This window comes from Oryx dammah, unplaced genomic scaffold, assembly GCF_014754425.2.
Source record: "Oryx dammah isolate SB20612 unplaced genomic scaffold, SCBI_Odam_1.1 HiC_scaffold_3, whole genome shotgun sequence".
NCBI classification, from domain to species: domain Eukaryota; kingdom Metazoa; phylum Chordata; class Mammalia; order Artiodactyla; family Bovidae; genus Oryx; species Oryx dammah.
Genome location: NW_024070187.1, coordinates 69357700 through 69501878, shown reverse-complemented (window position 1 = coordinate 69501878; position 144179 = coordinate 69357700).

The following is a 144179-nucleotide window of genomic DNA, read 5'->3' as shown; positions in this document are numbered from 1 at the left end:
CAACTACTGACGGGGGGAGCTCATCTTTCAGTGTCCTATCTTTTTGCCTTTTCATACTGTTCATGGGGTTCTCAAGGCAGGAATACTGAAGTGGTTTGCCATTCCCTTCTCCAGTGGACCACATTTTGTCAGAACTCTCCACCATGACCCGTCTGTCTTGGGTGGCCCTACATGGCATGGCTCATAGTTTCATTGAGTTAGACAAGGCTGTGGTCCATGCGATTAGATTGCCTAGTTATCTGTGACTGTGATTTTCAATCTTTCTGTCCTCTGATGGAGAAGGACAAAAGGCTTCTGAAAGCTTCCTGATGGGATAGACTGACTGAGGGGGATACTGGGCCTTGTTCTGATGGGCTGGGCCATGCTCAGTAAATCTTTCATCCTATTCTCTGTTGATGGGTGGAGCTGTGTTCCCTCCCTGCTATTTACCTGGGACCAAACTATGCTGGAGGTAATGAAGATGCTGGTGACCTCCTTCAATAGATCCCATGCATGTACTGCTACAGTCCTTGCCCCCAACCCTGCAACAGGCCACCACCAACCCACACCTTCGCTGGAGATTCCCAGACACCCACATGCGAGTCTCCTGTGGAGTCATTGTTCCTTTCCCCCAGGTTCTGGTGCACAAGGTTCTGTTGTGCCTGCCAAGAGTCTATTTCCCAAGTCCTATGTAAGTTCTGGCAGCTCTCTGGTGGGGTTAATGGCGACCTCCTCCAAGAGGACTTATGCCATACCCACACCCAGAGCCCCTGTCCCTGCGGCAGACTACTGCCGACCTGCACCTCCACAGGAGACGCTCACACACAGTTCTGTCTCAGTCTCTGTGAGGTCCGTGTGTCCTGGTGCACACAAGGTTTGTTTGAGCCTCCTGAGCGTCTCTGGCAGGAATGGCATTTGATTTAAACATGAATTCGCCCCTCCTACCATCCCTGGTGGCTCAGAGGTTAAAGCGTCTGCCTGGAATGCGGGAGACCCGGGTTCAATCCCTGAGTCAGGAAGATCCCCTGGAGAAGGAAATGGCAACCCACTCCAGAACTCTTGCCTGGAGAATCCCATGGAGGGAAGAGCCTGGTAGGCTACAGTCCATGGGGTCACAAAGAGTCGGACACGACTGAGCGACTTCACTTCACTTCACTCTTCACCATCTTGCTGGGGCTTCTCCTTTGCCTTTGGACATGAGATATCTCCTCAAAGCTGCTCCAGTGCCTACCATCTTACTAGGGTTTCTCTGACCTTGGACATGGGGTATCTCCACATGGCCAGTCCAGCGAATCACAGGCACCACTCCTGACCTTGGATGTGGAGTATCTCCTCATTGCCGTTGCTCCTGACCTTGCTCCTGAACTTCAGGCTAGTAGAAGAGAATGAAACTTAAACACAGAATCCTACCAACTAGGGAGGCATTTATGAGGGGAAGTTACACAGAATTTTAAGTGGCAGAATATGAAATTCTGCTTCTGAATTCAACCTGTAGATTGAATACATATATTTATTGATACTTTTAAATTAATACATTCAGTCATCAAACATTTATTGAGTCCTTACTGTATTTCAGGCACATTCTAGACACTGGAGATACAATGCCTGCCTTCTAGGCAATATTTGAGCAAATAACACATTAGAGAAACCATGTTGCTATATGGGAGAAAAGCATTCTGGGTGAGGGAACCACAAATTCAAAGGCCCTGAGGTAGGAATGAACTTAAAGGATTCCATGTGTGGTAAGGAAGCCAGTGCTGATGGAACAGAGAAAGCTGCAAGAGAGTGGAAGATGATGAGGTCAAAGATACTCCAGAACCAGATCTTAAAGCATCTTTTATCTGAGGGAGGAGGCTTCCCTGGTGGTTCAGGTGGTAAAGAATCTGCCTGGAATGCAGGAGACCCAGGTTCCATCTCTGGGTGAAGAAGATCCCCTGGAGAAGGAAATGGCAAACTACTCTAGTATTCTTGCCTGGAAAATCCCATGGGCAGAGGAGCCTGGTGGGCTATAGGCCTTGGGGTCACAAAGAGTCAGACACATCTGAGTGAGACAGAAAACCATTGGACTGATTTGAGCAGTGTGACTTATGTTTTAAAAAGATGATTCCAGCTCTGCATGGACAGTAACTGTCAGGGAGCAAGGATGCAGTAGGGAGAACATCAGGAGGTTTTTGTTACCGTGTAGGTGAGGGATGATGGTGTCCTGGACTTAAAACGGAAGGAGTAGGGTATGGTGAGAAGTGGTTGGATTTTGGATGTATTTTGATGTAGAGTTGACCAAATTTTCTGTGGATTGGATATAGAGTATGAAAGGGGAAAAAAGAGACAGGGATAATTCCAAGGTTTGGTGTCTAACCAACTGGAAGAATGGCAGGGCCATTTCCTGAGAAGGGGAAGGTTGTGGCTGCAGAAGAAGGGAGATAGAGATTCTATTTTGGACAAATTAAGTATATGGTGCCTGTGGGACAGCCAAGTGGAAATGTCAAGTCAGCAGTAGATGACGTGAGTCTGGAATGCAAATGAAGATGAGCCTGACCATATAAATTTGAGAGTCATAAATATTTGGATAATATTGAAAGCCTTGGGGATGTCTAGGGAGTGAGTGTAAACAGAGAAAAGTAGTCCCAGACATTCCAGCATGTGGATATCAGGAAGACAGTTGACTGTCCTGGTTCGAAAAGTAGAAGTAATAATGATATATTTATTGACTCAACAATGAACATTATTTTACATGGTCACTGTAACCTAACTACTAAATATTGATTTAACCAAAAATTGTCCATGTAACAGTATTAAGGGAAAGGAAGAAGAAAAAACATGTCTGTGTAGTGGTGTCAAAGAAACATACAATTGTCTTCCAAAGTAGGGATACAATGAATATCTAAAAATTAAACATAACTAGCAGTGTAAAGGTGATATGACATATAGAAACAAGGAGGTATATACCAGGGGAAATAAAGAGTAGAAAGTGACTTCCTTTGGGGAATAAGAGCATGGAGAAGGAAAGAATGGAGTAAGGGGTTATTCTTTCCATTAAATTTTTTATTTCAGTGTATGAATAATCAAAATATGGGATATCCATGTAATAGAGTATTATTCAGCCACAAAAAGAGAATGAAGCATTGATACCTGCTGATATTGAGATGAGTTTTGGATACATTATGCTACTTGGAAGAAGCAGACCCAAAAGCTTATGTTGTATGATTCTATTCTCATGAAATATCCAGAATAGGCACATCCATAGAGGAGATGAGAGGTTGCCAAGGGCTTAAGGGAGGGAGTAATGTAGAATGACTGTTAAGACATTCTGGGTTTCTTTTTATGGTGAAGAAAATATCCTGCAATTAGATAGTGGTGGTGGTTGTATAACCTTGTGACTACACTAAAAACTCTGAAATGGTACTCTTTGAGAAGGTGAATTTCATGGCATGCAAATTATATCTCAATTTAAAAAATCATTTGCTATTTGAAATGTTCAAGTATACAAAAGTAGTATGTGGATAAAAATTAAAATTAATTCAAAAGTAGTATTAGACTCAAAACCCTGAATTACCTTTGAAATAAGTAAGGAACCATACCTAATTTAAACCTTACTCTAGGAGTCCTATTGCTTTCATCTTGGGATGAAAGTAACATAAGCCATGAGCCATGGCTGGCCTCAGGCAGTGGCAGTTATGTGGATGAAAGTAGTGGGGATGAAGGAAGATGGTGTCCACGCTATTTTGCCTCCCAGATCTCACATGAAGGAAGCAAACTGATGGTTAGGGCCTGCTCTGTAATATGGGAGGCCCAGTGCAAATGAAAACACAGGGCCCTTTGTTCAAAAAGAAAGGAAAAAAGTACTGTTAAAGGTACCAAAAAAAAAAAAAAGCTTTCTTCTGTGGTCTCTCTCTTAACTTAGGGTGTTTTTAATTCACTTTTTAATGTCTTTCTCAAACAGAAAAAACTAAAAATTTACTAGCATTAATTTTACCATTCATCTAGTTTCAAATGCAGAATCACCAAAATCACAGAATTTGTATTTTATAGCTTCTATATTTTTTTCTTATCAGAGCAATGGAAACACTGCACACCCATAACTCAACTGTAGGCTTTTTTTTTTTTTTTTTGCCACACAGCAGGGCATATGAGATCTTAGTTCTCCAAACAGAGATTGAACCCATGCCCTCTGCAGTGGAAGCGTAGAGCCCTAACCACAGGACTGCCAAGGAATTCCCTAGCTTAACTATTTATACTTTACTTTTTGACATGTACACATTCCACCAAACTCTATGTCTTCAGCTTACTGGTGAACAAGGACAAACAGAAGAGAAAAGGACCTATCAGTTACTCTAAATTTCCTTTTCCGTCATTTTCAGCATAAGTGGTTGACTAATAGGTGGCTCTAGTGGTAAAGAACCCACCTGCCAATGCAGGAGACATAAGAGATGAGAGGTTGGATCTTTGGGTCAGGAAGATCCCCTGGAGAAGGGCATGGCATCCCACTCCAGTATTCTTGGCTGGTGAATCCCATGGACAGAGGGGCCTGGCAGGCTACAGTCCATGGGGTCGAAAAGAGTTGGACACAACTGAAGTGACAATTATAGGAAAGTAAGAAACGATATGATAAGGGTACCTTGGTTGCTTTATGTTTCTGTAATTGTCTTTACCTTCATTCTGTATTCAAGGAAGTTCTGCCTGGGTGGAAAGCCCTGCTTATTCAGTTGTATGGGGAATGCCCTTACTGGGTACTGATTTTAAGTTTTATATATGAACTATCCAGAATAGGTAAACCCATAGGGATAGAGAATAGATTAGTGGCTGCCAGGGGCTCGGAGGAGGAGGGATGTCCTCCCACATAGATTTTTGGTTTATATGCTAATTCACTCAGTTGTGTCCAACTATTTGAGACCCCATGGAATATAGCCTGCCAGGCTCGTATGGACTGTAGCCCACCAGGATCCTCTGACCAGGCTCCTCTGACCATTCTGCAGGCAAGATACTGGAGTGGATCTTTGTTTATGGGGTCCCCTTAAATCTACATGGGAATGGGCAGCAAGGAACAGTGACAGACACCCACATCACTGTGTATCTCCTTTGCTTACACTTGTGCTCTGTTGTCCCATTGGGCTTCACTCATAAAACACAAATTCATAACCAAAATTATTTAGTTTCAAGACCTTGACAGCAGAGCATTAAACCAAACCTGGCGCCCTGCTGAGCAAGTGGCCCTGTAGGCCTATGCTGGTTGTAGGCCCAGAGCAGGCTGGCCCTCGCTGGTGAAACCCAATTAACACCCACAAACCCACTTTCGGAGAAAGGATAACATCTGAGGAATATTGTGTTTTGCTTTCTGGCTTTTGCTTTGCACATCTAGGAGGCAAGAGAAATGGATTCTAAATGCCGGCCGGCCCTTGTCTCCTCTCCACTTCTAGATTTCCTTCTTTTCCAAAATCTTTTGACTTCTCTCCTTCCTCTTGTCTGCTCCTGCTACAAAAGAAGTGTTCATTAGCCAAACAAATTCCCACTGTCTTTTAGTAAACCATGTTTATTTCTGTCTTTCTACTATTTTTCTCATAATTGTCCTCTTTTAAAAAGATATTTTTATTTTTATACAAATACTTTCCATTTACAGTTACTACAAAACATTGGCTAAAATTCCCTGTGTTTTACGATGCATCCTATCTTGTACTCAATAGTTTGTGACTCCCATCCCCCATATTGCCCCTCCACCCGTAACCGCTTGTTTGTTGTCTATATCTGAGTCTGCTTCTTTTCAATTATATTTACTAGTTTGTTATATCTTTTAGATTCCATACATAAAATATCATATAGTATTTATCTTTATCTGTCTGACTTATTTCACTTAGCATAATGCCCCCTAAGTCCATTCATGTTGCTGCAAATGGCAAAATTTTATCCTTTTTGTGGCTGAGTAGTATTCCCTTGTGTATGTATATATATATACACCACATTTTCTTTATCCATTCCTCGGTCAATGGACAGCCACATCTTGGCTACTGCAAATAGTGCTTCTGTGAGCATTGGAGTGTATGTATCTGTTCATAATTTTAACCAAAACTATCCCTACCCAACCACCACCCTTAATTTGTATTCCTGTGAAATCAGTGCTATATCCTTAATGCAAAGTCATCTTCATCATGAATTATCACCACATCACCATTGTCCTCACCATCATCATCATCATTGATATTACAAGTACAAACAACTTATCCTGAACCTTGATGTATCTTAGAAAGCAAAATAAGCCCCAAGTTCATGATATGCTATGAATTTTCACTGACTTTTCTGTGCATAATCCAGTTTTCCAAGTCTGTGCTCTGCATTGTACCTTAATTTAAGGTCTGACTCAAACATAAAATGACTGTAAATTTAGACAAACTATGAGTGACTTGGAAATGGTAAAAAAAAAAAAAAAAAAAACCAACAACCCAAGTTTAAGGGAAAATTAGTCTCTCTCTTTACTTTCAAGGAGAGATAGATGGCTCACTAAAATGGTCCCATTCAAGTGTGACACTTTGATGGCATCTTTGGGTTAGCCTTCCTTCTCTGCCAGACCCAAAATAGAGCACTTGTCAACCTCAGTGAACAGTACCAATCTATCCCTGAAATGAATCCTCCAAGAAGGACCCTTAGTATGGATGTGTGTGGGAAATGATGGAAGAGACTCTTACACTTTTTAGGACCAGATATCTTGGTGGAGCTGCTATGTGCATTTTTTACTGTTCTTTTCTTTTATTAATTTTTATTGGAGTACAGTTGCTTTATAATATTGTGTCAATTTCTGCTGTACAACAAACTGAATCAGCTATATGTTGACATATAGCTCCTCTTTTCTGGATTTCCTTTCCATTCAGCTTACCACAGAGCATTGAGTAGAGTTCCCTGTGCTAAACAGGAGGTTTTCATTATCTATTTTATAAATAGTATCAATAGTTTATATATGTTCAATCCGAATCTCCTAATTCATCCTACAGCCCCCTTTTCCCTTCCATGTCCATACATTTGGGCTTCCCTGATGGTTCAGTGGTAAAGAATCTGCCTTCCAGGCAGGAGACTTGGGTTTGACCCCTGGGTCAAGGAGATCCCCTGGAGAAGGCAACTCCAGTATTTTTGCCTGGAAAATCCCATGGACAGAGAAAGCTGGAGAGCTACAGTCTATGAGGTCACAAAATAGTCAGACACGACTTAGCGACTGACCGACATCTGTACATTTGTTCTCTACATCTGTGTCTCTATTTGTGCTTTGCAAATAAGATCATTTATACCATTTTTCTAGTTTCCACATATATGCATTAATGTACAATATTTTTCTCTTTTTGATTTCATCATTTTAAGCTCATGCTTAAAGGACACTGGGGCAGCAACAAGTTGGTTGAGTTGCCTTAGGTCATATGGCTAAGAAGTGGAAGAGTCTGAACCTAAATTTTGTGTCTCTTAGGTCAGTGGGCTTTCTGTTGATAGTATCCAGCACTTCTCTTTCATTCATAGAGTGGCAGTGAAGGAGAGGGAGGTCAGAATCTATAAGGGTTTGGAGAACTCTACATTTATTGCTGGCATTTGTCAATTTTGACCCTAAACACAAGTGAAAAAGACACAGTGAAACCAAATTATCCTTTCTTTCTATTTTATTCACTTATTTCAGATGGAGAAACTGATGTCTTAAATCCTAATGCTTCATAAATTAATGGGGAAATGAAGTCAAAGGATCTTCTCACCAAAATGTGTTTCTTTGCTTTCTTGAGTTCACTTCCTGTCCTCACTTGTGGTCACATAACTGAGTTCCAGCCAATGGAGTGGAGCGGAAGTGACGTGTGCTGTTTCTGGTCTAGTTCACAGGCTTTCGTGTGTCCTCCTCCATCCTGCTGACTGAGAGGGAAACTCCTTGAGCCACCTCAGAAACTACATGCTAAAGACGACAGAACTGCCATCATCCTAGGTTCTTGAATAACTGAAGAGTTCCCACCTGCATCCCCCAGCTCCCCAGGACTGGAACCTTTCTCACTACTGTGTGATCAAGAAATAAGCTTCTGCTGTGCTGAGTCATAGCCTGTATGGGACTATTTATGACTACAGCCTTTCGCATCCTAACTAACACAGGTCTGAAGAGCTCCTTCTTCCACATCCAAGCAGAGCCCAACTGCTGTGGTCTTGCTGCTGATACGTGCTTTCCACATAACTGTAGCCCTCAGACAGACGGTAGATGAGAAGCAGGGTGAGGAGGAAAAGGGTAGCATTTGATGACTTTGGTCTTGGATTTTTAGCAGTGATTTATTCACTGCATGTCATGGAATAACTGCTGGTGTGCCCCATAATTAGTGGGTTGGGGTTTCAGCCCCAGCTATGCTACCAACCATCCATTTATTTTCTCTTCTATCCAAGGAGATAGTTGAAGAATAAGGTGTCCAAAGCCCTTTACAGTTCTATTAAGAGATGAGTCTAAATTCCAGTGCCAGAATTAAACATAGCCTGAGAAAAGAGTAGGATTTTATAGGGCTGGTATTCAGCTTGAACACTCTGGGTTGACAGTTATCCACTCATTTACTGGAACTCATGCTGGACTTGTTGGGTACTCTGAATATTATCCTTGCTTATTTCTGCCAGAAGTCAAATTTAGAAATTTCTCTAGCTCCCTACTTGAGTCGGATTATGTGAAAGGGGAATGAGTAAGGCCAGGGTGTTCCAATTTAGATCTAGAGGAATGCCAGTTCTGAGATGTTAATAGGTTTTATAAGAAAAGAAAACAAGTTCTTGGGCAAATAAGTTTGGGAGGTACCAGGTTGAACAGACAGAATCCAGTTGGACAGATATAGCTTCCACCCCATCTTCACATGTTGCCATCTCAGCTCCATGCCTTGTGGCTTTCAGTGCCCTTACCATTTTCCAAAAGGAATTTCAATTACATGCCACCATTTTATGATTTTACTTCACTTTTAAGCCTTTGCTGAAATTTCCTAGGGAAAAATGAAAAAGAGGGTTTGTTTCCCATACTCATAGTAAGCTATCTTAAATATCCTCACAAGATACACCTCTTTTCTAAGATCCCCTTTTCCTGACACACATGAAAGTCCTCTTTCCTGTCCTTTCCTCATCAAATTCAGCTTCTTCATCATCCAGAAAGTTTGTGTCTTGGTCTCATATCTAGCATATTGCATTTGATAAAGCAAAACCCTCTTAGGTCACAGGCCCCACTCTCCATAGAGGACATTTAGGAATCATCTGTTTTTTATTAAGCAGGCCCCTTACTGACTTAGTGTCACCCCAGCTCTTAGTAGATTATTAAAGTACTCCTTCAATTGCTTGTCATATTTTCCCAGAGAGCAGTTACATTAAAATGCATTTTTTTCATTATTTGATACAAAGTATCTTTCCTGCAGGACTTCTCAGAGGTCTGAATACTATGACTTGTAATATAAATCTTCTGTGGGGAAGATAATCCATAGTGCTTCTTAAGTTTGGTTAACTGCAAGGAATACATTTTGAAAAACCGTGGGTATAAGTTAAGGTTTCTTTGCTTTGGGCCAGGACAAGAAGAGAGATGCTTTCATCCCAATGCCTGCCTTCTCATCATTGCCATAGAATCCTACTAGTTTTGGTTTTCCACCAGGACCCCCTTGCGAGATCTTCCCTGCTTCTGGTTCTCTGGACTGTTTTGTGGAGCTGGAGAGAGTCCCAAGGCTGATTGGTAGAATCCAGTGCACATTCTCTCAGTTTAATCTCAGGTTTGTTTTAGGCTGCTCATCCTTACTTTTATTCATGCTTTGTTGGTAGTTATTTTTTTGGAATCCCAAATTGGGCATAAGGGCTGGTAAGTATGTGTGTCCATATGAATGTACTTACAGAGGGTAATGGGGGAGAATCCTAAATCAGGACTGTGCTGGAAAATCTGGGGAACCATGGTTACGGAAGCCATGCTGCCTTTTCCCAACCCAGCACTTTCCTTTTCTCTTTCCGATCCGCCAGGTCATTTTCTCCACTTCCACTGGGATTAGGTCAAACTTTAGAACCTCAGTTTTCCACATCAAAATATACCAGTGTTGTCTCCCCACTTTTTTCTTTCCTCTGTTTCAGAGGAAGACACATCCTTACCCCTTTCCAGGGCTGACCTCATCTGGGTTCTGGTCCCCTTCCCTCCAGGCCCTGGGGTGGTTCTTCATTTACCAATACCCCTTTGACTTTGCACCATTGGCTTCTCCTCTTCCACCTAATCATGGTCTTAATCAGCTTAGGCTATTGGCACCAAAAACCACAGCCTGAGTGGTTTAAACAATAGACCTTTATTTCTTACAGTTCCGGAAGCTGAGAGGTCCAAGATCAAGGTGCCAGCAGATTCAGTGTCTTGTGAGAGCCCTCTTTTTGGCTTGCGGTTGGCTGTCTTCTTCTGTTGTCTGGCCGTGGAGAGAGGGAGAGGTCTCTCACGGTGCCCAACCCAAGACTTAGTGTCAGTTGCTCAGTTGTATATGACTTTTTGTGACCCAGTGGACTGTCAGTCAGTTAAGTTGCTCAGTCGTGTCTGACTCTTTGCAACCCCATGGACTGTAGCCCAACAGGATCCTTTGTCCATGGAATTCTCTAGGCAAAAACACTGAGTGGGTTGCCATTCTTTTCTCCAGGGGGTCTTCCCAACCCAGGGATTGAACCCAGTCCTTTTGCATTGCAGGTGGTTTCTTTACTGATTGAAGCACCAGGGAAGTCCCATCACTTAACCACCTCCTAAAGGCCACATCTCTGAGTACTGTCATATTGGTGGTTAGGGCTTCAACACATGAATTTGTAGAGTACACAATTCAGTCCATAGCAGTCATGGTAAATCGACTTTCTTAAACATCAGACTTTCCCATAGAGCAATTTATGCCTGCTGCCTCTTCTTCATCTCTAGTCACCTCTCAGTCCATGGCAGTCTGTCCCTGTCCCTCCTATCCCTACCCCTTGGAGTCACCAGTGCCTTCTGAATGCCAGATCTAATAGCATCGATTAATAATGACAATGCTGGGCTGGAAGAACCACAAGCTGGAATCAAGATTGCCGGGAGAAATATCAATAACCTCAGATATGCAGATGATACCACCCTTATGGCAGAAAGTGAAGAGGAACTAAAAAGCCTTTTGATGAAAGTAAAGAGGAGAGTGAAAAAGTTGGCTTAAAGCTCAACATTCAGAAAACGAAGATCATGGCATCTGGTCCCATCATTTCATGGGAAATAGATGGGGAAACAGTAGAAACAATGGCAGACTTTATTTTGGGGGGCTCCAAAATCACTGCAGATGGTGACTGCACCCAGAAATTAAAAGACACTTACTTCTTGGAAGAAAAGGTATGACCAACCTACATAGCATATTGAAAAGCAGAGACATTACATTGCCTACAAAGGTCCATCTAGTCAAGGCTATGGTTTTTCCTGTGGTCATGTATGGATGTGAGAGTTGGACTGTGAAGAAAGCTGAGCATCAAAGAATTGATGCTTTTGAAGTGTGGTGTTGGAGAAGACTCTTGAGAGTCCCTTGGACTGCAAGGAGATCCAACCAGTCCATTCTAAAGGAGATCAGTCCTGGGTGTTCTTTGGAAGGAATGATGCTAAAGCTGAAACTCCAGTACTTTGGCCACCTCATGCAAAGAGTTTTGACTCATTGGAAAAGACTCTGATGCTGGGAGGGATTGGGGGCAGGAGGAGAAGGGGATGACAGAGGATGAGATGGCTGGATGGCATCACTGACTCAATGGACGTGAGTTTGAGTGAAATCCGGGAGATGGTGACGGACCGGGAGGCCGGGCGTGCTGCAATTCATGGGGTTGCAAAGAGTCGGACACGACTGAGCGACTAAACTGAACTGAATAATGACAACTATTGTTTGCATTTATTGGGCAGGTCATTGTGTTAAGTGTTTATATGTGGCATCTCATTTCAGCTTGCGTACTAAGTCACTTCAGTTGTGTCCGGCTCTTTGCAACTCTAGCCTGCTAGGCTCTTCTGTCCATGGGATTTTCCAGGCAAGAATACTGGAGTGGGTTGCCATGCCCTCCTTCAGGGGATCTTCCCAACCCAGGAATTGAACCTGTATCTCTTATGTCTCCTACATTGGCAGGCGGGTTCTTTACCACTAGCGCCACCTGGGAAGCCCCTTCATCTCAGATTCAGTTCAGTTCAGTTCAGTTGCTCAGTCGTGTCTGACTCCTTGCGACCCCATGGACTGCAGCACGCCAGGCCTCCCTGTCCATCACCAACTCCTGGAGTCTACCCAAACTCATGTCCATTGAGTTGGTGATGCCATCCAACCATATCATTCTCTGTCGTCCCCTTGTCCTCCCACCTACACTCTTTCCCAGCATCAGGGTCTTTTCAAATGAGTCAGCTCTTTGCATCAGGTGGCCAAAGTACTGGAGTTTCAGCCTCAACATCAGTCCTTCCAATGAACACCCAGGACTGATCTCCTTTAGGATGGACTGGTTGGATCTCCTTGCAGTTCAAGGGACTCTAAAGAGTCTTTTCCAACACCACAGTTCAGCTTAACATCCCTCTAAAACAGGCTAGAAGTTCATCATGGAAGGTCACAGCTCAGAGGTGGCACAAAGATACCTGGGTAGAGAGAAGAAATGTTAGTTGTGGTTATTATTATACTGAATTGGCTTAATCCATTTCTTCCACTTATTATTAGCTCTCTGATTATGTTGGATAAGTCATGATCCCACTCTGAATCTCAGTTTCCTCATTTGTAAAGGGGGAATGATAATAATGACCCATCTCAGAAGGATGCTGTGAGTAACAGAAGCAGTTTTGTTTTTTTTTTTTTTTTTTTTTTTTTGTTTATTTAGCTGTGCCAGGTCTTAGTTGCAGTGTGTGGGATCTTTAGTGCAACGTGCAAACTCTTAGCATGCAGCATGCTGGATCTAGTTCCCTGAAGAGGGATTGAACCCAGGCTGTCTGAATTGGGAGTGTGGAATCTTAGCCACTGGACTACCAGGGAATTTTCCAAAAGCAGTTTTAATATGTGAAGCACCCACAGAGGGTCTAGCACACAGTAGGTGCTCAAAAATATTGCTTCCCCAGACCCACTTTATTTGCAATATCCATCTGCATTCATAGTAATACAACATCATCTGCTCACCATTTAAAGGACACAAGCTTTGAACTACAGTGAAAGGGGAATCTCAGGGCATGAATTGCCTGTCATCAGGCCGTAGTTAAACAGGTTTGTGTTTTTCAGTCTGGCCTCCTGAAAGCATTGCTCTGTTTCCTGCAATCCTGAAACAGATGGGCGTTGCTCTTTCTATAATATAGGTATTTGGATTTATTCTCACCCTTTTCTGACCTCATTTCCCTGTTCTGGTATAAACTGGAAGCAATTTCTTTTAAGCTTTGTGCATTCCTGAAGAAGTCAGTTTTTTTTTCCTCCCCCTAAGTGGTTCCTGGTAGCAGCACTGACCACAGGTATATATATATATGTGTGTGTATATATATATCCCGGGATAGCACAGGTCCCTGGACCCTGACTATACAAGTTCCCTGAGGAAGCCAAGCCTTTCCATTACTCCAAATATTCTTAGTCTTCCTCACTTTGAGGTTTTTGTTTTTGTTTTGTTTTGTTTTTGCATTTGCTGACATGTCTTCCTTTCACAGGTTATCAGAGGTCCCTACAGCCCTTCCCTAGGCCAGGCCCTCATGTCTGATGACAGGTGAAATGTCTTTGATTACTCTGGCCTTGTGTTCAAATCCCACTGGAGTTCCAAATCTGGTCTTCTGAGGTGTTTTGTCTAGAATGCACAACATTCTAAATTTGTTTTAGTTGCTAATATTTGAAATGTGCAAATTTCACATAAAGTGACAAGCCTTGGGATGCTGAGTCCTTGTGCAGTAAAATCAACAATTGGCCAGAACAGGTGCCCACTCTCTACACCGTCCCTTTCTCTCCTTGCTCTGCTTCCTACCTTGTGGAACAAGGTCTCACGTAATTAAGCCACTGTCTTTGGTAGGCTTTTGAATCTACAACCCCTGTTCTGGCCCCTACTCAGGCCAAAGAGTTTTAAACCAGGGTGTATTTGTAAGCCCTGAGCCAAAGGAACCCACAGTCTTGTTCTCATGCTCCTCTCTACCCTAACACACCTTCCCTGGCTCCCTCCTTGGCTCTCTGCAAGCCCTCGCCTTCTGCGAGTTCCAGGTCACCCTTCTAGCCCCATCCACCTGCCATAGCCATGTGGTTGACTATGGTTCTAATCACCTCAGAGGTCCAGAAATGTTGTCTCATCTTAATACTGAATCTTTTTAGTCCTTACCATTAGTTAGTTAAACCAAGGTGCTTTGAAGACACATTGGGTCTAGAAACACTCATAAAGGACATTAAATGTCCAGATTAGGATTTCAACTCATTTTTATTTATTTGACTCTTTGAGTACAATAGCAACTGGCATCAATGACAACCAATGTTTGGGGGGACTTAGCAGAAAAGCTTGCATCATCTCAAAGCCCAGGAAGGTCCTTAAATAGTTGACACTATACCTATGAGAGCTGGACAATAAAAAAGGCTAAGCACCAAAAAATAGATGCCTTTGAACTGTGGTGCTGGTGAAGACTCTTGGACAGAAGAGTCCCTTGGACAGCAAGGAGATCAAACCAGTCGATCCTAAAGAAAATCAACCCTGAATATTCACTGGAAGGACTGATAATAAAGCTGAAGCCTATGTGAAAGGGAAGTCACTCAGTCGTGTCCGACTCTTAGCAACCCCATAGACTGCAGCCCACCAGGCTCCTCTGTCCATGGGATTTTCCAGGCAAGAGTACTGGAGTGGGGTGCCATTGCCTTCTCCGATATTTTGGCCACCTAATGCAAAGAGCCAACTCATTAGAAAGGACCCTGATGCTGGGAAAGATTGAAGGCAGGAGAAGGGGATGACAGAGGATGAAATGGTTGGATGGCATCACCTATTCAATGGACATGAGTATGAACAAACTCTGGGAGACAGTGAAGGTCAGGGAGGCCTGGTGTGCTGCAGTCCATGGGATTGCGAAGAGTTGTAGATGACTGAGCAACTGAACAACAACAAATGCTTGTGAAAATCACTCAGTCGTGTCCAGCTCTTTGCAACCCCATGGACTGGGGCCTGCCAGGCTCCTCTGTCCATGGATTTCTCCAGGCAAGAACACTGGAGTGAGTAGCTGTTCCCTTCTCCAGGGGATCTTCCCAACCCAGGGATCAAACCCAGGTCTCCCATAGTACAGGCAGATTCTTACTGTCTGAGCCACCAGGGAAGCCCCAAGACACTATGCCTAGTTTGTGCTAACTCGTATTGTGTTGTATTGTGAGGTTGGGAAGCATGGGAGGAAGGTAGCTGAGAATTCTAAAATGCTAGAAGGGACTTCAAACTTCATATAATTCAACCCTCTCAATTTATCTAGGAAAAAGTTCACCTGAGCCTGTTAGGGGTGTTTTTCCTTTAAAAGAACTTGTGCCTTTATGAACTTCATGTTCAGCCCAGGAGAATGAAGGCTTTAGAAAATTCCCAGCACCCTGGCCAGCCTTTGTTGATATGCACATACTCTGGATGCACTGGTACAGGCATGTGCGATGTTCTGGGCTTGGATGGGCAGGTAGATATGAAGGTGGGATATGAAGGGTGTGTCAGGAGGTGGGCAGGGAATTTAAAGATTGTAAAATAGTTTAAACAGAAAGGCTTTATTTCTTCAATGCAGTTATAAAGGAAGTGTCTGAAAGAATGTGTTTGTATATTTAGGAATCCCTTAGGAGTAGCCTGTTTAGCTTTGGAGAAATCTCTCATCACAAAGGCTTATTCAACTGATAGGCAGCTACCAGCCAGAGAAAACAAAAGCCAGGAGAGCTCTTGTTGATTTTCCCCAGGTAGGGAGTGTGTGCTTTCAGGTTCATAAGTTTTATGCAAATAGGATTCCTGAGCTGGCCGTAAATGATATTTTTGCTGTCGTGCTCCATGCTGGCAGTCTGGGAGTCTTGATCTCATTACACTGTGGCTACTTGAAACCATCTATTTGAATACTTCTATTGTGTGGTCTTTGAAATTGCTTGCAGGCAAAACTGCTGCTGGAATAGCAATTTGCATGTTCTCATTTCTGCCTTCCACCCAGGCTTGGAGCAGGGGCCTGCTAGGGTGGCTTTTGGCTCAGGTGGAAAGCACAGAATGCTGCATCTTAGGCCATGATGTCATCCACTGTGTATTAGTTGCTCAGTTGTGTCTGACTCTTTGCGACTCTATGGACTGTAGCCCACCAGGCTCCTCTGTCCACGGGGATTCTCCAGGCAAGAATTCTGGAGTGGGTTGCCATTTCCTTCTCCAGGGGATCTTTCCAATCCAGGAATCGAACCTGTGTCTCCTACATTGCAGGCAGATTCTTTACCATCTGAGCCACCAGGGAAGCCCTTGTCATCCACTAAACCCCCTTTTTTGGACTTGGGTTGGACAGCTTAGGAGTCCTTAGTAGCATGTTTCTCAGAAGACTCCCTAGAGAAAAGTTTGAGATGTCTTTTCCCTTGTAGAATGTCCCTTTGTCCCCTGGAAGACTCATCTCCCATCTCTCTTCTGCCAACTTCCCCTCTCCTAGAGCCCTTCTCTGACCTCGCCTCCCTGCACCCTCCAGGCAGGACTGGGTACTCCTCTTCCTGTTCTCCCAAACACTCATGATAAATGGTGCTCAATAGCTATCCCTGGACCAGGCATGGTGTCCCCTGTCAGCAATACTTGGCCCTTGCCCTCTGTGATTCATGATCTCCTAGAGGTGATAGGCTTGTAAATGACACAAGTACAATCCTAGAAGAACAGTGAGAAAAGCCAAAGGGTCCACAAGAGGGAGTGAGTTAGGAGAGGGAGAGAGAGTCAGGATCATGGAGATTTGTCCAAGGCCACATAGAAACTGAGTCTCAAAAGATAGATAGACGTTCCCTAGACAGACAAGGGGGCAAGTGCTCCAAGCAGAAAGCACAGCATTGTTCTTCCACTGTGTTTTTACTGAGCACTTGCTATGTACCAAGCACTATTCTAGGCTTGATTTCGTTGGAGCTTACATGCTAATGGAGATAATCCCAAATGAAAGAAATAAATATAGAATAGCATGTGCAAAGGCCCTGAGATTAAAAAAAACTGTGGTGCATTTGGAAAGAATTGTGGCTGGAGTGTCCTACTCAGGGAAGGTGGGAGAATGGCAAGAAAGTTGTTTTTTTTTTTTTTCACTTCTCATTGCATGTACAGCTGTCATGGCTGACAACTCATAAATGCTTCTCTGCTAACCTAAGGCTTCAGAAAATCTGGAAAATCACAGCAGTTTTCTAATTTTGGAACATTTCCCTTCTCAGTTTATTTAAGCTGACTCTGGTTCTCAGTCCCAAATTCAAAGAAAAGATAATCTTGCTTGCACTTTCCTGAAGCCCCATTCCTAACAATTAATTCAAGATTTAGCCCCACAGGCAGAAGACAGGTGCAACCAGGAGTCTGTCTGAGTCTGGTTGTCCTGTTTTACCTTTCGTCCCTTATTTCCTGTCTCACTGGGCATCTGAGTGTCTGGGATTTAATACATCAGCCTTCAGTGCTCCTGGATTCCTACGTTCTTGGTCTGCATGCTAATCCTGACCTCTGCCTTCTAGGTTAACAAGAACAATAGGAAGATTAAAAAGAGCAGAAGAACAGATTTGAAGATCATAGCTCCAATGGTAAAGCAGAGGAAGGACTAGGACCTGGGGGCCGAGGGATGGGGTGTGGTTATTAGGATAGTGCAAAGAGACCCCTGGAAGGACACTGAGAAATGCCCAAATGAAGATAATGACAGAAGAACTGGCAGGAAAATGATAGAACTAATCAATCAATAAGCCTACCCTAGAGATGAGAACTCATTGGAAGGTAAAATCAGAAGGATCTTGGAACCATTGGATGCAAGGGCTGAGAAAAGAGGGAAGACGATAGGAAAACTTTTAAGTTTGGCCTTGGAAGATAGTAGGGTGACAAAGTCATTAACTGGATCTGGAAATTAAGGGGAAGGGCAGGTTTGAAGGATGAGGGCTTCAAGGAGGTCACTTTGGGCCATGTCGAGTTTGAAGCTCCTATTGGGTATCCTGTGGGAATTTGAATAGGGACAGAGGGGCAAATGTTTCTGAACACTTCCATGTGTCAAGCAACCAGCTGGGTGCCCTGAATAGGTGTTCTCATTTTAAAACCCTAAGAAGCAGATATTCCTCAGCTTATTCTAATAGCTGAGGAGACTGCAATGCATGCATGTTGAGCAATTTACCCAAGCTCACCAGCTGGAAAGGCAAGGATGGGAAACTCCAACCTAATGTCATAGGATCCTGTAATTCTAGAGTTGGTCAATCAATAAGCCTACCCTAGAGATGAGCATTTGAGAGTCACCAGGACATCGATGAAAGCCGCACCTTAGAGAAACAGTCTGGGTATATGCTTTTTGCACATGAGATAACAAGCTCCTCAAAGCCAAGAATCAGCTCGTATTCTCCTTTGCACACTTGAGCAGCAGTGGATAATGAATGGGTGATCCCAGGGCCTCTTCCCTGCCTGGTTCTGGCTTTGTTCCCACCCTCATCATCCAGTTGATGTATCCTTTTAGCCCACTATGCTTTGTTTCAACTGAGTTGAGTAATCCCTGCTAGTATTTGCTGAGCTCTTACTCAGTGAACTACATCCCAGGCTTTGCTGCTCTTAAGGCTCTGTATCGATTTCCTCGGGCTGCCGTAACCAATTACTATCAACTTGGCTTGAAACAACAGAAATGTACTTTTTCATAGTTCTGGAGGCCAGTAATCAGGTGTCAACAGGGCTGTTTTCTTTTGGAGCCTCAGAGAGAGGTTCCCTTCCACGCTTCTCTTCTAGTTCCTAAGTTTGGGCTTGGAAGACAGAGGGTGACAACGTTATTAACTGGATCTGGAAATTAAGGGGAAGGGTAGGTTTTGAAGGGCTTCAGGGAGGTCATTTTGGGCCATGTTGAGTTTGAAGCTCCTATTGGGTATCCTGTAGGAATTTGGATAGGGAAAGAAAGGGCCAAATGTTTCTGAACACTTCCATGTGTCAAGAACCCAGCTGGGTGCGTGGTTCTTATTTAAAAGCCCGAGAAGCAGATATTCCTCAGTTTATTTTATTACCTGAGGGACAATGCACTCTCATAGCTCTGAAGGCTAGTAGTTAGATGTGTAGTGTCCATTCCCTGACTTATAGATGCCCCGCTCCAGTCTCTAACTTTGTCTTCACAGAGCTTTCTCTTTGTCTTTCTGGGTCTCTAATCTCCTTCTCCTTCCTCCTGTAGGGTTACTAGTCATTGTGTTTAGGACCTACCTTAAATCTGGATGATGTCATCTCTATATCCTTAACATCTGCAAAGACCATTATTCTAAAAAAGACCACATTCTGAGATTTCAATGGCCATATCTTTTGGGGGCTACATTTCAACCCACTATAGGTGAATAGCAACTTTAAAAGTTAGGAAATGCCCCCTCCTCCCTCCCTTTTTTTGAGAAATAAAGGCACACAAAGAAGAGTCAGATGCCCAGATCCCTCTAAAGCACAGGACAGCCAGGATTCAAGCCCGTGCAGTCAGTCTCAGGGGCCTTTCTCTAGCCATCTTGTTCCTCCACCTCCACACATGAATCTAAATTTCTTACTGGATTTAGCAAGAACATCCCTATCACATTTTCCCTACTGGCAAAAGTTCATTTAAAGAGTGACATTCAAGAGATGATATCCTTCTTTTATTGTCATAAAGAGCTCAGGAGACTGTCCTTTCCAAAGAAAAGGAGAAGGCATGGTAGCCAGCCCTGGAAGAAAGGAAGTCTGAGAGGGCAGGGAAAGCTAGGGGCTGTCCGTGAGTTACGCTAGGCCAACAGTCCCCGATTAGGCCCACAGGTCATGGCAGCCCTGCCTCGAACACTCTGGCAGCCACAGACAGCCTCTGCCCAATCTGCAGCGCGCAGGGCCTAATTTGCCAAGACATGAGATCGGCTCCTCACTGGGAGCCTGGTCTCCTTTTCCACTCAAGGAAATCACTGGATCTCATCAATGACTCCTCTTCCAGCCCCTAGGATCTTTCACTCGTGAGGCTCCTGTGCATGTCCTGTACTAAAAGCTCCAATGTGGAATCTCACACAGCCAAGCAAGCAGCTCACATGCGCTCCTGACAGCTTTGACGGTCCCGTCACAGCAGACAGCTGAGCAGCTCTATGCCTTTCACTCTGGACCACACGAGAGGGCCCGTCCTACTGCTTCTCATCACCCATTTCCTATCCTCCGCAGCTGGAAGCTGAAAGCAATTACTCTCAGCATCTAAGACTCATCATTATATTAAATTCCTCCTTGCCCTAAGCCTGAACTCAGCAATAATTTTAAAAACTATTTGGGGTTGAGTAGGTAATGCTATGATATTGAATGGTTTGCTTTGGAAATGAACAGAGATCATTCTATCGTTTTTGAGATTCCATCTAAGCACTGCATTTTGGACTCTTTTGTTGACCATGATGGCTACTCCATTTCTTCTAAGGGATTCCTGCCCACAGTAGTAGATATAATGGTCATCTGAGTTAAATTCACCCATTCCAGTCCATTTTAGTTAGCTGATTCCTAGAATGTCGACGTTCACTCTTGCCATCTCCTGTTTGACCACTTCCAATTTGCCTTGATTCATGGACCTAACATTTCAGGTTCCTATGCAGTATTGCTCTTTACAGCATTGGACCTTGCTTTTTATCACCAGTCACATCCACACTGAGTATTGTTTTTGCTTTGGCTCCATCCCTTCATTCTTTTTGGAGTTATTTCTCCACTGATCTCCAGTAGCATATTGGGCACCTACCAATCTGGGGAGTTCCTCTTTCAGTATCCTATCATTTTGCCTTTTCCTACTGTTCATGGGGTTCTCAAGGCAAGAATACTGAAGTGGTTTGCCATTCCCTTCTCCAGTGGACCACATTCTATCAGACCTCACCACCATGACCTGCCTGTCTTGGGTGGCCTCACGTGGCATTGCTTAGTTTCATTGAGTTAGACAAGGCTGTGTGGTCCGTGTGATTAGATTGACTAGTTTTCTGTGATTATGGTTTCAGTGTGTCTGCTCTCTGATGCCTCTCGCAACACCTACCGTCTTACTTGGGTTTCTCTTACTTTGGAGGTGGGGCATCTCTTCACGGCTGCTCCAGTGAAGCACAGCCGCTGCTCCTTACCTTGGACGAGGGGTATCTCCTTACGGCCGCCCCTCCTGACCTTGAACGTGGAGTAGCTCCTCTTGGCCCTCCTGCGCCAGAGCAGCCACTGCTCCTTGGACGTGGTGTTGCTTGACTCGGCTGCCGCCCCTGACCTCGGGCATGGGGTAGTCCATTCTAAAGGAGATCAGTCCTGGGTGTTCTTTGGAAGGAATGATGCTAAAGCTGAAACTCCGATACTCTGGCCACCTCATGCGAAGAGTTGACTCATTGGAAAAGACTCTGATGCTGGGAGGGATTGGGGGCAGGAGGAGAAGGGGACGACAGATGATGAGATGGCTGGATGGCATCACCAACTCAATGGACATGAGTTTGAGTGAACTCTGGGAGTTGGTGATGGACAGGGAAGCCTGGCGTGCTGCAATTCATGGGGTCACGACTGAGTGTCTGAAGTGAACTGAGGTAATGCTAGAGGTCTGGTGAAGAGAGAATATTTGGCATTTTCTGTCTCAGTTAACCTGCCTTATTCATATCATTCAGTCCCCATCTTGTTGGATTTTCGTCTGCAATCCTGGAACCTTTAGGTTTAGGGCCATTCTTAAGACAAGTGTGATTATTTAGGTATATGGATTTGCAGTTCTGGAAAAACTTTTAAAATGATACATGAGGAGTGGGACTTCCCTGGTGGTCCGGTGGCTAAGACTCCATGCCCCCAATGCCTGAGGCCAGGGTTCGATCCCTGGTCAGGATACAAGATCCCTCATGCTGTAACTATTAATAAAAAAAATCCTGCATGCTGCAATGAAAATTGAAGATCCCACATGTTGCAACTAAGACCCAATGCAGCCAAATAAATTAATAAAAATAAATATTAAAATGGTGTTTGTGAATTCCCTGGTGGCTTAGTGGTTAGGACTTGGAGCTTTCATTGCCATGATCAGGGTTCAATCCTTGGTCAGGCAACTAAGATCCCACAAGCCACATGACATGGCCAAAAAAACTCAAAAAACAAAAACTGTATATGCAAATAGTGTTTATAGATTACTATCTTTTGTGTAAGAAAGGGAGGTATTACTACATGTATGTACTTGCTTATAATTTCAAAAAAGAAATAATGGTAGAATAAACAACCAAAACCTGATGGAAATGATAACTCTCTCTCTGTAAAGGAAGAGAGAGAATAAAATGAAGGAGATAGAGACAGAAATAGACTTCTCTGGATGTGACTCATCATGGGACTTTGGCTTTGGAAAAATGTTTTATGTTAAAAAAAAACAAGAATTCCTCAAAAATTGAAAACGACTTGAAACAAATGAACTTAACTCGAAGTCAGATTAGTGGCTAATCACACCAAGTTGAGAATTACTCCAAGTAGGGTGACCAAACCTGTGGCCAGGTTTTAGCATGAATCTGGGGAAACCCCACAGTGCTGGGCAAAACAAGACTGTTGATGCCCCTAACATGAGATAAAGTCCAATATTTTGACTGTACATGCCTAGGAAAATATATTTTAAGAACAAATAAGAATCTCAAAGAAATCCTGCATTCAGTAGACTTAGTGTTTCTAAGACTTAGTGGTTTATGGAAGTATTGTTATCTGAAATCATTATAGTATACTTGTAGTATAAGTGTAATGCTATGTAATATAAGGTAATAATATAAGGTAAATAATTCTGTTGGGTTGTTAGGAACCAGGGTTTTTAGTATGTAGGAAAAAGGATAAAATCAAAGAAGTTATATAAATCTTGTAAATATCATCATGGATACATCATTTAATGCATATATCTTAGCTCTACCCACTAAAAAAGCAGGAATTAATGACAACACCATAGCAACAAACACCTGTAGCTCTTATAGTGCCACCTCTAAACACCAGCTCCCTACTAAAAGGTGTCAGTGCTTCTTAGAGAAATGGATGACTTGAGCCGGGCAAGAAATGTCCAAAATGAACCCACAGTATCTTACTGTGCCCAAAGCAAGGAAGCAATCAAAAATTAATAAAATCATGACAAAAAGACATTTGATTAATCTTGAAGGGGTTTTTACTGGCCTGAGATGGGAAATTTGAACATCAAAAGGGAAAAATAACTGCATGGATTGAAAACATTAAATACATAAAAAGTTATGAGTTCATCTGAAGCAAACAAATAATCAGAAACAAATTTCCTTGGTTCCCTAAAACCACAAGTCAGAACTTTGAAAATAAAGGGACAAAGTCAGGCATTTTTTCTGCTTCTCCTGTATAAATTTCATTTTAGAACATCCAAATAACTGATAAGGATAAGTTCTTCCTAATGGAAAAGTTATAGCTAATAAATTTAGGAGAAATAATGAATTGGAAATTCATCATTTAGGGGATCTCTAATGAAATAGTGAGTCTAGGCAATAATCTTCAATGGATGCCAAAACATTAAATAAAAATTTAATGGTCAAGAAAATAAGATTATATGCTACAGACCAGGTGAAAATACTTGCAAAATATATGTCTAAAAAAGGATTATTACCCAAAATATACAAAAAACCCTTAAAATTCAACAATAAGAAACAACTGGATTACAAAATGGGCCGAAGACCTGAACAGATACTTCATCAAAGAAGATGTGCAGATGGGAAACACACATATGAAAAGCTCAATATCATTAGGAAATTGTAAATTAAGACAATGTGATTAAACTGTGTACCTATTAAAATAGCCCAAATCCGAAACACTGAGAACATCGTCTGCTGGCAAGAATGTGGAGCAATAGCAATTCTCATTGGTTGCCGGTGGGAATGAAAAATGGTGCAGCCCCTTTGGCACACAGTTGGCCATTTCTTTTAAAACTAAATATACTCTCACCATATGATCCAACAATTACCCTCTTTGGTATTTATCCAAGTAAACTGAAAACTTATGTCTACACCAAAACCTGCACATGGATTTTTATTGAGGCTTTACTTGTAATTGCCAAAACTTGAAGCAACAAAGGTGTCCTTCAGTAGATGGATAGATAAATAAACTGTGGCACATCCAGACAATGAAATATTCTTTAGAGCTAAAAAGAAATGAACTCTTAAGCTATGAAAAGACATGATGGAAGCTTAAATTCATCTTACTAAGTGAGAGAAGCCCAGGTTCTGAAAAGGCCACACACTGTATGATTCCATCAACATGACATTCTGGAAAACACAAAACTGTGGAAATGCTAAAGTGATCGGGGGTTGTTAGTGGTTATGGGGAAGGGAGGATAAATAAGCAGAACGCAGAGGATTTTTAGGGAACCAAGAATGAACCCTACTGTAAACCGTGGGCTTTGGGTGATAATGATGTGTTAATGTAGGTTAATAGATGGTAACGTATGTCCCACTCTGATGAAGTATGTTGATAGCTGAGGAGGCTGTGTGCATGTGGAGGCAGGGACTATATGGAAAATCTATACCTTCTGCTCAGTTTTGCTGTGAACTTAAAACTTCTCTAAAAGAGGCTAGTTTAAAAAAAGTTGATGGGGAACTTTTTATTGAATGGATCAGGCTAATATCACTTGAACTGACTGATCAATCTTAAAAAAATTTGAAACAATCTCAAACACACAGAGAGGTCAGAAGTACAGTATAAAATCCTTGTTTTTTTCTTAGTAGTAACTTTCCCACATGAAACTCCATCACCCCTAAATACTTTAGTGTGTATTTCTGACAAACAAGGACATAAGACTGTTAAACTCCAGCACAACCATCTAAATCAGGTTATTAACACTGATACATTTGAAGAACTGAAAAGGGATTTCAGTTCTTTGCAAGTCAACCTGTTAGACTGTCACAGTTTAATGGATGCAGGCAAAAGTCATAAGACTTCTAGGTCAGTGACACAAAAGATTTGCTTACTCATTGTGCAGCAAGTGGTATGAATAGCATGCTTGTATCAGTTCTTCTTGCGTCCAGGTCCCATGGGGGCAACATGGCTAAGCCCATGAGCTTAGGGTTTTAAAATGGGCAGCGAGAATACCTGCTCTCTGCTTTGAAGGGAGTCACTATCTCTATCTGCCTAGGCTGTTTGCTGTACAATCTTGAAAAGTGAACCTGGAATAAAAGGCAATGAGTGTTCCTGTTTATAAGATAAACATAAACGTAAGTGTTTGTTAGTCTCTCAGTTGGGTCAAGTCTGACTCTTTGTGACCCCCATGGTCTATAGCCTGCCAGCCAGGCTCCTCTGTCCATGGATTTCTATAGGCAAGAATACCGGAGTGGGTAGCCATTCCTTTCTCCAGGCGATGATCTTCCCGACCCAGGAACTGAACCCAGGTCTCCTGCATTGCAGTCAGATTCTAAAACCGTCTGAGCCACCAGGGAAGCCCTGATCATAAATGTAATTTTACCTCAATGAGCCACCAGGAAAGCCCTCATACTACCTATTGACTCAGTGGTAAAGAATCTGCCTACAGGGCAGGAGTCATGGGTTCGATCCCTGGGACAGGAAGATCTATAGAGTAAGGAATGTCAACCCACTCCAGTATTCTTGCCTGGTAAATCCCATGAACAGAGGAGCCTGGCAGACTGCAGTCCATGGGTCGTAAAAGAGTTGGACACGACTTAGCAACTAAACAACAACAATAACTGTAGCGTTGGTTGCCGTTTTCTTAATTTCAGTCTTCCTGAAAAAGGTCATGTCTAATGGGAGCCATAAAATTAGGTAGCCAGCATCTTGGCATGGAAGCTTAGCTAGGCAGGCATGTCGGGGTAGGAGGTATAGAAAGGGAGCATTTCATGCAGAAATAAAGAAAAGCCCAGCAGCCATGGAGCACCTAGTGAATATTAGAGTTAAGTCTGGAAATGGGGAACAGGAGAGTGGGGAACAGCTGAGGCTGGAGATGCAGGCCACCTTGAGTGACCTTGTAAGTCCCAAAATGCTGTTGAACTTGATCCTGAGCCCTTGAAATGGTTTAAGCTGGGGAGTGGCATGATCAAATGTGTGCTTTTAAAAAGGCCACTTGGGCTGCAGCTGCACGCGGACTGGATTCAGCCCAAGGTTAATTTTTTCCACTTGGTTTCCTGCAATCAGGTTCAGGGAGATGGGGATGTATTGAAATTCTGGCACGTGGTGGTTGGGGCTGTCCTTGAAGATGAACTGATCTAGGGCCAATCTAATGGCCCCTCCCTCAATCCCGCGCCCCAGCATTTTGATCCAGGCGCCTAGAGTTCTGATGAATGTCAAAGGCAGACTTGAAGAGGGAAGAGGAAATGATTCATTAGCCCCTTATACTCCAGGCCAATTCACTGAAGAGCAACTCTCCATTTGATGAGCCAGATTTACAAATAAGTTTGCCTTGTTTATCAGTGTATCTTTTCGTTTTTGTTGTTCATAATGTGTATATTTATTTTCTGGATGGAATTATTTTTAGCAGGTTTAAAAGATTTTCATGAAATATCAGTAGATGAGTTTAAAGTTTTACTTTGGTTTACTTTTAACTTAGTTTAGTTTAGCTGTAGCTCTGTGACCAAAGTTCAGTATATTCCAGATTTTTCTATATTTGGGGTCAGTGACTATGGAGAATGAGAATTGGATTGGTATTTCAAGATAGACTGCATGTATTTTGGATGACAAAAGATTTTGTGAATGGTAGAACAGGTTGCTCTATTCCAATACAATTTATTCCAGTTCACTGCCTTTTGTATGTCTCTTAATTCACAGGTTTGTAAATCAGCTAATTCCAATAAATATTTTGCCTGTATTTCAAGCATGTGAGAAGGGATAAGTGTCTGAAATGTGAGTCAGATACAGAATTGCAATTCAGTTGAGTTGACATATCTATTTCTAAACAGTCAGGGTGAACCAACTGTGGCATACCAAAAGCCAAATCCATACTATAGCTTTAACAACAAAGTGACTGTTCTAAAAGGCATTTCAAACCACTATATATACCACAATTTGCCATTAAAATTTGAAAATAAGTTAATTCTATTTTCTTTTTTCCTTGGTCCTTATCTTTTAGTTAACTGAGTTAATCATTCTCCTTTTAAAATATTGCCATCATTGACCCAGGCAAGACCTTTCTCATGTTGTATTGTATTTTATATATACTCCCTTCACCTCTAATTTTCACTTCCATTCCCTGCCTCTGTAGGGACCAGATCTAACCAGTTCAGTTCAGTTCAGTAGCTCAGTCGTGTCCCACTCTTTGCAACCCCATGGATCACAGCATGCCAGGCCTCCCTGTTCATCACCATCTCCGGAGTTCACTCAGACTCAAGTCCATCGAGTCCGTGATGCCATCCAGCCATCTCATCCTCAGTCGTCCCCTTCTCCTCCTGCCCCCAATCCTTCCCAGCATCAGAGTTTTTTCCAATGAGTCAACTCTTCTCATGAGGTGGCCAAAGTACTGGAGTTCCAGCTTTAGCATCATTCCTTCCAAAGAAATCCCAGGGCTGATTTCCTTCAGAATGGACTGGTTGGATCTCCTTGCAGTCCAAGGGACTCTCAAGAGTCTTCTCCAACACCACAGTTCAAAAGCATCAATTCTTCGGCGCTCAGCCTTCTTCACAGTCCAACTCTTACATCCATACAAGACCACAGGAAAAACCATAGCCTTGACTAGACGGACCTTAGTCGGCAAACTAATGTCTCTGCTTTTCAATATGCTATCTAGGTTGGTCATAACTTTCCTTCCGAGGAGTAAGCATCTTTTAATTTCATGGCTGCAGTCACCATCTGCACTGATACTGGAGCCCAAAAAATAAAGTCTGACACTGTTTCCACTGTTTCCCAATCTATTTCCCATGAAGTGATGGGACCGGATGCCATGATCTTCGTTTTCTGAATGTTGAGCTTTAGGCCAACTTTCTCGCTCTCCTCTTTCACTTTCATTAAGAGGCTTTTTAGTTCCTCTTCACTTTCTGCCATAAGGGTGGTGTCATATGCATATCTGAGGTGATTGATATTTCTCCCGGCAATCTTGATTCCAGCTTGTGTTTCTTCCAGCCCAGCGTTTCTCATGATGTACTCTGCATATAACTTAAATAAGCAGGGTGACAATATACAGCCTTGACGTACTCCTTTTCCTGTTTGGAACCAGTCTGTTGTTCCATGTCCAGTTCTAACTGTTGCTTCCTGACCTGCATACAGATTTCTCAAGAGGCAGGTCAGGGGGTCTGGTATTCCCATCTCCTTCAGAATTTTCCACAGTTTATTGTGATCCACAGAGTCAAAGTCTTTGGCATCGTCAAGAAAGCAGAAATAGATGTTTTTCGGGAACTCTCTTGCTTTTTCCATGATCCAGTGGATGTTGGCAATTTGATCTCTGGTTCCTTGGCCTTTTCTAAAACCAGCTTGAACGTCAGGGAGTTCACGGTTCACGTATTGCTGACGCCTGGCTTGGAGAATTTTGAGCATGACTTTACTAGCATGTGACATGAGTGCAATTGTGGGGTAGTTTGAGCATTCTTTGGCATTGCCTTTCTTTGGAATTGGAATGAAAACTGACCTTTTCCAGTCCTGTGGCCACTGCTGAGTTTTCCAAATTTGCTGGCATATTGAGTGCAGCACTTTCACAGCATCATCTTTCAGGATTGAAACAGCTCAATTAGAATTCCATCACCTCCACTAGCTTTGTTCGCAGTGATGCCTTCTAAGGCCCACTTGACTTCACATTCCAAAATGTCTGGTTCTACATTAGTGATCACATCATCATGACTATCTGGATCGTGAAGATCTTTTTTGTACAGTTCTTCCATGTATTCTTGCCACCTCTTCTTAATATCTTCTGCTTCTGTTAGGTCCATACCATTTCTGTCCTTTATTGAGCCCATCTTTGCATGAAATGTTCCCTTGGTATCTCTAATTTTCTTGAAGAGATCTCTAGTCTTTCCCAATCTGTTGTTTTCCTCTATTTCTTTGCATTGATCACTGAAGAAGGCTTTCTTATCTCTTCTTGCTATTCTTTGGAACTCTGCATTTAGATGCCTATATCATATATATATATATATATATAATGTGTCAGAATATTACATATGTGTAATGAAATATTTTTCTATGTATATAAATATTATTTACGTATATAAAAGGAACAGTTAGAAATGGACATGGAACAACAGACTGGTTCCAAATAGGAAAAAGAGTACGTCAAGAATATATATGGTCACTGTGCTTATTTAACCTGTATGCAGAGTACATCATGAGAAATACTGGGCTGGAAGAAACACAAGCTGGAATCAACATTGCTGGGAGAAATATCAATAATCTCAGATATGCAGATGACACCACCCTTATGGCAGAAAGTGAAGAACTGAAGAGCCTCTTGATGAAAGTCAAAGAGGAGAGTGAAAAAGTTGGCTTAATGCTCAACATTCAGAAAACGAAGGTCATGGCATCCAGTCCTATCACTTCATGGCAAATAGACGGGGAAACAGTGGAAACAGTGGCTGACTTTATTTTTCTGGGCTCCCAAATCACTGCAGATGGTGATTGTAGCCATGAAATTAAAAGCTGCTTATTCCTTGGAAGGAAAGTTATGACCAACCTAGACAGCATATTAAAAACCAGAGACATTACTTTGCCAACAAAGGTCTGTCTAGTCAAGGCTATGGTTTTTCCAGTGGTCATGTATGGATATGAGAGTCAGACTATAAAGAAAGCTGAGCACCGAAGAATTGATGCTTTTGAACTGTGGTGTTGGAGAAGACTCTTGAGAGTCCCTTGGACTGCAAAGAGATCCAACCAGTCCATCCTAAAGGAGACCAGTCCTGGGTGTTCATTGGAAGGACTGATGCTAAAGCTGAAACTCCAATACTTTGGCCACCTGATGCGGAGAGCTGACTCGTTTGAAAAGACCCTGATGCTGGGAAAGATTGAGGGCAGGAGGAGAAGGGGACCACAGAGGATGAGATGGGTGGATGGCATCACCGATTCAATGGACGTGGGTTTGGATGGACTCAGCGAGTTGGTGATGAACAAGGAGTCCTGGCGTGCTGCAGCTCATGGGGTCGCAAAGAGTTGGACACAATTGAGCGACTGAACTGAACTGAAAATTGTTAATGAACTATTTTATTTTATTCAGTTTATTTGTTGGGCACAATTCATCTCACACTCACAGAACATCTCACTTTGCCCTACCCAAAACACCTCTAGCCACATGTGGCTAGTGGCTGCCATGTTGGACAGTGTGACTGTAGAGTTTACCACACTGCTTCTGTTAGCTAAATCTTGGTCAGTACTTGAGGTTGTACAAAGTAGCATTGTTGATGTCCTGCATTTTTCACTCCCACTGGTGAAACTGATGGCCTCCGAAATAGCAAGACAAATATTTAAAATGAAATTTCAAGGTGAAATTGAACGTGGTAAATGTGGAGTGGCCAAAATATTTTAGAGACATTTTTTACTCCAGGATACAGAGTATAAGAATTAGGAGACCTGTAGCTTGCATTTATACGGATGGCACTTTTCACTGAATTCCTAAATCGTCTCAAGTCCAGTGGTTGGTTTAAGAGGATTTCTAGTTGTCTGATGCCAGATCTAAGACTAACAGAATCCTGCTTCTGGAATGTGGTTCTGTCTAGCTGAACTGAAACTCTCATGCATGGGGTGGTCTCAGCACACAAAGCGCCTCGGACAGAGAGCTACCATTTATTATAAATGAAGGACAGGAACTGCTTTGTGCTTCTTTATTAATGAATGTTTCCTTATAATTGCTGTATGATTGGCAGATTTTTTTTTTCTGATGCTTGCTTTTTTTGGTAAGACTGGGAAAGTAATGATAGCCTCAGACTTCTTCAGCAGGAATTATTTAGCAAAGTGAATTTGAGAGTTGCCTAAAACCCATTGAGCTTTGGGCAATTCATGGCAATCCTCACTTCTTTTCAGCCATTAATGCTCAGCTGAAGATCCACCTCCTCCCCAGGCAGACTTCAGCCTTCTTCCCTCAGCTCATGCTGCACCTTTCTCAAGGGGCTTCTGTGTTGCAATTATCTTTATGTACGTATGCATATTATATTGTTGTTATTTTTATGTGTGTGTCCCTCATCGGACTGTTAACTCCTCCAAGGGTTGGAGTGGCGTGGCGGGGGTGGGGTTCTATCTTTTATCTGTATATAATTAGCAAACTCAAATCAATGCTTTTCTTTCGATATGCATTTAGTAATCATTTGCTGGATGAATGAACTAATGAACTGCATAATATATTCCATTTAATGCCAGGAATGGAGACACAAGATGTGTCCTGCCTCAGTGCCTTGTAATCGAAGTAACGCAATCAATAGACAAGAAGGGGATCAGAGATGGCCTGAGGTGAGAGATATGGCAGAAGTCAGTGGCAGCTTTCTTAATTTCTCTATTAATGAGAGTGGTGGGTACAATTGTTTGCTTTTAAATCCATCATCTGACTTCATTTAGCTAATTCAATCTTTTCCATCTTTGGGTTGACTAACTGAGGAACTTGGCTATGATTGTCTTTATTAGCTTGGTAATGACTTTATTGGGTTTAGGGGTCATTAATCGCTTGTTAATGTGTGCACATTTGACAAACAGATGCAAAATACACCCCTTCATCCAAAATTTGATCTAAAATTAATTATAGCACGTTTTTTGGCTTCAGGGTTTGTATCAAAAGGTACACTTTATTTTAAATTAAATGATTTTTTTAACCTTCCTCTGAAAATTTAAGGACACTTGCTCTTTTAATCTAGGTAATTATATCTCCAGTTTTGAATTAGCTGTTCTTTTTGGATGTGCTGGTTGCCTTCAGCATTTTGTTGTCTCTGTGTCTTCTGAATTTGTCATGATGTCCATGCCTTTTAGCTTTTCATTCCCTCCAAAGACCCAGCTATAAAGCCAGACCTTTTATAAATTTTGTCACATGCTTCCACTTTCAGGAAAGAGAACATTCTGTGGCTTTTTTGAAGTTATTATTTAAAAGAAATTTTTTTACACTGATGTCTATACTCCCTAGAAGAAGTTATTTCTCTTGGTTTCATTCATTCCTGTTACTTTAGTGGCCCACTCAAGAAGGGAAGAATTATGACTTCCTATACTGGGTGGCGGTGGGGGGATGGAGAGAAGACAACACAGCCCATCAGGAGGCTGCTGAAAGTATTGGCTTCAAACCTGGAAGCTTTTGATGTGCAATTAGAAGCCCTATGGCAAGGCACCTCGTTTCCATCCTGATATTTTGACTAGTCTTGTAAGTCAAGAGCATATGACTCCTTGAAAAGGACTTAGATCAAGAAACTGTGAAATCACGCTAATGTTTAAAACAAGGAATCCACAAAGCATAGAAAGAGAGATAGAATGAAAGAGAAAGACGACTAGCAAACTGGAAATAATAATGTTTATTCAATGAGAAGAAAAATGTGAGTTATAATCAATGGTTCCTTTTATTCATCATGGTCTTTACATTGATTGGAATCTGAAATAAAGAGTAGTTGGATTTTGTTCATTGGTTGGAAGACTGGGCTTCAACAAATCTTAGATTTTGCTCTTGGTGCTAATAGAGGACAGAATTTTCATACAGCGATGAACCCTGAATGCTGGGTGGTCATTTAGGTCATCATCAAAATGGGGTCTAAAGGAGGGAAATGCTTCAATGACTCCATAAATGTTTGATTCAAATTTCACTTTTAAAATATTAGTAAGCATCTAAAACAGTGAGACTTAAAAAAAACTACAATATCCCTCGAAAGATGCAATATGCCAAATTTAACATATTAGAGACCATTGGTGCAATAATGTGTATTGTAGGTTAACATAATAATCAGACCTGCAATGTAAGAATAGTTCTTATTTATTATATGCATATGATGCACTAGAAATAATGCTAACTAGTAGCCAATTGACTAATAACTATTTGACTAACAGTCAAATAAATACTTAACTATTTATTTAATCATGTCATTTAATAATGTCTTCATTACAGTGGGCTTTTTTTTTTTTTTTGGCCAAAATAAGTAGTATTTACTATAGGATAAGATTTTTGGTAAATGAACAAATATCTGTGACTCTCTGGTTAGGCTACATTTTGAAAGAACTGACAAAATGAAACAGACAAGTGTGGTATTTAACTCAGTATGTAAGTGATTGAATAAGCATTTCAATAAGAATCTGGTTTGTGAAAATAAGGGAAAGTATTTAAAACAGTTTTATTTATTATTTAGTTCTATAAATAGGAGTATATCTGTTTATTGACTTAATTATTCACTTCTCAAGAACTTCATTGAGTATATTTAAAACAGAATGAATATACAATGAATGCAAAATATGTCAATAAACTAAACGTGTACCCAGAGTTTATCAATTGTGATGACTATTTTAGAAAAGTTATACATGTATACATTGTTGGTAAATCTTGTTATTTTTATTTTTTAATTAATTTATTTATTTTAATTGGAGGCTAATTACTTTACAATATTGTGATGGTTTCTGCCATACATTGACACGAATCAGCCACAGGTGTACATATATGATGATTATATGAGAAGATGCACATAAACTATTGGTTATACTACTTGGATTATAGTAAGCATTCAATATATGTTCAGTTCAGTTTAGTTCTGTTCTTTTCAGTCACTCAGTCGTGTCCAACTCTTGTGACCCCATGAATCACAGCACGCCAGGCCTCCATGTCCATCACCAACTCCCGGAGTTCACTCAGACTCACATCCATCAAGTCAGTGATGCCATCCAGCCATCTCATCCTCTGTCGTCCCCTTCTCCTCCTGCCCCCAATCCCTCCCAGCATCAGAGTCTTTTCCAATGAGTCAACTCTTTGCACGAGGTGGCCAAAGTTTTAGAGTTTCATCCTCAGCATCAGTCCTTCCGATGAACACCCAGGACTGGTCTCCTTCAGAATGGACTGGTTGGATCTCCTTGCAGTCCAAGGGATTCACAAGTCTTCTCCAACACCACAGTTCAAAAGCATCAATTCTTCGGCACTCAGCCTTCTTCACAGTCCAACTCTCACATTCACACATGACCATTGAAAAAACCATAGCCTTGACTAGATGGACCTTTGTTGGCAAAGTAGTATCTCTGCTTTTTAATATGCTATCTAGGTTGGTCATAACTTTCAGCTATTATTAATTCTCACAAACATTTCTGTGAGGGTATTTTTTTTACCACCATTATATTATCTGTCATTCACTTTAAAATTCTTTAATGCAGTGTGTATTAAACTTTAATAATAATAATCCAGGGGGTTAGTTAGCATTTTAAAGACACTAATCCAAAACTCAGACTCTACCATCATTATTTCTGATCAATACAAGAAGGTTTTCTAATTAGAATAGTGAATGTTAGAAATGACATTTCATTGGAGAAATGAATAGTTTTCAAGAGTGATTGAATTGGCTAGAAATAATGAATAGGTGCTCCTGCCCTTGAACGAGTAGGAAATAAAACCTATCTAGCCCAGTTGCCTACACCCTTCGAAGAGTAACCTGTGTTTAGCCTTCTGATTTCTTCTGAGTATAGCATTTAATGAAGATCGTGTCACCTGACTTAACCAGACTGATGGCTGAGCAAATCTGTGGGAACACTGTTGTACCTACCCGAAGTGAAACTTCCATGTGAGGTGCTTTCAAAGTCTCTGAAAGGACAGAGTTAGCACTTCCCTGACCTTTCATAAATTAAGATTGAATGGCTATTTCACTAGAGCTTGTATGTTGCAGAGGCTGATCATTGTAACATACTTTCTGTGTCCAAGATGTCTTGGGAGAAACTTGCTTCTCCCCGTTGGAGTCTGTCTTCTTGAAAGAACTCTATGATTGTAAACAACCAAATTGGCTCGGTCAGTTCTTTTTTTTTAAAAGAATTATTTTCATTTATTTATTTATGTTTGCACTGGGTCTTTGTTGCTATGCACAGGCCTTCTCTAGTTGTGGTGAGCTGGGGCCACGCTTAGCTGTGGTGCAGTGTTCCCATTGCACTGGTTTCTTATGATCCAGAGCACAGGCTGTAGGCACTCAGGCTTCATTAGGAGGGGTGCATGGGCTCAGTAGTTGCAGTTCCTGGGCTCTAGAGTGCAGGCTCTGTAGCTGTGGTACACGGGCTTACTTGTCCTAGCCATGTGGAATCTCCCTGGACCAGGTATTGTCCCCTGCATTGGCAGGTGAATTCTTTACCACTGAGCCACCAGGGAGGCCCTTGGTTAGCTCTTGACAATCCTCATTTGCAAAACTGAGGCTGAATGAGCTTAAGAATCTTGGCTCGGATCATAGTTAGTGGCAGTGGTGCTGGGCTGCTTCACATCAAAGCTTATGCTCCTAACCAGTGTGTCACTGCCTCTCAGAGAATTTGTGAGTAACTGCCATGTGATGATTATATCATTATCATAGATTATTTTAACAGTTTCTGCGAGCTTTGTGTATTTCTAGTCTGACTTCTGTACCATGATAAGGCAGGCATGCGGTTGTTAGATACTGTTCATGATTCAGACTTCAAACAAAATGTCCTGATCTTCTCTCCAAATTCTGAGTTAGTCCAACTGAAATATATCCAGAGATATCGAAGAGAACAGTGAAAATACCACACCATTTATGATTCTATGCACCAAAAACAAAATAAAAATGTAACTTGAATGCTAAAGCTGGTATTAGATGGTATCTGTCATTCACCACTTCAGATGTCAATTTTATATCTTTGAAATACAGCCTCATTGTTCTCAGGGATGACCTTATAACAAGTAGATATTACTGATAAAATAAGAGCATACTTCTGAATTCAAATCCCAGTGTTAATTATTCAAGCTGTGAGAGACTTGTTAAATAATTTAATTTTTCTGAACTTTGGTTTATTAAGTGCAAAAGGCCTGTGTGTGCTCAGTTGCATCCGACTCTTTGAGACCCCCACAGACTGTAGCCAGCCAAGCTCCTCTGTCCTTGGAATTTTCCAGGCTAGAATACTGGAGTGGGTTGTGATTTTCTACTCTAGGGGATCTTCCCAACCCAGGTTATCAAACACACATCTCCTGCGTCTGCTGCATTGGCAGGTGGACTCTTTACCATTGTGCCACCTGGGAATTCCTAAAAGGGCTACTACTATAAAATTGTAACAATAACTATAAGAATTCAATAAACTCAAATGTGTGAAGTGTCTGTCACTTCAGTGTATGAAAGCACTGATTTTTATTACTATTCTTATCTTTATTATTCAGTCCATGTTCAGTCTAAAGCAAGAATATTTTCTCCACCAATCTTGTAATTACTAAGCTTCCTAGAAGTTTTCCCTGATGGTTCAGTGGGTAAAGAATCTGCCTACAATGCAGAAGATATGAGAGACATGGGTTCAATTCCTGGGTTGGGAAGATCCACTGGAGTAGGAAATGGAAACCCACCCCAGTATTCTTGCCTGGAAAATTCCATGGGCAGAAGAGACTGGTGGGCTACAGTCCATGGGTCACAAAGAGTGGGATGTAACTGAGCACTTAGCACCCTCCCCTCCCTTTAATGCTTCTAGTGACAGGGGGATCACAACTTTACATTCCGTTGAGGTCATATCTATGCTGTGAAAATTCCTACCTGCTGGTTCTAGTTCTGCCCTTACATCCACACAGCAACCCTTTAGCTATTTAAAATGACATATTCACATGAGATAGAAGGGTTAGCCAAAAAGAACATCCTGAGTTTGATATGTCCTATCGATTACATAAAGCAGGTTACTTGCCTGTGTATGGTTACCAGGATATAAGGGTGGGGCGGGGGAGGGATAAATTGGGAGATTGGGACAAATGAACTTATTTACAAAATAGAAGTAGAATCATGGAGGTAGAGAACTTGCCTGGGCATAAAACAGACTCCAAGCCAGCCAAGTTGAGTGATTTTATACCAATAACAAGAGTTCTCAAAATATGTAGATTCTAAGAAAGGTGGTGAGAGACTTACCAGGGAGAGCAATGTGAAAATTCAGGGCAGTTCTTTCTGTTGTGACTTGGAGGCTATTTGCTCTCAGGAGCCTCAGCTAAATGCTAATCCCTTGAATAATTAGCATTTTAATAAATGATTGCCATACTTTATGGTCTTTTATGGTCTAGGCACACATATGCCCATTACTCCCATCTCATAAACCAGGAGCTGAGGCTTAGAGGTGAAGTATTAATAGTACAAATACATACATGTGGTGATGGAGCTGCACTTCCAACCCAGGCTTGCTGAATCCAAAACCCACGTTCTTATCTCCTCAGCAGTTGTGAGTCACTTGAAGAGTCTTAGTGATGTTTCCTGGTGGCTAATTTCAGCATGAAAAAGTAGAAAACTGCCTCAGAGTTGTTATTTTCCAAATATACCAAATATTAATGTTTTAGGAACTAAATTTAGCTGAGGTTTTCATGGATATTTTTAATTTTAAAATGTAGTAGAGGAATTGTATGAATATTATTTCTTCCTTGGAGGCTCAGAAACCAAACTTCCATTTGGGGTGAAAAAAGATAACATGATTTATAGGATATTTTTACAGTTCTGGAGTCGGCGTCCAGGCACGAATTTTCTCAGACTGTAGCACAGTGCCTGAAACTTCTACAGTGGTTGTCAGCTAACACATTTGCCTCTCTGAACATTTGTCTTCACAGTGTTAAAGGGATCAAGGGATGCTGGGTAAAAAAGAAAGAAAGAATTGTTGGAGACTGTGCACACCTGTAATAAATAGCCTAATAATTTTTATTTTCAGAAGGAGATGCAGTTGAATATAGTGGTTAAGAGCATGGGCTCTGAAACTTCACAGTGAGTTTGATTTTTGGCACTGATCACATCTCAGCAGTGTGAGTTGGAAGGTGTTCCTCCTTCTCTGGGCCTCAGCTTCTTCATCTGTAAAATCAGGATAATCATGGTGGAGTCATTGTGAAGGTCCGATGCATTCAGATCCTGGGCATGTAATAAGCACTTTATAAGCTTTTGTTCTTCTTTCACTCTAGTAAGTTTTCAGAAATTGAACCGTCTATGTGGTAACCTGCAGAATTAACCTATATGTACCAGTACGTTAACTTTTTCCTGCAAATGTGTGTGTGTAGAGGGAGGGAGTGAGGGAAGAGAAGGGGTGGGATGTAACATTGAAAGAAACTAATCAAGAGTCCACAACTGAGACGTGGCCGTTTAGGCATTTCAAATATCATTAAGAAAATATACACCAGAAGGTTCTTGAACTGGTACATGGATGTGCCACAGGTTTTTTTTTTTCTATTGGTGACATGAGTGTACTGTAAGATATGAGTTTGGCTTGACAGTTTTAGCAGGTCCCACTGCCCTTTCCTGAAGGAAGAATAAGGACTCTTGTCCTTTCAGACCTTCATCTCCATCCTGAGCTGTTTGCTCTTGTGTCTGCCTCTCTGTTCACAGAGGGCTCTGTCTTGAGATGCACTTGGAAGGTTGGCTAATCCACCAGTTAGAATCCAATGAATAGCCTACAAGGGAGCTTTCCAGGGAAGGTGTAGTCAGAAAGCCTGAGGACAAGGAGCGGGGCTTCTCTGCACTGATGAGAACAGGGAGTGTGGCTGATTCTGCACCTGCCTGCCAGAAACATTTATACTTTAATAAGAGGCTGCTCTAGGATACACTTTCATTGCAACAGACCATCTAGTTAGGGGAGATTAGTGAAATAAAGTGAAAGTGAAAGTCACCCAGTCATGTCCGACTCTTTGTGACCCCATGGACTATGCAGTCCATGGAATTTTGGACTGGAATCCAGAATACTGGAGTGGGTAGCCTTCCCCTTCTCCAGGGGATCTTCCCAACCCAGGGATCGAACCCAGGTTTCTTGCATTGCAGGTAGATTCTTTAACAGCTGAGCCACAAGGGAAGCCCTGGGGGAGATTGGAGGAGAGGAATCAAATCGTTTATGATTATACAGTGGAAGTGAGAAATAGATTTAAGGGCCCAGATCTGATAGATAGAGTGCCTGATGAACTATGGACTGAAGTTCGTGACATTGTACAGGAGACAGGGATCAAGACCATCCCCATGGAAAAGAAATGCAAAAAAAGCAAAATGGCTGTCTGAGGAGGCCTTACAAATAGCTGTGAAAAGGAGAGAAGCAAAAAGCAAAGGAGAAAAGGAAAGATATAAGCATCTGAATGCAGAGTTCCAAAGAATAGCAAGAAGACATAAGAAAGCCTTCCTCAGCGATCAATGCAAAGAAATAGAGGAAAAGAACAGAATAGGAAAGACTAGAGATCTCTTCAAGAAAATTAGAGATGCCAAGGGAACATTTCATGCAAAAGTGGGCTCAATAAAGGACAGAAATGGTCTGGACCTAACAGAAGCAGAAGATATTAAGAAGAGGTGGCAAGAATACACGGAAGAACTGTACAAAAAAGATCTTCTCACCCAGATCACTCACCCAGAGCCAGACATCCTGGAATGTGAAGTCAAGTGGGCCTTAGGAAGCAACACTACGAACAAAGCTAGTGGAGGTGATGGAATTCCAGTTGAGCTATTACAAATCTTGAAGGATGATGCTGTGAAAGTGCTGCAGTCAATATGCCAGCAAATTTGGAAAACTCAGCAGTGGCCACAGGACTGGAAAAGGTCAGTTTTCATTCCAATCCCAAAGAAAGGCAATGGAAAAGAATGCTCAAACTACCACACAATTACACTCATCTCACATGCTAGTAAAGTAATGCTCAAAATTCTCTAAGCCAGGCGTCAGCAATACGTGAACCGTGAACTCCCTGACGTTCAAGCTGGTTTTAGAAAAGGCCAAGGAACCAGAGATTAAATTGCCAACATCTGCTGGATCATGGAAAAAGCAAGAGAGTTCCAGAAAAACATCTATTTCTGCTTCCTTGACTATGCCAAAGCCTTTGACTGTGTGGATCACAATAAACTGTGGAAAATTCTGAAAGAGATGGGAATACCAGACCACCTGACCTGACTCTTGAGAAATCTGTATGCAGGTCAGGAAGCAACAGTTAGAACTGGACATGGAACAACAGACTGGTTCCAAATAGGAAAAGGAGTACGTCAAGGCTGTGTATTGTCACCCTGCTTGTTTAACTTCTATACAGAGTACATCATGAGAAACGCTGGGCTGGAAGAAACACAAGCTGGAATCAAGATTGCCAGGAGAAATATCAATAACCTCAGATAAGCAGGTGACACCACCCTTATGACAGAAAGTGAAGAGGAACTAAAAAGCCTCTTGATGAAAGTGAAAAAGTTGGCTTAAAGCTCAACATTCAGAAAACAAAGATCATGGCATCTGGTCCCATCACTTCATGGGAAATACACAGGGAAACAGTGGAAACAGTGGCAGACTTTATTTTTGTGGGCTCCAAAATCACTGCAGATGGTGACTGCAGCCATGAAATTAAAAGATGCTTACTCCTTAGAAGAAAAGTTATGACCAACCTAGATAGCATATTCAAAAGCAGAGACATTATTTTGCCAACTAAGGTCCGTCTAGTCAAGGCTATGGTTTTTCCTGTGGTCATGTATGGATGTGAGAGTTGGACTGTGAAGAAGGCTGAGTGCCGAAGAATTGATGCTTTTGAACTGTGGTGTTGGAGAAGACTCTTGAGAATTCCTTGGACTGCAAGGAGATCCAACCAGTCCATTCTGAAGGAGATCAGCCCTGGGATTTCTTTGGAAGGATTGATGCTAAAGCTGAAACTCCAGTACTTTGGCCACCTCATGCGAAGAGCTGACTCATGGAAAAGACTCTGATGCTGGGAGGGATTGGGGACAGGAGGAGAAGGGGACGACAGAGGATGAGCTGGCTGGATGCCCTCACGGACTCGATGGACGTGAGTCTGAGTGAACTCTGGGAGTTGGTGATGGACATGGAGGCCTGGCGTGCTGCGATTCATGGGGTCACAAAGAGTTGGACACGACTGAGCGACTGAACTTAACTGATCCACTTCAATGGCTAGAGACAACTCGTTCTTATCAGAAAAACCAGTGATTGGCTTAGGCCAGCTCCCAATATTGGGATGTCTTATGTAAAGAGCAACCCACTCCAGTATCCTTTCCTGGAAAACTCCATGGACGAAGGAGCCTGGCAGGCTACAGTCCATGGGGTCTCAAAGAGTCGGAGACGACTGAAAGACTTCACTGTCACTTTATGTAAAGAGCCCAGCACGTACTTATTACTCTCCTTCTCATTTCCTGAATACTGCCATTCCTACCAGAGAGCAAGAAGGCAGACCTGCAAACAATTCATTTGTTTCACTAACAAATATTTAGAGTGCATGCTCTCAACCAGGCTCTGTGTTAGTTGCTGGAGTGTGTGCAGTCACGTGCAAGACAGACAGCAAACCTGCCTGCAGGGCTGACATTTGGGTGAGCAAAGACAATGAGCAAAGGAAATAAGAAGCAGCCCTGCCTCTCACCTTCCCGATTCTGCATCAGAATCAGAGAGCAAGATGGAGGCAGGCTGGCCTCATAGTGGGGAGACAGGGCCAATATCCAGGAATCTAGTTCCTTATGGGCAGTCACAGGGTCCAGGAAATGGTTTGTCCCTATGCTTCAGAATGGTTTCCCAACATACACTAGCAGTAAACACACAGGAAACAAACCAAGCATCTGTCTTTAAAAACAAAGCAAAAGCAGTCCCTAAGAGCCGACTGCTGTGTGGTGGACTCCTCAGCCATGTTATATTTGTTCTGGGCAGAGACAATGCAGAGGGCATTTCACCTCCATGGGACCACAATGGTTTTCTACATAAAGACGTGTCCTATTTGAGAAGACCTCAAATTCAAGATTCCCTTTCAAGATTCAGAAATAAACAGTGAGCTCAGGCCTAAGCTAGCCCAACTCTCAAATATCTCACCGGTTCCCTCTTATTTCAAGCTTCTTTGGATTCAGGACACTGGTTTTAGATCTTTCCTTGCCTCTCCTCTCCACTCCTCCCCATCCAGTCTGTCTGCATCCACTGCTTGCTGGGTAACAGGCCTCTTTTCTTCCAAAGGACAGTTTCTCTTCCTCTCACTGTCATCCAAAGCTGCTAGGCCTCCATTTGTCCCAATATTCTAGGATTATGCCTTTGTCTTTTATTATCCTGTCTCCTTTTCCCTGTAATAATTGTGTTACCCTCATTCAATAATAAAAATAAAAAGAGAGGGTAATTTAGAATTTATGTGTATGACTCAGGATAAAGAGTCATTTTGGTGTTAATCCAACCACAGCTGAGGCTTGCCTTAGGAAATATATAATCTAGACTTTTAAATTTAGGAAATAGGTTAATTATACTGTGATTATTCATATCACAAAAATATTACAGTATTACTGATGGGAGTATTATATCTATTTTTAAAACTCTAGCAAGGTAAACCATTTTAAATAATAAGCTCCTGGAGAACTTAAAATAGGATTTGATTTACACAAATCTTACTTATAAATTTGGGGGACAATATATTTTTTATGAGAGTCACATCAATATAATATTGAAATATAAAAGCAAAAATCAAAAAATATCTAAAAAAAAAAAAAAAACAAAACAAAAAAAAATCTCAACTGTTGGAACCTCTTTGGGATCGTTATGGTCTCACATGATAATTAGCAATGACTTTAGGTATTGAGATTAAGCAGAATCTTCACACTCATTACTTACTTTAATGACTAAATATTCATCTAGCTACCAGCTATTTGGAGGGCAAGGGTAGGTTCCCATCCCAAAGTATAGGACTAGGTGCCCATTCTCAAGGTTACTTACAATGTAGCCTTGAAGATAAACTCTATGCCTAGAGAAAGCAAATCACGATTTCAAGGATAATGCAGTATGTGCCACTTGAGAGGTGTGGATGGTAGTGCTGTATCAGTCCTGAGGAAGGCTAATCAGCAGGACTGGTGAATAAGCTTCACTCTGTGTTAGTGTCTGGATCATCTTTTTTAAAAAAATTGAAGTCTAGTTGATTTACAAGGTTGTGTTCATTTCTGCTGTACAACAAAGTGATTCAGTTATATATATGTGTATGTTCCTTTTCATATTCTTTTCCATTAAGGTTCATCTGAGATACTGAACTTACAGATCATCTTAATTACAACAAGTAGTTTTGGCCTCTTTTTGACTCTTGCTTTGTATCTTTACTCTTTTTAATTTAAGTTGGCAATATAGATGCACGTGGTAACATATCTGGGCTTCCCTGATAGCTCAGCTGGTGGGGAATCCACCTGCAATACAGGAGACCCCAGTTCAGTCCCTGGGTTGGGAAGATCCGCTGCAGAAGGGATAGGCTACCCACTCCAGTATATCTTAATAGTTCAAACATACACAATGAAGTGAGTCCTTGTGAGCACATACCGGGACCAAGCAGCAGCAGTCAAGGTCAGCTGTTCTCCCCAAAAAGTGACCCAGGAAGGATCACCAGGAGGCCAGTAGCTTTTACCTGAAAAGCTATTTATCATTTTAGTTCAGTTGCTCAGTTGTGTCTGACTCATTGCAACCCCATGAATCGCAGCACGCCAGGCCTCCCTGTCCATCACCAACTCCCAGGGTTCACTCAGACAAACGTCCATCTAGTCAGTGAGGCCATCCAGCCAGCTCATCCTCTGTCGTCCCCTTCTCCTCCTGCCCCCAATCCCTCCCAGCATCAGAGTCTTTTCCATGAGTCAGCTCTTCGCATGAGGTGGCCAAAGTACTGGAGTTTCAGCTTTAGCATCATTTCTTCGAAAGAAATCCCAGGGCTGATCTCCTTCAGAATGGACTGGTTGGATCTCCTTGCAGTCCAAGGGACTCTCAAGAGTCTTCTCCAACACCACAGTTCAAAAGCACCAATTCTTCGGTGCTCAGCCTTCTTCACAGTCCAACTCTCACATCCATACATGACTACTGGAAAAACCATAGCCTTGACTAGACGGACTTTTATTGGCACAGTAATGTCTCTGCTTTTGAATATGCTATCTAGGTTGGTCATAACTTTCCTTCCAAGGAGTAAACATCTTTTAATTTCATGGCTGCAATCACCATCTGCAGTGATTTTGGAGCCAAAAAAAATATAGTCTGCAACTGTTTCCACTGTTTCCCTGTGTATTTCCCATGAAGTGATGGGACCGGATGCCATGATCTTAGTTTTCTGAATGTTGAGTTTTAAGCCAGCTTTTTCACTCTCCTCTTTCACTTTCATCAAGAGGCTTTTTAGTTCCTCTTCACTTTCTGCCATAAGGGTGGTGTCATCTGCATATCTGAGATTTTTGAGATTTCTCCCGGCAATCTTGATTCCAGCTTGTGTTTCTTCCAGTCCAGTGTTTCTCATGATGTACTCTGCATATAACTTAAATAAGCAGGGTGACAATATACAGCCTTGACGTACTCCTTTTTCCTATTTGGAACCAGTCTGTTGTTCCATGTCCAGTTCTAACTGTTGCTTCCTGATCTGCATACAGGTTTCTCAAGAGGCAGGTCAGGTGGTCTGGTATGCCCATCTCTTTCAGAATTTTCCACAGTTTATTGTGATCCACAGAGTCAAAGTCTTTGGCATCGTCAAGAAAGCAGAAATAGATGTTTTTCTGGAACTCTCTTGCTTTTTCCATGATCCAGCAGATGTTGGCAATTTGATCTCTGGTTCCTCTGCTTTTTCTAAAACCAGCTTGAACGTCAGGGAGTTGACGGTTCACGTATTGCTGACGCCTGGCTTGGAGAATTTTGAGCATTACTTTACTAGCATGTGAGATGAGTGCAATTGTGTGGTAGTTTGAGCATTCTTTTCCATTGCCTTTCTTTGGGATTGGAATGAAAACTGACCTTTTCCAGTCCTGTGGCCACTGCTGAGTTTTCCAAATTTGCTGGCATATTGACTGCAGCACTTTCACAGCATCATCAGGATTTGAAACAGCTCAACTGGAATTCCATTACCTCCATTAGCATTGTTGAGAGTGATGCTTTCTAAGGCCCACTTGACTTCACATTCCAAGATGCCTGGCTCTAGATTAGTGATCACATCATCATGACTATCTGGATCGTGAAGATCTTTTTTGTACAGTTCTTCTTCTTGCCACCTCTTCTTAATAACTTCTGTTTCTGTTAGGTCCATACTATTTCTGTCCTTTATCGAGCCCACTTTTGCATGAAATGTTCCCTCAGCATCTCTAATTTTCTTGAAGAGATCTCTAGTTTTTCCCATTCTGTTGTTTTCCTCTATTTCTTTGCATTGATCCCTGAGGAAGGCTTTCTTATGTCTTCTTGCTATTCTTTGGAACTCTGCATTCAGATGCTTATATCTTTCCTTTTCTCCTTTGCTTTTTGCTTCTCTCCTTTTCACAGCTATTTGTAAGGCCTCCCCAGACAGCCATTTTGCTTTTTTGCATTTCTTTTCCATGGGGATGGTCTTGATCCCTGTCTCCTGTACAATGTCACGAACCTCAGTCCATAGTTCATCAGGCACTCTATCTATCAGATCTGGGCCCTTAAATCTATTTCTCACTTCCACTGTATAATCATAAGGGATTTGATTTAGGTCATACCTGAATGGTCTAGCAACTTTCCCTACTTTCTTCAGTTTAAGTCTGAGTTTGGTAATAAGGAGTTCATGATCTAAGCCACAGTCAGCTCCTGGTCTTGTTTTTGTTGACTGTATAGAGCTTTTCCATCTTTGGCTGCCAAGAATATAATCAATCTGATTTTGGTGTTGACCATCTGGTGATGTCCTTGTGTAGAGTCTTCTCTTGTGTTGTTGGAAGAGGGTGTTTGCTATGACCAGTGCATTTTCTTGGCAAAACTAATAGTCTTTGCCCTGCTTCATTCCGCATTCCAAGGCCAAATTTGCCTGTTACGCCAGGTGTTTCTTGACTTCCTACTTTTGCATTCCAGTCCCCTCTAATGAAAAGGACCTCTTTTGGGGGTGTTAGTTCTAAAAGGTCTTGTAGGTCTTCATAGAACCGTTCAACTTCAGCTTCTTCAGCATTACTGGTTAGGGCATAGACTTGGATTACTGTGATATTGAATGGTTTGCCTTGGAAACAAACAGAGATCATTCTGTCATTTTTGAGATCGCATCCAAGTACTGCAATTCGGACTCTTTTGTTGACCATGATGGCTACTCCATTTCTTCTGAGGGATTCCTGGCTGCAGTAGTAGATATAATGGTCATCTGAGTTAAATTCAGCCATTCCAGTCCATTTTAGTTCGCTGATTCCTAGAATGTCGACCTTCACTCTTGCCATCTCCTGTTTGACCACTTCCAATTTGCCTTGATTCATGGACCTGACATTCCAGGTTCCTATGCAATATTGCTCTTTACAGCATCAGACCTTTCTTCTATCACCAGTCACATCCACAGCTGGGTATTGTTTTTGCTTTGGCTCCATCCCTTCATTCTTTCTGGAGTTATTTCTCCACTGATCTCCAGTAGCATATTGGGCACCTACCGACCTGAGGAGTTCCTCTTTCAGTATCCTATCATTTTTCCTTTTCATACTGTTCATGGGGTTCTCAAGGCAAGAATACTGAAGTGGTTTGCCATACCCAGCAAACAGGGGAGAAAAACTTCCTTCCACTCTGGACACATTAGAAATCAAGATTTCCGCGGCAGGGCTGACATGAGCATACCCCAACAGACAGTGCCGGTGTACCTGTCTTATACCTGACTGCCACTCTCCAAGGATCATTGTAACATCCAACAGTGGACTGTATCAGTAATGTAACCCCACATAATTATAATTAAACTGCACCTCCAAATAACACATTAATGTTGATTTTTCCATCCAAAGATATGCATGTAGTGAAAAGCTGGTGTCTCCATACCCTGTTACCCCATATACCCACCTTCACCTCCTGCTTCTCTCCCTAAAGGCAACTACTGTTCCTGGTGCCACGTGAGTCCTTCCAGAATTACTTCTACATGTGTACAAAAACACACAAGTGACAATAGATTCCATATGCCAGCCAGATTCTACTTTTATTTCTTGGCCTCACGGCTATGGGATTTTACTTCTTCCCCCAGGGACAGAATCTTGGCCCTTGGCACTGAGAGTAGGGAGCCCTGATCCCTGGGCTGCCAGGGACTATCTTGGAGATCATCTTATTCCAGTGCTGCTAACATCTACCTCATTCTCCTTCAGGCTGCATATTATTCCAGTGTATGTATGTGTCATAATTTTTGTCACCTCTTGATGGCTGTTTAAGTAATTCCTGAATCTGCACATTCATATTTTATTTTTAATGCTTTTGTTGAAATACCATTAACATCAAGTAAAATGCAGAGATCTTAATTGTTCAGTTCAATGACTTTTGGTGATTGTATTACACTGGTTAACCACAGCCCAAGATAAAACACAAAATATTTCCATCTTTACGGAAAGCTCCTTTGTCTCTCTGCTGTCGGTCTCCCCTTCCCCACAACTGCTCTGATTACCATCATCATAAATTAATTTTGTCTGTTCTTGAACTTCAAAGACTGGAGTCATACAAAATATACTCTCTTGTGTCAGACTTCTTTCACCCAGCATCATGTTTTTGAGGTCTGGCCATGTTGCTTGCAGGTTCATTTATATAACTAATTTAAATAAATTAGACTTTGTTTGTGCTCTGGTTATTTTAGGGGGTCACAAATGCTAATTAATTAATTCATTCATTCATCTCATCAAGAGAAGATTGAACTTTTGAAATGGTTAAACAAATATTTGAAAGGAGTCATAGGTTGATAATAACTTTCGTTGAAAAAGACCTCAGAATTTCAAGTAACTAAAAGCACAGGTGACTCTAAGCTTGGTATATATCAGCTCTTTGATATGTAACAAAAAAGTTGATGTGATTTTCTGGAATTCTATGATTTTACATCCTCTTTTAAGTGCATTACTTCCTTAATTTCTAATATGTGTTTTGAGATTTTTTGCTTGATGACAGTAATAGTCATAACATAATTATATTCAGTGTTACTTGGAATGTAGGCATAGAATATTTATTGGAATGAATGCACAATAAACTCCAGATTGAAGGTGGTAAACATGCTCTGTTACCTACAAGAAAGCTATTCCTCCCCTCCCCCATCACCCTAGCTAGTAGAAGCCTGTGTTTGTTCAATTTCTCTTGCTCTGGGGAGTATAGGTCCTGCCCCAACCCCAGAGGCTGGATCAAGCACACCAAGGATGGCATAATTGAAAGAGAACTTAACTGACGGAAATTTTTTTGTTGGTGGTGATATTTTAAGACATTTTTTAAAGTCAGATTTATTGAGCTATAGTTTACCCTATTGTAAAATTCACACTATTGGTGGTGAATTTCTTAAAATTAAATTCTTAGTATGATCTCTATCATGATTTACTTTTTTTATACCAATAGAAAAAGTATAGAACAGTTTTGGTTCATTTACATTCTGGGTAATATAAAATTAACTATAGCAAGTTGAAGTTTGGAAAGAAACTGAGCTCTAGAGAGCTTGTACAGTTAGGATGCTTTTGGCTGCAAGTAATAGAAAATATTGATGCAAAATGGACTAAAACAAAAAGGAAAAGTATTATCTTGTAGAACTGGGAGTCCGTAGTTGGATAGGTCTCAGAGGCAGTATGTTCTGAAGCTCCATGGTATCCCAATGACCTACACTCTGAACCTGTTTCCACTGCTATCTTCTGCTTCAGCTTCAGCCTAAGGTGATTTCACTCTTGGTTGCAATTTCATTTGCTAGTGGCCATCTGGGTATTTGTTCTCTTGTTTGGGTGCAGTAGGAGTGAGAGTCAGGCAATAAAATTTTCCTTCTAACTATTTGGGCCACCATAGGCTTCACAGCTGTCCCTACCTGAATAATAGTCAACAGGAGATTGGCTTAGAATAAATAGGATTATTTGATCAGATGAATGATTAAAAATTAGAGTCCTGATAGGAAGGAGAAAGAATAGCAAAAAGAGATTAAGTTTGCAAAAACAGCATCTACTACAGAGCTGTATGGAATCTCAGGCTGCTTAGGTCTTATTTAATTAGTCATTAGTTTGCAATATTCTGGTGGCCAAAGAGGATTAATATGGCTCCATAAAGTACTCTCTGGAAGTGCTTTTATGCACTGGAAAAAAATCTTCACACAAACAGTTTTATTATATCCCATGGGTGGAAGTCCAAGTCCTGAACTCTTCCTGAACTGTTGTTTTACATAACCACAAGTATAACTTATGATTGCCCAGAAATTTTCAAAAGAAGCTCATAACTTATGACTTGAAAATATATATGAAAAATTTAATACTAAAAAGCAATGTTAGGAAACTGAAAAGCAAGGCAGGAAATGGGAAAAAATACCACTTCAAGCAATCTGAAGATGCTCATGCTAAACTAATGTGAAAACATAAAAATCACTCTAAGTGGCTTTGAACTAGGCAGAATTGAACTTCTTCAATTAGAGCCTATATCACATTATTATAAAATTCTTTAAAGCTTCAAATTCTTTTACGACTTATATATAAAAGTTATTCTATGTCTAGGGAAAAAAAGCTTGGAAGGAAACATACATAAATGGTGGTATTGTCTCTGATCAGAAGAATTATGAATGATTATTATATCCTTAACCTTTTTTGTGTTTTTCACATTTTCTAAAATGAACAGTATGTGTTACTTTTTTCGGTTAGAATGATACACTGTATTATAAACTAGTGTAGAATAATTTATCTTTGTTCCATTGCTAAGAATTTCTAGGTTCCTAAGGCAGCATCAATCTCTGTGACCAAATATTCCATCAAAATGCAATATCCTCCTGGCTGCTTATATTAGAAGCAGTTGCTCCGGGTGGTTTATAACAATTAAAGCGATCCCACTAGATCACTCTTTCTGATTAATCTTATCTTTTCCGAAAGTTCGAGACTCCAGTGTCAGTCCTTTGTGACAATGATACTACATTTTGTGAAAAGATAAACTCATACTGCCAAATTCCAAATAGTTAAGCAGTTTGCAAATGAAGACCCAGAAGGTTAAATCTGATTAATATACCTATTGATTTGGCTTGCACAGAGTAATTCCTGGGTTGGGAAGACCCCCTGGAGGAGGGCATGGCAACCCACTCCAGTATTCTTGCTTGGAGAATCCCATGGACAGAGGAGCCTGGTGGGCTATAGTCCATAGGGTTGCAAAGAGTTGAACATGACTGAAACGACTTAGCATGCCTGTGCAGAATAATTTAAATTTGAATTAGTCAGTAGTCTTATATAAATTAGAAGAGTGTATCTAAAAATCTGAAATTTTGGATTCTTTGAAAAATTAGAAGACTAGAATTGCCTCAAGGCAACCATCAACTGCAGCAGGGTAGCCCATTGCCTCCCCATCCTACACCTGCTCCCAGCAGGTGTTCCCCACACCTGTATTTGCCACAATACACACGATTCCCTATTGTACTTCAGTCAACCAGCATCACTCATCTGCATTCTCCCAGAAGCAATAGCTTACAGCTGGCTCTAGAGTCATACTGCCTATTTTATAAGACTGACTCCTTTTCTTAGTGTATATATTTGGCAAGTTACTTACTTTCTACATGCCTCCGTTTCCTCATTGGTAAGGTGGAATAATAGTGCCCACTTCATAGGGTTGTGGTGAGAATTAAGCGAGCTGATACACGTAAAAGGCTTGGGACAGTGCTCAGTACTTAGGCAGAGCTTGATAAATGTTGGCCATTACTCATGTTACCAGGCAACCTTAAGAAGTATATGACTCTGATTTTTCTGAAGTCAGGAATTACATCTTGCGGGTGTAGAAGAATCTGGTGGAGCTAGGCAGAGAGAGAAAATGTGGGACTTAGGGTGAGTTTGCAGAGACTTGGCTCCTGGGATAGTAGGACAAGAGAGGGGTATAAATATCAATCAGAACTGGAGAGAGGAGAGTGCAATGGTAATCTGAAATCAGATGGGGAAAATTCTTTGCTATGCACCAAAGAGAAGTTTTCTAAACTCTCTAAACATCTGTTTCCTCACCTGTAAAATGGGGATAATGACAGTGCTTACCTGAGGCATGTTCTAGCCAGATTTCCTCCAGGAAGTAAACAAGGGCTTTCATGGAGAGAATTTATTTTGGGAATTGATCCCAGGAAATAGGTGTAGAGGAATGGAAGTAGTGTCCCAGGAAAATGAAGACAACACAAAAGTATGTTATGGAGCCAGACACTATTGTAGGCAGTTGGACCCACTGAGCCCCTCTGAGAACTTGACAGCAAATAAACAATCCAATTCAAAAATGGACAAAGGACTTTAATGGCCATTTCTTTAAAGAGGTGTACAGGTGGTCAGTAATCATATGAAAAGATGTTCAATGTGATTAGTTATTGAAAGTCTGAAAGTGAAAGTTGCTCAGTTGTGTTCAACTCTTTGTGATGCCGTGGATTATACAGTCCATGGAATTCTCCAGGCCAGAATACTGGAGTGGATTGCCTTTCCCTTCTCCAGGGTATCTTCCCAACCCAGGGATCAAACCCAGGTCTCCTTCATTGCGGGTGAATTCTTTACTAGCTGAGCCACGAAGGAAGCCCAAGAATACTGGAGTGGGTAGCCTATCCCTTCTCCAGTGGATCTTCCCCACCCAGGAATTGAACCAGGGTCTCCTGCATTGCAGGTGGATTCTTTACCAACTGAGCTATCATCCTGATTAGTTATTATGGAAATACAAATCAAAACTACAATGAGATACCACTTCACATCTACTAGGATGCCTACAATAATAATTTTAAAAACGAAAACAAGTGTTAGAGAGAATGTAGAGAAACTGGAACCCTTGTACACTGCTGGTAGGAATGTAAAATGGTTCTGCTCCTATGGAAAATAGTTAGGCCCTCCTCAAAAAGTTAAACAGAGAACCATTATATGACCCAGCAATTCTACTTCTATGTATATAGAGCAAAGAAATAAAAACAGGTTCTCAACTATATGAGGGGCTTCCCAGGTGGCTCCGTGGTAAAGAATCCACCTGCCATGCAGGAGATGCAGTTTCAATCCCTGGGTTGGAAAGATCCCTGGAGGAGGAAATGGCAACCCGCTCCAATACTCTTGCCTGGAAAATTATATGAACAGAGAAGCCCGGTGGGCTACAGTTCATGGAATTGCAAAGAGCTGGATGCAACTGGGTGATTAAGCACACATGCCCTCAAATATATGAGCACACATGTTCATAGCAGCACTATTGACAGCAGCCAAAAGGCAGAAGCGACTGAATTGTCTACTAAAGGATATTCATCCCTTAAAACCAAATCAGTTCAGTTCAGTTCAGTTCAGTCACTCAATCATGTCTGACTCTTTGCGACCCCACGGAATGCAGGATATCAGGCCTCCCTGTCCATCACCAACTCCCAGAGCTTGCTCAAACTCATGCCCATCAAGTTAGTGATGCCATCCAACCATCTCATCCTCTTTTGTCCCCTTCTCCTCCTGCCTTCAGTATTTCCCAGCTTCAGTGTCTCTTTTCCAATCAGTCAGTTCTTCACATCAGGTGGCCAAAGTATTGGAGCTTCAGCTCCAGCATCAGTCCTTCCAATGAATATTTAGGACTGATTTCCTTTAGGATGGACTGATTTGATCTCCTTGCAGTCCAAGGGACTCGCAAGAGTCTTCTCCAACACCACAATTCAAAAGCATCAAATCTTCGGCACTCAGCTTTCCTTATGGTCCAACTCTCACGTCCATACACGACTGCTGGAAAACCATAGCTTTGACTAAATGGACCTTAGTCAGCAAAGTAATGTCTCTGCTTTTTAATATGTTGTCTAAGTTGGTCATAATTTTTCTTCCAAGGAGCAAGTGTCTTTTAATTTCATGGCTGCAGTCACCATCTGCAGTGATTTTGGAGCCCCCAAAAATAAAGTCTGTCACTGTTTCCATTGTTTCCCCATCTATTTGCCATGAAGTGATGGGACCGGATGTCATGATCTTCATTTTTTGAATGTTGAGTGTTAAGCCAGCTTTTTCACTCTCCTCTTTCACTTTCATCAAGAAGCTCTTTAGTTCCTCTTCACTCTCTGCCATAAAGATGGTGTCATCTGCATATCTGAAGTTATTGATATTTCTCCCAGCAATCCTGATTCCAGCTTCTGCTTCATCCAGCCCAGCATTTCACATGGTGTACTCTGCATGGAAGTTAAATAAACAGTGTGACAATATACAGCCTTGACGTTCTCCTTTCCCAATTTGGAACCAGTCTGTTGTTCCATGTCCGGTCCTAACTGTTGCTTCTTGACCTGCATACAGGTTTTTCAGGAGGCAGGTAAGGTGTTCTGGTATTCCTATGTCTTAAAGAATTTTCCAGTTTGTTGTGATCCACAAAGTCAATGGCTTTAGCATAGTCAATGAAGCAGAAGTAGATGTTTTCCTGAAATTCTCTTGCTTTTTCTATGACCCAACGGATGTTGGCAATTTGATCTCTGGTTCCTCTGCTTTTTCTAAATCCATCTTGTGCATCTGGAAGTTCTCAGCTCACATAATGTAGAAGTCTCACTTGGAGAATTTTGAGCTTTACTCTGCTAGCTTCTGAGATGAGAGCAATCGTGTGGTAGTTTGAACATTCTTGGCATTGCCTTTCTTTGGGATTGGAATGAAAACCTTTTCCAGTCCTGTGGCCACTGCTGAGCTTTCCAAATGTGCTGGCATATTGAGTGCAGCACTTTCACAGCATCATCTTTTAGGACTTGAAATAGTGCAACTGGAATCCCATCACCTCCACTAGCTTTGTTTGGAATGATGCTTTCTAAGGCTCACTGACTTCACATTTTAGGATGTCTGGCGCTAGGTGAGTGCTCACACCATCACGGTTATATGGGTCGTGAAGATCTTTTTTGTAGAATCCTTCTGCGTATTCTCCCACTTCTTCTTACTATCTTCTGCTTCTGTTAGGTCATACTGTTTCTGTCCTTTATGTGTGTCCATCTTTGCATGAAATATTCCTTTGGCATCTCTAATTTTCTTGAAGAGATCCTGTCTTTCCCATTCTATTGTTTTCCTCTATTTCTCTGCATTGATCACTGAGGAAGGCTTTCTTATTTCTTCTTGCTATTCTTTGGAACTCTGCATTCAAATAGGTATATCTTTCCTTTTCTCCTTTGCCTTTAGCTTCTCTTCTTTTCTCAGCTATTTGTAAGGCCTCTTTAGGCAACCATTTTGCCTCTTTGCATTTCTTTTTCATGGGGGTGGTCTTGATCACTGCTTCCTGTGTCATGAACCTCCTTTCATAGTTCTTCAGGCACTCTGTCTATCAGATCTAATCCCTTGAATCTGTCACTTCCATGGTATAAGCATAAGGGATTTGATTCAGGTAATACCTGAATGGTCTAGTGGTTTTCCCCACTTTCTTCAATTTAAGTTTGAATTTGGCAATAAGGAGTTCATTATCTGAGCCACAGTCAGCTCCTAGTCTTATTTTTGCTGACTCTATAGAGCTTCTCCATCTTTGACTGCAAAAAATATAATCAATCTGATTTCAGTATTGTCTATCTGGCGATGTCCAGCAAATAGGGTACTTGGATACAATGGATAAGCAAAATTTGGTATATGCACACATTAGAATATTATTCATCTGTAAAGAAGAATGAAGTGCTGATACACACTACATCAGTGAACCTCAAAAACATTAAGCCAAATAAAAGAAGCATGACATAAAGGTCACATGTTGTATGATTCCATTTATATGAATTATCCACAAGAGGCAAATCCATGGAGACAGAAAACAGATTGGTAAGTGCCAGAAGCTTGGGGAAGAGGATAAATTGAAATAATGGCTTCACAGGTACATGATTTCCTTTGAGGTCATGAAAATGTTTGGAACTGGATAGGGGTGGTGATTGCACGATATTGTGAACACACTAAACGTCACTGAATGGTCTTGTTAGGATGGTTAATTTTATGTTGTATGAATTTTTCCTCAATTAAAAAAAATCTTTTAATAGCTTGGAAATTCTATGAATGTGACCAAAGTAATAAAGCCATGAATAGGTTGCGAGATAAGGATAGGAAATGCATAGAATGGGGGTTATCACCCCAAACTAACAATAGCACAACTCTGCAAAAACTGGGGACCCCTTAGCCCAGATCATGAATTTCAGCAGTGAGAAATCTGTTTGAATCAGGGTCTTAATGCTTATATGCTCATTGGAACAATTTGGCTAATTTTTTTCAGGCAACACGTGAAGGCAAGAAGTAGAGTGTTTACGTCTGTAATAGTCTATATATCACATGCCATGCAGAAACTTAAAAATAACCCACCATCTTTCATGGCTGCCTATCTAGATAGGCATGGGAAACAAAATGCTGCATTCAAGCCATGAAAGAAATGTCATCAAAAGTGTGTAAATGACCTTAGGTTTGTTAATTTTTTCAAGGCTATTCATGGTGTTAGCAGAGTAGGCCTTTATTGTTTGTGACAACCCCTCAGGGCAGATGCCATGGTCCTGACACTTTAGTATGCTTGTTATTTCTTTCTTGTGTCCTAAATTTCAAGAAGATGGAAATGGAAGTTTAGAAGCTAATAATAGTGTCATCTCATTGGCAGGAGCTGGAAGGAAGCATGCCCATGGAAAAACCGTAACACTAGGTGCCTTAAGGCATCCGGAAGGGAATTAGGGAGAGAAATGAGACAGAAGGACCACAGGGATCAGTAGCACAGGAGGGCAGGGACAATGAGAGCATGTGAGCCTTAAATCCAGCAGAAGATAAAAATATATACTATGCTTAAAAATGAGAATCAGACACAGAACCTGTTTGTCATGAGAGAAAGTGGGCTATCAAAAACTCACTGGGAATTTAGCAGTATTCAAACCATTTAACTTGGTATCTTCACCTCTGGAAATCTATCTTATGCAAATGATCCTATTGAGAAAATGTTTTTTTATTTGAAATAATCTAACTTCAACAGTGCAGGGAGGAATAATTAAGTGAAAGATTGAGAGCACCCTTTTGACCAAATAGCCATTAGAAACAGTATGGTTACAGAGTTCATAAGGATTCAGGGAATTGTTACATTATAGCTGTGCAATAGTGTCCATCTTCTTTGTTCAAAAGTGAAATATATTCATTTGGAGAATACAAATAATGACAACATTACAAATAAAAATGAATTATAATCCCACATCTAGAGATAACCATAGTTGTACATTGGATTAGTTCCTCCCAGTCTTTTTAATTCAAGTATGCATATATATGGGCTTCCCTGGTAGCTCGGCTGGTAAAGAGTCCAGCTGCAATGCAGGAGATCTGGGTTTGATCCCCGGGTTGGGAAGATCCCAGGTTGGGAAGATCCCGTGGAGAAGGAAATGGGAATTCACTCCAATTTTCTTGCCTGGAGAATCCTCCTGGACAGAGGAGCCTGGCAGGCTACAGTCCATAGTGTTGCAAAGAGCAGGACACAACTGAGCTACTAAAACACAATGTGTGTGTAAATATATCACTTCCAGGTGGCTCAGTAGGTAAAGAATCTGCCTGCAATGCAGGAGACATGGGTTCTATCCCTGGCTCAAGAAGATCCCCTGGAGGAGGAAATGGCAACCCGCTCCAGTATTCTTGCCTGGAGAATCCCATGGACAGAGGAGCCTGGCGGGTTACAGCCCATGGGGTCACAAAGAGTCTGTCATGACTGAAGCGACTGAGCACAGCATAACACAGCACATGCACACACAGACACGACACATTTTTAAAAATGGATTTCATACAGTGCAGTTCAGTTAATTTAACTTAATTAAAATAGGTGAAAAATTGAAAAATCATAGACATACATGCTATGTGAATGTGTTTGTATGGTGGACTGGGAAAGGTTTCCCCTCTCTTATTCCTCAGCAGTTTTGATACTTGTCTGCTTCCTTAATAGAGTTGATTCCTGGTTCTTTGAGATTGGAAATGATGGGAGAATTGGGAAAGACTTTTGGGAAGGGAGATGGCTGACTTCTATGCTGAGAGTCTCTATTTAATGCCACGTGGTAGGATGGAGGCTTGACGTTTTTACAGTGCTGGCAGCTTCCTCATTCCCAATAGCTGGAGCTGAATCCATGCAGGAGGGCATCTCTGCAGGGGTCCCAGGTTGAAGATCAGGAAACAATGCCTTTGCAAACATGAACTGTGTAAGTCAAGTGTCAAGATGAAAAAGTTCCAAGATCTTAGTAAAGAGTCATTGTTTTGAGAGTTTTAGAAATAATTTCATTTGTTTTTTTATTTTTGGCTGAGCTGTTGCTGCTCAGGCTTTCTCTAGTTGTGGTGAGTGGGATCTACTTTCTAGGTGCGATGTGCAGGCTTCTCATAGCAGTTTGGGGAGCAAGGGCTCGTGGGCTCGTGGGCTCCAGTAGTCATAGCACACGGGCTCAGCGGTTGTGGCTCCCGGGAGCTAGAGGCTGAACAGTTGTGGCACATGGGCTTAGTCCGCAGGATGTGAGAGGGATATTTCCAGATCAGGGATCAATCCCGTGTCTCCTGCGTTGGCAGGTGGATTATTTACCACTGAGCCACCAGGGAAGCCCACCTCGGAAGTATCAACTTCTGAGCTACTCCTCTGACACCCAATTGTACTTACCACCTCCCTGTCTCACATATACACACACACATACACATACACACACACACACACACACACGCATGCACACACACACGCACACACACACGCACAGAGTTTTCCTTCCATTGACAGCCATGAAGATCTGAGCTTGCTTTTATTTAGGAAGCAACTAGTTTCCTTAGAAATTGTATATTATTTTTACAATGGGCAAATAAATAAAGTTTTAAAAAATAGATAATTAAACCTGGTTGTGGGGTGGGTGGAATATTTCTTAGGCTTACACTGAAGTTTTTACTAATGCTGTTGGGCATTTATACTGTCCAGAAAGCATTGCACCCCCTCCCAGCCTTCACACTCACCCAGCCCCTGCCAAGGACATGTGACCAAGAGGCAGGCCAGGCAGTCCTCCTGTGACAGCCTTACCACTCGACTCCTTCCTCTTGCTGAATTCTGTCTTCTTTGCTAACAAGTCCACACAGAGAGAGCAGCTGGGCTCCAAGTGGTTATTTTATCAGAGAAGAATTAGCCCTGTTCTCAGACACCAGAATGAGTGTGTTTGAGGATCACTGTTACTCTGCTCCTTGACCCTCTGTCCTTCAGTCTGAATAATCCCAGTTCTTTCAAGTTTTTTTTCCCCCCGTAAGCTTTATTGTTTCCTACCCTTTAATATCCTCACAATTCTTCTCAGAACCTCTCCCAGCCCTTCTCTTCCCTCTTTAATTACAGGGCTCAAACACAATATTCTAGGAAGCGCTTGAGCAGTGCTCAGTAAAATGGAAAGCTTATCTCAAGATTCCTACATGCTGGGGTTTATGCAGCCTTCCTAAGGTCACGCGATGCTGTCTTTAATTTTAAGTAACTGCTTAAAAATGTCTCATGAACTATTTATTATCTGCTGGAAGCAGCAGCTTGCAGAGGTGGGCATGGGGCAAGTCCCTCTGGGTGGTACAACATACCAACTGTGCTGGCAACCAGCACCTATGGCCACAGAGGAGGGCAAACCTGGGGGCCTGTGTCCCTCTTTGAGAATATCTCCCTCTTCAGAAGCATCCTCTCCCACTAATGGACTATCCTATGATTTTACAAAATAAGACTCCAATCTCATTATTTGTACTTTTCCTACAGTTCTGTTATGTCAATGTATGTTTCATTCAGGAATTTGCATTTTAAACCTTTTCACTTCTAGTTGCAGAATGAGAGACATTCACTGCTGGGAACATCTCTAACAATAGCAACTGAATGGACCATATTATCTATCTATCTATCTATTTAGCCATCCATCCATCTATATATCATCTATCCATCATTCTTTCCTTCTTCTTGCCTCTGAGCTTATTAGTCAGACTGCTGCTGCTGGTATAATCCTCTTTTTGTTATGCTGGAATACCTAGGGCAGCTGAGACACACAGGCTGCAGACATCTCTCTCCTTCCCACTCTCCATTCCTTCCTTCCGGTCATTCAATAGAACTCTGTTGGATACCTACACTCCTTTCAGGTTATTGTCAAAATTCTGGGTTTAAAATAACGAAATTTTAAACTCTACCTCCAAACACCTCCTAATTTGGAATGAAGATCCAAACATATAAAAAAAGAAGTGTAGCAAAAGCATATGGACACTGCTCTGGATATTGTGTGGCAAAAAGAAGAGTGGTCAGTTCTACCTGGGAGTGGAGAAGACACCAGGAAAGGCTTCTCAGACGGGCTGCAACTTTTCTTCTACTATGAACCTCCACTCACCATCTTCTGTCCCAAGCCTCCCAACATGCAAGGGGGCAGAATATTTTTCTTCCTTCTAAGCCAATTGTGTTTCTGCTTTCCTGTCCCCCCAGAGCAGCTGGGTCACAGTTTTGTAGCCCAGAGGCTTTTGTTTTAACCTCTCAAATGCAGAACTGTAAAAGCCCTCAGTTCTGCATATATAAAAGCTATATGAGTATATTTGTGCGTGTGTGTGATGTGAGCGCTATTTTTTGTGCCAAAGTACTAAAAATCTCGTTCATTATGACGTGGTAGGAGAGTTGAGAATAGAAAACTGGCCACTGGAAACTAGGATATCTATTTCCTCCATGCAGCTTAACAGCAAACAAATTAAGGGCACCTTTGCTACTTATGTTGTAGCTACTTATCTTATATCTTTTTTATTCTTTATGATAATTTATTACAGCAAACCTCAGAGATATTGTGTGTTCAGGTCTAGATCAGTGAAATAAAGAACTATCACAATAAAATGTCACATGAATTCTTTGGTTTCCCAGTGCATACAAAAATTGCATTTATACTACACTGTATACTGTATTTATACTATACTCACTAAAAGGGTAATATCATCATGTCTATACAAGCACACACTGTAAAAAATAACACTGATGGAAAAATGTCACCAATAAACTTGCTCAACTCAAGACTGCCACAAACCGTCAATTTATAAAAAATGCACTATCTATGAAGTATAAAAAGAAGTAGGATAGAATCAGGTATACCTGTATTCTCATGTTTAAGTAAACTGCTATTTCCTCTCTACACCTCTCTTTACACCAATGCTGACCCCATGTGTGGGTCTTTCCACACCAAAAAAAGTTTAGTTAATTTATTTATATTTATTCTTTGGCCGTACCACATGGCAAGTGGAACTTCCCTGACCAGGGATCGAAACTGCATCCCCTGCAATGGAAGCATGGGATCTTTATCCCTGGACTACCAGGGAAGTCTGGTTCTTGGTGTTTTACATTTCATTGATGCTTACTACCCAGACTTCACAGGCGAAGCACCAGTCCCACGAGACTTCAGATACCAATCACAAATCCAGGCTGGCACCTGTGCTTCTGACTTGTCATGTATAAATCCAGGGTTTCCATGACCTTTTCCTTGGGTTTGAGAAGCTGCTAGAATGGCTCTCAGATCTCAGGAAGAAGTTTACTTACTAGATTACCAGTTTATTAGAAAAGGATGCAACTCAGGAGCAACCGGATGGGAGAGATGCATGGGACAAGGTGTGGGGAATGGAAGCAGAGCTTCCAAGCCCTGTCCAGGCCTGCTACCCTCATAGCACCGGCACGTGTTCACCAGCCTAGAAGCTCTCTGCCTCTGATGGTTCAGGTGTTTTATGGAGGTTCCATCATGTAGGAAAGCTTGATAAACTCACCGGCCATTGGTGATCTCCAGCCCTTCTCCTTGCCTAGAGGTCGGGATGGAGCTGAAAGTTCTAATCATCTAATCACATGGCAACCAGTCCTCACTGTGAGATGGTCCAGAAGCCCCCAGGGGTCTGTCATCTAATTAGCATACAGGAAGACACTTATCACATAGGAAATTCCAAGGCTTTAGGAGCTGCCTGCCAGGAAAGCAGCAAGGCAGGCAGAAACCAAATATTAATATATATTTCTTAATATGTCCTAATGGTATTTTCATATTTGAACTTACAGTCAATACTGTAAGTATTGTCCAATACTGTACTATATGTCCGCTTGTAATATTGTAAGTTTTATTTGGTTACCACAGTAAATGCTGTAACAACCACTGTTTCAGTGCTAGAGTGTGTCCAGCCCAAGGAGGCATCTGGACACATGTGAGGTGTCTTTGGGCTTCCCTGGTGGCTCTGTAGCAAAGAATCCGCCTGCCAATGCAGGAAATGCAGCTTCAATCCCTGGGTTGGGAAGATCCCCTGCAGAAGGAAATGGCCACCCGCTCCAGTATTCTTGCCTGGAAAATCCCACGGACAGAGGAGCCTGGTGAGATACAGTTCATGGGTTCACAAAGAGTCCAACACGACTGAGCACGCACATACAGACGAGGTGTCTTTGGCTGTCATTAATGGTGGAGGGAGCACCATGGGCAACAAGCACCCACGCAATTTTACTCCAGACTTACAAGTAGGTGAAAAACCTCTTTCCACTTATGAATCTCCAAGCTACCTTGGTTGTACCTGTAAGTACAGAGCACTTTTGGCATCATCTTAATATATGCTCACTGTCCCAACAATATAACAATCATGAGGAGAAGTGGGCAACAGAGGATGAGAGGGTTGGATGGCATCCTCGACTCAATGGATATGAGAGTTCGAACAAACTCCTGGAGATAGCAAAGGACAAGGAAGCCGGGCATGCTGCAGTCCGTGGGGTCACAAGGAGTTGGACATGACTGAACTACTGAACAGCAATGATCATGTGAAGCAAGGGATGGTTGAACTTAGCTGTTTGAGAACTTTAACAAGAATCATTCACCATTTTCAAAAATTATGTCACCAGTGGTGACACCTTCACAGAAGCTGCCCACACAGCTCAGCTGAATGTGTCAGTGTTTGTGATCTTGCACTCATAGTGCTCCTTTGTGAAGACATGGCACTTGACTGGCATCATGACATCTAGGCGTGGTCATACCCAAGCGTTTGTGACTGAAATACATGTTACATTGTTAGAAATTATTCTTTCACTCTTATATTGATTTTAAAAGATTGTGTGTGAGGATGGTATATTAGCCATGCATTTTATTTTGTGGTAATAATGGAAAAGTTACATGATATTTGTATTAAAAACAGACTTTGTGTCTGCCAGAAACTGAATGTTTGTGCCTGTCCTTCAATGAAAATGCATATGTTGAAGACTAATCGCTAAGCGTCGGATACGACTGAGCGACTTCCCTTTCACTTTTCACTTTCATGCACGGGAGAAAGGAAATGGCAACCCACTCCAGTGTTCTTGCCTGGAGAATCCCGGGGACGGGGAAGCCTGGTGGGTTTCCATCTATGGGGTAGCACAGAGTCGGACACGACTGAAACAACTTAGCAGCAGCAGCAGCAATACGCACTGTGATGGTATTAGGAGGTGCGGAACTTTGAGAGGTGATCAGGTCATGCGGGTGGAACCCACATGAATGGTACTAGTACCCTCATAGAAGAGGTCCCAGAGAGCTCTCTTGTCCCTTTCCCCATGTGAGCACGCTGAGAGAAGACAGTTGTCTGTGCTCCAGGAACCAGGTTCTTCCAGGTGCTCAATCTGCTGCTCCTTGGTCTTAGACGTCACAGCCTGCAGATTGTGAGAAATAGATGTCTGTCACCCAGTCGATAGTATTCTGCTACAGCAGACTGAACAGACCAAGAGGCTTGAGAACTGTTATTACTCTGCAACACTTTGCTCTTTTTATACTGGTTTTTCCAGTAGTCATGTAGGGATGTGAGAGTTGGACTATAAAGAAAGCTGAGCACCGAAGAATTGATGCTTTTGAACTGTGGTGTAGGAGAAGATTCTTGAGAGTTCCTTGGACTGCAAGGAGATCCAACCAGTCCATCCTAAAGGAAATCAGTCCTGAATATTCATTGGAAGGACTGATGCTGAAGCTGAAACTCCAATAATTTGGCCACCTGATGGGAAGAATGACTCATTTGAAAAGACCCTGATGCTGGGAAAGATCGGAGGTGGGAAGAGAAGGAGACGACAGAGGATGAGATGGTTGAATGGCATCACCGACTCAATGGACATGAGTTTGGGTGAACTCCGGGAGTTGGTCATGGACAGGGAGGCCTGGCGTGCTGCAGTCCATGGGGTTGCAAAGAGTTGGACACGACTGAGTGATTGAACTGATATATATATATATATATATATAGCTTACAACTTTAAAGAATTATTGGGAGATTTGATTATCATTCCCTAGATTCTTGTCTCCTTTACATTTCCCAAGAAACACTTCCCACCTTCTTCAGGAGCCTTCAGAGGTGCGGTGCTGCCTCCGCAGGTGTCTGCCTTCGGTGGCTCCTAACAAAGCTGCCTTCCTCAGAGCTTAGCCTTTCTTCTTTGTTTGGGGCATTGCTTTTCAGCCAGATGAACAATGAAACCCAAACTCTGGTAATGAAGCCAGGATTAGCTGGCTTGTGGGAGAAGGTCAGCTCAGACCAGAGAAGTCCTTAGAAAACATTGGTCTATTATCTCAACTCCCAAGAGAAACTTTTAGTCATATCCTGGTTTTTCAATCAAAGGCATGTCAGCATGCAGCAAAGGGTGGCACATACGGTATCTTTGTATGAATTAGAAAATGGGGCTCCTTTCAAGGCAAACAACTGTTACAAGGCTTCTCCACCTCCAGTTGATACAGCTGAACCTTGATTGGAGGCAGGATGGATCTCAGTCCCCGCTCTTTCCTGCAGCCAGGACAGCCCTGATTTGGGCCTTTGGTGTACGGGGAAGGATGATCATCTGGGCCTGGGCTAAGGGACACTTGTGACCACCTGAGGTCTGGGCTCCATAGAATTAATTTCCAAATGTGTCTCTCACAGGCCTCCATTCAGTTAAGACCTTGGATCCTGAGGGCAGGTTGCCTGATCCAAACTTCAGTTCTATCACTTAGTATCTCTGAACTGTTGGCAAGTTGGGTGAACTTGGGATAGTTGCTTAAACTTTTAATGCCTGTTTTCACATTAAATAGGGATAATGGTAATATCTATTTCCCCAATGAAGTTGTTATATGGATTAAATGAATCAATATTCACATGTTAATACTAATAAGATATAGAACAGTACTGGATACATAATAAGAACTACATAAGTTTATTTGTATATAAGTTCCTAACTATATATATTGAAGTGAAGTTGCTCAGTCGTATCCAACTCTTTGCAACCCCATGGACTGTAGCCTACCAGGCTCCTCCGTCCATGGGATTCTCCAGGCAAGAGTACTGGAGTGGGTTGCCGTTTCCTTCTCCAGGGGATCTTCCCTACCCAGGGAATGAACCCGGGTCTCTCGCATTGTGGACAGACGCTTTAACCTCTGAGCCACCAGGGAAGCCCAACTCTATATATTAACTAATATATAATGTTTAGTTGCTAACTCGTGTCCGACTCTTTTGTGACCCCAGGGACTGTAGACTACCAGGCTTCTCAGGCAATGGGATTTACCAGGCAAGAATACTGGAGTGGGTTGCCATTTCCTACACCAGAACTAATGTACAAATAAGCTTCAAATAAAGGTCTTTAATGCTACACTTTCTAATTATATTATACTGAATTGTGTTTGCATCTCCTCTACTAGGCTGTAATCTCTCATGAAGCCACACCACTTCTTACCCATTTTGAATCTCCCACATAGCTGCAGAGTGGTGGCTCCTCCTGGCTTAGTGAATGGTGTTCATTGACTGACTGACTGAATGAATGGATGGATGGATGAATGCCTAGAGCAGAGCTATGCCCTCAGGATGTGACCCTCCCAGGTGGGGTTTCACCCCCTAAGCCAAGCCGTGACTGTAGAGGACTTAGCAGGATCAATGAGGCTTCCTACCCTTCCTTATCCCACTGAGGTTACCAACAGGCGGAGAGACGGCTGGCTACCAACGGATACGGTTAAATGAACAAAGACGTCTGTGGTCTTTCGGCTGCCCGTCTGGCACCTTGCAGGAAAGTGAAACCCAGTGTGAAACACACCTGTTCTCTCTAGCCTTTTAACTGGCAGAGCTTTAATTGCCAAGGGGAGGGAGAGGTGGGAGGTTCAGGCTTTGAAAAAGCCAGGAAATTAATTGTGTGTTAATGGATGGATGTGCAGGGGTTGTGGTGGGGGGCAACCTGGGCGGGGAAGGGGGTGGGGAGCAATAGAACATTCTGGCCTCTTGGCCTCTTTATTCCTCACTACTGTATGCCTAGTTGAAAGCCAGATGGCCCAGACTAAAAGGAAAACACATTCACTTTGGGAAGAGAAATCTTAGAGCATGCTTCTAGTGAGTAAATGATGCTAGGCGGCATCTCCAAATCTGGAGCTGTCCTTTGTTCCTCATATTTCAAATAGTGAATGGTCAACTCCAGTCAAGGCATTCAAGGCTCTTTGGGGTTTGTGGGTTTCAGCCCCCATCCTCTCCTCTGTCAGTCCAAATTTCTCTCTGTCCTTCCACTCTTAGTGCACATTTTGGCCTCTGTACTGTTGCTATTATCTCTGTAAAATGCCATCTTCCTCTTCAATTGTTTTCATAGTGGTAAAAAGTCTGCCTGCAAATGCAAGAAATGCAGGTTTGATCCCTGGGTTGGGAAGATCCCCTGGAGGAGGAAACGGCAACCCACTCCAGTATTCTTGCCTGGAAAATCCCACAGACAGAAGAGACTAGTGGGCTATGGTCCATGGGTTTACAAAGAGTTGGACACAACTGAGCTACTGAGCACTCATTCTTTTTGTTTGTTTGTTTTTATTTTTGTTGGGCTCTAGAGGAAAGGTTGGGAAATACCTCCACAAGTTATGCCCCACTAGGGAGATATCCTTTATAATTTTCCTGGGATAGATTTCAGAGCTTTTGCTTTTTCTTGGAGCTGCTGCTCTTGCTTGCTGGTGGTAGCCTCTTCAGGTCGCCTGCTGTGTGGCTCCTCCTTGGAAGACAATTTCTTCTTTTTTGGGGGGGGACACTCTTGTTTTCTGACTCTTCAGGGTCCTAACTGGTTCCTCTTTGGGGAAAGATTTCTTCCTTTTGGGAAGACTTCCAGTGAGCACTCATTCTTTAGGACTCCATTTAAACACATTGCCTTCAAGATATCTCTGAGACCCTTTAACTCGGGCCATTTTAAGACTTTCCCATGTGTTTTCCACCTCCTTTTGCACTAAAGATATATAAATTTTAAAACATAACTTTGCTTATCAAATTACTTATTCTTTTAAAAACATTTGATTTATAATTGGCTAAGTTTTTTGGCAAATATTTGTTTATCCTTGGGAATTCTGGTAAAGTAAGGAAACTTAGCCTATAGATTATTTTCAATTTGTAATGTCATTTTATAAATATTAAACTTAACTGTCATTGAAGATAAATACTTATACATTTTGGGTTTATATTTTTTCTTTACATATTAGGAAGCCATTACTCTTTTATGGCCCTCGGAAAGCTGGGCTTTTTTCTTGACCACAGGGCTTTCTGAACCTCTAATGTAATATTGATTTTGATCAAATTCAGCTGCCTGCTGAAAATAGAGGTACAGAGAATATGGTTACAATCAACCAAAAAAAATGCCACAATTGTGAACCTGTAAGCACTGAATAATATGCCATGAAAACATAGAAGTCAAACAAGTCACATTATAAGGGGTAATTTACAAACTTATTATAATAATTGTAGATTTTTATATACTAGTAGATTAAAGTGTGTGTGTGTGTGTGTGTACTCAGCTGTGTCTGACTCTTCTCGACCCCTGTGGACTGCAAGCCATCAGGGTCCCCTGTGCATGGAATTCTCCAAGGAACAATTCTGGAATGGATTGCCATTTCCTACTCCAGGAGATCTTTCAGACCCAGGGATCAACCTGCTTTATTGTTTTATTTTATAATTTTTAATATCTTAATATCCTTTCTTTGTTCTGATCCTCACAATAATGCTGAAAGCTGGCAAGGTAGAGACTGCTACCTTCTGTTTGTGCATGTGAGTGTGTATGTGTGTGTGTCTGTGTCTGTGTGCGTGTGCATGTGCATGCTAAGTCTCTTCACTCGTGTCCAACTCTTTGCAACCCCAGGGAGTGTAGCACTCCAGACTCCTCTGTCTATAGGATTCTCCAGGCAAGAATACTGGAGTGGGTTGTCACATCCTCCTCCAGGGCATCTTCCTGACCCAGGGATTGAACCCGTGTCTCTTATGCCTCCTGCATTGGCAGGTGGGTTCTTTACCACGAGTACCAGCTGGGAAGCACTAGCACCTCGAAAATTAAGAGTATACAAGTTGTAAAAGATACAGAATACTTGAATAAGACAATTACAAGGTTGATGATATAAACACCTACAAAGCCTCACACTTAGATGAGACTACACATTGTTCATAAGCAAACACAGAGCAGGGTGCCTAGAAGACGTCATACTCTGGTGAGGTTATCCTCAGACCAAGCGGCACAAGTGAAAGAGGAATACATTCTGCTTAGTTTGGCAAGAATGGCTGGAGGAGGCTGTCACCAATGGTGTCTGGAAAGGTTTTATAGTGTAGGCTTGAAGGAATTCACTTGTGGAGTTGGTGAGGAAGGGAAGAACATTCCAGTAAGTAGAACTAGTTTATATAGATAAAAAATTACCTTCCTGCTAAGGGGAAAGAGCAAGTACTTCTGTGTGGCTAAAGTACAGAGAATTTTGAGAAAAGACATTGGAAACTTAAGCAGTGACCAAGGCAGAGAAGGCTTCACAGGACAGATCCAAGTATATACTTCACCCTGTAGTGTTGCAGTTTCCAAACGGCAGCTACCCAGACATAGCCACCATGGTTTTTGCCATATCCATTCACCAATTGCATTTCATTCTTCTTCAGGTCAACCAACTCTAAAACTCAAGTATATGTATTGAAAAAGGAAATTGTATATCACCTCTGTACATGAACAACCATTAACTTTGTCATTAACAGAAGTTAATTATTTAAAATATACAGTGAATGTACAATAAGATTACTACATTTTAGATATATATGTGGACTATGGTGAGCATCCCAATAAAAGCATAAGGTCTTAATGTGCTACCACTCATGGGTTACTGTCTGCATTCATGCTCAGCCGCTTCAGTCGTGTTCAACTCTTTGCGACCCTATGGACTGTAGCCCTCCAGGCTCTTCTTGTCCATGAGATTCTCTAGGTAAGAATACTAGAGTGGGTTGCCATGCCCTCCTTCAGGGGATCATCCCAACCCAGGAAACAAACCACAGTCTTCTACATCTCCTGCATTGCAGGCAGATCCTTTACCCACTGATCCACTTGGAAAGCCCTCATTGGTTATTGTTCACATATAAAAACAAATTAATGCAAAGGAAGAAATATCTAAGGGTGGAATCACAGGACTTTCAGGGTAAGCCATTTACTTGAATCACATAGGTAACCTTCACTTCACCAAATGTTTCTGCACATATTAGGCAAATTACATTTCTATCTCAGTCCACAGCATAAAGTAACAATAAATGCCCTCTTATTTAACAGAGTTACGGTGAGAATTTAATGAGTCTGTATAGCAGTTTGGAGTGTAGTCTGACATTTAGTGAATGCTTATTATAAACAAGGAATTCTGGTAAATGTTTTATGTGCATGCTTAATCCTCTTAGCAGCCCTATGAGGTAGGTACTATTATAGTTACTATCTTACAGACAATGAAGCAAGACTCAGAGAGTGTTACATAATATGCCTGAGGTTGCGCAGCAGGCAAATCAGAGTTAGAACTTGAACTCTAACCTTCATGGCTCTTAAGTTCTCAGTGTTAGTCCTAACAAATCTTTTATTTGAATAGTTAATTTTCCTCTTCTCAGAGGCTTTTCCTTTTCACCAGATTTTATTTAGATATAGAGGATTAGTGTTATTAATATTGCCAGGTAGAGGAAAAATATATTTAAATCTGATGACAACTAGTTGACTGGATAATTATTTTCATACTTTGCTAAGTTTACAGAGTTGTTAAGCCACATCTAATCATTCAGTAACAAAGACCATTCAATCAATTCGGGCAAAAAAATTTTCACATTTAACCACCGAATAACCTCCCTTGAAGATGATCTGATTTTATTAAAAGAGTCTCAAGAAGTATTTGGCTTATCATGTTCTTTTCCTTGAGTTGGATGATAGAAAGCTCAAGGTGAAACTGTAGCCTTCCATCTACAATTGGATCTTTCACTGACCTTACTCCTAGTCTTCTCTTATTTTCAACATTATTGTCTCTTGTCCTGATTGCCTCATTTATTTATTTGAGATAAATTCCTTTTTTAAAATTTTAACTTACGGTATATGAAGTATCTTTAAAGTATATGAAAGCATCTTTACAACACTGTGGCCCACCTGGTGTCTCAGCAGGTAAAGAATCCCCCTGCAATGCGGGAGACCTGGGTTCGATTCCTGGGTTGGGAAGATCCCGTGGAGAAGGGAACAACTACCCACTCCAGTATTCTGGCCTGGAAAATTCCATGGACTGGATAGTCCATGGGGTCGCAAAGAGTCAGATACCACTGAGCAACTTTCACTTTACAACACTATACAATTTAAGATTCCAGCAGAAATCTAGACAGTCATGTATATAAACATGTTCACTTATTGTGGGTTAATTCTTTTTCATTTTCACAAAAGTGTCTGAATCCAGGTTCATGATTCCACGGAAATGTTGGTGATTGTAGTTGGAGCTAAATGCTTTCTTCCACTGGAAACCCTTCAGTCTTCCTTTTCCTTTGTTTTCATTAAATTTGGGAGTTCAAGGTATTTTACAAGTAATTTATTTACTTCCTTGTTTCAACTATTTTGTTGCATATTTTTCTAAGCTAACTTAAATTCTTTTAAGAAGGTGGAACATAAATATAGCAATTAATTACTCCATTAACAAAATGAGTAGCCCCGGGTCCATTTACCTGCTCCCTCAATCATTTCCTGGATGGGCTAATCCACGAGGAAACGTGCACAATGCCTGAAAAAAAAAATCTTCATTCTGTTCTTCTGAACCACCAAAATGAATAGCTTGTTACCATTATGAGAAATTAAAAAACCTAATCAAATCTAAGCTATTAATCCATTTTGTGCCTCTTGAGGGGTTTCCTGAGATGTTGATTGAACACTTGTTTTATTTCCACTCATAAAGAGGCCCAGAGGCTCTCCTTGGAAGGGCCGGAGGCAGGACCTATGAGCAAAGGACCAAAGAGGTTTGCAGGCTCCAACCATCGAGCTGGAAGCAGAGGCCCTTGGCTGGACCAGGATCCCATTTCTGTGTGCGAAAAGCAGAGCCAGACACCAGACCAGGGCCTGAGGTATCAGCTGAGAGTTGAGCCTGTCCTTGTACAACGAGGCACCTGGTTTCTACCTGATCTAAGGAGTCTGCAGAGCTGTATCTCTCCACAGGTGGGAAGGCTCCCCTTTAAATGTGTGAGGTACTCCAGAACTGTTGCTGTTATTATTATTACTTATTTTTTAAACACCAAGTGAGTTAGGGTCTGATTACTAGTGATCGCCAATGTTGTTAAATTAGAGCTCTGTTGTGTAGGGCTGAGTATTTGCCTGTGTTTCCCAGGAAAGGTGTGTCCTCAAGCCTATAGGAGTGAAATTCCTTTTCTTCTGGCTAGGCAGTGCAACTTTCCCAAGAGAACTCATCCAGGCACAGAGAGGCCGTTAGCTGGCGCTCGGATGCAGTGTCGTCTCCAACTCCCCAGGAACCATCAGAAATCGGGCTTTCCCAGAGCCCATCTTTTGTGATCCAGGGCACTCTTCTACCTAAAGATTAAAGGGCATGTGATCTGGGCTTGCACCGTAGCCTCTGATTTAAGAAACTTTTCCCACAGTCTTTTCCTACTTTCCTTTTAAATGCCCTTCTTTAAATCACTGATGGCAATTAAAGATAAATATTTGGACTTACTAAACATTATTTCTAATGCTGGAGAAAAGCATTAGAAAAGTCTTCTATGCAGAGGTGCTCAAATTTTTTAGCCTCAGAATGCCTATACATTCTTAAAAATTATTATAGACATAGAATAGCTTTGGTTAATATGTACTGATTTGTGTTGATATGTCCGAATCTGCTATTTTAGAAATTTAAATGAAAACCTTAAAAGTACTTATTAATCAACTGAGAGACAGTAATAATAAACATGCTATGTATTAACATAAATACAATTTTTATGAAAATAACTAAAGAAGCTTAACAAAAGGTAATGAGAAGAGTCATATTGCTCTATAATTTTGCAAATTTCTAATATCTGGCTTGATAGAAGACAGTTGGATTCTCATATTTGCTTCCTCATTCTGTCTATTGTGATATCACAAGTCATGTAGCTTCTAGAAAACTCTACTCATGAGAAAATGAGCATGCAAAAGGCAAAAAATAGCAGTATTATGAAAGGAGTTTGGACTCTGCAGATCCCCTGAAAAGGTCTTGGCACCCACTTCAGGGTCCCAGGCTACACTTTGAGAACCAGCTAACTAATGTGTCTTGTCCTTTCTCTAACACAAAGGAGAGAAAAGAAACAAGCCCTTTGGAACATTTGATTTTATTGAGCCATCCATTTTTAACAATGCAGATCATCCAATTTATCCAAACCCTAGTATTCATTTAGGTCTTTTCATGCGAGACTCATTTTCACCAAGTCCACCTTTTTAACTTTGAAATATCCAATGTATGCCCTCAGAGCCTCCAACACACAAATGACTCTCTCAGTTCTAGCTTTAAACTCTTGGGAAAGAGCTCTCTTGGTTCACCCGAGGCCATTCCACTCTGGTTAAAGATTAAGGTCAGGATTTAGGAATATGATTGCTTTGTTTGAATCAAGACCAAAGGACCATGGCCAAGGTCCTGAGGGGACACTGAGTCACAATTCAATATGTAGAAGTTGTTTGGGATTTGAGTCTAAGGCATGTGTATGTGTGTGTGCTTTGCATGAGAGAAGGATTAAGAGAAGTGGGACAAATTTAGATTCTCCTGTTTAATGATTTATTTAAACTGTCCTCAACATCCTCTCTTATTGCCCCCTCTGTTGTCCCACTTTGCTAGACTCAGCAGCAGGAATGCTTCTGTTCCTTTCATTCATTTAAACACTTCAAAGGACATTCACCCACTAATATCCTGTTGATGGCAGCTATTGACTTCCAGGAAAGGAGTTCCTGGAATTCATAAATGCAAGAGTAAAACAAAGCAAGAGGCATAATCTTGAGCGGCCCCCATCCCGTGGGGCTGTTCAAGAGTGTCTAGGGGACTTTGCTGTTATCAGTCAATCTTTCCTTGTCATCTGTGCCTTTTGTTTATAATGCAGTTGATTAAAATCTCCTGTATTTAACCTAGCTATTTCAAGTTCAATAATAAGGGGAAATTAGCTCCAGGATTTCCATGATAGTCATTTAGGTTTAACTTCAAGGGTCAGAACCCAAGCAGAATTTTTCATGCTGTATCTGCTCTGCTGCTTGTTCTTTGTTGCTGCTTAAAGCTTATGGACATATTTATCTGCTGCAAGGGCTTCTGGGAACTGAGTCTGGACTCAAAGATCAAATGCAAACATTATACAACTCAGAGGGCTAAATTAAGCCAGTTAACCGCTAGCAAATCTTAACTTGAGCCAGTGAAAGTGAGGAACTAAAATAATGCTTTCATATTAATATAGTGCATATAAATTAATGTCCAGAGAACCTTCTCCTAAACCACTTCATTGATGAGGAAGAGTCATTGTTGACATTTACTGACCTGGCTCTCAGTTGGGATGGAGGAAGTAGGTATTGTCACTATCATCATTCCATGAGGAAACTAAGGCTTGGAAAAGTCAGGGAGTTTGCCCAAACTAATTAATTAGTAAGTTGTGGGTTGAAAACTTGCTTCCAAACTGTCTGGTTCCACTGCTTGACCAGTTAACCGCTGCAGTATATTCTGAAGTAGTTAGGATGAATGAAAGGCATTCTAAGCAATGATGTTCCACCGAGTTTATGTTACCAACTAGGGAAAGCTTGTCTGTTTTCCCTCCTGGCCCAGCTTAGCTGTCCCAAGCCCTTCAACTCCGTGAGGACAGGAGCTTTGTCTATCTTTTTCTCTGTAGAAGCCCCAGTGCCTGGACACACAGACATGCTCAGTAAATGCCTGCAACAAATGAGTGAGTGAATGGACAAATGAATGAATACATGAACAAATAAGTGGAATTGCCGCATGGTTACTAATTTCTGATTTATTCCCAGGTGGTGCTAGTGGTAAAGAACCTGCCTACCAGTGCAGCAGATGCAGGAGACAGGTTTATTCACTGGCTCAGGAAGATCCCCTGGAGGAGGACATAGTAACCAACTCCAGTACTTTTGCCTGGAGAATTCCCGTGGGCAGAGGAGCCTGGTGGGCTCTGGGATCACAAAGAGTCAGACATGACTGAAGTGACGTGGCATGCATGCATGTCTCAGAATAGACAGTAGCTTCTCATATCACTCTTCTCAGAATAAAGCAGGTTTTCATTATTGGAAAAAACTCAAGCTTGGTATCAATGCCAGTTTTTTTCCTCTACAGATGAATACATTTTATTTAGTTCCCAAATATTTACTGAATTCCTGCTGTGTACTGTGCTCGGTGCTGAGGTTATAGAAGTGCACAAGGCTCAGTCCACATTTTCACAGAATACGTAGTCCACTGAGGGATGGTGCAGCAGCAAATGGGCAATTACAAATCAATATGACGAGTATTATGGGTTTCCCTGGTGGTTCAGTTGGTAAAGAATCCGCCTGCAATGCAGGAGAGTCAGGTTCAATCCCTGGGTGAGGAAGATCCCCTGTTGAAGGAAATGGCCACTCACTCCAGTATTCTCGCTTGGAAAATCCCATGGACAGAGGAGCCTAGCGGGCTACAGTTCATGGGGTCGCAAAGAGTCGGACATGACTTAGTGACTAAACCACCATGATGAGTGTTAGATGAGCAAGTTGTGGTGCTCTAGGAGGTGCACGGAGGAGCGCACTCAACCAGAGGCAAGGGTGATGGAGAGGAGGCAATCTGAGAAAGCTTCCAGGAACTAGTGACCCCAAGGTAAATAGGGATTGAGCAGGGGAATTGTCCAATCATGGGTTAAATAAAAACAGGTTTTTAAAACCACAACTTTTCACCTTTGAAGAATACGTCTCTTCTACATTTTGAGTGCTATCCCGAAAGAACGCTCTAGCAATGAAACAGAGTCTCCATCCAACATCAGAATGGAATTGGGAATGAAGACATTCTGATAGTTACGTGTTAAACAATTCTGCTGTAGAACAGGTGTGTAGTGCCTTTTGTTTACAGAGGTGAGGGGTTGGCACAGACTCACAATGGCCCCATTGTCAGAATGGCTCTTGCATGTGTGATAACCACATCCAGAATGGCTAGACCCTGGGTTCAGGGTGGGGCAGAGCACACTGGAAGGGAGAGAGCCCAGAAGCTGACAGATAAGAGGAGGGGGAAACGGAAAGGTCCATGGAGGTGGACAAGCTGCGCATGACCGCTTCTGTAGTGAATGATGAATGGAAAGCTGAAAGCCTGCGGGACCCCGCTTACATAGGCTGGAGCGGATGGGGCCTGGCTAAGCAGACGGGAGATGAGGTCAGGTGGGAATTGAGGGCATTGACCTTGAACATCAAGAACACTTCTCTTGGAAGGTCTAGGAGAGAAGCTGCTACCTCCCCTACCATATGTCATGCTCTGCTTCAAGATGCCTGGACTAGAGGTTCATTGGGGGTTGAAATCCAGCCCCATCTCTTCTCCTTGCTGGGGGGTTGTGGCACTCCTTGCACCCAGAGGGGACACCTTCCTCTAATTTGCACAAAGACACCATATGGGCTAGCGGAGTCCCGCAGATGGACCATGCCAGTGACTTACAGAGCACCTCATCTCTTTTTAAGAAAGAAATCAGGTACAGCTAAGGATAGGGAAGAAGGAAGAAGGCAAGAACACAGATTTTGGGATCTAAGTACAGAACATTTTAACAGTTTGGCTCACTACTTGATCCCCAGCACCTAGAGCAGGTTCTGGCAAAAAGTTGAATAAATATTTGTTGAATGAATGTATGAATATCCAGATGAGCGTTAAGGCGCAGGGACTAGGAGTGAGGGTGCTCCCAGATGGTGGTGGAGGAGCCCATCTGCCCCAGGCAGAAAGCCAAGTGAGCATTACACTTCCCATCCCTGCAGCCAGGAGAGCTAGACGCAGAGTGGGGCTGGCTCCACAGCTCTGCCCATCAGCCTCAGGCCTCAGGTTGGCCTCAACTGGAGATTTTCACAGCTGGGGGCACTGCAGGAAACTGTCACGGTTTACGGAGTACAGGCTTTGAAGTCAGAAATTGCTGAAGCCAAACCTAGCTCTCTGCACCAGCTCTCTGCACGGACCACTTAACCTCTCTTAGCCGCGGTTTCCTTATCCATAACATGAGAAAGAAGAAGAGGACATAACGGTTAAGATCTTCCACTCTTCATTTTAATTGCCTGCATTATAATCTCAACTCCACCACCTATAGCTAAGACTCCCTGCACTTCAGTTCCCTCATTTGTAAAAAACAAATAATAAATGTGCTTCCCTCATAATGTCACCGTGGGTGTTCAGTGAGTCAATACAGACACAGCATTCAAAACAGTGGGCGACTGTCCCCATCGATGTCATTCTGACTGTGGTTGTGAGTGACTGTGGGGACAATGAACATGCTCAGCACAGCGCCAGCCGCGCTGTAACTTCCTTCCACTCCGCTCCTTTCATCCCCACTGTCATTATCCAATGGCTGTCCCCTGCGAACTCACAGAAGATTCCATGGGACCTTCATGGTTTTCATCCCAAACCATAAGCACTTCATCCAACCCCGCTGGTAAGGGAAAAGGAGGACTCTCAACCTTGCATTTCCTGTTCTTTCCTGCCTTTTCCTGCTGAAGGGCAGCAGGCCTCGGACAGACTCTGTGCTGAAGGGGAAGCTGAGCTGACTTCAGATATTGCTCTATTTGTCTGCCTCCCTTGAGATTCTGGGATCCCCACAAACAGGTTCCGGCCTCGGTAGCACATCCCTCAGTTCAGTCCCTCAGTCGTGTCCCACTCTTTGCGACCCCATGAATCGCAGCACGCCAGGCCTCCCTGTCCATCACCATCTCCCGGAGTTCACTCAGACTCACGTCCATCGAATTGGTGATGCTCTCTAGCCATCTCATCCTCTGTCATCCCCTTTTCCTCCTGCCCCCAATCCCTCCCAGCATCACAGTCTTTTCCAATGAGTCAGCTCTTCGCATGAGGTGGCCAAAGTACTGGAGTTTCAGCTTTAGCATCATTCCTTCCAAAGAAATCCCAGGGCTGATCTTTAGAATGGACTGGTTGGATTTTCTTGTAGTCCAAGGGACTCACAAGAGTCTTCTCCAACACCACAGTTCAAAAGCATCAATTCTTCGGCGCTCAGCTTTCTTCACAGTCCAACTCTCACATCCATACATGACCACTGGAAAAACCATAGCCTTGACTAGACAGACCTTTGTTGCCTCTCACAGAACATGGGTGGCCTAGTCTTATTCTTCCCTATTTTCATGTAGGTATTTATGGTTGTAGATTATATCACAGCACCAGGCTAGGGAAGCCTCCTGCCCTGTTGGTCACTGTAGCTCTTCTCTCCCCTGTGCCTGGCATGTGACAGTCACTCAGACATGTGGCCCAGAACCAAAGGAAGGAATGCAACCAGTCCAAGGTCAGATTTCAAGAGCTGAGCTTTAACCAGCTCTACTCAACCCTACCCTCTCCTTTCCTTACCGTACGCTGTATCTTTGACCTCAGCCATCTGAGTTTTGTTTGGGTTTTGGGGTTTTATGCATTTTTACTGTAGTAAGAAACACAGTCATGAAATTCACCATCTTAACCATTTTCAAGTGTGTAGTTCAATTGTCTTTAAGTACATTTGCTTTGTTGTGAAACACAACAATCTGAGTTTTAAAGTTCAATGACATAACACAATTTATGTCTATTTTCTAAGCGCTCATGAACATGTTGAGTTGTTGACATTTTGAATCCCTTCTCAGTGTGGTGGTATTTGCTCTTCTGCTAAAGTTTGTTATCCATTGTGCTAAACAGTCAGGCCTGTCTCATGTATATAAACATCAAGGGAAAAGCAGAAAGATTTCAGTTCTGTATTTTGGTTTTGCAGGGGCAGAACCATATGTTTACGAAATAGAGTATCTGATTCAAATTTCACTGCCCAGTAGGAACTAAATAGGAACTTTAGCAGAATTTTTCCAAATTCTTCACATCAAGAAAAAATACTCCTTTTTAAATTAGAGAAAACAATGTGAACACATTTTAATAGTTTATTTTCTATTTTTAATACTTTTCAAGTGACATAAAGGACTTCCTTTTTGGGGGGGTTTTTAGACAATTTTGATTTGATTACCTGAGAAAAACATGCACATTGCAAAAAAAAAAAAAAATTCAGCATGTAGCAAATGTGATTAAGAAAGTAAAAGTAATTTTAATTCCAACTGTATTGACTACCATTGTTCACATTCTTCTAGACCTTCCTTGAAAATATTAACACACAAAGACTCAATCATACTTCAAATATAGTTTGGTACACATTTGTTTAGACTCTTCCTTAATATTATACAAGATCTATTTTACAGTAGTCAGAGATTATATTATATATATTATTTTGCAGCTTGCATCTTTCATCTAAGTATCTTGGGCATCTTTTCATGTCAGAACACACAGATCCTTTTTAAAGGTTAAATAGTATCTCATTCTTTATACCGTGACCCATCTATCAAGTCCTGTACTGAGAGACACTGGGCCATTTCTAGCTTTTGTTGTCTCTGTAACGCCACAGTGAGCATGGAGGCCACTCCCTTGCCACACCTGTTGGTTCATGGTATGAGACAGAGTCCTTGTACTTTCTCTCCTGGGTTTTTCATTCCCTTCCATTAGCGTGACTCCCTGGGGCACCCTCTGGGTGGCTCTGAGCCTTCTTCCGGGGAGAATAAGTACTCTTTGTCAAGTTCTGCCCTCGGGGCTGTTGTGAGGACTCCTGAGATCAGATATGTTGAGCACTTTGCATTCCCTCTCTAACTGGTGATATATAAATAGAAAATGTTTTCAATTCCAACAGAGTTGTGGGATTCCTTTCAGGAAGAAGTGAGGGCCCATTGAGAATGTATGTGTTGGTATAAACACACACAGCTTGTCCTTCCTGTTCTAGGTGATGCCCTGGAGAGTGGAGAGCTCAACCATACTCAGGTCAGGCACGGGTTACTTCCTGGGTGCTGGTGGCTGAAATGCAGGGGAGACACACAGACCATTAGTGGCTGCCTATGGGTATCCCTCACCCAGGATTTTAGATGAAAATGAGCACATTCTGACTTTCTGAGCTCTTTTCAAGCTCCTCTACTCAATACTCAATTACTGAGCAGCTACCCTGAGCCTGAAGAGGAGAGAGAATCCAGCAGTGGATGCAGAGTCCTTGCCTTCAGGAAGCTTACGGTCTAATACATAACCCAGATGGCAGCTATGGCCTCCATATCCTTTGAGATATAGAAGAGTTGGGTTCAAATTCCCAAATCCATACCCCACAGAAGCCCAGAGCCCTCCAAGTTGTGTGCAAACTCACTGTCAGCCCTGACCCCCTCTCCTCGAGATCCTTGCTTCCATGTGGACACCCTCTGTCTGTGCATCAGGGACCCAGGGTGAATGCGAGCCTCTCCTCATATTCCACAGAGGCCCTCTTCTCCCTAAGCATTCATGATGTTAGGACCAAACGGAAGCCAGGACAGGGGCAGGCTAGGCCTGAGAAAAGCTGAGGCTCTGGGAACTCCCGCAGGCAGTGTAGCTCGACCAATCAGAAAAATCCCTGTAGCCCCCGCCTGCGCCAGACCCGAGCCAATCCAGATAGGGATGCGAGGTTTAAAAGTCCCGCGCGCGTGTGCGCTTGTATGGTTTAACCAATCAGCTATGCTGTTACAGAAACAAAGAACCGTCTGTATAAAAGTATATGTGATTCAGAGCTCAGGGCCTTTGTCGGATTCCACTGTGCTGGATGAAACCTAGGCCCTGGCTTGAGCTAGTAATAAACCCCTTTATGCTTTTGCATTGCTGTGGACGTCTTATTCTCTCAGTTTTGGGGACTCGGACTCTGGGCATAACAATGAGTTTAACCAACTTCACTAAATATTTTTGAGGTATATGGTAGGAATATATCACAGAAATTCAAATGATAACAACTAACACTTAAGTGGCGCGTACTCTATGCCAGGCTCTGATGGAAGCACTTTACCTGATAACTCACATAAATCTACCAATAATCCTATGAGGTGGATATTATCATTGTCCCATTTCAAAGATAAGAAAACATAGCAGACACTGTGGGATCCTCCCTGTATCCCTGCAGCCTTCACCATTTCAGCACATGTCAAGCCACCATCACTGTTGTGAGAGCTTTCTCTGCCCACATGTACTAGGTCAGGTGTACAGGGGAATTACTGCTCCTGAAGGCAACCCTCAACCAACGACTGACAGGAGTCTGTGGTTAACTCCCCTGGCTCCCTTGCCCCTTGAGTGTGATAACTCAGAGGCACATGTTCTACTGTTTCCCAGGAGGGCTTCCACTCCAGCTCTTCACAGTGGTAACTTGCTTAGTAACACACTTACTAGCCTTCTTCCTTTTCCTATCTCATTTCCCAATGTGTATTTCCCAGAATCACCTCCAAATAAACTACGTGCTCTCAGATGGTTATTTTAGGGTCTGCTCCTAAGGAAAGCTACCTGGAGAAGCTGAATTGTGTATCCAAGGTCATGCAACTGCCTGGATTCAAACCCAGGGCGTCTCCTTTGGACTCTGATCTTTCTCACTACATCACGCAGCCTCTCCACTTCAAATGGAATGCAAGGTATACCCATTTAAAGGCATTTCTGACCAAGATGGTGGGGTAGGAGACTCCAGCCTCTGTTCCCCACAAAGATCAGCAATTATCCAGGTATCCATCAACACAAATAGCTTTGGGAGAGCTCAAGAGTCCACTTAAGAAAGCTCAGCAACACCGCCCAGTAAAACACCTGAAAATAACCATACAAAAAGGGAAGAAAGCAACTTCATCCTGCATCACCCCATCTCTTAGGCCTGCCTCACTCAGCATCAGGAATGAGCTGCCCAGCTAGAAAGAGCTCCTGATGCTGGGCAAGAGAGAGTAGGGTGAACGACCAGCTCTCCCAGTCTTCCAGGAACCTGTGTAGGGACCCATTTCAGTCTCACCCTTTTACCCAGAGGCAAGAAGCTGAGATGTATGGAAACGACTAGGAACAAGGAAGAAGAGCAGGCACCATGAGTATTAGCGATGCAGTGGAAGCAACCACAGTTTCCAGTGGTCTGCTCTGCAGAAGACCCAAGCAGCTTTGCCCCTGAAGAAACTGACGACCAGCACAGCCACTGGATAACTCCTGCAGATCTCGTCCCTGAGGTTTTCTCACCACAGGTTTTTGCATTCACAGATGCCAGCCCCCGAGTCCTTCTCCAAAGCATACTAGTGGCTCTGGGGGCCCTGGCGGTCAGCATGCTCTTCTCGGGGTGCAGGGTCTTGCTTGGGCACATGTGCAGCAATAGAGGCTGGTGACAGGAGGTAAGTCACTTATCTCCCTATCTCCACTGGACCCCAGGATTCACACTGGCTGCCAGCCCTGGCCTCTGTGGCTGGGCAAGTGTAAGACAGCAGTGAGACTCCTGCAGTTGACCCCCACTGCTATGCGCACACTCGGGGCTGGTCCCTTCAGTGATGCACCTGCAGCCACCAACTTGACCACTACCACTGATCTCCACTGTCAAGCCCGTGCCAGGGTGAGAGCCTGCAACCACAGGAGTGCCGGCTGACAGCCAGGGCTCCCACCGCTGCCTGTAGGCTTGCATCAGGCCCTGATGTCAGTCGCTGGCCTGACCACTGGTCAGTTCTAACACTAGCCCTGGTAGCTCTGCACCTGCGTCCTGCCAGCCCAGCTCCTGTCACTGGGCTCTATTGCCATGCATGTACTCAGGCCAGACCCTGCACCCAGAGAAGGGCTTGTCGACAGCCAGGGCCCCCAAAGCCACTAGGATGCCCACAGTTGGCTCCAGCCCTTGTATCTGGTTGTAGCCCCACTCGCTACACGTGTGTCTGCAGCCAGCTCCTACCATTAAACAGGCTCCTGCAGCCGGCCTCCTCTGCTAAGTGTGTGTACGCCACCAGCTCTGGCCACTGCCACTGCTTGCCCTGGTCCCTAGCCACTGGACCCAGAGGCACCACTGAGGACCCCAACTTTCTTACAGGCACTATAAAACCCCAGAAGCATTCTCCAAGGACCACACAAGGCAGTTCTGTTTTTCAGAAATGAAAGAGAGGTAAAGATTCTCCCAGGCAAACAAAAGCTGAAGGAACTCATCACAGCTAGATCTGCTTTACAAGAAATGCTGTAAGGAGTTCTTCACGCTAACGTAAAAGGACACTAATTAGTCCATATGAAAATATGAAAGTGAAAGTGTCAGCTGTTCAGTTGTGTCCGACTCTGCAACCCCTGGACTGTAGCCCACCAGACTCCTCTATCCATGGAATTCTCCAGGCCAGAAAACTGGAATGGGTTGCCATTTCCTTCTCCATACACAAAAATATAAAACACACTGCTGGAAGTAAGTATATAGTAAAAACCAGAATACTCTATTATGTAATATGACAGTCCTCCTTCCATAAGGAGGTGACCTGAGTTTTATAAAGATGAAAAAAAAGTAGATGAGTAGACTAACTGTCCATTGTAGAATAATGAAGACTTTTCCCCTGATTTGTAGCCAGTGCTAGACTGAACCAACTGCCAACATAAAGAAGCCCTGGGAAGATTTTGAGGAGACCAGATAAGACATCAATCTAAGACAGAGGGATTTGTATGGAAATGCTTAGCCTCTTGCCAGAAGGAAAAGTGAGTGAAGGCCCTTGCATTATTATGGTGCTTTTGTCTATAAGTAACAGACTATCCGACCAATAGGTTAGGCTAAATTATAAAGATGCTTAATTATCTCACATTTCAAGAAGCCTGGAGGTAGATGTTCCAGGGCTGTTTGATTGTTCAAAAGATCATAAAGGACCCCAGTCTCTTTCCATCTGTAGCTCTGCCATCCTTAGTGTGTTAGCCTATATTTCTCCTCATGGTTACAAGATGGCTGCCTAAGTGCAAAATATCACATCTTCATAATACATCAGCCTGAGCAGAAAGGAAGGAAAATTGGTTGTGGGAAAGGGACTCTCTCTTTATGGATCTCTATCTTATCAGAAAGGAAGACTCTTCAACAAGTCCCTACAGATCTTCTTTTTCATCCCCTTTCTGGTTGGATACACACAATTGATCACTGGTAAAGAGGAAGGCGATTCCTATATCTAGCTTAGATCAATGGTAATCAACCCCTGGGGCTACATGCATTGCCACTTGAACAAAACCAGAGTTCTATTATCAAGAAAGAGGTATGAAATGACTCTTTCATACCTTAAGAAACCAACAGTGCTTCCCATAACCCAGGAAACATGCCTGGAGAGGCGTTCTAGGAGTGCAGGACTGTATTACCTCTCAGGGCTTTTCTTTCACTCTCAGCCAAGAACTCCATTCAAGACAAACTCTCCAACATATCTCCACAATCTACTTAGCACCTTCTTTCATTCCTTCCCCTCATTGGAGGTTTCTCATTTACAACCTGTGTTATGTTGTGCAAGTTACTTAACCTCTTTGAACCTTGATATTTTCATTATAATATCTAGCTTCCAGGATTGTTTCAGGTATGAGGTGATATAGCAAATGTGAAGGCCCCTAGCCTGGTACCTGGCACATACTAAATGTGAAATAAATGTTAGTTAAATAGTAGTGATAGGGTTTGTATATGCTGATAACCAGACTCTAAATGCTCATAACTAAGAGCACAATGGAACCGTTGTAGGCGACTTTGTAGAGTCCGTATGCTGAGCTGACCATCAGCCAACTGATATTTATTGTGTGAGCTCCCTTTGTCTACAATGTCAGTTAACATCTCCATGCGTAGTAAGAAGAATCTGCCTGTACTGGCAATTTGGAGCAGTTTGGTAGGGGAGATATAATTGTGGTCACCTATAAAACAGGTTATCAGGGCTGGAAAGCAGCAACAGAACAGAGTGGGCAATAAAGGAGGAGGGGCTTTCTAACCATCTGGGGTGGGTGTTGGTCCATGACTCTATCTTACCGATATTTGGGACCTCGCCTTGAAGTTAGTGCTCCTCAAACTCGCCATCAGAGGACACATTCCTGAGGGGACTTAGAGGTGCCCCTCACCCTGTCCAGGTGAGCCCTATCCGTGAGCCCAGTTGCACGACTGGGGCCAGATGTCTCTCACCGACTTTCCTATGTCAACATTAGGGCTTACTGCTGAGGGGATTGTGGGCTAAACCCAGCTCTGTGAAGGGGAAGGGGAAGAACACAGGAGGGTGTTTGCTGGTCCAGATTTACTACTGATCAGGTGGTGTTTCAGTTCTTACATACACATCTCCATGTTCTGCCCTCTCCAAAACCAACAATCTCAAAACACCAACACATAATCTAAACACTCCACTCTGGGTCACTAGTCTAAGTAAGCTGTAAAGGCTGTTGGCCCCTGTTCAGCTCAATGGTCTATCCATCTCTGTGCCTTGTCCAGCTCAGTGCCTGTCCAGAAGCATAGCTGAACTGCTTTGTAGGGTCTTGCTACCCAAAGCGAGGTTCTGGCTCAGGAACCTTAGCATCTTCAGGGAGCTTGTTAGAGATATAGAATCTCAGGTCCCTCCCCACCCACTGAACTTGAACCTGCAAGTTAAGATACCCAGGTAATTGAGGTGCACCTTAAAGCTGAAGATGTTCCGATCTCCCTAACCTGCTGCCTAGTCTCCTTATCACTGAGGCTAGACACTGTAGGGCTTTGAGCTGAGAATGTGGCTCCACCGGTAAGCCAGGTTTTTCTAAGGTTCACTAGGATCCTTCTTTAACTGGGCTTCCCTGATAGCTCAGTTGGGAAAGAACCCACCTGCAATGCAGGAGACCCTGGTTCGATTCCTGGGTTGGGAAGATCCACTGGAGAAGGGATAGGCTACCCACTCCAGTATTCTTGGGCTTCCCTTGTGGCTCAGCTGGTAAAGAATCTGCCTGCGATGTAGGAGACCTGGGCTCAATTCCTGAGTTGGGAAGATTCCCTGGAAAAGGGAAAGGCCTTTCTACTCACTCCAGTACTCAAAGGCCTAGAGAATTCCATGGACTCTGTAGTCCATTGGGTTACAAAGAGTGGGACATGACTGAGTGACTTTCACTTTCTTCACTTCTTTACTTGACAGTCATCAGAACCTTGTTGTCCATAAAGAGCCACTAATACTACTTGAGTGTTTACCAATTATACACATGTATACATATGATTCATTACCTGCTTAAGATCATTCATTCTATGTTATTTTGGAATCTGCCATTTCCACTAAGCAATAAAACATGACTATCCATGGCATTGTGCAGTGTTTTGTTATATTAATTTTAACCCCTGAATGGAAGTCTATTTGTGGAGGTGTGTTGTGTTGAATTTCATCCATTCTCAAGTGTTACCCATCACAGTTATTTGCATTTTTATTAAAAATAATGTTAAAGTGAATATCACTGATACTAAATCATTGCTACTACCTCAGAGCCAGACCTATAGATATATGGGGACTTAATATGTGACAAAGATAAAAAGAAATAGATTTGTTAGGCACCACAGATAAAAAAGAAAAGGTTTGTTAGGTAGATGAAATGCTACTGGGAAAACAGAAAAGAAATTACTAGTACCTCTCTTTTGACTACACTCAAGGTTAAACTCCAGGTGATACAAAGACCTAAATGTGACATGTAAAATCACACAAGATAAAATCCTGTGTCCTGGACTATGGATGGACTTTGTATGTGAAAATGAAAAAAAAAGTATAACCATGAGGTAAAAATGTAATATATTTAATTATGTTCATTTCAAAGATTTCTATTTAATAGAAGATACCATGAACAAGACACAAACAGACTTGGAGAAGATACTGGTAATGCCTAAAATCTCACAAATGAGAAAAGACAGTTAATGTCGAGAGTCGGGAGAGATGTAGGGATAAGACCGCGCTCTACTGCTGGTGGGAAGATGGGCTGGTGCTGATTCCTTCCAGAGTCATCGGCCAAAGAGAAAGCCAAACTAAGTATTCGTATACTCCGACAGCCCAGCAATGTCACCCCTGGATAGAGAGCACAAAGAACTTCTTACCCATGTCCATAAAGAAAGATTTATGAGGTTTTTATCAGAGTTGTGTAATGACAAGAAATTGGAGGTAACTAGGGTGAACATCCCCAGAGAGTGGAAAGGCAAAATGCCTTGCATATGGAGTTTATGTGCAAGTTAGGAGAAACAGATCTTGTTACATGCAGCTACCCCCTGGATCTTTCAAACAGGGTGGTGGGTAAAAAAAAAAGCAATGAACAGAATAAGTTATGTACAAAGAGTGGTTAAGTAAGTAAAAATATATGCACCTACAAAACAAGGCACATTTTGCAAGAGCAAGAGCCCATTCAAACAAAAAGATGCATTTTAAACACAGTAGCCTTGTCAAAGGAAGAGGGGTGAAAGAAAGGAGGGGGAATCGAGGAGAACAAAGGAAATCAGGAAGAAGCCTTGAAGGACTCAGAGGCTTATGAATTACTCCACCCTTTGGACCTAAGGCGGGGCAAAAATCTTTATTCATGTTCATAATTATTTTAGAGAATGAATTCCCAGAAGTAAGGTGACTTCACCTCATTTTGAAGTTCTGAAAAAGATGAAAAAGGAGCCCAGTGCCCGGAGAAGGCTCTTGAGCAGAGGGTCCTCACTCTACTTTGAAAGCGAGAGCTTAGGGAGATGTCCCTTTTCTTCTAGGCCGTGGGGGAATGTCAGCCCCGGTTTCCTAGCTGGGCCAAAAGATAAGGGGGCGAGGGAGCGAACTCAGCGGCTGCTCTGAGTCTGGTTGCTGATAAACCCTGGGGGAATCTGACCGCGTGTGTGCAGATTATCTCAGGGCAGCATCAGATTAGCCTCGCACGTTAGCATCACAGGATCTTTTAGACTCAGAGTGTAAGGGGTTTATCCTTCCACACATCGCAGGAGCCCCTATAATAACCTTTCGTCCCTGCTTCACCAGAGGGCTCAGTGGTGTGTGGCGGCATCCACCCCGCTCCATCCTCCGAGCCGCCAGACCTGCATCCTCCAAGCCGCCAGACCTGCATCCTCCAGTTCTTGATTCGTGCACGGGAGTCCAGACCCCTCACCATCCCAACAGACCCCTTTGGGTGTAGGTCAGCCTCTTTTCCTATCACCTCTGGTCACTTTGAAGGCAGCTTCACTGGGATCTTACTGCCCTGAGGGCCATAGCTAATTGAAGAACCAGACTGAAGCTCTTACCCACTGACTGGAGACCATCGACACCCAGACTGTAAGCCTGGCAGCTTTACCCACACCATTTCAGGTCAAGGAATTGTGCACAGAAGCCAGGCAAATGCAGCCCACAAGCCCAGAGGTAAGGACAATAGTCTAAAGCTTGTAAAAGATGAAAAAGAAAAAACGAGAATAGGGAACAGAGAGAGTACCTGACCCACAAAGCCTAAACTGCTTCCTGTCGGGCCCGTTAGAGAAAAAGTTTGCAGAGGGCTGCCCTAGAACCTTTCCGACCAGCAGCATTGACCTTGCTTGGAAGCTTCTTACACATGCAGAATATCTGGCTCATCCCAGACCTCCTGAATCAGAACATGGATATTTTTGACAAAAGCCCTGTGGGATCTGTGAATACACAAAGAGGCCTGGGCAGCCTCGGCCCTGCCAGGGTGCTTCCTGGGTTGGGTTGGTGGCTCTGGAGTTGGACTGCCTGGGTTTACATCCTCCTCCACCACTTCCTTGCTGAATAACTGGGGGAAGTCCTTTCATCTTTATCAAATCCTGTTTCTGAATCTCTGAAATGGGACCCATCATTGTTATAGTTACCACCTGAAAGGGGTTTTGTGAGGCTTGAATTAGAGGAACAAACCCAGAGTAACCTTTTGATAAATACTGGATTTTATGTCTACTACATGGTTTCTAGTGTCAGGCTTCCCAGGTGGCTCGGTGGGTATAGAATTCTCCTGTAACGCAGGAGACACAGGCAGATGCGGGTTCAATCCCTGGGCTGCGAAGATCCCCTGGAGGAGGACATGGCAACCCACTCCGGTATTCTCGCCTGGAGAATCCCCAAGGACAGAGGAGCCCGGCAGGCTGCAGTCCATGGGGTCGCAAAGAGACACAAGTGACTGACCACCCACTCACGCTATAGTTTCTGGGGTCACCACACTGGTCCCCTCTGCCTCGGTACAAGGAAATGTACTTTGCATAGATTACCCAGAGCCTATGCTCTGAAGGGCTGGAGTGTTTCCTCAGAAGCCAGCTATGCAAATCCTCCCAGTCAGCAGGTGAGGAGGGCAAGGCAAGCAGGCACTCAGCCCCACCTGGTCAGGCTGGTTCTCTCCTGCACAAGCAGGGGGAAACGACTGCTTTGAGACTGTGGACAATCAGTTTGTGTGGCCTGAGTTAGAAGCTCTTGTTCCGCTGAGAAACAGGCAGTGCCTGGGTCAAACTAAAACAAGGTTAGAAGACAAGAGCACATCCTGCCCTCCACCCAGAAGCTGCCACAGGCAGGCTGCCTGCCAGGTGACCTGGCCTCCCATGGGCCTGCCTTAGGCCATAAAACTAGGTCACTTCGCTTTCTGATTTGCATTTAGTATCTGCTTTTCCTGCATAGGGTTCAAATGGAAACTGCCTGGCTGGCAGGTGGGAGCAGAAGGTGGAGGGGAAGATGGGCAGATCTTTAAATGAAGAGAGGCTTGGAGAAGCTGTGTGCTTCCAAGATAGGGTGCTGTTTCCGTTTAGATTTGCCAACTGTTGCTCTGAAAGAAGGCCTCAGACAAAGGGAGAGCTCTGTGCTGGGGAGGCCCCCGGGAGGGACGAGTGTTTATTTTATACAACAGCAGGAGCCACGCTTCCTGTTTGACTTTTTGAGGGCTGCTTCTTAGGATTAATGAAGCCCATCCAAATGTTTGCAAGGATACATCTCTGGAAAAGGCATTTGTGCCCATGCACCGTTTACTTAATAACACATACACAATTCACACCGAGTCACCTTAGCACAAAGCAATTCCCTTATTGTGCATTGTAAATATATCTAATGAAAAACCAGCACAAAATTGAGCCTATAACCACTTAGTTTTAAGACCATTTGGCAAATTGGAAGAAGACTTGACATGGTAGAGATATCACTATGAATTTCTAGCTTGGGCCCTTCCATGACCTAGTGGTGTGGCCTTATATAATACCTTTATCTCTCCATGGGCCTCAATTCCCTCATCTTAAAATTAAAGTAGTGAGTCTCACAGGTGATGCTTTGAGCTCTAAGACTCCCATTGGCAGAGGGGAGCATTGCCACAGCAGTTGGGTGGAACCACGGTGAAGGAGGTGATATGTGTGTTTGTGTGTGTTTGTGTGTGTGTGTGTGTGATGTGTGTGTATCTGTGTGTGTATCTGTGTGTGTGTGTGTGTGTTGGGTGGATATAGGGGTTCAGCCTTTTCCACTGTCTTCAGCCAGAACAGCTTCCTTTTGTTTTCTCCTGTTTTACACAACAAGCATTGGGAGTATCTGTTTGAAGAAAGGGTCTTCTGGGCTAAGTGAAGACTTAAAAATCACTTTAGCGATCACTAAAGTTGGGTTGTGTTTAGTCGCTAAGTTTTATCTGACTTTTTGCAACCCCATGGACTGTAGCCCACCAGGCTCCTCTGTCCTTGGGATTCCCCAGGCAAGAATATTGGAGTGGGTTACCATTTCCTGCTCCGGGGGAATCTTCCCAAGCCAAGGATTGAAACTGCATTACAAGCAGATGCTTTACTGCTGAATTGCAAGGGAAGATGATACATAATTTATCATCCACAGTGGGACATTTTGAGATTGAAAAGGAGAGGCTATTAATAATTACACTGGGGCAACAGACTTAAGTGGGAGTATCCCAGACAAACAGAGATGTATGTTCAGTTGACCACTGAATCCTGTCACAGCAGAGGGCCTTTGCTTCTCTAGCTTAGAATTCTATGGCTTGATTGTGCTCCTCTTTTTAGCACCAGGCAGAGTTCTGTGAGGAGCCCTGGGGACAGAGGCATCAGGGACAGCCTCTGGCAATGAAGTCATCAGGTGACAGTCTCAGGGACAGCAGATAGTGGGAGATAGCACTGTGATTGCTCACCAGGACATGCACTGGAAGAAATGCATAAAGCCACCTGCAAATAGATCAAATTGCCAACATCTGTTGGATCATAGGAAAAGCATGAAAATTCCAGAAAAACATCTACTTCTGCTTTATTGACTACGCCAAAATCTTTGACTATGTGAATCACAACTGTGGAAAATTCTTAAAGAGATACCAGACCACCTGACCTGGCTCCTGAGAAATCTGTATGCAGGTCAAGAAGCAACAGTTAGAACTGGACATGGAACATCAGACTGGTTCCAAATTAGGAAAGGAGTACGTCAAGGCTGTATATTGTTACCTTGATTATTTAACGTATATGCAGAGTACATCTTGCAAAATGCTGGGCTGGATGAAGCACAAGCTGGAATCCAGATAGTCAGGAGAAATATCAATAACCTCAGATATGCAGATGACACCACCCTTATGGCAAAGCGAGGAAGAACTCAACAGCCTCTTGAAGAAAGTGAAGGAGGAAAGTGAAAAAGCTGGTTTAAAACTCAACATTCTAAAACTAAGATCATGGATCCTGTCCCATCACTTCATGGCAAATAGATGGAGAAACAATGGAAACAGTGTCAGACTTTATTTTCTTGGGCTCCAAAATCACTGCAGATGGTGACTGCAGCCATGAAATGAAAAGAGCTTGCTCTTTGGAAGAAAAGCTATGACCAACCTAGACAGCATATTAAAAAGCAGAGACATTACTTTGCCAACTAAGTTCCATAGTCAAAACTATGGTTTTTCTGCTAGTCATGTATGGATGTGTGAGTTGGACCATAAAGAAAGCTGAGTACCGAAGAACTGATGCTTTTGAACTGTGGTAGTCTTCTCAATGGAGAGGGAAATGGCAACCCACTCCAGTGTTCTTGCCTGGAGAATCCCAGGGACAGGGCAGTCTGATTGGCTGCTGTCTATGGGGTCGCACAGAGTTGGACACGACTGAAGCGACTTAGCAGCAGCAGCAGTAGCAGTCTTCTCAAGAAGACTCTTGAGAGTCCCTTGGACTGCAAGGAGATCAAACCAGTCAATCCTAAATGAAATCAGTCCTGAATATTCATTGGAAGGACTGATGCTGAAGCTGAAACTCCAATACTTTGGCCACCTGATGCGAAGAACTGACTCATTGGAAAAGACCCTGATACTGGGAAAGATTGAAGGCAGGAGGAGAAGCGAACAACAGAGGATGAGACGGTTGGATGGCATCACTGACTCAATGGACATGAGTTTGAGCAAACTGTGGGAGTTGGTGATGGACAGGGAATCCTGGCATTCTGCAGTCTATGGGGTCGCAAAGAGTCAGACACGACTGAGTGACTGAACTGAACTGAACTGACTTGCAAATAACAGATGACATGGGTTCAGTCTGGTTCTGGTTCAGAATCATGTGAGAATCATAAGTTTTGTGGCAAAAACATCAACGAACCAACCAGCAATTACCCGAAAGTACCCACAAAGAACACAGCCCCAGGGATAGGGTGGGGTGTGAAAGGTTATGCAAACTGCCCAAATCACGGGTCATCAGAGTAGAGGAAACTGTCTTTGGAAGAGAAAGTCACGAGGCAGAAAAAAGGTTTCCTTCCCCAGGCAGGTTGTCAGATGGAGCGTTGTGCTAAAGTGGAAGAATCTTGGTGGGATTTCTGCAGAGAAAGAAAAGGCAGGGAGTGTGGATCTCTTCCCCAACCTCCCCCACCTGCATAACACAGGGTCTGTAAGGACTCCCTGCCCCATGAGGCTTAGTTCCAGGCACATTCTCCATTCATTTTATTAAGATTCTCGTCCTTTGCCCAGCCATCAGTGTTTGCGGCTGTGATGTCCTACCTAGTGGTTCTGCTCCAGCAAACTCTTACACTGAAGGAAAGCTCCGAGTCTCACTGAGGGTGAAGTTTATAGCAGAACAGCACAGTGAGGAGAGGACTGATGATGTAATGAGTTATAACAAAGTATATAGAAGCTGCTCATTTACTCTTGATTATTTTTCTTTGGTTGCTTTGTAGCTGGCAAATAGTGGTTAGGAACTTTGTGACTAGGCATAGAGCATGGAACACCCTGATCTGAACTTCTCCACTTGCTAGGTGGGTGACATGGGCTTCATGTCTGAAGCTTGGTTTTCTTATCTGTCAAATGGGGATATACAACTTGTCCTGCTTTCTGCACAGGGCTGGTGAATGTCCCCATGTCACCATGACTCTGCTATCACCATGACATCCCCCATCCCATGCCCAGAAGGGTTCTGTAGTTTCCTGGGGATTATTTTCTCATGGAAAGAAACTTGGTTCTATTCAAACTCTGTCCCCCTTGCATCTCCGTCCTTGGTTCTCCTCTGCTTCCAGTTGTGAAATGCTCCATTTTCCTTACTTTTTGCAGAAAACAGCTCTCTTTCCTCATGTTAATAAGTCAGAACTTGCCGACTTTCAGAAGGACTTCACATCAGAGCCCTGAAAATTAAAAGTTAAGTATTGGACTTTGATTTCTGTGAATCACCTTGGCTGTTTCTGCCAATTCAGGACTCTGTGAGTGTGTGTTAAGTCGCTTCAGTCATGTCCGACTCTTTGCAACCCCATGGACTGTAGCCTGCCAGGCTCCTCTGTCCATGGGATTTTCCAGGCAAGAACACTGGAGTGGTTGCCATTTCCTTCTCCAGGGGATCTTCCCAGCCCAGGGATCAGTCTCACATCTCTTATGTTTCCTGCGTTGGCAGGCAGGCTCTTTACCACTAGCGCCACAGAATATTATTCTTTCACCGTAATTCATGCTCAGGCCTCTCCCTCTTCTTGGTTCTCAGCAGCATGGAGACATTGTCTGTCTTGCAGAATAGTTCAGCTCCTCCAGTCCCTATCTCCAAGCTCAAGTCTGACTTCTCTTGTCAGCTCCAAAACTTGGAGCTCACTAACATGCTTGGCTAAACAATACACCAGGCTCCATATGGTTTCACATAAGTAAGTTTCTCTTCTTTTATGTAAAGATGATATAGCATCTGATGTAGGAATGGGGTTGGAATCCATGGGCTGGGAGGGCCCCATGTGCTGAGCCCAGGGAGAGACTGCCAGCCAATGAAAACATGTCCCCTGCAGCTACTGGCAGACAGAGAGGGGCCTAGCATTGGGAGGGGGCAGGCAGGACCAAGAGGACCAGCAGACCCTGCCCTGTGCCCTCTGGGAGGCAGGCTGCTGGCTCGGCTGAGAAAGAAACTGAAATCCTCAGCCACCTTGAAGGTAGGGGACACCTCAGTGGAGATACCCAACTTAAGAGGCCACATCACCTGTGGCCTTTGTCTTCTTTTTTTTAAACTTTATTTAACCAAATGTTTTTAAATTCATTCATTAATTTATTATTCATTTATTTATTTGGCTGCATTGGGTCTTAGTCGTGGCACTTAGGATATTCAGTCTTCATTGCGGCATGCAGGAATTTTTTTTAGTGGCAGCATGAACCATATATATTTTTTGAAGTTGCAGCATGCAGGATGTTTAGTTGTGGCCTGCAAACTCTTAATTGTTGCATGTGGGGTCCTAGGAATCAAACCCGGGGCCCCTGCATTGGGAGAATGCAATCTTAGCCGCTTGACGACCAGGGAATTCCAAGTCCCTTGCCTTCTATTCTTTGATAAACTCCTAACATCAAAGCAGATGGAAGTGGGACACTCTCTCCCTCCTCCTCCTAGCTAGCATCAGACCCCCAAACCCAAACCTTTCCACATGCCTTTCTTTCCGTACAAATGAGAGGAACCCTTGGTGTGCTGTGGGAGGTAGCACATTAAACTTTTCACTAATCTCCCATTGACTAATTATATCACTGCAAAATGTGTTTGAAAACTCTTTGTAAACTGAAAAATGGATATGAAGGATGAAAGGGTTTAATTCGTCATTATCGTTCAGGTGGGATTGATCTTGGCTTGATGCTAGACCATAGGGCAGGAAGGGCCTGGAGAGCTGCTAGCATTTGATCATGTGTGAAGGGCAAAAAAAATGAAGCCAGTTATTCACTGTAACTTCACTGTAACTAATCAAAATGAGAAAACCCAGGGCAGTGGGGCACAATATTTTGGTGCTATAGCTAAAGGTCTTATATAAATGCTAACAAGGCAAGAATGGGATTCGGCTGGCTTGACCGAGGCGGCAGGGAGCAGAGTCTGCAGCTCCCATATGCTCCCATGGCAGTGCCATCTCATGGTAATTTGCGGATGTGTGAGGCTCTGGATGCCCATACCTGGGGGGCAGAAGGGAAGCAGGTGCCACCTAATCAGTATAATAGATTAAAGCTGGAATCCACACGGATGACTCCAGTTTCAAAGATGCTGTTATCTGTTTTGTGCCCTCCTGTTTGTTTCGTTTACTCCTTCTTCCTATAGCATTTTCTGGGAGAGTTCTTATTTCAAGAAGGACTGGGTACTTACAAGAATGGGCCTCAGAGTCAGACAGATCAGGCTTGAGCCTCCAGCTGGGTTAACTTGAGTAAATATGTGTAGTTTCTTCGAGCCTCAGTTTCCTCATTTGCAAAACGTGGCTAATGAGAGTGCCTAGGTATCTTTAGGGATTCATTGAAATACATGTGTAAATGCTCAGCTCAGAGCTTGTCAAAGAGAAGGTGCTCAATAAGTGGTAGCTACTATTATTATCATCGTTATTGTTTTTTGGTTGCTTATTCATCTGGTCATGCTGAGTAATGAACTTGAACTGGGACTGACCTAGCAGGGCATGTAGGCTAGAGTTGGCTGCACCATCGTACGTTTTATTTTCTTCTCCTAGAAAACAAAGCATCTTTTGAAAGAAGGAATTGCTTTCGTTTCCCATGGGAAGTAATTTCTACAACCCACGAGTAAATGCAGCCTAATGGCTAGAATGTGACAGTAGCTATCAAGAATGAAATGTTCCATAAACAGCACTGCCTCCTAAAATTACTCAAATCTCAGTGCTCTGTTTGAGTCCTCTCTCCCACTCATTCTCTGCTGCTCCTTCTCAACCTCCTTCCACCCCTAATCCCTAAAGAGTGTGCGGCTGTCCTGGGATTCCAGATAAAGCCTGAAGGCCTAGCTGTGACCCTGTTCCTAGCAGCCTGGAGAATGGGGGGCAGAGGGTCCTGTGGATGCCAAAGGCAGTTTGCTAACAGGCAAAGCAGCGGACCATGCCTCAGGCATTTGCAGAGAAACATCATTTCATCTCAAAACATCTGCACCTTATTTTCCCTAGGGTTTTACTCTAAGCTGACAAAAGATGCCGGACACCCCCACAGATCCAGTGACATATCTTGCTATTGTTGAACAAACATCAGTTAGGTTTCTGCCTTGGAGCCGTGTCAGTCTGAATAGGAAATACTCCAACACTCTTATCATCACTGACACACTCTGTAACTCACCTGCTGATAGTGTCAGTAACGCCTCTCCCTCTGGTGGGGGGCTCTTCTCCCACTTCTTGGAAAGCATTGTTCTCAGGCAGGCCGAATAATGAAGGTGCCTTTGGAGTTTATGTCTACTTTCTCGGAATAAGCAAGAATCCCATGATCAATGCAATGCACCTTGTAGACACACAATAAATGTCAACGAATGCAATACTTTTGGAAACACACCCAGGGCTTATTTTTCATTCTGCCCCCTCAATAATAAGGGGAGCTCTGACTCTAAATGAGCAACAAATGTCATGCCTTCATTTCACAGATAAAGAACCTAAGGCCTGGAGTTTTTAAATTATTTCCCCGAGGCCACACAGGCAATTAGCGGCAAAGCAGAGCCTGGAACCCTGAACTTAGGACTTCCAGGCCAGTGCTCCTTGCATTGTGGCTCACTGACTACTGCCATTCATTTTATTACTGGTTCCCCAAGTGGTTCTTGTCTCTGTCTTCTAAATTGGAAGCCACGTACAACTTGAGACATCATTTGTTTGACCCCTGAAGTGTAAAAATATTTCCTGAATTAGTTAATTATTATTATTTTTTAGTTGAAGTTTTTCTCAATTATCTACATTTCAGGATTTCGCTTGAAATGTGGACTATCTGACAACACTGGGCTTGCAGTCTTGTGAGTTGATGGAGCTGGGTGGCTATTGTCCCCTTCTACTGGAACTTGCCCTCTTGCCACAGACTCCACCACTCCCTATTGTCTCACAGCCAGCCTCCTTAACCCTCTACCTGCTTGGCTGCTGGACACATTTGAATGTGATCCTGTGTAGACATCATGACAAACAACTTTGTAGACATTATTGCCCCAACCTAGATGGATATCAGCTAGGGCCTCCCTATTCCTCATGAGCTGCCTGAAGTTGCCTTGAATCCCCAATTTGATGACCTGAGAAATCTAAGACTTTCCCAGTAACTGTGTGAATGCTCATAGATTAATATTCTCACGGTCTGCTTTGCCTCTAGCGCTTATGGTTTTGACTCATGACAGCTTAAAAGGATCAAGAATCTTCCTTGGTTTCCTCTCCTTACCCCAAGCAGTTCTGTATTATGAGTGGACTGCAATGATATAGGTTTTTTGGAGTGGGTGGTTTACAGAGTAAAGACTTCAGTAGCATCCCTCACAGCACATATAACTTGAAAATTCATCCTTCATAACTTTTTTTCCTTTGGCCTCTCGTCCATGGAGAGTTCTGTCGTTCTGTCTCCTCCCCTGTTCCCCAGTCCCCAACCTGTTTAAAATTCCCTTCTCCCAGTAGCAGAGCAATTCAGCCTTCTCCCAGACATGCTGTTGCAAACCCATCAAGGTGCTCATAGAGCAAAGGTTCCTTCTCTGTTAACACTGTCCATGGCTCTTAGAGAGGTCAGGATTCTAGATACCAAATGTTTTCTGGTTGCACTTTCAATACCATCTACCACTGTGCATTGGTCTTGAGGAAATAAGTTCCTAGGCTTTTAGTCCTGGTATGAATCAGCCTGATTCCCTGATTTTCCACACATATAAATCATTCAGTCCTAAATATCACAATCCTAGAGATTTATCTGCTTACATGGCTGTCTTCCCTATTGGACTGACTATACAACTCCTGAAGTCAGGGACAGTGTCTTATTTATCTTTAGATTTTCATTAGTTACACAGTAGGGAGGGTAGAGGGTAAAGTTGGTGAGCAGAGAACACAGAACAGATATTCAGTAAACAATAGATTTACTATTGTTTATCAATAGTAATAGAGTTAATAGATATAGGTATTCAGAATAACAGAATAGGTATTCGGTAAACAATAGCTTTACTATTGTTTAACAATAGTAAAAGATTTAATAGATTTATTTATTGTTTAAACAATAGATTTACTATCGGGCTGGAGGAAGCACAAGCTGGAATCAAGATTGCCAGTAGAAATATCAATAACCTCAGATATGCAGATGACACCACCCTTATGGCAGAAAGTGAAGAAGAACTAAAGAGCCTCTTGATGAAAGTGTGGCTTAAAGCTCAACATTCAGAAAACTAAGATCATGGCATCTGGTCCCATCACTTCATGGCCAATAGATGGGGAAACAGTGGCTGACTTTATTTTTCTGGGCTCCAAAATCACTGCAGATGGTGATTGCAACCATGAAATTAAAAGACGTTTACTCTTTGGAAGGAAAGTTATGACCAACCTAGACACCATATTAAAAAGCAGAGACATTACTTTGTCAACAAAGATCCGTCTAGTCAAGGCTATGGTCTTTCCAGTGGTCATGTATGGATGAGAGAGTTGAACTATAAAGAAAGCTGAGTGCTGAAGAATTGATGCCTTTGAACTGTGGTGTTGGAGAACACTCTTGAGAGTCCCTTGGACTGCAAGGAGATCCCACCAGTCCATCCTAAAGATCAGTCCTGGGTGTTCATTGGAAGGACTGATGTTGAAGCTGAAACTCCAGTACTTTGGCCACCTGATGCAAAGAGCTGACTCATTGGAAAAGACCCTGATGCTGGGAAAGACTGAGGACAGGAGGAGAAGGGGACAACAGAGGATGAGATGGTTGGATGGCATCACCAACTTAATGGACATGGGTTTGGGTGGACTCTGGGAGTTGGTGATGGACAGGGACGTCTGGTGTGCTGTGATTCATGGGGTTGCAAAGAGTTGGACATGACTGAGTGACTGAATTGAACTGAACTGAACTGAAGCAATAGATGAAGAAAAGAGGAAGGAGGAAAGGAAGATTGGCTGCTTGGTATGGTTGCACATGTTGTTCACTGCACAAGGGGCACCAACTGAATGGAGAAAAAGGATGCTGGAAGCCAGGCCACGCTCAGCACACACAGCCAGAACTCCTGCGTCTGTCAGAGAACTCCTGCGTCTGTCACAGGAGTGTGCTCTTCTTCCATTTGCCTGTTTGCTCCTATTGGTTGCCTTGCTCCAGCACAGGAACTTCTAAGTCTCACAAAGGTGCCATGTTGTGCTAAGTCACTTCAGTCTTGTCTGACTCTTTGTGACCCTATGGACTGTGGCCTGCGGGCTCCTCTGTCCTTGGAATTCTCCAAGCAAGAATACTAGAGTGGGTTGTCCTTTCCTTCTCCAGGGGATATATTCCTGACCCAGGGATTAAACCCCCATCTCTTATGTCTCCTGCATTGGCAGGCAGGTCCTTTACCACCCACCTGGGAACATGTTAAGGTGCCATATGGGCTAAGGGCTAAATGGGAAAACATTTTGCCTGGGAATTGTGACTTTTTGAACACCTCAATTTGTGTTGAATCCCAAGAAAATTCCCATAGCTGTATCAAGATTTGCCATACTGGACCCTGATAATGAGACCATATCCTACTGCCCACAGAATAGGATCTACCAACTGCAACAGGAATCACTCCCTACCCCAAATCTAAAGAAAATGGAGCATTTGGGATTGGAAATAAGTACAATCCCCGCACTTCTGATGACCCCCATGCCTCAGTGGACCCGTCCTGTGACTGTGTCGTCAGGAAGTGCTGGGCAGTAGTTCCAGGCCTGCACCCTCCAGGCCTTTCTGGGAGAAGCATGCTCAGCTGGCAGCCGCTCAACCTCGCGCTCCAGGTTCCTGCGCTCAGCCTGTCACCTCCCATAACTCAGGCTCCGGCTGGGGAAGAGCATCTGGCAAGGAAGTGTCTGCTGGCCCAAGGGGTGAATTTAGGTTGCATTTCCAGGCTGAGCTAAGCAATATTTCAGCTGAGCTCCAGGAAGGCGGGTCCAGCTGCCGCCTGTGAACCCAGTGCGCAGCTGAGCCGGGACTCGGAGGAGGCGACGCCCGCAGGCCCCGGGGCTGCTCCCTCGCTGCGGATTCGGCCTGGGAGGAGAGCGGCGGGGAAGCCCTGCGTTCCGCTCCAGGAAGCTGCTGTGTGCCAGGAGGTACAGGGCGGAGCAGCCAGGCATCAGCGGCGCATCTGCCCAGGTTAGCCTCTTGGTGAGCCAGCGTCATCTCCCACCCTGGATGAGACGCAGTCTTCGTGCTTCTCTTCGGGATTCAGGTGCCTTTCCGTTCTCAGCAAGCCAAGGTCGTGGCTGAAGACTTCCAGAAAACATAACCACAGGAAAATATGCCTCTCAGCTATGCTCTTCTATGGAGTAGTTAGGACCTCAGGACTCCAGCTCTTAACAAATCTGGGTTGGAAGGCTGGCTTCCCTACATGCTAGCTGGTTATTTGATCTCTCTGGGCTTCAGTACCCCCTGCTGAAAAATGCGGATTATCTTAAATACAACCTATTGGGAGGGCTCTTTGAAAACTAAGGAAGACTGTTCCAAGCACTTAGCACAGTGCCCAGCAGGCTCTAAGTGTCCACGTGGTGATGGCGATGTATAATGTTGATTCTAAATCAGTGACATACCTATAATCTTTTTCTCTAAAGCCTCAGCTGCTCTAAGTGTGGTCTGTGGACCAGCAGCAAGGGCATCATCTGGGAGCTGGTTAGACATCCAGAATCTTGGACCTTACTCCAGACCTTCTGAATCAGAATCTGCGTTTTAACAAGCACGTTGAAGTTTGAGAGGCACTGCTCTGGAACATTACAAAGTTACCCATTCTACCAAAAATCAGCTAAGGTCAGTGAGAGCATATAATTCAGAGTGCATTTAGGCACCCCAGGTCTCTTCTCAATGACTTTATTATTTTCTCCAGGGCCTCACCCTAGCAGCAAAGCATCTGTTCAGAGCTGTATTTCCTCCCTTTTCTCTGGATGCCCTTAGAAGAAAGTGTAGAGAAGTGAGCAGGTGGGGCAGATGGAAGGGAGGTGAGTGAAGAGAAGCTGGAAGCCTGGATGACCCACAGTCTGGGTTATCAGCCTCCCTGAGGCCTCCAGGTACCCCTTCCACCCCTTTGTGATTAGTAGGGGCCAACATGGTGGGGCTCAGAGAGTCTGAGGCCTGGAATCAGCCTGATTCACTTCTCATTGCATGGAGATTCAGCCTTAGGGATCCTGGACCTGGATCTTCTTTATAGGCTTCTTAGGCTTCTGGGAACCTGGGCCAAAGCCGACACTGTTCATTCATTCATTCAACAAATATTCACTGTCTACTAGTCATAGGTACTATTCTAGGTAAGACCCAGATTTCTGCCCCCCAGGTCAAGCTCTTGTTAGGCTGTTAGTTAAACTGTAGTTCTAGGTAGAGTTAGGTGTGTGATGCTAGTGGGATCCTTGGTGAGGGGCCCCTCATTGCCACAGCTGCTGCAAGTATTTGTGGCTGAGAGTTCTCAGCTCAGTGCCTCCTTGGGATGTCCTTGACCACTGTCACATTGCACCCTGGGCAGCCCCAGTTCAGGGACTGGGGTGCTGGTGGATGTCTCATGGGTGGGAAAGGGGCATTTGAACCTAATTCAGAAGAATTCCGAAGGACCAGTGTTTACCAGTATGACTGAGGCCAGCATTGTGACTGCAGGACAGAACTTTCTGTGTGATCTTGCTTCTGTCATCCCTCACGGGTCTGAGCACAGTCCTCATCAAACAGTTGCCAAGAAATCTCAGTGTCAGAATTTCTTTCCAGGGAATAGACCTAAGAAAATGATTTTTTTCAAAGTACCTTCTATGCCTAAGGGCTTCAGGCTATGGCAACGAACTACAGGTAACTAACTGACTCAAACTGATACATTTGCTTTTTTTAGAAAAAATAATTTTCTGGAAACTTTTTCAAGACCTCATAGATTGAAGAGATTCTCAGATATGTTTACCTTTTTAAAGAGTATAAAAACAATTCTAATCTATAATAAATATATAAATATGATCTCACTGAAAAAGAAGTGAACAGTATTAAAAAATATACAGTGAAAGTTAAAAGATATTTTCCATTTGTTTCCTTTCTTTTATTCAGCTCTTTTCCTCAAAACTAATCACTGCTTGGGTATATCTAGATAAACTTCTTGCTTAGCATTTGCGCACATGTAGATGTATATAAACATACTTCTTTTTATAACATAAGTGAGCTTAAATTGCTTAAAGCATTTGCCTTTTAAAATCTTAAAGCTTGAAGATCTTTTTTAATTGCTAGTTTGCCAACACAGGTCTATATAGTCAAAGCTATAGTTTTTTCAGTAGTCATGTATGGATGTGACAGTTGGACCATGGAGAAGGCTGGGTGCCAAAGAACTGATGCTTTCGAACTGTGATGCTGGGGAAAACTCTTGAGAGTCCCTTGGACAGCAAGGAGATCAAACCAGTCAATCCTAAAGTAAATCAACCCTGAATATTCATTGGAAGGACTGATGCTGAAGCTGAAACTCCAATACTTTGGCCACCTGATGTTAAGAGCTGACTCATTGGAAAAGACCCACATGCTGGGAAAGATTGAAGGCAGGAGGAGAAGGAGGTGACAGAGGATGAGATGGTTAGGTGGCATCACTGACTCAATGGACACAAGTTTCAGCAAACTCCAAGAGATGGTGAAGGATGGGAAGCCTGTTGTGCTGCAGTCCATCGGGTTGCAAGGAGCTGGACACAACTAAGTGACTGAACAACAAAGATCCACCTAGTGCTTTTTAATGGCTGCATAATATTCCCCAGCATGGGTATCAACTTCCCTGTTGGCTCAGCTGATAAAGAATCTGCCTGCAATGGGAGAGACCTGGGTTCGATCCCTGGGTTGATCACCTGGAGAAGGGAAAGGCTACCCACTCCAGTATTCTGGCCTGGAGAATTCCATGGACTGCACAGTTCATGGGGTCGCAGAGTCAGACATGACTGAGTGACTTTCACTTTCACTGGATATCCCATTTAGCCACTCCCTGGAATGGAGACTTTTAGTGCTCACCCACATCTAGTTTTGTCTCCTCTGAATGTGTGAAAGGATTATACTTCCTGCTGATTGTAGTGGAAATGCCCTGTGTCACTTTTGGGCTAAAGTATTTAATAGCAGGTGTGTGGTCCTCCAGCACTCTGTTCCCATGGATGGAGGAGCCTGGAAGGCTACAGTCCATGGGGTGGCGAAGAGTCAGACATGACTGAGCAACTAACACTATAGCAAAGTGGTAGAGGGATCCTGTGATATGCATGAGCTGAAGCAATAGAGGGGTGCTATAAACGTGAGATGGGCTTCCCAGGTGGTGCTGGTGGGAAAGAACACACTGCCAGTGCAGGAGACATAAGAGATGTGGGTTCGATCTTGGAGCCAGGAAGATCTCCAGAAGGAGGGCATATCAACCCACTCCAGTATTCTTGCCTGGAGAAGCCCATGAACAGAGGAGCCTGGCAGGCTACAGTCCACAGGGTCACAAAGAATCTGACACGACTGAAGCAACTTAGCATACACGCACACATAAACCCGAGGCATCACTCTTCCGTTGATATTTATCAATGACAACAAATGTTTTCTGAGTTCTGGATTAGGCCCTTGGAGTCATGGAATAACAGATTGTCAGAAACTCATTTTACAGATGAAGAACCTGAGGCCCACAGAAGCAAAGTGACTTGCCTAAGGTCTCCTGACTCCTAGTCTAAAGCTGTGCCCATTCTCTCAGATTGTCTGGCTGATGGGCCTTTTCAGCTGTACCAGATGCTCCTGAAGACTTCCAGGTTCAGAGTGAGGGAAAGGTGAGTACCTGTACTGGCAGGAAAAAATATATATAATCCACATCTTCAGAGGGTTATATAACCTAGCTACTATAAATTTCTTTCTAAAATACTATTTGTATCATTTGGTTAAAAGCTTATTTTCACAGAAACCAAAGGAAAAATCAGCTTATGCTAAACTTCAGTACATCATACCTAGATGTGTGAAAATTTCTTTAGTGTGGTGATTTTCTTTCTGGGGGGCCAATCCAAGTGTCATGTGAGATCTTCCCCAACCAGGGATCAAATGCATGCCCCTTGCATTGGGAGTGCAGAGCCTTAACCATTGGACCACCAGGGAAGTCCCTAGGGTGGTGATTGTCTAAAGAAATTTGAAGCTCTCTAGACAGGAAGCTGTTGCTGAATTTTAGAAAGTAGGGTATGCTTCCTTGTATTGACTATTCATTCAGCCATTTCACTTGTATTATTGGGGATAAAAAAATTCCAGTGTCCATCGAGAAACTCCTTGCTGTATGAATTCGTCTTTCCTCGCAGAACCATTTAAATAGCTCTGAGAATATTAAAGGGCAAAACATATTGAGCCTATTAGCCATATTCCTTAAGCCTCAATCTTTCAAAAGTAAAATGGAGACAATAATATGACCTCATAGGATTGTTGGGAGGCTTGAAGATAAAGCACATGAACAGTTATATCTGCCTCAGAGTCAGTAATGGATAAGTGTTGGCTATTATCTTTCCATTCAGTGCCATGCCCTGTTTCTTATTTATCAACAACCTGGGTGTCTGAGCAGCCGTATCTGAGAAAGCAGAACCATAAACCACAGCCATCTGCCTTTGTTTTGAATATTTCAAAAACCGATGAAGCCTGAAGAATAAACGAGGCATTAATCCTTGCGTATGAGTCATGGACCGCTGTTCATTGTGTTTCATGACCAAACGCAGAGCACTCGCCTCTGCTGTCCGGTGTTACCTGAGATCTGCAGAGATCTTGGCAATTCAGAGCTTTGAAACCGGTCCCACCGCACTCATCCAGCTGCCCACCCTCCATCTTCTTGCTTCTCATTTCTTTTAAACCCTGAATTCTCTTCTGTCTTTATTTAGGCTGGCTCACCTGTTCTACTCTGCAAAGAAGCACAGATTCTCATGGGTAGAAATACAAAAATCCCCCTCGTGCTCAGGCAGTCAGGAAAGGATGAATGGGTGGCTGGCTGGCGGGGGTCAGGAGACTCTAGCTTTATCACTGTCTCTTTTACGGATTCAGATTGACCTTAATTTCTCTGGGCCTCAGTTCTCTCCTCTGGAAATGAGGCAGGCGGAGTTGACAGAGTATACCTGCTCCTGGTTGGCCTCCTTGGGCTCTTGCGAGAATGAATGAGATTATGTCTTGCAGGCCATTGGAGTTCCTGGGAGAAGGACACTTTCTAAAATATAGGGCATGATTCTGTGTCACTCACACGAAGAGGGAGGCTGAGGTTGTCCGGGGCTGTCCCCATCACTGTCATTGCAGTGAGGCTTTAATAATGGAGGCAGATGCTTGCCAGTCGGAAGGGCCAGGTCACAGGTGGGTTCTGTTTGAGGACATGTGTGAGCTTTAATAAGCGCCTGGGGGCAGGGAGCAAAGCAGAAGCCAGAAATCCTTCCTTCTTCTTTAAGGATGTTCTCCGTCCCTCTCCCCACACTGGCCCCACTCCCCCCACCCCCAAGTGGGACTCCTGAACAGGCTGCTGTCAGGCACTCAGCAGATGTTTGTGGAATCGAATGGAAGTGAATGTTGACAAAATTATCTTCCTCAGAAGAGCGTTGGCCACGCTTTTGACTGTGTTGCATGTTTGCTGACACTTGAAGTGATTATGGATTAAAGGGTGCTCCCTAATGCATTGGGCTGTGTGAGGGGTGGTGGGGCGTGTGCCCTCTTGGTCCCTGCTTCACTGTTGTCAGTTCCTCGCAAGATTGTGGAAGGAGAAGGGACTGTCAGGTGGGCCCAATATTCCTGTGTTGCTGGGAGACAGAGCTGTGAGGAGCTGAAGGTGGGTAGAGAGCTAGCATCATCAGAATAATCTGTTTCATATAAGAAAGGAGTTGCTGGGAAGAAGGGCCCAAGACCAGTGGTCAGAAGAGAGATGAGAACAGGATCCCTGGGGTAGAGAACCCAGGAAGATGCATGCTCTATCCACTCGCAGACTCTTCACCCTTTCTTTCCTGAAAACTGAAGCCATTTGACCTTCACTAACAGACCCAGCTTTACTCTGGAGCTCCCATATCAAAATCCTCATGTCTTTCATAGAAAAGAGACATGTTTGCCAAGGGGGAGGGATGGATTGGGAGTTAGGATTAGCAAATACAAACTGTTATCTATAGAATGAATAAACAACAAGGTCCTACTCTATAGCACAGGGAACTATATGGAAAGAACATGAAAAAGAACGTAAATATATGTATAATTGTATCACTATGCTTTACAGCAGAAATTAACACATTTATAAATTAACTGTATTTCAACAAAATAGATTTTAAAAACTTTGTGTCTTTGAAATTAAATAGAATTGAATTTAGATCCCATTTCTGCTTCCTGGATAAATATTTACATTCTCTCTCTCTTTTTCTATTTTTTGGCCACATGGCATGCAGGATCTTAGTTCCCTGATTAGGGATCAAGTACATGCCCTGCAGTGGAAGCGTGGAGTCCTAACCACTGGATTGCCAGGGAAGTCCCCCATACTTACATTATCTAAGTCTCTATCTTCATCTGTCAAATAGGAGCAATAATATCCATCGTCCAGAGTCATAGGGTGGACGATGGCTATCACAAGTGAAATTCCACAAATAAGGATTAACAGCAGTGGAAGGAAGGAAGATAGTAGCTGGATTTTTTGAGATCTGGTCTCATATACAAGATCACTGTGTTATGAGACGTCTGAGGACCTGCCTTAGTATCCTGCCTGATAGCCACAGAGACAGCAGTTTCATCTCCCATCCATTCTCCCTGCAGGCATCTCTGTTGAGCCCCATTCCTTTGTTTCCTGAGCATCACCTGTCTGTCATTCATCCTCTACAGAAATATAAAGTTTAGCTTACGTTACAGCGGGAGGAGATAGGCAACAGATAAAAGAAACATGTAAAATATGTTAGATGGTAATAAGGTCTTTAGGGGTGGGGGGAAGGTGGGGGTAATGCAGGGAATGCATGGTGGAGTTGCACATTTAGAGAAAATGGTCTGTAAAGAAAAGGTCTCACCAAGAAGGGTGCATTTAGATAACAATCCTAAACTGGAAGTCATGTAGAGATGTGAGAGTTGGACCATAAAGAAGGCCAGGTACCAAAGAATTGATGCTTTTGAATGATGGTGTTGGAGAAGACTCTTGAGAGTTCCCCTGGACAGCAAAGAGATCAAACCAGTTAATCCTAAAGGAAATCAACCCTGAATAATTATTGGAAGGGCTGATACTGAAGCTGAAGCTCCAATACTTTGTCCATCTGATATGAAGAGTCAACTCATTGGAAAAGACCCTGATGCTGGGAAAGATTGAAGTCAGGAGAAGGGGATGACAGAAGGCAAGATGGTTGGATGGCATCACAGATTCGATGGATATGAGTTTGAGCAAACTCTGGGAGATGGTGAAGGACAGGGAAGCCTGGAGTGCTGCAGTTCATGTCACAAAGAGCTGGACACTTCTTAGTGACTGAACAACAACAAAATCTAGGAGTAACTTCTCCAATGCTGCCTGCCTGCTCTAAGACTACCCACTGGGGCCACACATCTGGATATGCCTTTCATTCTGCAGGATAGCCTGGCTTAAAGCCAGCATAAGACCAAGAATCACATCAGAAAGGATCCTCGTGTTTGACAGGCCTTGGGCAGGAGCAGGAACGGAGGGGCAGATGCACCCTGGTGCAAACACCTGGACAGTCCTGCAGACTGAAAGTGGAGTTGGGTGGGGACTTCTCAGAAATCAGGATCAGGGCTTTAGACTCTCACTTTGCAGAGTGTGGTTGGACCATATCAATGGCATCACAGCTTGTTAGAAATGCTGACTTTCAGGCCCAGCTCAAACTGATTGAAATAGATTCTGTATTTTAACAAGATCTTCAGGTGATTCATACGCACGGAATTTCATCTTTGCGGAGCAGAGAACGGTGTGTGTGTCTACCTGATTGGTTTAAAGTTTATATGCTAAGGTTCCTTTGCTGTAGCTTCAGGAGAGCTGGGCAGTTGATAGTGTAGTGATGGTATATGGGGTGAGAGGAGAAACCACCAGAGAAGGATAGAGTAGCTTCAGAATCTTCAGAGAGCAAAGTTCTTTCTATAGTTGCTCTGTGTTTCCTTCCCTGGATAAGATGACTATCTCAGTTTTCAAGCCACATCTACATTCCAAGCACTGAGATGGGAGAATGGTGAGAGAAGGGCCTTTTCCACTCCTTTTAAGGGCATGACTTTGGTCATATCCCATTGATGGTGATCTAGTCATATGGTCACACATAGCTGCAAAGGAGGCTGGGAAATGTAGTCCTTAGCTGGGTGATTAGCTCCCCAACTTCTATTACTTCTAAACCATAGGAAAAAGAATGGATTATGTGGTGGTGATAACAAGCCATCTCTGTCACACCAAGGGAAAGAATCACCGGGGCAAGCCATAGCCTAAAGAGTAGGTTAGAATAGGTCTGAAATATAGGTAGGTATTCAAGTACCTTGGATCAAGTTCCCATCAGATATCAACCAGAAGAGAGTTCCTACACCAGTTCTGATTGTCTAAGATGTGCTCACCCAAACTATTTTGAGATAGTATCACTGGTGAACTTATACTGGGTAATGGCTAGTATACCTTCAGCATGATTCATACCCTTGCCATGCTGCTGCTGCTGCTAAGTCGCTTCAGTCGTGTCCGACTCTGTGCGACCCCATAGATGGCAGCCCACCAGGCTCCCCCGTCCCTGGGATGCTCTAGGCAAGAACACTGGAGTGGGTTGCCATTTCCTTCTCCAATGCATGAAAGTGAAAAGTGAAAGTGAAGTCACTCAGTCGTGTCCAACACTCAGCGACCCCATGACTGCAGCCCACCAGGCTCCTCCGTCCATGGGATTTTCCAGGCAAGAGTACTGGAGTGGGTTGCCACCAGTTGTTAAATATTTTTAATATCATTCTTGCTCTCATCTCTTGCAGTTCTGTGAGGCCAAAATGGAATTTCCTCTCACTCTCACTGCTTCACTCTCCTGAGAGGTTGAAGAGATGCAGTAGGTAAAAAATTATAATTCCTAGTATGCTTCAGGGCACCTTTTTCTTCTCCCCCCATACAGAATTTTTCTTTAACTTTCAATTTAATTTACAAGTGCAAGGATACAATTGTCACAGTCTATTTCCTCTACACCCTCCTCCAAGGCCCTGCTTTCTGTTCATTTAGAGAACTGCAGTCTCTGAAGACAAAGGAGTGGTGTGGGTTGGGGAGAAAATGGTAGTCTGGCGGCCTCCGAAACCAGCATCTAAGTAAACAGGAGATGGCTATGGCGTTTCTGGTGAGGATAGGATTTGTGTTTCTGAATCAAACATGACGGGGAGCTTACAAGAGGTAGGGATTGTTTATCTGTTTTTTCGCAACACGGCTGCTGCATTTAGCCACATGGCCCAGCATCCTGGTCTTGTAGACTACGATGAGATGGTGCCCCCTGTGGTGTTTGCAGCCCCTGTAACACAGCAGATCTTTCTCTGCTTCAAGGTGTAGTCTGCCATTGATTTTTTTAAATTTTATTTTGGCTGCATTGGGTCTTGGTTGTGGCATGTGGGCTTAGTTGCCCCACAACAGGTGGGATCTTAGTTCCTATGCTGCTGCTGCTAAGTCATGTCAGTCGTGTCCAACTCTGTGTCACCCCATAGACGGCAGCCCACCAGGCTCCTCCATTCCTGGGATTCTCCAGGCAAGAACCAGGGATCTAACCTGCATCCTCTGCACTGCAAAGTGGATTCTTAACCAGTGGACCCCTAGCGGAAGTCCCTTGCTATTTTTTTTTTTTCAATCCAGTTCCCTAAGCCTTGTAGATAAGAACTTTGTTTAGATTCCAATAGATTAAATGACAATTCTGATTTGGGGAACTGTAAAATTTCAACTTTTCCTGCCTCTCTGTGTATGTTTTATTTGAATTTTGGAAAGACTATGCCGTTTTACCAAGAAATAGATGCCCCTCCCCTCCAAAAAGTCAGACTGGATGAAGCCATGGTTTTCACTACTTTTATATGGGATGGAGATCAGGGCCATCATGTGAGGATGTATAGCTGTGTGTGCCCTGTTTCTGGGGGCAATAATGTTAAAGATAACACTACTCTGCGAATAAAACTTTTGTGATAGTCATTGGCATAAAATTTACTGGGTGCAGGACTGGAGTTTGTTTTAAAGAGATACATTTTTCATTGTGGTAAAATATACCTAAGAATTTTTATCACTTTAACCATTTAAAAAAATTATTTATTTTTGGCTGCTCTGTGTCTTCATTGCTGCACACTGGTTGAGTAGGAGCTGCTCTTCGTCGCAAGGCACAGACTTCTCATTGTGGTGGCTTCTGTTGTGGAGCATGGGCTGCAGGTATGCGGGCTTCAACAGTTGCAGTACGTGGGCTTAGCACTTGCGGTACACAAGCTTAGTTGCCCCGTGGCAGATGGGATCTTCTCCGACCAGGGACTGAACCAATGTCACCTGCATTGCAACGCTGACTCTTAACCACTGAACCCCCAGGGAAGCCCTAAATATTTTTAAGCATACAATTCAGTGGTATTTCATACACTTATAATGTTTATAACCTTTGCCACTATCTATACCTGAAACTTTTTCATCATCTCCAGTGTAAACTCTGTATCCACTAAGCAGGAACTCCCCATCATCACCCCCGGCTCCAGCTCCTGGTAACTTCTATTCTACTTTCTGCCTCTATGAATCTGTCTATTCTAGATACCTCATATAAATGGAATCACGCAGTATTTCTGTATCTAGCTTATTTCACTAAGCATAGTGGCTCACCTCATATTGTAGAATATATCAAAATTTCATTCCTTCTCATGGTTGAATAGTATTCCATCGTGTGCATACACCATATTTTGTTTATCCATTCATCTGTCAATGGATGCAGGCTGTTTTCACCTTTGGGCTATTATGAATAATGCTGCTATGGACAGAGGCATACAAATGGCTGTTTGAGCCTCTGCTTTCAGTTCTTTTGTTTATATTCCTAACAGTAAAATTTCTAGATCATATGGTACTTCTATGTTTAACTTTTTGAGGAATCTCCAAACTGTTTCCCACAGTAACGGCACTATTTTACTTTCCCCACCAACAGGGTACAAAGGTTCTCACTTCTCCACATAGTCACCAATATTTTTTTTTTTAATTGTAGGCTATCTAGTAAATGTGAAGTAGTATCTCATTGTGGTAAGACTGGAGGTTTGATTAGAGTGTTGTCAAAATCTTAGGACTAATGCAACTATTTTTAACAGGCCGAGGAAATCCTCATGGCTGCAGGCTCCTGGACAAAGCACAGAAGATACAATGTCTACAGGCAAATTTTAAAATGTCTGATGAAGGAAGACGAGTGCCTGGCTGGGGGATGCTGGAGACAGGTAGCTGGGCTACCTGTCCTGGATGCATTTTATAGGCTACACACAGTAGCAGCCTAAGAAACCTGCAATCATGTGATGAAATGGGACAATGCCACATCCTACCACTCTATTTCAGAATTGTGTGCAACCACCTGGGGATTTAAAAAGAGAGAGAGATTTCCTTGTCTGGGGTCTCCAAGTACATATTAGGGAAGGACTGTACAGATTACAAGGGATTACAAAGCCCACAATGCTAAAATAAGAACAAAAAAAGCATGTAATTATTCAAGTGTGTTAGTTGGGATATAGATTTGGCTGCTCTGAAAAAGGCCCAAATAACAGACAGAAGGAATTGGTCTGGGACTCATGTGAATAAACATGCCCTTGAGGTGCAGCTCTGAAAAGGAGATTCAGTATCCAGGTGAACGGGGAATGGAGCCAAAGACCATCCTTACACCTGGTCCCCATATTCAAAGATGAACCTAAAAGAAATAGAGCAAGTAAGGCCTATAAAAATATTACTAAAGAAGAAAATAAAAGATTATCTCTAAAGACTCAGAGGGACAACAAACTTTTGAAAATAATTTATAAGAATCAGAGGAACATTTTCAAAACTCACTGAGAATCCTCAATGGGATGCCAAGAAACCCTACAAAACAAGAGCAGAAATGCATGTGGGAAAAAACACACTAAGATAAAAAGTGACAACCAAAATATCCAGTAGGCCCAACCTATGGGAAATAATGACAAAGCAACTTTTTTTAGCTTCTTACTATCATTTTCCCTCATTTTATTTTTTAACATGAAAAATTTGAAGCATATATAGAAATAGACAGAATAATGTTATAAACTCACATGTTCCCATCACCCAGCTTTAACAACTTCCAGCTCACAACCAGCTTATCTAAACCTTCACTCTCCTACCCTCCATGGCAGTTCTTTTACTTCCTATCTCTCCTGTATCCTCCTATTGTAGAAAATACATCAGGAATCAGACCGCTTCTCACCAAATCCTCTGCCACCACCCCAGTCCAAACCATCCTCACCTGCTGCCTGGAGAATCTTTGTTTCGACTTTTGTTTTACTATAAAATAAAAAACACAGAAAAATGCACAAAACAAATATAGAGATTAGAATTACTACCCTTGTAACCACCACTTAGAATAAGAAATTGAACTTTGTCGCTGATCCCAAAGTGCCCCATCTGTGCCCCATTCATCCACAAGCCCCTGTCTCCCTCTGAATTAGTTTGCTAAGGCTGACACACAATGGGTGCCTTAAACTACACAAATGTATGCCCTCATCATTCTGGAGGCTGGAAGTCCACAATCAAGATCTGGCAGGGTTGGTTCCTGCTGAGGCCTCTCCTCAGACAGCTGCTTTCTTGCTGGGTCATGACCCGATCTTTTTTCCTCTGTGCATATGGGTGTCTGTGCTTAAATCTCTTCTTTTAAGGACACCAGTCATTAGGGATTGGGGTCCACCCTAAAGACCTTATTTAACCTTAATTATCTCTTTAAAGACTCTTTCTCCAAATCCATGATCAAGTTATAGAATGCTCCTGTCACTGAAAAGACTCTCCTTAGGTTGCAATCAATAACTATTTTTCCCTCTCTTTTGGCCTCTAAAAATTACTGATCTGTTTTATGTCACTATTGTTTCCTTCTTGTAGACTTTCATGTACATATTGTCATAACTATAGTCTTTTCTGTCTGATTTCTTTCACTTAGCAGAATGCATTAAGATTCAGCAATGTTATTGTGTATATTTGTAGTTTATTCATTTTTATTGCTGAGCAGTATTTTGTTGTATGGGTATATTACAATTTATTTTCTATTCATCTGATGATTGACATTTAGATTACTTACAGTTTGAGCTATTAGGCATAAAGCTACGGTAACAATTTGCATGCAAATCTCTCTCTGACCTGTGTTTTCATTTCTCTTGAGTTAATACCTGGGAGAGGAACTGCTGGGTCATTTGGTAGGTATATATTTTACTTTATAAGAAAAGGCCAATTTACTTCATAAAGAGGCTGTACAGTCTGTGCAGCATAACTGAGACTTCTCATTGCCTGCCATCCTTGCTAACATTCAGTATTGTAGTATTTTTAATTTTAGCTCTTCTAGTGGATGTGTGAGCTACCACATTATGATTTTAAGTTTTGCTTCTCTAATTATGAATGATGTTGAGCATTTCTATGTGTATATTGCTTTTCATATATACATGTATGTGTATATGTGTCTAAATCTGTAGTGATGTATCTGAGTTCTCATCCATCTAAAGCATTTTTACTTATTTATTTGTTTTTAATTATGGTATAGTTGATTTACCATATTATATAAGTTTCAGGTGTACAAGATAGTGATTCACAATTTTAAAAAGTTATACTCTAAAAAAAAAAGTTATACTCTATATATAATCATTTCATCCATTTAAATTGTCTTCTTATTGAGTTATACAGTTCTTTATATTAGATACCAATCCTTTATCGGATGCATATTGTACAAATAATTTCCCTCAGTCTAGGGCTTGCATTTCCATTTTCTGTTTTTCAAAGATTGTTATTTATTTACTTTTGGTGGCACGGGGTCTTCACTGCTGCACGGGATTTCTCTACTCTTCATTGTGGTGCGTGGGCTTCTTGTTGCAGTAGCTTCTCTTGTTGCAGAGCGTGGCTCTAGGGCCCTTGGATTTCCAGTTGTTGTGGCATATGTGCTCAGCTGTTGTGGCTCTCAGGCTCTAGAACACAGGTTCACTAGTTGGGGCACAGGGGCTCCTGGTATCTTCCCAGACCAGGAATCTTACATGTATTTCCTGTGATGGCAGGTGGATTCTTTACCACGGAGCCACCAGGGAAGACCCTCCATTTTCTTAAAGTATCAGTGTCTGTTGTGGTCCCATTTTTTTTTCCACTGGTGGAAATGATGGTTCTCTGCCTGGTGCTTCAGTAACTCACCCGAGCACCCTAAGAACATCTTTAAGTAAAATGGGTTCAAAAGTTCCAAGCTCCGGTTTCCACATCAGAGCCTGTTTGCATGCTGGAGAACTAATGAGAATGTCTCCATCTTTGCCATGATGATCTCTGCTGGCCCACTTGCTGGTCTTGCTAAAATCTCCCATAATTCCCTGCAGCCATAACCCCGAGTCAGCCCTGCCTCCTTGCTAGGTCCCAGTTCTTTCAGCGTAAGAGCCCATTGAGGTCCTAGTTCTCAGAAAATTATTAATGCTGCTTTCCAATCATCCTTACTATTTTGTTCCCTTGTGATTTTCTTTCTGTGTTAAGGCAGATTGAGGCCACACGTGCAGATTCTCAGTTCACAATGAGTTGCTCTCATAGTTACTTTTAAATCCCACTTTTGAATGATGGAAAAGTTCCACTGCTCCCCCCGGGCTGAGTGTTATCAACATTTATTTGCATATAAGAAAACCTGAAGCAATTGTGAAAGAAAATAGGCAAATGAGAACAGGCTTGTTTACAGCAACAGCAGACATGTCTCACATTTACTTTTCCAGAAAAGGCCAGAATGCAGTTTTTGCTTCTGTGTGTAGGTGTAATCTATGCACAGCTCTTTACATTGTAATCAGGCTGAAGGTTATATATTTGGGGAGCTTTCTTTAAGAAAGGGAATGCAAAAATACATTACTTTTGCAAACTTTACCAAAACATGTGAGCTTATGTATAAATTACTAGCCTGTGTCCCACCCCCATCCCATACTCACAGACCCTCAGGGCCTTGGAAGAGGCCTGTGCAAATCAGAGACCCCAAAGCTTAACCCAAAACTTATGTTTTATTAACTTCCTAGTAAATATGCTTCTAATTATAATGAACCACTTAGACATTCACTTGTTTGCTGTTTTTCTGTCTCAGTCAGATTCCTATTGCAGTGCTTGTTTATAGCAGACAGTCAATAAATATTTGACAAATGAAATTGATTACTGGAAGGTAGGAAGGAAAGATGAATGAATATGGTGTTGGACTCAAATGCAATCATGCTCATACAGCATACAGAAAGCTGAGAAAGGTCAAGGTGGTTAATAGATAACCTTGGGTGTCCCATTCTGAGGGAGCACAGGTCATCTTGCCAGGGACTGGATCTTCTCCAACCTCCCTCCTAGGGCCTCTTGTGACAGCTGAGAACTTTCCTCTGCCTAGAGTGCTGCAGATGGCCTCCAGTGCTCTTAAAGTCCTTGGCCCAAGACCTGCAGCTGTAGGACCTTCACATAGGTCCAGGGTTGTGTGACCTTTGGAAAGAACTTCAAGGCTTATTCTTTCTTATAGACTTGTCTGCAGAAGACATGATAACCAGTGACCTTTTCCGAGGACACTCTTAGAGTTGTCACTGGGAGAAGGCTTACAGAACTGTGGTTAAAAACCTACCTCCCCTTGTCAGCTTAAAATACCTCCTGACATTCCCCCCGGCAGAAGGCTCCCAGGCAGGCACAGTCTGTAAAAGCAGTCATCTCTCAGCAGTGACCTCTGGATAATTCATGATGAGATCACAACATCCCTTTTTAAAAGAAGTGTCATCAGCAGACCCCATCTCTGAATAGGGTGATGTCTTCGCATGCATCACACAGGGTTTGGTTCTTTGTGGGGGCTCCCAGTACATTGCTGAAATGCTAATAATGCATTTTCATTTCTTTGTCTCTGCCTCAGGCAACTTTGCTTTGATGCTTTCAGGATCTGGACATGTGAGCTAGGGTTAGGACCTTAATTATGACATGATATTAGGCATACTCAGAAAAGCCAGAGTTGTAAGAGGAAGGAATGTAATAACAGGGATTTAGAGATTAAAGCAATTTAGGAGACAGAATACAAACAAAAGTAATAGAAATGAAACTTGACATGTATCTTAAGGGAATACTGCAGTGCAGAACCACAAGAACACCAGAAAGGGCTGCTCCATGTTCTAACAGGGCTTGGCTGGAATAATCCAGAGATTAGAGCTAGGCTTTTATAGACTCAATCCCTGAGTCAAACCCCACCTCTGAGGTTCTTACTACTTGTGTGTTCTTGCGCTTGTTTAGTACCTTGTCTGAATCTGTTTTCTAGCTCTGCAAAGAGGGGACTAATAAGAGTACCACCTCATAGGGTAGATGATGTTTCAATGAGACAATGTGTGTACATTGCTTAATATTTTCTGGTCCTTAGCACTCAACAAAGGGTAGTAACTAATCATCATGAGGAAACCACAACACATTTAGAATTATGGTCAAGTCTATCTAGCCACAAAGAAGCAATATGCTTTGTAGAGAAGGGTTCTGAGCAGTCTGACTTCAGTGCTGGTACCAGGTTTTAAAGCAGTCTTTGTAACCTAGCTCCAGCTCTTCACAGCCACATTTTGAAAGTGGTCTTGTGTATACAGGGACACAGGGGGAGATACACCTGTCTGTGACTTCAAAGGTAGGTGAACTAACTGCCAATCTCGACATGGCCCTGTGCTGGCTTCAGCACCTCACAGCCATTGACTGGCAGTGATCTTTCCTGCCCAGGGACCCAGAGGGAGTCACACCTGTCTGTGCCCTTGGAGGTAGGCCTGACAATTTCAACACTTATCTTGAAACAGCCCTTTAACTTGGCTCCAGCCCTCTTAGCCATGCTCCAGGAATGGTCCTGCCTACTTGGCAAGGGGCATACCAGTCTGTGCTTCTAGAGGCAAGCCTGAAGACCTCTGTTCCAGCTGTGGATGCTGAAGCATCCCTGGATTGGTTCTAGCCTCTCTCAGCTGTGGTCCAGGGCTGATTCTACCTGCCCAGTGACCTGTCAGGAAGGCGTCAGGGGACCAGCAGAAGCCATACCCACCTGTACTCGGGTAACAGGCCTGCTGTCTGCAGACCCTGAAGTTGACTTTTGTCCCAGTACCAGCCCTTCCTTGCCAAGGTCCTAGAGGCCATCTCATCCATATAAATGTCAGACAGAATCCATACCTGCCTGAGCCCTGCTACAGACTCACAAATTTCAGACCTCACTCTTGACCTAGCAGTAGCCATGAGACTCAACCCTGATCAACTACAAGTCCAGAGGTAATCTCATCAACCTGGGGATCCAACAAGATAAGTCTTTACCTGCAAAATCTAGCCTATAAAGACTAGAAGAGGGGTTTGCTCCTTCAAAAGCACAGATATCAATGCAAGGCTTGGATTAAGAAGAATCTGGTGAAACTGACACTACCAAAGAAAGTGACTAAAACTACAGCAATCAACCCCAAAGGAATGGAGGTCTATGAACTGCCTGACATAGAATTCAGAATATCTTAAAGAAGCATAATGAGATGAAAAAGAACACAGATAACTAAACAAAATCAGCAAAATAATGCACGAGCAAAGTGAGAAGTTTAATAAAGAAATAAAAAAACAATAAAATAGAAATCTTGGAGCTGAAGACACAACTTAAAAATTCAATAAAGAGCTTCAAAAGTGGACTCTATCATGCAGAAGAAAGAATCATCAAATTCAAAGACAGGTCATTTGAAATTAATCAGCTAGAGGAATACAATGGTCTGAGTGTATAGGTTTCAAATTCATATGTTGAAATCCTAACCCCAATGTAATGGTATATGAGGTGGGGATTTTCAGAAGTGATTAGGTCATAACGGTGGGGCTTTCACCAATGGGATTATGGGATTAGACTTCTTATAAAAGAGACTTCAAAGAACTCCTTAGCACCTTCCATCATGTGAAGACTCTATGAGAAGAGAGACTTCTGAAACCCAGACGAGAGCCTTCATTCAACCATGCTGGAACCTTGAGCTCAGACTTTCTCTCTCGAGAACTGTGAGAGAGATACTTCTGTTATTAATACGCCATGTCTGTGGTATTTTGTTATAGCAGCCTGAACAGACTAAGAAAGGAATGAAAGCAACAAAAAGAATGAAGAAAGCACACAGAACCTATAGGACACCATCAAGCAAACAAACATATACAGTATATGAGTCAAGAAAGAGAAGAGACAGAAAAGGGGGCAGAAGTTTATTTAAAGGAATAATAGCTGAAAACTTCCCAGATTTTAGGAGATATAGCCACCCAGATACAAAAAGCTCAAAGGACCACAGGTAATTCCAACCCAAAGATTACCCTAAAACAATATAATTAAATTGTCAAAATCAAAGACAAAGAGAGAATTTTGAAAGCAGCAAAACAAAGAAATCAGTTACATACAAGGAAATACCCATAAAGATATCAGCATATTTCTCAGCAGAAATCTTGCAGATCAGGAGGAAGTGGCGTGATATGTCACCATTACAGTATTCTCAGTTCATTCGCTCAGTCGTATCTGACTCTTTGCAACCCCATGGACTGAGGCACGCCAGGTTTCCCTGTCCATCACCAACTCCTGGAGCTTGCTCAAACTCATGTCCATTGAATTGGAGATGACATCCAACCATCTCATCCTCTGTTGTCCCCTTCTGCTCCTGCCTTCAATCTTTCCCAGCAGCAGGGTCTTTTCCAATGAGTCAGTTCTTCACATCAGGCAGCCAAAGTATTGGAGTTTCAGTTTCAGCATCAGTCCTTCAAATGAATATTCAGGACTGATTTCCTTTAGGATTGATTGGTTTGATCTCCTTGCAGTCCAAGGGACTCGCAAGAGTCTCCTCTAACACTAAAGTTCAGAAGCACCTATTCTTCAACACTCAGCTTTCTTTATGGTCCAACTCACATCCATACATGACCACTGGAAAAACCATACCTTTGACTAGACAGACCTTTGTTGGCAAAGTAATGTCTCTGCTTTTGAATATGCTGTTTAGGTTGGTCATAACTTTTCTTCCAAGAAGCAAGCATCTTTTAAGTTCATGGCTGCAGTCACTATCTGCAGTGATTTTGGAGCCCAGGAAAATAAAGTCTGTCACTGTTTCCATTGTTTCCTTATCTATTTGCCATGAAGTGATGGGACCAGATGCCATGATCTTCATTTTGAATGTTGAGTTTTAAGCCAGCTTTCTCACCCTCCTCTTTCACTTTCTTCAAGAGGCTCTTCAGTTCATCTTTGCTTTCTGCCATAGGGTGGTGTCATTTGCATATTGCATATTTCTCCCAGCAATCTTGATTCCAGTTTATGGTTCATCCAGTGCAGCATTTTGCATGATGTATTCTGCATATAAGTTAAATAGGTAGAGTGAGAGTATAAAGCCTTGATGTATTCCTTTCCCAATTTGGAACCAGTCCATTGTTCCATCGCTGGTTCTAACTGTTGCTTCTTGACCTGCATAAAGATTTCTCAGGAAGCAGGTAAGGTGGTCTGGTATTCCCATCTCTTGAAGATTTTTCCACAGTTTTTTGGGATCCACACAGTCAAAGGCTTTGGTGTAGTCAACAAAGCAGAAGTAGATGTTTTCCTGGAATTCTCTTACCTTTTCTATGATCAAACAGATGTTGCAATTTGATCTCTGGTTCCTCTGCCTTTTCTAAATCCAGCTTGAACATCTGGAAATTCTCAGTTCACGTACTGTTGAAGGCTCATTTGGAGAATTTTGAGCATTACTTTGCTAGCGTGTGAGTTGAGTGCAATTGTGCAGTAGTTTCAACATTCTTTGACATTGCCTTTCTGCAGGATTGGAATGAAAACTGACCTTTTCCAGTCCTATGGCCACTGCTGAGTTTTCCAAATTTTCTGGCATATGTAGTGCAGCACTTTAACAATATCATCTTTTAGAACTTGAAATAGCTCAGCTGGAATTCTATCACCCCCACTAGCTTTGTTTGTAGTAATGCTTCCTAAGGCCCACTTAGGACTTTGGACTCCAGGATGTCTGGCTCTAGGTGAGTGATCACACCATCGTGGTTATCTGGGTCATGAAGTCTTTTTTGTATAGTTCTTCTGTGTATTTTTGCTACCTCTTCTTAATATCTTCTGCTTCTGTTAGGTCCATACTGTTTCTGTCCTTTATTGTGCCCATCTTTGCAAGAAATGTTCCCTTGGTATCTCTAATTTTCTTGAAGAGATCTCTAGTCTTAAAAAATAGAAATCTTAGAATTTTTTATTTCAACTTGAAGAAACTGCTGAAAGGAAAAAAGAAACAAAAAATAAAAACTGATAATGAAGAAAACTACACGCAACAAAACTGTCCTTCAAAGACTGAAGAATAAAGACATTCCTTCCAAAAAAGCTGAGGAGGTTTATCACCATTAGATCTTCCTTACAGGAAATGCTAATGGGAGTCCTTCAAGTTGAAATAAAAGAATGCTAAGCAAACCATATGAAAACAGTGTTAAAAATCACCAGTAAAGGTAAATACAAACTTAAATTTAGAATATTCTAATCCAGTAATGGTGGTATATGAATCATTTTCAAGTCAATAAAAAAGTTAAAAGACTGTTACAATATTAAAAATAATTGTAACTACAATAATTTGTTAATAGGTAAACAATATAAAAATATGTAAAATGTGCTATCAATAGCATAAAATGTGGTATCAGTTCAGTTCAGTTGCTCAGTCATGTCCGACTCTTTGCGACCCCATGAATCGCAGCACACCAGGCCTCCCTGTCCATCACCATCTCCTGGAGTTCACTCAAACTCACATCCATCAAGTCAGTGATGCCATCCAGCCATCTCATCCTCTGTCATCCCCTTCTCCTCCTGCCCCCAATCCCTCCCAGCATCAGAGTCTTTTCCAATGAGTCAACTCTTTGCATGAGATGGCCAAAGTACTGGAGTTTCAGCTTCAGCATCATTTCTTCCAAAGAACACCAGGACCGATCTCCTTTAGAATGGACTGGTTGGATCTCCTTGCAGTCCAAGGGACTCTTAAGAGTCTTCTCTAACACCACAGTTCAAAAGCATCAATTCCTCAGCGCTCAGCTTTCTGCACAGTCCAACTCTTGCATCCATACATGACCACTGGAAAAACCATAGCCTTGACTGACCTTATGGAGGGAATTAAAAGTATACAGTTTGTATATGAGATTGCAATTAGTGATTATCAGCTTAAAATAGCTACATACTATAGGCTGTATTATATAAACCTTTCAGTTAACCACAAAGCAGAAAACTTCTAAAAGATACAAAAAAGACATAGGGAAAGAAATCAAAGTGTACCACTACAAAAAATCAACAAACCACAAAAAGGTAGCAAAGAGAAAGAAGGGAACAAAGGATTTACAAAACAGAAAATAATTAGCGAAATGGTCATAATAAGTCCTTACCTATCAATAATTACTTTGAATATAAATAGATCAAATTCTCTAATCAAAGGACAAAGAGTGGCTAAATGGATTTTAAATGGATGAGAAAAATTGAAGACAAAAATAAATGTAAAGAGATCCTATATTCATTATTTGAAGAATTAATATTGTTAAAATGTCTATAGTACCCAAAACAATATACAGATTCAAGGTAACACCTATAAAAATTCCAATGACAATTTTCACAGAAATAGAAAAAAACAATTCTAAAATTCTTTGGGATCCACAAAAGACAAGTAATCCTAAAGTAATCTTGAGAAAGAAGAACAAAGGAAGAAGCACAGTTCCTGGTTTTAAGCTAAATTGCAAAGCTATAGAAAGCGAAGAGCATGGTCCTGAAATAAAAACAGACACATAAACTAAGTGACTAGAATAAAAGAGTCGGACACGACTGAGCAACTTCACTTTCACTTTTCACTCTCATGCATTGGAGAAGGAAATGGCAGCCCACTCCAGTGTTCTTGCCTGGAGAATCCCAGGGACGGGGAGCCTGGTGGGCTGCCATCTATGGGGTCGCACAGAGTCGGACACGACTGAAGCGAATTAGCAGCAGCAGCAGCAGCAAACTAAGTGACTAGAATAAAAAGCCCGGAATAAATTCACACACATATGGTCAAGTAATCTTCAACAAAGGGACCAAGAACATGCAATGGGGAAATAATAGTCTCTTCAATAAATGTTAGGAAAACTCAACATCCATATATAAAAGAGTGATATTGGACCCTTATCTTGCATCACTCACAAAATTTAACTGAAAATTGATTAAAGACTTGAATATAAGACCTGAAATAATAAAACACTTGGAAGAAAACATAAGTGAAAAGCTCCTTGACACTGGTCTTAGCAAGAATTGCATATAACATTAAAAGCAGAAGCCACAAAAGCAAGAATCTACAAGTGGGACTACATCAAACTTAAAAGCTCCTGTACAGCAATGGAAGCAATCTACAGAGTGAAAAGACCACCTTTCAAATGGAGAAAATATTTTTAAATCATGTATTAGATAAGCAGTTAATATACAAAGTATATCAGGAACTCATACAACTCAACAGCTATAAAAGCAACCTGATTACAAAATAGGCAAAAATCTATATACACGTTTTTCCAAAGAAGACATACAAATGGCCAATAGGCATATATGAAAAGGTGCTCTATATCACTAATCATCAAGGAAATTCAAATCAAAACCACAACGAGATATCACTTCACAGATAAATGCTTACAATGAGTAAGGAGAAAACAGAATTTTTGTACACTGTTAATAGGAATGTAAATTGGTACAACCATTGTGGAAAGTAGTATGGAGTTTCCTCAAAAAATCAAAAACAGATCTACCATATTACTCAGCACTTCCACTTCTGGGCATATATTTTCAAAGAAATAAAAACAGTATACAGAAGAGATATATGTATTTCCATGTTCATTACAGCAATATTCATAATAGCCAAGATATGGAAACAACCTAAGTGTCCATCAATGGGTGAATGGGTTAAAAAACGTGGTATAAACATATGTTCAGCCACAAAAGAGAAGGAAGTCCTGGCTTTTGCAACAACATGGAAAACTTTGCTAAGTGAAACAAACCAGGCACAGAAAGACAAATACTGCACAATCTCACTGATATGTGGAATTTTAAAGAGTTGTACTTAGAACCAGAGTAGAACAACAGTTGTCAGGGCTGGGGTTTGGAAAACTGGGGAGATACTGGTCAAAGAGTACAAACTTCCAGTTAAAAGATGAATAAGTTCTGGGGACCTAATGTACACTATAATGATTATAGTTAATAATACTCTAATGTGTACTTAAATTTTGCTAAGAGGGTAGATCTTAAGTGTTATCACTACATAAACAGACACACACACACAAATAGGAACAACAACTTTTTTCTTTACTAATGTTTATATTTAAAAAAAAAGAAAAATTGAAAAAAAAAGTGGGGATCAGTTTCCGGAAAGACTGATTCCACCGTGTCGCTTCTTTTTGCTCCCGTTTCTCTGGCTGAATTCCCATCTGGATTCAGCCTCCTTTTCTCCACTACACTATCTCTTACTACACTATCCGTTTCTAATCTCTCTATATCTGTAATTAAATATGTATTTTTCCAAAAAGAAAAAAGAAGTGATTCTCATTCTCCCTTTTTTTTAAACCACATTGGTCTGTTAGGTTTTATTCATAGTGGTAATCATGATGAAATCTGAAATGTCCTTGTTTCTTTGTGCATTTGTTTTTGATGACCTCTCCAACAGCCCCCCCTCAACGTGTGACTATAATCTTCATAAGAGCATGGTACATGACTACTTGATTCACAGCTGTATTCTCATGGGTGGAACAATATCTAGCACACAGTAGGCTCTCAAAACACATTTGATAGATAAATGAATAAATGAATGAATGAATGAATGAGCACGAGTTAACCATTTGCATGAACCATACAGACCATTTTATCATCTAATGTATCTTTTTGATACAAGTTTTCTTCCCTGTTAGAATGGGGATAGGGTCTCATAAGCTGTCACATGAATTTTGCTAAGCAAAACACAGACAAACTGGGATTGGAGGTGGGTTTTGAATTGTCAGTTAAAGTAAAGAAGCAATAACCAGGCTGGTAAACATCTCTAGGAGCAAAGGCTTGGGATTAGTGTTTTGGGACAAAATGGCCAACTATAAATTAGGGAATCTAGGGGTGGGGTATTTGACACAGCACAGGAGGCGCCTGAAGTGATTCAGGGTGTATAAGATGAAAAGATTGTTCAGTAGATGCTAAGTAGGAAGAATCTTCATAGGGTGTCTATCCTCAGGGTGGATGTCAATAGGAAGGGGAGGCTACACTCAAAGTTATCATTGAGCAGAGTATGTATGGTGTTAAGTCATTTGCTGCGGATGCTGCTTTCCTCCTGGGCTCCAATTTCTTTATTCAAGAGTTGCTAAGCAGAGTCATAACACTTGAACTTTGCTCTTAAAACTGGAAACGGCAAAGAATCATTGTAAACACAAGTAAGATATGGCCTGTTTTCTTGGAATGAAGTAGATGAATAGTGATTGCAAGTAGAGATTCAAGTCTTCAGAGAGCGAAGCAAAGACTTATTGATGGGAACCGCCTGTTCAGAGAGTAGCCAGGAAAGAAAGACGTAGATAGTGTGGCTAACTGCCCCTGACCTATGTCTTCCTCTCTGCCACCACCTCATTCTAGTTACAAGGCCAGAAACCTGGGACCAAGTACCTTACCACGTGGCCAGGGATTCCACCAAAGGCAAAAAACACTGGCTGTGGGTGCAGAGCTAGTTAGTTCAGTCAAAAGGTAACTCATTTCCAAGAAAATATTTTTGTTTTGATTTTTCAATCAAAATTACCTTCAGTCTTTATGTTTATTATTTTAAGTATCAGGAGTGTGAGCAGTGGTAGACCAGTGGTCTTCTGAAAGTTTAGACTTTCTCATTACAAGCTGATTTTCTGATACCAGCTGTGAACCTTGGCTGTATATGTCACATTTTTCCAAAAGGAACCAAAGGGAAGAAATATGTGCAGTTGGACTGAATATATTATTTGAGACAGGATGACTTGGATTTAAATTCAAGATCTGTAATTACACTTTATTGAAACAAGAAGGAAGATATTTTCTTCTGTGGATTGTGGTTATTTTAATATTACTAAGAAAAGACAGGTATTTAGTTGCCTGTTTCTCCTTTTCTTTTGATTTTGATGAAGTGAGTGGCCCTCAAAGTGAAATGAACACTAAAATTTATATCTAAAGTGATTGTAGCAAAGGTCAATGAGAAGTGAGAAGATATTGTTGGGTTGAGGATAATGCAGACCAGCATGCTTTAGTCACTGTTCTCTGAGTGGCGTTACACAATAACATCCCCCTCTCAAATGAGAACAAGATTCAATTCACTTAAGATCAAATTGATGGAAAATAGTACAGCTATATTGATTTACTCAAGATTAAGCACGCTGGAAAGAAATCACTATAATCTGGAAATTGTAACAGTGGAAAGAAACAGAATGGAATTTAAGGTGCAATTTGGAAGGATGATGTGGTAATCATGTAAACAGAGGACCAAGTGGAATATTGAGGAAGAAAACACAGGGTGATTTGAAGTGATGTATGATTGCACTCACCTAGCACCGAGTGAGTGAAATGCCCAGTGCTTACTCCCCAAGAAATCTGCACTGCGAGAGAGATGAAGGGTGACTAGAGCAGCGGCACTACTGACGCATTGTTCTAGGTTGGAGAAAGCTTGGCTGCTTTGACTGATGGATTTGCATTGCATTGCAAAAGAACCCCAAAGACGGGAAGGAAACTGTTCACTATGGACTGAGATACATCAGGTTATGGGACAAAACTCTTCCCCAAATGTAAAATTGGGTCTGTTCTTTTTACTAGGTAATTTACAGGAGTTTACAGGAGAAGGACTGTTTAAATTGTGGAGATGACTCGTTGACATTTTGTTTGAGAGATTGAGTTGAGCTGGGATGGACTGTGAGTATAACAGGGTTATAGGGGCAAAGGAAAGGACATAAAAGATCAAAACAAGCCCTTGACCTGTTCACACATGCCTGAAATACTGACTGTGGAAGGAAAGTGAGAAGGAAAAATTGGCCTTATGGAATACCAAGAAACTTGAATATATGTTCCCAATTGGTCCCAACAGCCATGATATAATAGGATTATTATCTCCTTTTTACAAAAAGGATAGTAAGACCCAGACAGATTGCAATAGGTAATTACACATCAACTTCAATGTTTGACCAGATATTTGATCAAACATTATTCTGGGATGACATTTTGAATGAGATTAAGGTTTAAATCAGTAGATTGAGTAAAGCAAGATTGCCCTCCCTGTTGTGGGTGGGCCTCATTCAATCAGTTAAAGTCTTGAATAGAGCAAAAGGGCCAACCTTTCCATGAGTAAAAGAAAATTCTTCCAGCTTGACTGCCTTTGAACTGTGACACAGGTTTTTTTCCTACCTTCAAAATTGAACTGAAACTCCACACTTCCTGAACTTGAGCCTGCTGGCCTTCAGACTGGAGCTACACCATTGGCTCTCCTTGGTCTGCAGGTTCTGACTCACCCTGACGATTTGGGGACTTCTCAGTCTCTATAGTCACATGAACCAATTCTATGTATATGTGTGTGGGGAGATGTATATACACATATGCACATATATACACACACCCACATATATATATGTACATATTCTATTGATTCTGTTTTTCTGGAGAACCCTGATGGTGGGTAGCAGAGCCAGAATTCCAACCCAGGCCTGTCTGTCTCACTTTAAATTCATGTTGAAAAGTAAATAGGTGATAACAGAAAAATGTAAACGGTGATAAACGGTGTCCAGCTGAGAGCAATTCTAAGCTTGTAGACAGGGACAGGGAAAAAGTAAGTATCAAAACCCTGAGATCTAAAAGGAACAAATGAAAATATAGGAGGAGACTAAAAAATGGAGCAAACTCCTCAAATTTCTCCTGGGTTCATCTTCTCTCATACAAGATGGAGAACAATGCTTTTAATCACCATTTCTCAAGTCCCTCCTATGATCAAAGACTTTCCACACACCCAATGTTTAAAATAACCTTGTGGAATAGTTACTCTTGTTCCAATTTTGCATATTAATTCACACAATTAGCAAGTGGCACAGGCAGGATTCAAACTCAGGTTGCTGGTTCCAGAGCCCACATCCTTCCCATGTGGTCTGACCTGTGCTTTGGGGGCCTGAGCCTGAAGCAAAGTGCTCCCAGCCCATCACCCTTAACAGTTAATCGGTGCTGACGTTCCTTGCAGGAGAAGTAGTTGCCAGACATGTGTAAAAAGACATAAATATTATACTATTTCCTAAACCAAATCCTGGATTAAATTAAGACTAATCATCTAAGCAATCAGTAGGTAAGAAACCTGACTACAGAAAAAAGGAAACCAAGAAAGGAAGAAATTTTATCAAGGCTGAGACATTCACAGCAACTCAAGCTAAATAGGTGCTTGCTAATAATAACTTTGTTCCTGTGAGTTATGAAAGTATATGTTCTGAAAATATAAGATAAAATTTATCCATTTAGAAGTACTGAGCCTTAATAATTACAAAAGAATGATTGTCATGAAGACAAGGAGTCAATAATATTAAGTCTTTTTTTGTATGTGTTGAGAGCTTTGCTGTAAACTTCATAAGGAACCACAGGGATGGGGTGCTGGAGTTCGGAGGGAAAAATCGCCCCTGATTGGGGATAGAATAAAAATAAAAAGCAAACTTTGTGTATATCTAATTTCATGGAATCTGGGATGATTTCAAGTGTGTGATTCCATATTATTTTATGTACTGCAAAGAAAGAAAAATTGCTGGCAAGTATAATTGGGAGACACAATGCATTATAAGATGTTCTGATTTCAGAAATGTTAAAATGCAAAAAAGTGTGTCTCAGGTTCAAGTAAATATCATACTTAGCAGAGAGGGAGAGAGAGAGAACTCATTAATGTTCTTTAAGGCCAAGAGTCAGAACAAGTATTTTTTTTCATTTTGATCTTAATTTTTTTATTGAAGTACAGTTAATTTACAATGTTGTCTTGGTTTCAGGTGTACAGCAAAGCAATTCAGATATATATATATATATATATATTCTTTTCAGATTCTTTTCCATCATAGGTTATCACAAGGTATTGACTATAGTTCTCTATGCTGTATGCTTGTTTTTCTGTTTTATATACAGTACTGTATATTTGTTAATCCCAAATTCCCAATTTATCCCAGCAAATATTTAGACAACAATCTCTGAATTCACTTAGTCAAGCTCTAATTTTTATGTATCAACCCCAGATTCATTTCTATGTGTCAACACTAGATTCATTTGGACACAATTCTTAAGTAATAAGAAAATATGGACCCTATTTTTCCCATGAAAATATTTTCAATTGTGTGCAAAAAAGGAATATGTTTTAAACACGAATTTGCTCAAAGTCTGTATTTATGAATTCCTATGAGATTAAAAAAAAATAAAATGAAATGAAAACCCACTTGTATGTTTCTTTGATCTGTTTTCTTTTTTGTTTTCATGGTCAACTCATAATTTAAAAGAAAAATTCTCCATCCATTAAAAAAAGTTTTTACCACTTCAGAAAATGTCTTTCTATAGGTCATCCTTGTTCACCACCATCATTCTAATCTTTCATCATAGAACAGAAAGTCTGAAAATGTCAACATTATATGTCAAGAACTTCAAAAGCATAGATTTCTACAGTTTGACACTGCAACTCTGAGACAGGGAAATGGGCTTTGTGAAGGAATATGTTGTATTATAACCCTTGTGCTGTAGGCATCACTGACTCAGGAGGTTGATTGCCTTCTGGGATCAAGCACTCTCTTCTTCACTCAGACCTCCTCTCTGAAACCTGGAAAATACCCTCCTACTAAATATTCTGCCCTTTTTATTTGCAAGCATTTCAACAAGAAAGTATTAGAAAGGAGTTTAGTTAACCTAAAGAAAAAAGAAATGTCCATTATGTTCTCAGTAGAATACATGGTTACTGAAAGTTTCCACTATGAAAATTGCTCAGAATTTTGCAAGATGTATTTCCCCCAAAAAAGATCTTTCCATTAGGGGGTTCTCAGGGATCTGTAGCACCCAGTTCCTTTAGTGAGATTTGCTCGCCTCCCTAACTGGCAGGTGTGAATCCGTGTTTTATCCCACCATCCTTGTGTGTCCAGGGCCAGTGGTCCTCAGAATAGCTTTGCTCTCTTTATGACTGTTGTTGGATGATGTTTTCAGGAAAAACGTCCTCTTTGGTGTCTTCCGAGATTATTCATTCAGCAAATCCTATTTTCCAGACATGGTTTAAGCACTGCGATTACACAGCATGGACAGATGCAAAGTCTGCCTTCATGGAGCTTGAAAGTAAAAGTATTAATCACTAAGTCATGTCCAACCATTTGAACAGTAAAGAACCTGCTTGCAATGCAGGAGATCTGGGTTTGATCCCTGGGTTTGGAAGATCCCCTGGAGAAAGGAATGATAACCCACTCCAGTATTCTTGCCTGGAGAATTCCATGGACAGAGCAGCCTGGGGAGTCCATAGGGTTGCAGAGTCAGACATGACTGAGCAACTAACGCTTTAACTTCACTTCCACTTTCCTAGAACTTATTCTAGTTTAAAAAAGACAAAAAAAAAAAAGTAAACCTTAAAACAAGTATGGATATAATATGACAAATGGCAGTAAATGCTACAGAGCAAAAGGGAAGGAGAATAAAAGGACCAGGAGAGCAGCTTGCTATTGAAGGTTTTAGTAATAAGAGGACTTTTCAGCAGAAACCTACAGGAAATGATGTTATATGGCGGAAGAACATTCCAGAGTATAAAACAAATTCAAAATCCCTGTTGTCACTTTAGGAATTGGAGGCAAAGAGGGAAAATGGGAGCGGAAGTGTAGGATTTGGACAGAGTATTAATTAAAGCTTTTAAAAAATGTTTAAAGGTAGTAAAAAAATTTTTTTACAAGAGAAAATAAATTTATATGTATGTCTTACATTTTGATCTTCCCTGGTAGCTCAGAAGATAAAGAATCTGCCTGCAATGTGGAGGATCCGGGTTCTATCCCTGGTCAGGAAAATCCCTGGAGAAGGGAATGCCTATCCACTTCAGTATTCTTGCCTGGAGAATGCCATGGACAGAGAAGCCTGGAAGGCTGCAGTCCATGGGTCACAAAGAGTCTGATGTGACTGATTGAATAGCACTTTCACTTTCATTCCAAAAGTAATATTAATATAGCAAACAAATATCTACTATTAAAGAACACATAGAAAACAGACCTTGTTATTTCTCATCTAAACGGATCTCTAACATGTAGACATGAATGAAATATTAGAAACTTCACCTGAATCATTATCTCTTTGACATAGTCATAATAACTGTTATATTTTTACTAACATGTTTATAGAAAGAGTTGGCAAACTACAGCCTGTGGGTCAAATCTGGTTCACCATCTGTTTTTGTATGGCCTGCTAGCTAAGAATGGTTTTTACATTTTTTCTTTGATATTTATTTAATTTTTGCATCTATTTATTTGGCTGTGCCAGGCCTTAGTTGCAGCATGCAGGATCTCTGATCTTCACTGTAGTATGCAAGATCTTTAGTTGCAGGATGAGGGTCTAATTCCCTGACTAGAGATCGAAATCAGGTCCCCTACACTGGAAGTGTGGAGTCTTAGCCACTGGATCACCAGGAAAGTCTTGGTTTTTACAGTTTTAAATGGTTGGGGGAAGTAGGGAAATGGATTTTTACAATTTTAAATGGCTGGGAATCCAGGGAAGAGTAATATTTCAGGACATGTGGAAATTGTATGAAATGTAAATTTCTGTGTCTTCAATAATGTTTTATTGAAACATAGCCATAGCATTCATTTACCTACTGTCTATACCTGTTTTGGAGCTTCAGAGTTGAATAGTTATGACAGAGACTATGTACTTGCTAGAGATAAAATATTTATTGTCCAGTCTTTGTCAGAAAAAGTTTGCTGACCTCTGCTTATAACATCTTTCTTACTTTCATGTTTTATGGATGTAGATACCTTGGATTTAAGCAGTTTATTGAGATAAATTATATATGATAAAATGCGTCTATTTTAGATGTACAATTTAATGAGTTTTGATAAAGGTAGCAGTCACATAACTACCATCAAAATAAGTACAGGTCATTTTCAATACTCCAAATATTTCCTTACAGCCCTTTAAAGTCAATCTCCTTTCCAGCCCCCTAACTCCTGGCAACCACTGATCTATTTTACGTTACCAGAATTTTGCTTATCTTACAATATTATATAAATAGAATCATAGAGCATATAGTCTTTTGTGCTTTTTAAACCCTACACTAGATGATGAATCATGAGTTCATTCCTCCTCATTGCTAAATACTATCCCATTGCGTGGCTATGCCATAATTTGTTTATTCGGCAACCCACTCCAGTACTCTTGCCTGGAAAATTCCATGGACAGAGGAGCCTTGTAGGCTACACTCCATGGGGTCGCAAAGAGTCGGACACGACTGAGTGACTTCACTTACTCACTCACTCATGTGTTGATGGAAACTTGAACTATTTTTGGTTTGGGGATCTTATTAATAAAGCTGAAAAGGCTTTGCATGAATATATATTTTCATGTCTCTTGGGCAAATATGTATTATTATAAATAGAACTGCTAGGTCTTATGGTAATCACTTAGCTCTTGGGAAGTTGCCAATCTTTCTTCAATATGACTATGTTATTTTGTATTCCCAACAACAATAAGTGAGATTTCTCTATACTCTTTTCAACTCAGTTGATATTGTCACTCTCTTAAATTTAGTCATTCTGGTAGATATATGATGGTGAAGTGAAAAGTGAAAGTGAAAGTCACTCAGTCATGTCTGACTCTTTGTGACTCCATGGATTATATAGTCCATGGAATTCTCCAGGCCAGAATACTGGAGTAGGTAGCCTTTCCCTTCTCCAAGGGATCTTCCCAACCCAGGAATCGAACCGTGGTCTCCTTCATTGCAGGTGGAGCTATAAGGGAAGCCCATATGATGATACATCATTTGGTTTTAAATTGTATTTCCTTAATGGTTAATGGTTTGGGGAATCTTTTCATGTATTTGTTTGCCTTTTTTTTTTTTTTTGATGAAATACCTGTTCAAATCTGTTGCCAATATTTTATTTGGTAGTTTATGTTCTGTTTGTTGAGTTGAAATAATTTTTTATGTATTCTGAATACAAGTCTTTCAGTGTATATGTTTCTGCAAATATATTCTCTCAAAATCTTATTTGCAAATATACTCATTTTACTAACGGTGTCTTTTAAAGAATAACATCTTTAATGAAATAAAATTTGGTATTTTTTTCTTTTATGCTTCCTGCTTTTTGAGCCCTACTTTAAACATTGTTGGGCTCCCCTGGTGGTTTAGACGGTAAAGTGTCTACCTGCAAGGCAGGAAACCCGGGTTTGATTCCTGGATCGGGAAGATAGCCTAGAGAAGGAAATGGCAACCCACTCCAGTATTCTTCCTTGGAAATTCTCATGGATGGAGGAGCCTCATGGGCTACAGTCCATGGAGTTGCAAAGAGTTGGACATGACTGAGTGACTTCAGTTCAGTTCAGTTCAGTTCAGTTGCTCAGTTGTGTCTGACTCTTTGCAACCCCATGGACTGCAGCACGCCAGGCCTCCCTGTCCATCACCAACTCCTGGAGTTCACAGAAACTCATGTCCATGGAATTGGTGATGCCATCCAGCCATCTCATCCTCTGTCGTCCCCTTCTCCTCCTGCCCCCAATCCCTCCCAGCATCAGAGTCTTTGCCAATGAGTCAACTCTTCGCATGAGGTAGCCAAAGTACTGGAGTTTCAGCTTTAGCATCATTCCTTCCAAAGAACACCCAGGGCTGATCTCCTTTAGAATGGGCTGGTTGGATCTCTTTGCAGTCCAAGGGACTCTCAAGAGTCTTCTCCAACACCACAGTTCAAAAGCATCAGTTCTTCGGTGCTCAGCCTTCTTCACAGTCCAACTCTCGCATCCATACATGACCACTGGGAAAACCATAGCCTTGACTAGACGGACCTTAGTTGGCAAAGTAATGTCTTTGCTTTTGAATATGCTATCTAGGTTGGTCATAACTTTTCTTCCAAGGAGTAAGCGTCTTTTAATTTCATGGCTGTAGTCACCATCTGCAGTGATTTTGGAGCCCAAAAAAGTCTGACACTGTTTCCACTGTTTCCCCATCTATTTCCCATGAAGTGATGGGACCAGATGGCATGATCTTTGTTTTCTGAATGTTGAGCTTTAAGCCAACTTTTTCACTCTCCTCTTTCACTTTCATCAATTCACTTTCACTTTAAAAGTTGTTTGCCTAATTCCAGATAACCAAGCCTTTCTCCTATGTTTTTCTTCCAGAATTTTATAGCATTATGTTTTACATATAGACCTATATAACATTTTGAGTTAATTTTTGTATACAAGGTTAGATGATGAATGAGATTCCATAATTTTGGAGGGGGCATATGGATAACCAATTGTTCTTGCATCATTTGTTGAAAAGATTGCCATTTCCCCTTGAATTTTCTTGACACCTCTGTTAAAAAAATAATCAATTAGCCATATAGGTTTGGGTACTTTTCTACATACTATACCTTCAATTTGTTTATCTATATTTATGTTCAAAGAGTTGGACATGACTGAGCAATAAGCTCACATGTTAATACAACACAGTCTTTATTACTGTAGCTTCAAATATGTATGAATCAAGTAGTGTAAGTATTCTAGTATAAGAACTTGGTTCTTTTTTTGTAAAATTGTTTTGGCTACTATGAGTCATTTGCGTTTCCCTATAACTTTCAGAATTTGGCTTGTGAATTTCTATTTTAAAAGCCTGTTGGGCTTTTGATTAGGATGCATTGAATCTATAGACTAACTTGGAAAAATTTGACATTTTAATGAATTTTAATCTTCTATTAATGTGACGTATTTCCCCTTTAATTTTCAGGTTACAGATCTTGCATGTGTTTTGTTAACTTCATCCGTATGAATTTATATTTTTGATGCTGCTTTAAATAGTATTGGTTTTAAATTGCAATGTATTAAACTGAAATGTATTTAAATTGCAATTCATTGCTACTGTCAAAGAAATAGAATTGAAATCTTATATTGATTTTTATCAAGCAGCCTTACTATAAACTTATAGTTCTAATAGGGTTTTTAAAAATAGATTTCTTAGAATTTTCTATATAGAAGATTATATTGTATGCAAATGAGAATAGCTTTTTTTCCCTCTTTCCAATCTCTATGTCTTTTACTTGTAGTTCTTTCATGATGGCCTTGGCTAGGACCTACATAGTACAATGATGAATAGCAGTGGTGAAAGCAGACATTTTCAACTGTTCTCAGTTCCAAAAATGAGCAAGAATGGCTTAATGTAGAAGAGTACAAAAAGCTTAGAGGGATAAATAATATCATTTGGTTTCAATCTGTGTGTCCTCCTGGTTTTACTTTCCTATATATTAGTCTAATTTTCTTCATATAAAGTTCCTCAGGTCTTCCAGGCACACATCTCGGAGTTTCAGGCTAGTGCAGTGTTTCTCAACTGTGGACAGTTTTGCTCCCCTCTCTACCCAGAGACATATGGCAGTATCACAGGACATTCTGGGTTATCACAACTGGAGATGGCGGAGTTGCTATTAGCAAATAGTGAGTTCAGGCCAGGGATGCTTTTAAACATCTGACAATGAATAGAACAGGCCCCCAGGCTTCCCAAGTGGCACAGTGGAAAAGAATCCACCTGCCAATGCAGCAGAAACAGTTCTGTTCGTTCAATTCAGTTCAGTCCCTCAGTCGTGTCTGACTCTTTGCGACCCCATGAATCGTAGCACGCCAGGCTTCCCTGTCCATCATCAACTCCTGGAGTTCACTCAAACTCATGTCCATGGAATTGGTGATGCCATCCAGCCATCTCATCCTCTGTCGTCCCCTTCTCCTCCTGCCTCCAATCCCTCCCAGCATTAGGGTCTTTTCCAATGAGTCAACTCTTTGCATGAGGTGGCCAAAGTACTGGAGTTTCAGCTTCACCATCAGTCCTTCCAATGAACACCCAGGACTGATCTCCTTTAGGATGGACTGGTTGGATCTCCTTGCAGTCCAAGGGACTCTCAGGAGTCTTCTCCAACACCACAGTTCAAAAACATCAATTCTTCGGTGCTCAGCTTTCTTCACAGTCCAACTCTCACATCCATACATGACCACTGGGAAAACCATAGCCTTGACTAGACAGACCTTAGTTGGCAGAGTAATGTCTCTGCTTTTGAATATGCTATCTAGGTTGGTCATAACTTTTCTTCCAAGGAGTAAGCGTCTTTTAATTTCATGGCTGCAATCACCGTCTACAGTGATTTTGGAGCCCCCCAAAACAAAGTCTGACACTGTTTCCCCATCTATTTCCCATGAAGTGATGGGACCAGATGCCATGATCTTCATTTTCTGAATGTTGAGCTTTAAGCCAACTTTTTCCACTCTCTTCTTTCACTTTCATCCAGAGGCGTTTTAGTTCCTCTTCACTTTCTGCCATCAGGGTGGTGTCATCTATGTATCTGAGGTTATTGATATTCCTCCCAGCAATCTTGATTCCAGCTTGTGCTTCTTCTAGCCCAGCGTTTCTGACGATGTACTCTGCATATACTTTAAATAAGCAAGGCGACAATATGCAGCCTTGACAGACTCCTTTTCCTATTTGGAACCAGTCTGTTGTTCCATGTCCAGTTCTAACTGTTGCTTCCTGACCTGCATATAGGTTTCTCAAGAGGCAGGTCAGGTAGTCTGGTATTCTCATTTCTTTCCGAATTTTCCACAGTTTATTGTGATCCACACAGTCAAAGGTTTTGGCATAATCAATAAAGCAGAAATAGATGTTTTTCTGGAACTCTCTTGCTTTTCTGATGATCCAGCAGATGTTGGCAATTTGATCTCTGGTTCCTCTGCCTTTTCTAAAACCAGCTTGAACATCTGGAAGTTCACAGTTCACGTATTGCTGAAGCCTGGCTTGGAGAATTTTGAGCATTACTTTACTAGAGTGTGAGATGAGTGCAATTGTGAGGTAGTTTGAGCATTCTTTGGCATTGCTTTCTTTGGGATTGGAATGAAAACTGACCTTTTCCAGTCCTGTGGCCACTGCTGAGTTTTCCAAATTTGCTGGCATATTGACTGCAGCACTTTCACAGCATCATCTTTCAGGATTTGACATAGCTCAACTGGAATTCCATCACCTCCACTAGCTTTGTTCATAGTGATGCTTTCTAAGGCCCACTTGACATCACATTCCATGATGTCTGGCTCTGGGTGAGTGATCACACCATCATGATTATCTGGGTTGTGAAGGGCCAGATTTGCCCTTTACTCCAGGTGTTTCTTGACTTCCTACTTTTGCATTCCAGTCCCCTATTATGAAAAGGACATCTTTTGGGGGTGTTAGTTCTAAAAGGTCTTGTAGGTCTTCATAGAACCATTCAACTTCAGCTTCTTCAGCATTACTGGTTGGGGCATAGGCTTGGATTACCGTGATATTGAATGGTTTGCCTTAGAAACGAACAGAGATCATTCTGTCACTTTTGAGATTGCATCCAAGTACTGCATTTCAGACTCTTTTGTTGACCATGATGGCTACTCCTTTCTAAGGGATTCTTGCCCACAGTAGGAGATATAATGGTCATCTGCGTTAAATTCACCCATTCCAGTCCATTTTAGTTTGCTGATTCCTGGTTCAGACAGTAAAGAGTCTGCCTGTGATGCTGGAGATCCGGGTTTGATCCCTGGGTTGGAAGATCCCTTGGAGAAGGCAATGGCAACCCACTCAGTGTTCTGGTCTAGAGAATCCCCTGGAGAAGGGAATGGCAACCCACTCCAGTGTTCTGGCCTGGAGATTCCCATGGATGTAGGAGCCTGGTGGGCTACAGTCCATGGGATCCCCAAGAGCCAGAAGTGACTTCACTGCAGACACAGTGGATGTGGGTTTTCAATCCCTGGGTCAGGAAGATCCCATGGAATAGGAAATGGCAATCCACTCCAGTGTTCTCTCCTGAAGAATTCCATAGACAGAGAAGCCTGATGGGCTACAGTCCATGGGGTCATGAAGAGTCAGACACAATTGAGCACATACACCACAATAAAGAGTTCTCTTGACTAATATCTCAATAAGTCATGGCTGAGAAATGGTGTAGTAGGAATTCTTCTCTTATCCAACAATGTTAATTCAACTCCAGCACTGATTCTCATTGGACCAACTTGTGTCACATGCTCACTGCTGAACCAATCAGCAGGGCTGAAGCATTAAACACACCAACTGACTAGGTCTGAGCTGTGTGTTAACTGCCAGGGCTGGGGCTAAGACGTCACACCTACCTAGACCACCTGAACTATGAACACGGCAGGGGATAGCTTACCAAAATTTAAGTGAATGCCCGACATCAGAGGAAGGGTAAAAGATGGTACGAAGCCAAGAAAAGCAGATGTTCAAGAGATTACCCTGGGAGACTGGTAAGAATCAGAGTCAAGTGGATAGAGGACAATATCCTAACAGGGACTTGGAGGACAATGGAGGCAGGCCAAGCCTCTAACCCACACCCAAAAGGTTGACCTGGGATTCTCAGCTACTCACAGGTCCATCAGAGCAAGTTCCATCCCAACCTCATAGGCATAAACTGAATTGAGTAGGGAATGAGGGTAACTGACTCTGCAAGTTAGGTCTGAAACTGGGATGGATTGAGGAGGCCTGTGGAGGGCTTCAGTGACTCCAGATGTAAAGAGATGGGGAGAGAAAAGGGGGATACCGCAGAAATCTCAGAGCATTTCTTGCTCATATTCTAGTGGACGGGTTGTTTTCACTAATGAATCAGATATAACAGTTCTTGTTTAGCTGTCTCCAAAAGTTGATGATATTGTGATATGTAATTATTATATTTCAATTTTTTTTTCTTTTTCCCCCTCTCTGGAAAGAAAACAGGCAGTGCTTCTCTTCAATGTAAGCAAGATACTTAAATGATCACCTTGTGGAAGGCTATACTTTTCTCTCATTCAGTATTTTCCAACAAAAAGTATTCTTTCAGGGAAAGGCTTTGATTAAAGGCCCATAAGGTAATAATATTACCTCCATTCAATGTTTTTCATGTAAAAAAGTAAACAAACCAGAAAACTATAAAGAAGTGTTACTATTAAAAAGGGGAAGAAAAGGTAATGAAATTCCTGGGTGCAGGAGTAGGAAGTGGTTTTTTTTTTTTTTTTTTTTTTTTTCGTCATTAAGGATTAGAAAACTACAATTTTGAGATCCATCTGGATGGAAAATATTGCAGAAATGTGAGATTAACACCAATTCATAATGAATATTTCTGACTGAAAAGGCATCAAAGGACAAACACATTTGTGTAGTGAAGGTTTTGATCTTAATACTATTAAAATGGGCTTTTATCACTATTCATTTTCTTTCTGGTTTCCAAGGGAATTGAGTTTTTGACTAAGGGAAAAGCTTGGAATCAATTTATAGGGTGCATGCGAGGACACAGCAAGGTGGGGACTGCCCAAGATGATTATTGCACAAAAGAAACCTCAAAAGCAATTTTCCACTTACTTTTCTCTGCAATAGAAAATCAGAGGTTCTGGGACATTTGAAGAGTTAAAATAGAGTTAGTGGATTAGTATAGTTCTCTGTTGATTTGTGCAAGTTTATATAGAAAAGTTTTTGAAAAGTATTCATTAGCAAACTCAGAAATCTGGAAGCATCACTGAGCACAACTTTAAATTCTACTGGGTTTTGTCTGCCCATATTTTAATTTCTATAATTCCCAAGAAGTTAATTCTTAATTTTCAGTCTCTATCTACTCCTCTCACCAGCCAAATTCTGAAAAAAGAGTCAGGAGTGCATTATTAACAGAAGGGGGTTTAGGAAACAAAATCAGATTGTTACTCTTTGCTTTTTCTTAGGAAATGTTACTCTTTTCCTTGACCTCTCCCTCCCCATCCCCCACCACCAGAGATTTTTTGGTTTTCTCGTTCTTTAAAAATTGAAAATCCATGTTAAAACCCCAAAACAGGAAACCCTGTAGTTCTTTGGTAGAGAAGCAGGTAGAACGCTAGCAGGGCCCTAGTGTTCATAGCCTTGGTAGTGGGATACAGCAGCTTGACTCCCAAAGTATAAGTAGGGGACACTGTCATTTCTGTCCACTGTCTTCACGTCGCAGTGGGTACAAGGTGAGTAAGCCTAGAGAAGAGAGGGATGCTGCTGGTTTAGCTCCCTATTGGTGTCTTTGAAAAAGAGGTTTCTTGTAGCAAGGTACAAAAACCCACTCCCGATTGAGCAAAGGGGCAATTTATTGGTGCCACTGAATTGGGTCTCTGAGACAAATGCAACCCTGTTGAGACTCTTCCGTCTCCATCTCAGCTGCTCAGATGAGCAACTTATTTTCTCAAGTCATGTTTCTCCCAGACTGGCATGTTGGCTGCCCAAACTTCAGGGCCCTTGTCTTTTTGTCACCAGAAAGGAAGCACTGTCTTCCTTTAAATCTCAGTGAAGTCCTCTGCTCTCCCCGGCTTGGGTCTCACTCTCTTGTTCTGTAGCCAGGGGAGCAGAATCCACGATGGGCAATGCACAGTAGGACCCCTGACATTGAAGGGGAGGAAGAACTTCCTCCCCAAACTCTTTTCTTGAAGAAAAGACGTTCTGAATCTGAGCAGACAATTTACATACTACGTTTTACAGATGGTGTGATACTTTCTCTCCCCACATTTTAACATCTCTGAAATCACGATCAGTGTCATATTTAATTGGCAGCATTTCTTCATTTTTAACATTACCTAAAGTAGTGGTTCATCTTATAATGGATGACATCTTAGAGTCAGTGAAATATGGGCTGGCTGAAGGCATGTGAAGGTCAAAAGGAGAGTAGTAATAATAGTAGACAAAAGCAACAGTAGGCGTGACTGCCTGGATCAGGGAGAAAATGCCAAGGATCAAAACCTCAATACTAAGGGAGGGATATAGAGGTTAACACCGTGAACACTGTCATGGTTTTGTAGCCAGTGAACCTCGGCTTCTGTCACTGACTCAGATGAGTTGCCTGAGGGAAACTGTTCAACTCAAGAACCTTTGTTTCCAGTTTAGGAGCTGACAGTTCAGAAGCCTGTCTGCTCCTCCAGAAGGCTGTAGAGTTAAAGAGTAGACAGCTTTCTGTGTGTGGGTCTCTTACCTACCCTTCTGTCTTATTCAGGACAGTTACTGGGGTGATAGAGATTTTTTGATCCCCACAGGTGTTCAAGAAACCCCTTTCAGGAGCTAATATTCCACATATCCAAGATCTATACAGGATGTATACTGATCCTATATCAGTCACATTGGTAACACTTTATCTTCTTTCATCAGTTCTAATTGCCCAGAAAACAGCAAAGGGGCATGGTGGAAGCAAAACCCAAAGGACTTAGCAGGGCCCCTGCTGTGCCCTCCAAGTCTGTTTTGAAGATTTATTTCTACACTGAATTAACTAGAAGGTGGGGGACTAGGAGGAGGAGGGAAAGTACATGCTAATAGCTGCATTGCGTTGCAACAAATTAAGCTCAGTTTCCACAATGACAAAATACACTGGGTGCATATTAACCAGGCAGTTTATTGCAGCAACTATTCTGAGGGATGTTTTGTTTTTGTTTCTTAAAGTGTTTCCAGATCCAATGTCTTTGCAGCCTTTTTTTGGACAAATTCAAGTTTGGCTGAGACAAGCGGACTGAGCACATTCTCATTAATGCAAAAAGTTCTATTGTTCTCATGTCCCAGGGAAAACAAAAGGTACTACTGAGAGTGGGGGGTGGGTAATTTGGGGGATTTGGGGTACAGATGCTCCCAAAACACACTATGGGGTGTTAGGTTAGCATGCTGAGAGAGAATATAAAACCGGATTAACAGCAACTGCGTGGTTATTCTGGAATGCCACCCCCAGTCTCCCACCAGCCCAGTGCCCTGAGTTCCAAGGGAAGCAGGTATCACCACACTGGCCTTCCCGCTCTTGGAGAAGATATGGGGAGAAATGGCAGCAATGCATAAGACACATCTCTCTTGTAGACACAGTCCTGTAAGAAAAAGAGACACATCAGCCTTCATACCAGGAGGACTGTGGGCAACCAGACTGGAAAGCTGCTCTTGTCAGAGCCTGGTGGTCCAGGGCTCGATTCAACCCAGTGATTGACATGCCCTGAACGCCAGCGTTGCAGTGACATATCCATTCAGTGACGCATGACTCATCTAAAGGACAAGAGATTCTGGTCTCTCTATTCATCTGTAAGCCGCCCCCCCCCCCCGCCATTTCCTGGCATCCCGGGCATCATGGTCTATATGGACATTTATTCATTTATTTCCTCGCTTATTCAACAACTGTTTTTTGAGTGTGCCTAGCATGTGCTTGGGCTTCCCAGGTGGTGCTGGTGGTAAAGAACCTGGCTGCCAGTGCAGGAGATGTAAGAGACGTGGGTTCAATCCCTGGATCAGGAAGAGCCACTGGAGGGGGGCACAGCAGCCCACTCCAGCAGAAAATCCCATGGACAGAGGAGCCTAGCAGGCTACCATCTACGGGCCCACAAAGAGTTGGACATGATTGAAGTGACCTAACACACACACAGCATGGGCTCAGCCCTGTTTGAAGCCCTGGGGATACAGCAGTAAAGAACACAAATTGAAAACAAGGCAAAAATCAACTCCCTGTCCCAATGAAGCGTACATTCTAGTGGATATCAGGGGCTTGGCCTTTCCAGCATCCCTTCCTGTGATGCCCGCCCTTCAATGTTCCTTTGAGGAGCCATTCTCAAGCTCTGTGATGGAGGCGAGGCTGATGAATCCTTGACTGGAGAGGCAGCTGTAAACTCAAGGTGTAAACACAGTTGGGACATGCAGCCCCTTGAGACCTGCCATTTCAGCTGGTGGGGCAAGGAGTGATTAGCTGGAGAGATATAAGTCTAGATCTGTAATTGGCCATCTCTGCCACCATACAGGGACAGATTGCTTGACACTGAAGCGGATACAGAGGAGAACTGAGCTGAGGAATGGAGAGAGACTGAGAGAACTCCTGGAATGTTTTCCATGCCCAGTACCCAACGATTTCTAGTTTTACTAGGCCAGGTGAGTTGGGTTTCTGTTATTTGCAACCAGAAGATACCTGAAAAGTAGCATCTCGGTGCCAGTGAAGTTGTAAAGTAAGAGTTGGTTTTCTGTGGCTTCTCTCTCAGATACATTTCCCCAGAGAAACCCAGCACAGTCATGCCAGGGCAGTCTTGGGATATTCCTAGAATGTATTCTATTCCTCTAACCCACTGGACCAAGGTATACGTTTTCCATACTCTTTGGCACTCAGGTCCCTTCTCCTTCCATGGAGAGATATCATAGTGCAAGGGGAGCTGCCAGGTGTCAGAGACCAATAAGAGCTGAGTTTTGAACCCTATCTCTGCACCATCCCAGCTATGTGGCCTTGGGCAAGTCATATCCCCCAGGTTCATTTTCAGCATCAGTGAAATAGAAATTCGAACCCCATCGTCACAGCATCGTACACAGGAGGGGCAACACACACACGAATGGATCTCCTCTCTCTCCACTCTGCCATTTCTCTCTTATCAAAACACTGACCATATTGGATGTCTTATGACAAACTGATCTGGTGACTTAGGAGACTTGAGTGAAAAGAAACTTGGTGGCGGAGGGGGCAGGGGTCCCCAAGCAAGGGAAATCTGGTTACAGATCTTTACAAGGGATTTATATTTGGCCCAGGTTGCTGCTGACCTTCTGGGCTGGCTTTTAACCCCCAGCCCTGAAAGTTAATGCATGAAAAGTCTACAGTGACAGCAAAGTGAAGTATGCTTCTTTCCGGGGATATTTACATTTGAAACTGGAACAGTTTCTTATTGTAAATGGACGACTCTTAATTACAGACATTAAATTGGGGCTGAAGGGAGACAGTCTGCACACATCGAGGGTTGGATATACCACAATGGCATCCATTTGCTCTCTCCATGGATGAAGCCAGGTCTGATGGGTGAAACCCCAGCACTGCAGGCTCTGAATTGATCTCTCTCACCTCTCTTCTCTGAAATAAATGTGTGTGGTGTGGCCTGAAGTGTCTGAATCTCCTTCCCCACAGCAGTCATCCTGCCAGCAGCAAGGGAGGGTCCAATGCTCTCTCGGCTCTCTCGGCTCTCTCGCTGCCTGAATGTGGTAATGACCTACGTTCTGTCCATTAGACGCAGCATCTGGGGTTCTCTGACACAAAAGTCAGAGAGCGTGAAGGATTCTTCATGGGGTAGAGCAGGTGGCAATTGTTCCAGGGATGCAAAAAGGGTTGCCCAACACCCCATACCTACAGGGTTAGGGGTCTGAGGGATGACAACAGATGTTCTCTGCCTGGTGCTCCAACTTCCCAGGGACTCTGTGAATTAAAGCTCTCATTTCAGTAAATTAATTTCTACATAAATTAGCCAGAGTAATCTGCTGTTGCCTGGAAAATCAGAATTGCAAATGATACCCACCTGTCCACAAAAGGCATCTATTCCTGACTTCTCATATTTTCTGAACCTCACATCTTGTTTCTCCGTTGGTACCTGCCACTTCCAAATTTACCCAGGATCATTTCTTTCCTGAATGTCAACTCTTCAATGTCACATAATCGTCAGTGGTACCTCCAGTGTCCCGGTCCCTCAATAGTAGTTGGTGACTATGAATCTAAACCTCAGCTCCTTTTTCGTTTGCATCCTGTACCCATTCTGTCCTTCAGAACATCTGCTCAGGCACAGCTATGCATGGCATGCCTTCTACAGCGGGAACACTGTGCTGTCCAATCCTCAAAGGGTTGGGCTCCCCTGGGGGAATTCTTCCTCTTTACTAGTTCCCCAGTCCATCACAGATTCTTCCTCTCTGGAAGTGTATCCGTCTTGTCCCTGAATTATTAGCATCACACCCTCACCTTGGGCTGTTTTCTTCACCCGTCTTTGTGATGAGCCGGCCATCCTCTGATGTGTTTGGAATCCCATCACGTCTCTTGTCAGACACCCACGGTGGTTCATTACAGTGTTGCAAATATAATCACAGGGTTAGATAATGAGGTCTCATAGGCCCCTGGCAAGCAAGCACCTCTCTCACCTCTCTGTTGCCTCTTAGTAAGCACTACACCCGGCTTACGTGATCTGCTTCCAACCCCAGGTCCCCCTGAAATGTAATAGGCCATTCCCCACCAGGAGGGCTTCACCCACCTTGTCAGACATCAGAATCCTCCTGGGAGGTATATTCACATGAATGCCCTTGGGCTCCAGATGGTCTAGAAAGTCCAGCGTTCCCTGGGCACATGTACTATTTCCCGATACAGTTTTTGTTGATTGTGTGCTTGACGCAGTTGGGCTTTTTTGGTTTATATTTTGGTGTATACGTGTGTGTGATTTAGAATCTTCAAGACTATAATATCTCAAAAGCATGGACAGTGTCCCATTTCTAAGACTCCTTGCCTGTAGTTAGAATAATAATAATGATATAAATATTTTTATTTTGCTTAATTGTTTACAAAGCGCTGTCACGAATATTAAAAATGTCTCCCAGTGACACTGTGAGGTGGAAATAGAAGTATCACAGTTAAGACATTAGGCTCTGGATCAGGTAGACTGAATTAAATCCTGACTCTGTAACTTGATATGGACTGGTATCTCGGTTCATTAATCTCTGAACAGGGGAAGACAGTAGTTCTGAGTTCATATGGTGGTTGTAAGAATGTTGTAAATGAGTCCAGGTGTGAAAAGTGCCTGGCATATAAAACAGGCCCAATTAAGAGTACTGTTGACTCTTGAACAACATGGGTTTGAGCTGTGCCGGTCCACTATGATAGATTTTTTTTTCAATAAAAACGCACAGTACTACATGAACCACATTGGGTAAATCTTCTCTGGGTGTGGGACTGCAGCTGCGGAGGGCCAACTCGAGACTTGAGCATCCAAGAATTTGGGTATATGCAGGGGGAACCTGGGACCAATCCCCCAAGGATAAGGATGATTGTCTTGTTATTGCTGCTGTTGTTTGATGCAGTAACCATTTTCATTTTACAAAGCAGGGAAAGGTGAAGTAATTTGCTTATGGATTTGAGAAAACTAAGAGGCAGAACAGGATATAGAACAGGCTCTAAGTTGCCACAGCTGTGCCATACACAACATATCATAGGGCCCCTGACGATTCAGAGCGTCTCACTCTACTCACTAGGAGAACAGGATGGGCATGGCCAATGTGTATGCAAGAATTCAAAACACCAAAAGCCCTGGGGTCTCAAAAAGCAACTATGTAAAGACGCCAGTGTGACATTCTCTGAGAAGATTTGCCTTCTCCCCTGTTCACATATACCTTTGAAAAGTTAAAGTGTCCCCTCCTGAGAGATCAGAAGCTGCTGAGAAAATACCTCAGGTGCTGGCTTGCCAACCACTTCAGAGAACTGAAGGGGAGCCACTGGGCTCAAGACTTATAGGTACTAAATTAGAGACTTTTAAAATTCCATTTTTCCTCATTGGTGAGGGGAAGGAGGGCAAAGTCTCCAGAGCAACGTTTCTCAGGGAGCCCATCCCTGGGATCAATCAATATGTCACTTTTCTGTTGCCACAATATAGAGTAAGGAATGAAATGCCCAATTGGCAAAGATAAACAGTCACATTTTGGAATGGAAAAAACTGTCCACCAGGACATTCCAATGGAGGCACCAATGCGGGACTGTGGAGAGGGCTTCAGGCTTGTTTCAACATGTGCCATATGACCCTGGACAACCTCCCCAGCCTTGGGGGCTCAGGTTCCTTATCTATGTGATGGGGATAATACCCCCACCACAGGATTACTGTGGGGATTAAGTGAGATAATG